Genomic DNA, 144,179 nt, shown 5'->3' on the forward strand with positions numbered 1-144,179 from the left:
AGTACTAAAGAATCGTTCAAAGAGAATCCTTGGAAGAAGAAATCGATTTTCTACGACCTTCCTTATTGGAAGACACACTACGTCCGACATTGTCTGGATGTTATGCACATCGAGAAAAATGTTTGCGAATCGCTTATTGGTACACTTCTTGATTATCCAAATAAATCGAAAGACGGAATACAATCTCGATTGCATCTCAAAGAGATGAATATAAGAAGCATTTTGCATCCCGAGGAGGGGGGTGGGAAAAAAACAAAATTACCACCGGCAAAGTACACTCTAGATCGAAAGGAGAAAACGAAATTGTGTAACTGGTTTGCTTCTATTAAAGTCCCCGAAGGTCATTCGTCAAACTATAAGAGGTTCGTGTCTTTGAAAGATTTGAGACTTACTGGAATGAAGACGCACGACTGTCATGTGCTGCTACAACAAATGTTGCCTCTTGCTTTGCGAGGAATTGTGCCAAAAGATGTGAGGTTTGCAATATCAAAGATATGTGTATTCTTTAACTCGATTTGCTCGAAGGTCATTGATCCAACTCGATTGGATTTAATGCAGTCAGAATTGGTGAAAACTCTGTGCTTGCTCGAAAAGATCTTTCCACCTTCGTTTTTCGACATAATGATCCACTTAACCGTCCACTTGGTACGTGAAGTAAAATTAGGAGGGCCCGTGTTTTTACGGTGGATGTATCCAATCGAACATTATATGAAAGTGTTGAAAAGCTACGTGAAGAACTACAATAGGCCGGAAGGAAGCATAGTTGAAAATTACATAGCAGAAGAGTCGGTTGAGTTTTGTTCTGAGTATTTAGCTAAAACAGACGAAATTGGGTTACCCAAGAATACCAATTTTGATTCAAAAGCTCTATCTAAAGGTATTTTTTTAACACTTTATTTGTTTATTTAAATTATATATGAACATTATTTTTAAGTATTTGTTTCATTATAGGTACTTATTCGATCGTCAACCGAAAAGAATGGGAGCAAGCAAGTCTCCATGTGCTACACAACGTTTCCGAGGTCAAGCCATTTGTGGATATTCATTTGAATGAGTTGAGAGTGAATAATCCAAAGAAGGGTAGAAATGAAAAATGGTTGCAAGAAGAGCACAACCGTTTGTTTCAAAACTGGCTTGGAAAACGCATATTTATAGAGGCAGGACATTCATCTACGTTGAGTAAACTATCTGGCGGGCCGTCCTCAATGGTTACAAGGTATACTGCTTGGTCTGTTAATGGTTTTACATTTTACACAAGGGAACGAGACAACAAGCATCCCGTACAAAATAGCGGTGTTACATTGTTTGCTGAAACTTTACATGTTTCGTCGGCAAAAGATAAGAATCCAAAACATGCTTTTATGAAGTATTACGGATACATTGAAGATATTTGGGAACTTGATTATTGCGGGTTGCGAGTCGCATTATTCAAGTGCAAATGGGCAGACAATAATCACGTTAAAGTTGATAATGAAGGAGTTACAATTGTCGACTTTAGACGGATTGGCTACGAGAATGATTCATTTATTTTGGCTTCGCAAGCAAGTCAAGTGTTTTATGTTTCGGATCCAGCAAATCCTGAGTTATCGTTAGTGGTTCATATGAAAGCGAGAAACGGTAACGAAGAAGAAGACGAAGACATGTCTAGCATTCCTCCGTTCACATCAGGATTACCGCCAATTGATCAAGAGGTGGATGATTTTAATGATGACGATGTTTCACATCTACTTCGTAAGGATATAGATCCTATTTTTGTTTGATATTGAACATTTAGATAATGTATTTTCATTTTGGATTTTATGTTATTCTCCTGTGGACAACGTTATTTTTCATTCAAAATTTCTCTATACAATGTCATTTACATTTCTCCAACATCGCCGCGGCTGAGTACAACTCTCGCTGTGGCAGGATAATCTCGCCGCGGCGATATACAAATCCTGCCGCGGTGAGGGACCTTCTACAACGCTTAAACAAGCGTTGTAGAAACCTCGCCGCGGCAACGTATATTCCATGCCGCGGCGAGGTCATTACGCCGCGGCGGGAATATCAACTCGCCGCGGCGAGACAAGTTTTTAAAAAACACAGACTCTCGGTATAAAAAAATCAAACTCTCGCCGCGGCGAAATACAAATCCTGCCGCGACGAGGACCCTTCTACAACGCTTAAACAAGGGTTGTAGAAACCTCGCCGCGGCGACGTATATTCCATGCCGCGGCGAGGTCATTACGCCGCGGCGGGAATATCAACTCGCCGCGGCGAGGTGATGTTCTCAAATATGAAGGCTCTCGGTAAGTTTCTCGCCGCGGCTATGTTTTATTTGCGCCGCGGCGACACGTGTTCGCCGCAGCGAGAATACTATGCCGCCGCGGCGAGATTATGTTTTCAAAAATGCATGCTCTCGGTAAGTTTCTCGCCGCGGCATTGTGTACGTTTCGCCGCGGCGAAGACTTTCTACAACGCTTAGGAAAGCGTTGTAGAATTTCTCGCCGTGGCGAGGTAGAAAACACGCCGCGGCGGCATTTATACGCCGCGGCGAAATTTCTAAGTCGCCGCGGCGAGATTAGAATAGAATCACCTCAGCCTACACATTTTTACTTTCTTTCCCATTTTAAACTTGGTTTTCAACAGAAAAATTATCATTCAAATAAAAAACCATCACACATTCAGATTTCACAATTTTTAAATATTAATCAAGTCTCAAACACACATTAACTAAAACACGAGTCTTAAACATAAACAAACCATGCGAGTGTTAATTTAAATTTAAAATGAAGCTTAAACAAACCAAACGAGTCTTAAATTTAAAATTTAAAGTTGGTGTTGTTGGTTTAGTCGTCATTCGGTGGTGGTGGTGGTGGTGAGTGCGCCGGATATTGAGGAGGTGCCATATGCGGTGGCCACTGTGGTGGTGGGTACGGATAATCGGAGTATTGAGGATATGGAGGAAATAACACCTGGTTCTCTTGGTTGATGTCCCACCGAGAGTAGAGATCGTTCAGTTGGTTGATGTGAGAGGCGCCATACTCCGCTTGTTGGTGCATGTACTGTTGCGTGTGTTGGAACCCGCCGACGAGATAGTTGGAGCATTGAGCTATGTAGTCGATGGTGGGGGGGTCGACTACCGGAGGTGCTGGTAAGAACAATCGAGGCTCGTTGACTGGTGGTCCCTCTTCCCCTTCCTCCTCCTCTTCCTCCGCTTCCTCCTCTTGTGGTTCCTCCCTAATCTTGTAGCGATCGATGATGTTATTCGTAATAGGCCCCATATGACCCTTGATCGTATCCCTTTTCGAGCGTCCTACCCCCGCATTTGTACAAAGGCCGGTAATGATCGACGGATATGGCAAACCGTGTCGTTCATTAGTATAGTCTAGACTCTTCATCCAATTGTAGATGAATCGACCGACGTTGATAGAATGACCTTTTATGATGCAGAACAACACCTGGATACGACCCTCGTCAAGAGTGGTGAAGTGCTTGATCGGATAGAGGCGAGCGCAAACAAAGTAAATCCAAGCTTTAGCAATCCTGGTGAGTTGGTCACGCTTGAGTACCCTTTTCCCTTTTTCAAGGACCCAATCCTCTCCTGGAATGCACAGCAACCTCGCCATCTCCTCGTGGCTGCAATTTCTCAACCATTCCCGATAGCCTTCATTCTCGAAAGGCACATATGGGGTCCCAAGCAAATCGTTGATCGCTTCGACGCTCACATCGACCTGTCTACCTCGGACCGTCACAACATCTCCATTGTGATCTGGTAAGTTTGCGTAGAATTCGTACACGAAGTTTAAGTTCGTCTCGAACTCGGGAACGGCACAATACTTCACCCAGTCATGACCAAGAATACTGTTGCGGATTGACACTCCTATCTCGGTGTTAGAGCTCACATTGAATCCCCGCTCAGGGATCACACTGCGCGACGAGATTTTATCGTAACGATCCTCCGCGGCCTTGCTGGTGAAGATACTCGTGTTATAATCTGCTTCAGGGGACGATTGACGAGCTCGCTTACTTTTACTTTTACTAGGACCTTTGGAAGTGCTCGGAGCCGTGGCGCCCGCCGGATTTTTTGTTCGAACCATTTTTCACCTTCACAAAGCATAATCATAAAAAATTCAATCTCGACATCTACAATCAACATAACCATTTTAAATACTAACAATGTCACAACAATCACAAATTCTATATCAATTCCAACTTCATTTAAACATAAATTCTAACTCTAATTCATTCTAACACAAATTCTAACGTCTCAAATTCATTCTAACACAAATTCTAACTCAAATTCATTCTAACACAAATTCGAACTCAAATTCATTCATAATAAAATAAAAAAACCCTAATTTTGTTAAATCAATAACCACCTTAAATCAATAACCCTAATTTTGTTAAATCAATAACCACAACATGCAACTCGGGGAAATAACATGAAATCCATATTCAAAAACCCGAAATCCATATCAACAACACGAAATTAAATCAATAACCACCTTAAAAACTTAGAAAATCATACCTTTAAAAAGAGAGTGAGAGGCGGTGAGAGAGAGAGATGCGCGAGAGAGTTGGGCGGCGAGGACGTGGCGAGCGAGAATGGCGGCGAGGATGTGGCGAGCGAGAATGGCGGCGAGGACAAGGCGACGGCGAGAATTCGGGGCGGCGAGGACGTGGCGAGGGAATTTGGAAGAGAAAATGAAGACAGACTCGGCCGAAATAGTTTGTCTCGCGTTTGTATTTTGAGGAGAATGAGAAAAAAAACTGAAAATGGGTTTATATAGTGAAAACCTAAAAACCTCGCCGCGGCGAGAATATGTCTTCGCCGCGGCGAGAAGATCCTACAACGGATATGGTAACCGTTGTAGGATCCTCTCGCCGCGGCGGGAGTCCTTCATCGCCGCGGCGAGGAAGTTTCATAAAAAACTGCTAGGCCACGGTATCCTTCTCGCCGCGGCGGAGTATATTTCCAGCCGCGGCGACATAGTCTCGCCGCTGCGAGAGATGACCATCGCCGCGGCGACTCTATTCTACAACGCTTATAAAGAGCGTTGTAGAATGCTTCGCCGCGGCGAGGTGTAAATCGTGCCGCGGCGAGGTCCATCCTTCTACAACGCTTTGAACTTGCGTTGTAGAAAGTTTTCGCCGCGGCGAAAATCACATGGTGCCGCGGCGACGGTTCTACAACGGATTGTGTTAACGTTGTGGGAAATCTGAAATTTAAGTTCTTCTACAACGCTTTACAAGAGCGTTGTAGAATCACCCAGATTCTACAACGCTTATCCAAAAGCGTTGTAGAAACGCCTGGATTCTACAACGCTTAGTCATAAGCGTTGTAGAAACACTAAGTTTCTACAACGCTTATGTTAAGCGTTGTAGAATCCCTAGTTTCTACAACGCTTATGTTAAGCGTTGTAGAAAGTCCGTTGTAGAATCTCATATTTGTAGTAGTGTGGTAAGAATTAAAATCATAATCCATAGATAATATAAATAAAATAACAGAAAATTAGAAAAATAGCTAACTTAAATGTTTGACATTGCTAAATAATCAACGTTTAGTAAATCTTAAGTAGATAGTCGTAAATAATGACGTGACCTAATATATAAAGATAACTATTTATCTAAGATTTATGTATATAAATACATGAAAATGACTATTTACCTAAAATTTATAAAACGTTGACTATTTAGTAATATCAAACGTTTAAGTTGACTATTTTCTTAATGGAACCATGTATAATGATCTTCAATTAATTGGCGTAAATAGCTTTAAAACAAAGTCAATGAACAAAAGTTATGGTTATTATTTAGCCAATTTCAGCCGTACATATATACAAGGTGGACGCACGTGTATTATATATATAAAGATGAAGATTTGGATATCGATTAACTGTAGTCTATACAAATACAATAGACATTTTCCATTATAATTAATGAAATATAATTCTTTTTCTTTATCCTTTAAACGTTATTGTTTATTTTATCATCCTTTAATAAATAATATAACAAATTTAAACGTTACATCAAGAATAACTTTTAAGCGTATACATATATAATACATACGTGTGTAGTATTACTAATATATATCGTATTCATTAAATAAATAAAGGGACATTTCCAATTTCCTACTTTATCTAAAAATTTACCAAACTAGGACTAGTAAAAAAAAATCCTACCCTAAGTCAAATGAGAGATAACAAAATTCTACATATTATACCCTAAAACTAATTACCAATCTATCTCTTCTTTTTCTTTTTCTTTCTCTTTTTCCCCGCTCAGCCCATCTCTCGCCCTAATTTTTTTCGCAGCTCACATCTCGGTGGTTGATCTCTCTCTCAGTCCAGCAAAGCTTCCATTCTCTCTCGGAATCACATCTCGGTGGTGGATCTCTTTCTCTCGCAGTCCAGCCCAGCTTCCCTTCTCGCTCCGAGTGTTCAATTTTTCTGTCAGTCCAAGTAATCATCTATCTTCCTCTCGGAATCATCGTTGTTGTGGATATCTCTCTCTCTCTCTCAGTCCAGCTTCCCTTCTCGATCGGAGTCATCGCTGCCATAACAGCTTCGTCGCTGTATCATCTGAATCTGCAAACCTCTGTTCCCATGGGTCTCCGGCCGAGAATATGCAAACTTTGAGTCGCGGCTAAGTCTGTCAAGGGTACAGTCCAGTGATCAGGTCTGTAGCAGATTTATGGTGAACGAAACGTATAATTGATTTGTATGTTTCTTTATTAGTGACATGTTAGGTAATTAGTGGGGAGACTATACATGTTTACGATTTAGTGTGTCGTGGTAGGTGATTAGTGAAATCATAGTATATTAGTGACATGTACATGTAGTTACTTGTTTTAAGTTTATTGACATGTTTCTTGATTAGTGACACTGTCATGTACCAGTAGTTAATTGTTTTAGGTTTAGTGACATGTTTGTTGATTAGACACTGCGTGTGTGGTTCAACTCCGAACACAGTCGAGAGTGGTTGTGCAAAAGCTGAACCTGCAGAAGTCCCAACTCCACAAGACAGAGGTGCAAAAGTCCCACCTCTACAAGAATGAGTTGCAGTCGAACCAACTCGAGAAGACCAACTTCTAGAAGACTCCACTCCAGCCTTACATGAGATGGGTAATGAGCGCGGCAGCGATGAAGGTGATGAATCGGGTTAGAGCATTTATTCTGGTGAATCGGGTGCGTCTTCTGAAGCGCATGGGTTAACAACGAGTATGGATGAAGGATCTGTCGAAGTGGTTGGTATCGATTCCCCAAAAGCTGTTTATAAAGGAGGAATGTACGCGAACAAAAAAGCATTGCAAATGCATTTGAGCTTGTTTGCGATTCAAAATCATTTCAGTTACAAGACCAGAAGCTCTACTAGAACGTATATCCATGTGGTTTGTCGCGATCCTACGTGCACTTGGGCTGTTCGGGCAGTTAGGATGAGGAACACGAGAATATTTCAGATTCAGAGGTGATTAATTCTGCCACTTAAAAACTTGGTTTTTTTATGATTATTTTTATTTATCTGTATGTATGAAGTATGTAGTCAGTAGGGACAAGTTTAGTTATATGCAAAGTGGTTTAAGAAGTAAGTAGTGACGTATTTATTGATTTAGCCGTTGAAATATGTCATAACATCTGATCTTTTCATATTCGACTCTGTTCATACATGTTCGACGGAGTTCAGAAATGGAACGCACCCTCAGGCCACCTGTACTTTGATAGGGACTTTTATGAAGGACAAATACAGAGATCCCACATTGTCTCCGTATAGGCCGAGAGACATCATTGCTCATATGCAGAAGAATTATGGGGTGGACGTGAAGTATAAAAAAGCTTGGAGAAGCAAAGAAAAGGCGTTGGAGTTGTTATACGGCACCGAGAAAGAATCTTTCGGTAATTTACCTTCTTTGAAGTTTATGATAGAGGAAACTAATCCAGGTTCTTCCCTCGACATTGTGACCACTGTACGAGCCCGGTATTTCAAAAACCTTTTCATGTCTCTTAGCGCATGGAAACGAGGATGGAAGTGGTGTCGTCCTGTCATTATCGTTGACGGTACGTTTTTGAAGAATTATTTTAAAGGTACTCTCTTTTCGGCCTGCGCGATGGACGCAAACGAGCAGATCTTCCCCCTAGCATTCGATGTTGGAGATTCGGAGACCACATCTGGGTGGGTTTACTTCTTGACGAAGTTAAGAGAGGCGATCGGGGAGAGGGAACATCAAGTCATCGTGTCCGACAGGAACAAAGGAATAAAACGCGTCGTCGAAAAGGTATTTACTCACTCGGAGCACGGATACTGCATGTTCCATCTACTGCAAAATGTGAGAAATAAGTTTAAAGAATTGACGAAACAAGCGAAGTGGAAATTTTTCGGTGCTGCAAATTCGTACACGGTCGTTGAGTGGGAAAAGTTTATGGTTATGCTCGATGAGGAGAACCCAGCAATCCGAGCCTATCTTCTGGATATCGGTCCGGCCAAGTGGGCGCGCTCTCATTTCAGCGAGAAAAGGTACTATATTATGACATCGAACAATGTCGAGTCTCTTAACGCATTACTTCTTAAAGCTAGGGAGTTCCCAATATCGAAGATCGTCGATTTCTTGAGGGAGAGAATGACAAAATGGTTTTTTGAACGGAGGCAACGTGCCACTGAAACCGTAACGCATCTTTCTGTTAAGGCACACCTCAAATTAGTCGGTTACATCGCGGAAGCTTCTGGAATGCAGGTACTAATTCAGTAAACCACATGTCGTTAGTCTTTGATATAAGTATTTATTTAGTAACATGATCGACTTTAATGACATGTTACCTTTGTAGTGACATGTTACCTTATTAGTAACATGTTAACTTATTAGTGACATGCGACCTTTTTAGTGACATGTTACATTTTGTAGTGACATGCTGCCTACTGCACTAATGACAAGGTTAGTGACAGGTTATCAAATTCGTTGTTTGTACAGGTAAATCCATCCTCTGTATATGAATTCGAGGTCATTGACAAATTTGGAAAAGCATGGGCTGTCAACTTATACCATAAGACATGCACATGTCGTGTGTTTCAAGTTGACAATTTCATATGCCCCATGGGATTGCAGCTTATCGGCATCAAAATTTTGTTGTTGAAGATTATATTTCGACGTACTATACAGCAGAAAACTGGGTATCTGCTTACGTAGCTGTAATTCATCCATACGACAACAAAGAGACATGGCAAATCCTGGAAGAAGTGAAGCGAATCATTGTTGAAGCACCAAGATGTTACAAGCGACATGCTGGCAGACCTAAGAAGACCAGGACGCCATCTGAAGGGGAATGGGACGTGGCTACTGGAAGAAAATGTAGTCGGTGTCGTGGAGTAGGACACAATCGTGTCACATGTCGAAACCCGATCCGGTTGAAAGTCCGATGTGCATTATAAAACTCAATCCCATATCTTTGAATCAAGACATTGATTATTCATTTTTTTCCTCAGACATATTTATCACCATAATTTGTAAGAAGCAGGTTGATGTCCATAGTGACATGTATGCGTCTGTAGTGACACACATGTCACTATTGTTGTTGGGACTTTTAGTGACTCATTTACGCATTCAATAATATCATTAGTGACATATTACATTGATTTGACTTGTAGTGACATTGTTGGTTGGTAGCGTTAGAACTTTGTAGTGGTTGACGGCATTTAATATTATGGGTAGGTAACTACATCTCTGCATCTATAAGTGACTAGTTATTTGCGGTTTTAGTGACATGAAGATGTCGTTAATGACATGTTATGTTCATAGTGACATCTTGTCGTCGCTAGTGACACCCTTGTCACTAGCTTTGGGATTTTTATTGGCTCATATAGGCGTTGACTTTTATTGGCTTTTTTAACTTTTTGGAATTTAACCTCATAATTTAATAAACATTTTGTTGGTTGGTGGCATTTACAACTTTGTAGTGGTTGGCGGCATTTAATATTATGGATAGGTAACTACATGTCTGCGTCTATAAGTGAGTAGTTATGTGTACTTTACTGATATGTTGATGTCTGTAGTGAAATGTTTATGTCCATAGTGACCGATTTACGTCTGTAGTGACATCTTGATGTCCACCAACCAACCTACCAGCCAACCAACCAATTCCGTCAATTAATTTGTTTGGGTAGTAGTGGTGGTTGTATTGTATTTATCACATTAGAGGACATTTAAGTGGTCATAATTTCGGTAGATAGCAATTAATAAATTCCCATAAAACATGTTTAAAAACACGTGCAGGGATTGTGTAAACGTTTTCACACATCAATGGATATCAACAAGGCAAGCGGTTCGAAGGTCGACGACGAGAAACACACCGACGCGGAACTCCCTGAGGCACAACTCACCGACTTTCAAATCAGCGAGGCTGAATACAAATGGTATTTGGATACTTATGATGACAGTGGAACATGTCCAATTTACTGTGTCGAATCTGTGTTGAAAGAAGTTTATGGGGATGACTGTGAGGACCTCTTGAAGCAAAAGGGAGATTTTATGGAAGTCGTGCCCAATGAGAAAATAGTGTTTATGTTGAAAAGACAGAGAACGGATATCCTCTACAACAGGAGGATTTACAATAAATGATCTTTTTCTGTTAATGTATGTGTACTACGTACTTTTGTTTTCCTTTCATTTCCTTCCATGCAAGTTGTTATGTATTCATTAGTGATTTGTAAGTTATTTTAGTGACATGTTTCTAGCCATAGTGACGTGTTCGTGACAGTAATAGTGACATGAAAAACATTTAGTGACAAGTTGTCCCGCTGCCTACATTTAAGTTGGTAGGTGAAATAAATTAAGTGAAATTTAAGTCTATTGTTGGCATTTAATCCAAGTAGTTGGAGTTGGTGGAAGTTAATATCTCGGATTTTGTGGTTGGGTTCAAAATTTAATCCAAGTAGTTGGACTTAGTGAAATTTAATCTAAGAGCTTTAAATTCTAACAACTCATGTTTATGGGGGAATTAAATAGTCACTAAAATTAGTACATATGTAAATAAATACGAGTAAAAATCAGTAATAATCCACAATACGCATTACCTAAAGATAGAACGATGAATGGATGCTAATGAAGAGAAAAAAGAAGGGTAACCCCGAAGAGGCTGCTTCTAGCTCGGACCTCCAGACCCCTAGTAATGAACTCTCTCCCCGTTTGATTGTGGAATCCTTCTTGAAAGAGACTTTCGGCGAAAACTGGTACGCGTATTTGAAAGCAAGTAGAGCTATTGTGTCCGACCCTAAGACTGAGGAGAGTGTGATTGTCCCAAAGAAGGAACCATGAAATAACTGGACGTAGCTATTTGTAATGTTCGTTTGTAGCGTTCTTATGTACTATGTCATCAATTAATTATTATCGTATAAATGTCACTATTTCTATAATCAAGTCAATATAGATGCTAAAATGTCTATAGGCGTTATGATGTCACTTATATCACAAACATTTCACTGTACACATCTCACCATAGATGTCAACATGCCACTAAATTTACCAACATATCACTACGGGTAACGACTGTCACTAGTGATACAATCATGTCACTAAATGAGCCAATAGCAGTCCCAACACTAGTGACAAAGGTGTCAGTACAGACGAACACATGTTACTATGGATATCAACATGTCACTAGCTACATCAACATGTCACTAGCTACATCAACATGTCACTCCTATCAAGAAGTAACTAATGTTGGAAATAAACACTAATAGTCATGGAACTAATACATGGATTGTGTCACTAATGATAACACCTGATGTCTATAATATTTTTGTAACACCTGATGTCTATAATATTTTCGTGGTGACATATCTTTGTAGTGACATGTTTCTAGTCATAGTGACGTGTTTGTAACACGAGTAGTGACATGAAAAACATTTAGTTACAAGTTGTCACGATGTCTACATTTAAGGTGGTAGGTAGAATAAATTAAGTGAAACTTAAATCTATTGTTGGCATTTAATCCAAGTAGTTGGAGTTGGTGGAATTTAATATCTCGTATTTGGTGGTTGGGTACTAACTTCAAAAATGAAAGAAGAAGAATAAGAAAACCAAAGAAAACAAAACAAACAAACAAAATATCTTACTCCAAAAATGGAACCTAAAGAAAAAGCTCTCATTCCACCATTAACTTCCCCCAAAAATCCCGACCACAATAACGAAGGCTTAACAGATTTAGTGGTTAACCGTTCGAGTGAGAGGCCAATTTTAATTGGGAAATCGTGCTTCGAGAATTGCTAGGCCATAACTGGGAGACTAATTTGAAAGCCACCAGAGCTCTTCTGAAAGTACCAACTACGGGAGAGATAAATTTTGTTCAAAACTCTGCCATTTCGCGAGAATTGTTTGGCGATAAGCCCAATATTCTCAATATCTCATGAATACGTACGTAACTGTTTTTCACTACCTATCTGTAATGAATGTTTTTTTTTATAATCTGTATTTATGTGTAATTAGTGACATATTGATGTCACTACGTCTCTGTCTAATTAGTGTCATGTTCAAGTTGAATCTGTCATTAGTGACATGTTAATGTCACCACTTCCCTGTAATTAGTGACATGTTAGACTCAATTCAGATGTATCTAGTGACTAGTTATAATCAACTCCGATGTAACTAGTGACATGTTATAACCAATCCTGTTGTAAGTAGTGACATATTAGAATCAATCCAGATGTAACACTGACGTTTTCTGGTAACTACTAATAACAACATGTTCTAAAAAATGATAGAAGAAAACCAATACAACTCCATATGAAAGAAGAAAACCAAAATGAAAGAAAAAAAAACAATTCCAACTCCATCTTACTAGTCACCGGTACTCATTCATCGACCTCGGACTCGCAATTGTAACTAAATAAATACAACTTATCACTGAAATTTCAACTTCTTAAATCATTTAACTACTTACATAAATGTAACTAAACCAGGGATGTGATATAACTACAACTAGTCACTACAACTTGTCACTACAATTTCTGAAACCGAAGCAATCCTTTTTTTTTTCTTTCCAACTTCTTAAAACAACTTATCCAGAATCGAGAACTTCCACTAAACCAGGGTGTGATATAAATACAACTTCTCACTGAAATTCTTAAACCATGTAACTACTGACATAAATGTAACTAAACCAGGGAAGTGATATAACTACACTTTGTCACTACAACTATAAAATGTAACTACACTCATAAATAAAGCCTGTGATCAAACAACAGATCAAAAACAAAGAAACTGAAGCCATTCTTTTTTTTTTCTTTCCAACTTCTTCAAACAACTTATCCACAATCCAGAAATTCCACTAACCAGGGTGTGATATATATACAACTTCTCACTGAAATTCTTAAACCATGTAACTACTGACATAAATGTAACTAAACCAGGGAAGTGATATAACTACAACTTCTCACTACAACTGTAAAATGTAACTACACTAAAGCCTATAAAGCATGTGATCAAACAACAGATCAAAAACAAAGAAACTGTAGCAATTCTTTTTTTTTTTCCTTTTTCTCTCCAACTTCTTCAAACAACTTATCCAGAATCCAGAAAATCAACTAAACCAAGGTGTGATATAAATACAACTTCTCACTGAAATTTCGACTACTTAAACCATGTAAATACTGACATAAATGTAACTAAATCAGGGGTGTGATATAACTACAACTTCTCACTACAACTGTAAAATGTAACTACACTAAAGCCTATTACCAAATAACAGCTTTCACACATAAAAACTTAACTGAAGCAGTAATTTATTTTCAACTTCTTAAACAATGTAACTACAGACATAAGTGTCACTAAACAAGGGTGTGATTTGACTACAACTTGTCACTAAATTCGTCACTGTAACTACACGTCTCACTAAAGCCTGTAAAATGTAACTAACCAAACCATTCTATCCAGATTTAGTTACATCTTCGTCACTACTACTTTGGTAACTAACTAATACTTGACAATAAATATTAAACATGCAACTACAATCTGAAATCTTTCGACATTTAGTTACACCTTTGTAACTAAATCTCTGTCATGTAATGCAAACTTCTGCTTACCATTTCAACTGCATCTTCATCGATTTTCTCACTTTGCTTCAGCCGTTTGGCAGGTGATTTCTTTGACGATGGAGCAGATTTCCGCTTCTTTGACAGTGACAATTTCGCTGACACATTCCCACCCTTCTTTGGTAAAGGTGGTGTCTTGTTGGGGGACGATCGACTTGAACGACGGAGTGATGAATTTGGGTTCATGGTATCGGTCTTCCCCGACGAAGACATTTTGGAAAAGTGGGTTGCGATGAAAAAAGGGTTTTTGGGTATGGGTTCTGGGTAGCGGTTTAGGCAAATGGGTTTTTGGGTATCGCCCTTAGCACGGTTGGGTTCTGGGTAGCGATTTAGGAGGAGGGGCGTGGGACGGTTACTATTGTTGGAGGGGCGTGGGGGGAGGTTTAGGTTGTTGGAGGGAAATAAGAGGGAAGGTGGGACGGTTAGGGTGGACGTGGGAGAGAGATAGGGAACGGAGAGAGAGAGACCTGAAATTAAAAAAAAAACTGTGGGAGGGAGAGTAAGAGGGAACGGCCGAGAGAAGTGAAATGAAAAAAAAAATACACAAACAGGGAATGGACGAGAGAGGGAGAGGGAGACCTTAAATGAAAAAAAAAGAAGTTAATATATGGATTATATAAAAAGGGGTATAATAGTATTAGCACATTTAGGGAATCATAGAGGACTCCTAGTTTGGTAAATTTTTGAAAAAGTAGGAAATTGGAAATGGCCCTTAATTTTGTTCTACTCTAGGCAAATCTTCTAAACCTTGGTCTTTAGTCCTTAAACAAACCTAACAAAAAAATGAAGAGTCAAATACAGATTTGCATGAACAAACTCTTCATGGTTTGCTTAAAACAACATATTCACAATCTAAGGATCAAATGGCTATTGATCTTAGTAATTAGTATGATTGTTAGGAAAACCTATGATGTCTATTATGAGACATAGAGAGTTGGAGACTCTATAGTTCTTCCTAGGTATCTTCTGAAGATACTGAATTGACCAGTGCACTTCTAGAGACAGTATAAGAACAAACCATTTAACCTATTTTGTCTCAAAGTCACTATGTATAAATTGCATCATGCTTACCTCAATCCTGAAATGACACATGTCATTTCATAGCTTACGTACTCTCATTTGAGAAAGTCAGAGTTCTAGATTCACTATGTGATATAGACAAGACCTATTGATGAAGTACTAAGTTATGAAAATGTCATGAACAACTTTGTGAAGATCTCATAGATATGAAATTCATGTACAAGATTGCTGAAATGCAATGTATATCACCTCATGCTTTGTTCTTTGGTATGTGAATAAATGAACTGGCCAGTGTCCAAATTGAGTCATGACTTTTTTGGATGAATCAATGTGACTTGTTAGCTCCTCGTTAATACATTGTTTCTAACTTATTCACAAGTGACAAATGAGTTGAGGAAATAACAACTAGAAGGGTAAAATGGTAATTTTATAAATCTCATTTAGTTGATGATATTCATGAAGGGTAAACATAGATAATATTCAATATATCCACTCATCACAATTAAGTAGAATTTTTTAGTAGAAAATATATTCATTTGAACCGAGAAATTTTCATTGTCAACTCTTTAGTGGAGTCAGTTGACATTAAGCTAGAACTTGGAAAATGTTTGTGAACTTTTGTGTCCAAGCATGCTAGCTCAAGCTTTGTTCATTTGGATTCATGAGGTCACTACCACAAGTCATTAGAGTAGGATTTGTTAAACTAGTAGCTAAAAGTCAAAACAAGTTCAAGTGTTGGACTAGACGAATTTTACGAAAATTGTCTAAAGGGTAATTTTGTCCATAAGAACATAAGATAGTATAATTGTCAAAATAAGATTTTGGACATTGTTATATGATGACAATGTGATTGATCCACACGGCCAACATTGAGAATTGAGCCTTGAGGATTGAATTTCATTTTATGGAATTTTATGTGAAAATTCTACAAGGGCTTTTCTTGTATTGTCATGAACAAAAAAAGAAACATCTAGAAGCTTGTTCTAGATGCTCAAAACCATGGCCATCATCAAAGAATAGAGGAAATTATTTTGTGCATTGATGTATGAAGATACTTGCCAAATGGAAAAAAAGGGAAACAAATTTATAGCACCATGCTATTGTGTTGGACGACCAAGAGTTGAAAAAAGGGAAATAAATTTCCAACCAATTGTAGATATATATATATATATATATATATATATATATATATATATATGTCTACAGTTATTGTAATTGTAGACATATAGGTCTACAACTTCAATTGTTTTAGACATATAACTCTACAACTTCAGTTGTTGTAGACGTATTAGTCTACAACAGCTGAAGGTGTAGACCTATATGTCTACAATTACAATCATTGTAGACATATATATATATCTACAATTGGTATAATTGTAGATATACATATTTACAAATATTCTCATTTGTAGACATTTAATTTTTTTCATACAAGATAATAACAAAATCAGATATGTGTTTTGCCTATGCAGGAATGTCATAAATATATATATTTTTGAAGCACTGTGGTACATGGATCGGACCCACAGTATACGTCGAGGAGGAAATTTGGGTATTATGGTGTCGTCTTCGGTGAACTACCCTAGTCTGATGCAGATGTTGTTCGCGGAGCTTGGCTTTTCCCCATCAACTCACAGAATCGTTTTGAAGTACTTGATTGATGGTGCATGTAAACCTGTTGAGATTAAAGATAACGGTCAATTGAAAGCTTATTTGTATTTGAGGAAAACGATTCCTGACGTTGGAAGATTTCATATGATTTTGAAAATATCTGAAGAGCCGCGGGAAGGGCATGAGGCAGCAATGGAGAGCCTAGCTTCTCCAGAATTTAGATAAACTCCTAACACGGTTGAGCCAACACAAGGACTGGATGACATGAATACTTTCTACGAGCCAACGCAAGAACGTAGAGAGTTTCATCCTCCATGTGGAGAGTCCCCTCCTCAACCACATAGACAGACTCCTCCTACTCCGCCTCCTCCACGTAGAGAGTCCCCTCATTCCGCTCTTCCTCCTCCTCTACTTTCCCATTCCGCTCCTCCTCTTCCTCATCCAAGTAGCGATGAGCAAGTGCTGGATATCAATTCCCATGTGACACTCCAGCTTCATAGATTATACGCTAGCAAATTGGTCTTGCAAAAACAATTGTAATTGAATTATACTCATGAGTTTGCATGCCATAAACAAACATTGTACGTTTCGGACAAAGTATTCTTCTAAAGAATGTCTCCATGTAGTTTGTCCGGGAGAGCATTGTAAATGGAGTGTTCGAGCAATTAGAATTTTTTAGGATTAAAAGGTAATTATTAGTTTTTCATAATACAATAATTGTTAGTTTACATGTCTACAAACTACAACAACTATAGACATGCAAGTCTACAGTTGACATAAATTATAGACTTGCAAGTCTATAATTGACAACAATTATAGATATTATAAGTACACAGTTACTCCAACTGTAGACGTCTATATCTATAATTGATGTTAATTGTAGACTTATAAATCTACAGTTTATGACAGTTTTTATTACAATTATACATATAAATCGAAAGTAATTCTCAATTCTGAATTTTCTTATTCAGGTTTGAGAGTGAACATATTTTTCCTATAAATGAAAGACAAGGATATCATCCTCAAACCACATCCGAAGTAGTGGGAGAGGTTGTGAAGCACAAGTGCATAGATCCTTCAATCTTGACTCCAAGACATGAGCATTAGTTTTCCACTGCCGCATAAGTGGTAGGGTGATTTCTGAGACTTTTTGACAAAGCTTCAGACTAGTCAGCAAAGGTAGGCACTCATAGGCCCATACTTGAAGCGGGTAGACAAAACCCGAGAAGTTGATTTTCTGCTTTGACTCGACCTTGGAGGCCATCTTCAGAACATACTTCCGCGCATGTCCGTGGAAGACATTCCAAGCCACGATCCCCAATTGATGGTTGTTGAATTGATCCAAGTCCTCCACAAGCACTGCCCAAGACATGTTTTGGATCGGGGTGTGAGCTGGAGCGGTGAGGAGAATGTTTGTGAGAAAGTGAAGCAGTAACAACTTCACTCGCTTTTGAGTGTTCTCCCAAGACTTGCTTTTATTGAGCATCGACGTCAACATCCTGCGATTCTTCACAACGCCTCCAAGGAAGATTTCCTTGTACAAACTACCGTCCACATCGGTTGAATAATCACAGTGATTGTAATCATCAATGTAGCGAAGACCAGTAATCTCAACGAACTGCTTTGCTGTAAAAGCTCTTGGTTCCCTACCAATCACTATGTAGAGCGCGTCATCTGAATCGACCCCATCAAAATCACCCACCCTCATCGGCGATTAATAATCTTAGATGATTTGGTGATTTTTGGATGATCAAGGAATTGGCCGAAACATGACGCGCTAAACAGCTCCTTCTCCTCAGGAGACATGGCCATGGTCTCCTCAAACTTGTCCAATGCGCCGAAGAAGCTGAAATTATGGTCCACAATCTCTTATTCGGGGACAAATCTCACAAATCCCTGCATATGTCAAGAAAAAAACATGAAACTCTACACAAACAATCCTCATATCACCAGAATTATATTTATACAAATAGTCTTCATACAAAAAACAGTCTACAATTTCTGGAATTGTAGACTTTTATGTCTACAATTCTTGTGACTGTAGCCATTTATGTCTACAGTTCATATAAATGGTTACATTCACAAGAATTGTAGACATAAAAGTAGACATATAAATCCAAGTAGAGACTTATGAGTTTGTACTTACCTAAGAAAATTCATAACTACCTCACATGGGAATGGGATACTAACTAGCTAGCTAGCCCCACTGAAACGTGACAATTTTTTTTTATCATTTTTTATTATATAAAATAAAAATATACAATACTTACTAGAATTCCTTTGAGGTTGACTATTGTCTTGTTGGCTCTCTTGTTGTGGTGGAGAATCGTGTGTGCAAGTTGAGGCACACAATGGCCTGCATAGCTCTCACCGGAAATGTAGAAATCCCTATTTTTATACTCTGGAAATCTCTCCAACCATTTCACAATAAATATGTAATTATCCTCAGCTGTTCTTCCATCGCCACTGGTTTTATAATCTGATGAAGTGTTTGAGTATGAAAATCCAACCCCAGCTGGGGACTCCAAGAACAACACATTTGCAGCTATAACAAAAAATATAAAAAAAAAAATTAATTTAATTTAATTAATTAAAGTAGGAAATAAAAATTATAGGTTAAAATTTAGTCATTTATAATTAAATAATAATTACCGAAATTCCACGAGTATTTGTTCGTATAGAGCGATTTTCCGTCGCTGTGGACGCGGAACGGACCCAATTCTTGCATTGCTCCGTAGGCCAGAGATGAACAACCAGGTCCTGATAAAAAAAAACATATCATCATAAAATAATAATAATAATAATGGAATTTTTATGTAACAAAATAATGTGAAGTCACGCATACAAATGTGGGTGAGCTAAAGCTGGATTATTGTTGGGGATGTCTAACCTTATGGGCGTGTATAATAAACTACATGTTTTTTTATGTCTATCATTTATCTTTTCAATTTTTTTAAATTATTTCGCGTTCTCTGGTTTTTTTTTTATTTATGTTACTGGTAAATTGGTAATAAACAAAGATAATATAATAATAATAATGCAGCAGTTACAAAGTGCACGCCAAAAAAATCCTCAAAGGGAGAGAAATTTGGGATTTGAATCCGCAAAAGTTGTTGGTACTTTATGATGCATGTTTATTTTATAATGGTAATTAGCAATGAGATCGCTCTATATACTAATCAATGACCTACAAATTATCCGTAGTTTGAAAAAAGTATATATTTTATTTATAATGAAAAAGTACTGTACTATACTAATATAGTTGACGCGGTAGATTAATGATGTATCATGAAATTCATACAATGTTGTGAAAGAAAAGCAAACTAAATCAAATCCAAATTCCATTTGTTTTAGTACCCCACTGAAAGCAGAAGAAAATTATATATTTAATAATTAAATTGCATGCCATCACCATCCATTGGCCACCGTCATATAAATGTGTATATATATTGAATTTCTTCCTAACTTTACAAAACTATATATTAAATAAATACATACATAAAATACATCTCGCGAACACAACACAAGAAAATGACTACGGGGTGTGTGAGTGAAGGGGAAAAAAAAGACGAAGATAACAATCTAGCTAATATTTTCAAGAATTTATTCTTTGAAACAATAATGTATTTTATATTACTACATTTTTATTACTTTTTTTTTTTTACAAAAATTACATTCTCTCGTCTCATATATAAACAAATTGTCCCCACATTCTCTCTAACTACGCAACAAAAAACAAATGCCAACAAAATACACCACACAGAAATACAAAAAATAATTGAAAAATTATTATAATTTGAAATGAGATTCATCATAATCGCAATACTGACTAGAAACATGTGTATTTCAAAATATATTTATAAATAAATAAATAAAATGAATGAATGAAAAAAAACAAATAGTACCTCCATTAAGCCAAAGAAGAAGAGGCAAAGACTGAGGATTATACTGAGCCTCGGTGAAATAATAATACATCGAACGACCTGCCGTTTTGTCGACAGTGACGTAACCGCCGTATTGAGAGAACCTCACCAAAGGCTGACCTGGCAATCTCCCAATCCTGTCCCTCTCCTTCGTACCGTCGTTTATCTCTTTCCCGGCGAGAATCGAGTCAACGTCGCCGTTGACCCGGTCGGATTTCGAGGCGTCGAAGAGGGTTGTATCGACTCCGGCGACGCGCTTAGAGTTTGCCTTCGTGAGGTGGAAAAGAGAGTTCTCTTGTTGCCTCTTGCCATGGATTTGACTGGTCAAAAGAGAGAGAACAGTGACGATGAGAAAGAAACTAGAGTTTCTCTTTACAGTGCTGTTACTACTACGACGTAACATTTTTTTTTTTTTGCAGAAGAATGAAATGAAGAGAAGAGAAATGGGTTTGGTTTTTGATTGGTTGTAAGTTTTTGTTTATTTGGTAGAGGGTTGGTTTGGTTATATATGCGTGAGATTTTTTTTTTTTTTTTTTTTTTGTAGAATTAATATTTTAAGTGAAAGTAGTTTTTTTTTTATAAAATAATAATAATTTGTTGGGTATTGAGGTAGTTTTTGTTTATTTTCTACAACTTAGTTGTCACCAATCATGTTATGCCATGCCATGTGATGTGAGTTTGGATTTAGGATAAGTATTTATATAAAAAAAAAAAAGGAGTTCATGTATATGGTACTAAACCATAGTAAAATTACTATCAAAAGTAAAATATTATTTTGGAAATATCAAAATTAGTCCGATTACCGTGCAGGTCAAATCTGTACAACCCCGTGGAGTTTGGAAGTTTGTTATAAAGCGAAAATAGTTCCTAATTAATATAGACGGATCTACAACTTAATTAATTCAGTTATTTCAAACTTATCGAGTATAAATTGAAAAAGAATCCCACTTGCTTAAGTTGGAAAGTTCTATCCTTTCTAAAATTTCAACAGGTTGTTCTTCAGTTTGTTATTTTTAAAAAATTTAATTCAGTTATATTTTTAAATAGGTATGATCAATTAACTTAAGAATTTTTTTTAAAAAAAATGAATATTAACATTAATTACTGAAGTGAGTTGGTATTTTTTTTTTTATTTTTTACAGGTGAGTTGGTATTTGGTACAAGGTGAGTTCGTTGTGACGTGCCTAATTGAAGACAGAGGTGAAATTGATGAGAATTTTGTAAATTTAGAAATGGATATCTGAATTATTAGAAAAGAATCAACGACAAGAAAGTAACATGCTAACTTATTTGCTAAAGTTACGTACTTGACTTGGATGGAAATCAGATTTTGGAAATCGATTAGTTATTTTGTTATCTTTTTCCTACTTTGAAGGAATTGTTACCAAAGTGAATTTATTTTAAGAATATTGTGTAGTCATAATTGATTCACCTATAGTTTACGCACAAAAAAAATACGATTCACCTATATATTTCCCTTGATACCCATACATGTCAACACATAAAAAGAAGAGTAAATGGCGGTATAAATATCATATGTTTACGGGTTTTTGTGGATATATACCTAAAGTTTAAAAGTTGCGGTAAAAATATCTAATGTCAAATATTTGTATTTCCGTCACTACCAGAGGCTGTTAATTTGGATGTATTATAATGAACGGTGATGATACATAAATGGGTAACAAAATGACAATCGTATGAAAAATAAACAACAACACAACGAAACATACTTAAAACAATTTTGAAATTCTTAAAAAAAATAATCAGAAGAACAAGTAAATAAATGAGTACATGATTTTCAGTAAAAACAAACTCTGCTTTAGTTGTTCTTCTAAAATCCCTAATCCCAAATCCAATTTCAAACCCCTAAATTCGCAAGCGATGGAAACATAAATTGAAACAGAAGAGCAGATGCCTGAACAAGAAGAAGAAGAAGCGGAGGAGGCTGGATTTGAGCTTCGCGAAGAGGAATACGCAGAGGACGGAGAGAACGTAGAGAAAACTCTTCCACAACAATGGTGGTCTTTCGTGAATTACGTCTGCGATCAGGTCGGCGATGGCGGCTCTGATGGGGTTAGGTCTGAAAGTGATCTTGAGAGTCTTTGTAGTGACGAAGAAGAGCAAACCAAGAGGAAGAGCAAGAGATAGTACAACCCACGCAAGAAGCAAATTAACAGGGAAGAGCAAATTAAGAGGAAGAGCAAGAGAGAGTCATTGTGTTGTTGTTTATTTTTCATACGATTGTCGTTTTGTTACCCATTTATGTATCATCACCGTTCATATCCAAATTAACAGCCTCTGGTAGTGACGGAAAGACAAATATTTGACATTAGGTATTTTTACCGCAACTTTTAAACTTTAGGTATATATCCACAAAAACCCGTAAACATATGGTATTTATGCCGCCATTTACTCTACAAAGAATATCCATTTTATTTTATATATGGACTTTTCACATAAATATACTTATATGCAATAAATTTAGGTTAATGAAAGAATGAAAATTTTTATAACTAACTTAAAACATGCGTCATTTTTCATATTTCACTCATATTTTCAAAATATTTCATTAGTAATCGTTTCTCTTTTTTCGGACAAAAATACTCTCATGTTTCAGAAATTTAATCAACAATTATTGAAATATGATCACCAATTATTGAAATCTGATCAACAATTATTGAAATTTAGTTAACTATTATTGAATTTGGTTAACTGTTATTAAAATCTTGTCAATAGTTATTAAAATATGGTCAACAACTATTAAAATATGATTAATTGGTATTAACATCTGGTCAACTACTATTGAAATCTGGTTAAGTGTTATTAAAATCAGGTTAACTGTAATTGAAAACGGTTATTCGTGAAAATTAGAGAGTTCATTGGCTAATTTTGAAAAAAATTACGAAAAACGGTTACTTTCAACTATTTCCACATGAAAAAAATTAAATTCTTTAAAATAAATTGAACAATGAGGTTGGTTAATCTTTTCAAATAATATATACCGCTAAATATTGTCGATTACATCTAGGAGACCTTTTGATCCGTGTCCAAAGAAAATAATCACATCTTAGATCTATGATGTAAATCCAAATAATGAAATTAAAAATCACACTTATCAAAGATTCGGTCGTATAGAAGTAAGATATCATATATTATTAAAATATAAAAACAAGAGAAAATAAATAAAATAAAAATAAAATTACACATATCCATTGTCAATCAATCAACAGTGAAGACAATGGTGGCGATGACTACGACTATGAACACCAAAGAACAATCACGAAGAGTCCAGAAGCTCATGTTGATGACAAACTCGACAATATCCGATGAATGCATGAAGAAATAAAATAAGTATTCATTTAAAAAAATATTAATATTTTTGAATTTCATCTTAAGTTATCTAATTCATTCAATTAATTGTAATACATCGTAATTCATTGAATTCAAATTATATAAAAAAAAAAAATTTAATTAAGGAGAAACGCAACACTAAAAGGCGTTGGTGTTACCCTTAAATGTATTCATCTCATGATATCCGAATAATTCTGATGAAATTTAGTATGTTCTCCAATAAAATTAAGGATGTATAAAATAATCCAAATATATGAGATGACAAAGATTGGTATCACATAGCAAGTGATGCAACAAAGCAACATGTATGAATAAGCAACTAGAATGTGTATACACACGTTCTGGATAACACGACAACCATACATTTGAAGGCTTAGGGTCAGAACATGCCCAGTGAGTTGCTCAGCCAGTTCTCTTGTTTGCGATGCAGTTCCATGCTCAAAAAACTAAGTCAATGTAACTTGTCAGTATCTAAGATAAGTCGATATCAGATAGTTTGCATTGTTCCACGTGCCTTTTTGTGCTAGAGATAAATAAAAGTACCTTCTGAATCACATAATTACCAAAAACATCAGTCATTAGCGACAGGCCCTGAGGCATAATTTCATTAAAGACCACGTTCTTCTCCTCAAGAGTGGCGGTTTCAAGTTTCTGCTGAATAAAGCGACTCCCGTACTGATCCGCACTGTATCATAACATTGATTTTAGAACCGGAAAACATGTCAAATAACATAAGAGAATGGAGTTATAGAAACAGCACACATCCATTTTGCATACCTGAACTCGACAACATGGCCTGCGATCTCCGCAAGTTCAAAGCATTTAGTCTTGTTGCTTTTGAACTCGTCAAGTAAAGAGGACGGAAAGATTTCGTCCAACTTTCCACCAGCTTCCGACTGCCAGCCTCCCATCAGACCCGATATGTTCCGATTCATGCTGCTAGACTTGCCCATGTACGGAGAGCCGCCGAACTGAGACGAAAGTAACGAGCCAAGGTAAGCTTTTTGGAGCCCGTACAAGTCCATGTAAGCGTTTCCCATTCCTTCACGCTCCATCGTCGCTTCGTTGAGCAGCGGCGTACTCGTTCGTCCTCAAGTACTGAAGATATAACGGGTCCATCATGTAGTTGCAGAACCTGAAAAGAAGAATATATATATATATATATATATATATATATATATACATACGTATGTAGTAATATATATATAGAACAACAGAGAGTTTGTTTTGGTGCTGTCGAAATGTTCAGCTTTTCTGATATTTCATTGCTCAATTTATAAAAGGGAAAAAACAAGCGTTGAGGAAAAAAAAGAAAAACATGGGTTAGTGGCCTACATTCTCGGTCACGATCCTAAACACCTGGTCAAGCAACGTTCACAAGTTGAACGTGTTATTTGCTGAAAATAAAAATAACTGAAATTAATAAGGCTACGTGTACGAGATTAAAGCTAACACATTAGAGGGACCTGATTTCCGAGCCTGCCCGCGTTTTGCAGTTCGGCCGCCACTGCCAGCATGCTCATTTGGTGGTCATCTGGCTTAATCCTGCCAAGATTGCCACGTGGATGTTGTCATCAGTGGTTACGATATGACAGAGCTCTATGGGGTATGTAGGCTTTGTGTATTCTTGCTGATATAGTTTATTCCATTCACTCTTACATATCTCTGGTCATGATCAGTAACGTCACTCAGTTGGAGCCAGAAGTGGATCGGAACGGAACTGATGGACGAACGCTGTCGAGATTCAAACTTCCGGATCTCTTGGATAATTGGAGTTGTACATGAATGTAGCTCAATTTCATTATAATCATCGAATTGGGTCTTAATGATCTTTCCATTAATAATTTTTTTTTTTTTTTCCTTTAAAGAGCGATGCGGCTATTTTGTCATTTTAAAGTTTGGATTTGAAAGAATAGCCCAACTTTATAAAATTGAGGAAAAATAACCCAAAATTTTAAAACCTCCAAAATTACCCTCACATCGCTAAGCACTCCAAAGAAAATCGCACTTGCCTTCCTCCCAGAGAAGACTTTGCAAACGAATACGATTTCGCTTTCGATGCTTCAGTTCGCCGCCGAGGTCAAGCTCTCCGACGCCAAAATTCTAGACGGAGTTACAAAAGGAGGCGATGATTGTTTGGAGTTTCGGTCGGAGTGTGGTGGCTTTTGACAGATCGGAAGAGGTTTTTGCCAACGGAGGGTTTCACCTTCGTGGCGTCAATGCGAAGCTTATGATTTGTTGCTGCCGTCGACATCGATCTCTGTCGTCGATCTCCGATGTGGTAGCCACAATTTGGGAATTGAGGTCGGAGAGAGGGATTTCTAGGGTTAGACGGTCTCTAGATCACCATCGGAGATTGAAAGTCGGCATCGATCGCCATCACCACTGCCATCAGTATCTTCTTCTTCTTCTTCTTTTTTTCTATTTTCTGGTTCATCGAAAAATGGATTAAATTTTTTGAAAGCATGAGGCGCGCTTAAATTTTTTGAATTTAATTGTTATACAGAAAGTGGAGTGGATTGAAATTTTGGACTCTTAAATTAATTATTTTCAAAATAATTAAGGGTATATTAATATGTTTACATTATAAGTGGTTAAAACGCACTAATTTATGAAATTTTGACTATTTTGCTAAACACTTAATTTGAATGGGATACTTTGTACCAAAAAAAAAAAATCTTTTTTTAAATTATCTAAGGACGTCTTAACATAGTTATCATCATACGTTGACTTTGATATATAAAATTAGATAACTATGAATGAAAAAAAAATGATATTATTTGAAAATATGTATTATATATATATGGAACCTCGTAACACTGGCTTTCAGTTTCGTATGAGTGAATTAGTAAGTTAGTAAACAAATTTATACATCTTTGAAGCAATCTTTGGTGTTCAAAATCAGAGAAAGGTACGTGAAAATCGTGTAAAAAGGCCACTTTGGAATCTTATTAGTTACTCTATGAATACTGTCATATCATACTTTGATTCTACATCTTTTGTGAAATAGAGAAACCTTGATCTGTGTAAGTGATAGAAATGGTTGAGTTGGTTGGAGGAGCGTTGCTTTATTCTTTTCTACAAGTTTGGAATCTCATCTTTCATTCAACTCTCGTGTTACAACTTTGCTCACTATTTACAACTGTCGTGTTTTTTTTTTTTGTTTTTTTTTTCTTTTGTTACAGAATTCAAGAAATCATCTTCTGTGGAACAACGTAGTCTCCTTGTGAGTTTGTTTGTTTTTTTTCTATATATTGTACATAGTTCTATAATTCTTTTATTTTTATTTTTATTGTTATGGTAGTTTGCTAATTAAAGGCAACTTTGGACTAAAATTAATCAGTCTATAATTACGAACTTACCTTTTTTTTTTTACGAAAGTATTGTCTTATTTTGATTCTATACCTTTTGTAATATAGTGAAATCTTGATATGTGGAAGTGATAGAAATGGCTTGGTTGGAGGAGCGTTGCTTTCTTCTTTTCTACAAGTCTTGTTTGGAATCTCTGTTTACAACTTTTATTTAAAATAAGGATAAATTAGGTGAAAATTAGAAAATGAGATATATATGAAAGGTAAGGTATTCATGGAATTATCATCATCTAACGGTGTATTTGCGTAACTATTTCTATAATATTTATAATCAAACCACTACTACAAATTAACATATTGGGTACAGAAGGGTATTAGGTGCGACATGTCGCACCTAATAGTTATTGTATTTTTAACCATGTGTATATCTATCTATTCTATAAAGAACCCTTTGTCTTCGTGCATCTTTTTTGCTTTCACACTGGGCTCATACAATAACCAACCTACGCTTTTCCACCGTGGAAATTTTTTTTTTTTTATAATTCCATATGTGAATGAAGATAATTGGAACCTCGTCTTTGGCAAGGTTCGACTTCCCGGGGGTTCCGACCGTGTTCCGGTCGGGATCCCGTGAACCGGAGGGGACCGGGACGGGACTTGTAGAAACTGGTCCCGTGAACCAAACCCGGTCGAACCGGACCGGAATCCCCGGACCGGGTGCCGTTTTTTTTTATAAATAATTTGTTAACCCTCATCTCCCGAAGAAGAAATCAGTGCATCCCGTCCCGATCGGATCCCGTTTTGTCTCTTCATCATTTGCTCAAATCCCGGCCAAATCCCGCGAATTCCTTCATATCTGGTCTGCGTCCCGCCGGATCCCGCCTAGCCGAAGCCATTTTTGTCCAGATCCCGGGGAACCCGAGAGGTATCATCCGAGTTTTTCATTTTTTAGGATTTTTTTTCAATTTTTACTTATAAATTGATGATTATTGTGATGATATTGTTAAATTTTAATTAATTTCGAGATTAGTTGATTGTCACGATGAAGTTGAATTAAAATGTTGATTACAATTAATTTGATGATTATTGTGGTGGTTATGTTGATTTTTGTCATATGAATTGATGATTATTGTGATGATATTGTAGAATTTTAATTAATTTCGAGATTATTTGATTATTGTCATGATGATGGTCTTGAAATGTTGAATTAATCTTCATTAGATTATGAATTGATGATTATTGTCATGATTAAGTTGAATTACTTGAAATGTTGATTAAAATGAATTTGATAATTATTGTGATGGTTATATTGAATTGAAATTAATTTGATGATTGTTATGGTGATTTGTGAATATGTGGAATTGAAATGATTATGATTATGAAGTATGGCGTCCGACCCGGCATACAAGTATTGCGAGCCCGTCGAAGGATGACCGAATGCAAGCAAATGCAAATTTTGCGGGTACATCATTAGCGGTGGTGGAATCACTCGTGTGAAAAATCACTTGGCGAACATAGAGAAGACAAAAAGTGTGAAGATGTGCGACAAGGTTCCTCATGAAGTACATGAGGAAATGCAAGAGTTACTCTACGTACGCTCTCAAAAGAAGAAGGAACGTGAGAGTTTGTGTGAGTCTATGCGAGCTGACCTTCAAAAAAGTCTAGGGGACTCTGACGAAGAAATAGACGAAGGTCCCGGTGGATCTTCGGGGTCCTCTGATCCAAGAAGATCGCACTCCGGGATCAAGAGGTTGGCCAAAGCCGTCGACCGATTCTTCATTCACGAGTGACGAGACATTCAAGGCACTCCACGTATAATTAATTACTAATTAGTTTGCTTTATATTTTGTTGTACGTGTTGTAATCAATGTTTGACTTTATGGTACTTTATGTTGAATTTTATCTTGGTTTGAACTTTGTGTTTTATATTTTGTTGTACGTGTTATAATCAAAATAATTTAGTTTTGCAAAATATGAAAACTTTGAAAACTATTTTTATTATTTTAAAATATTTGTCTGAATATCCCTCGGGTTCCTACATTTTTTATCGGGTTCCTGTTTCCTTTTTTTGTCTGAATCCCCCTCGGGTTCCTCTCCGGTAAGCGGTATCCCCCAAAATTGAGGTCTCGGTACGGTAACGGTACGGCGATCCTTGATCTTTGATCTTTGGATCTCTACATATGACAGTGACAGCACACCCCAATGAATTATAGTTTCGGCGTGAAAGGGAAAAAAGACAAAAAAGCAAAGAAAAATCAACGCTCATAACTCTTCCAAACCAATAGCCTGTTGTTATTGACTACATCAACTGCGATACTTTGCTCACAATTTCACTATAATATTTTTGTGTGCGTTTGGAGAATTCAACAAATCATCTTCTGCAGAACAAGACAACGTCATCTTCTTGTAAGTTTTTTGTTATAGTTCTATAAATTTGTATTTATTGCTATGCTAGGTTGTTAAAAGTGCAACTTTGGAATCAAATTAGTTACTTTGATTCAGAGACTAAACTAAAAACCGAGTTGAGGAGGCTAAAATAAAGTTTTTTTTAGATGATGTGCAGTAATAGAGTAATAATTTTTTGCTTTCCCAGTGCCCACTAGCTATATGATAAGACGCCCATGAACATTTGTTTCCTTGTGATAGGAAAAGTAAAAAAAAAAAAAAAAAAAAAAGAGTCAACGCTTCTAATATTGATAATCAAACCCCCATGCAACGCTATACTTTGATTCTATTCATCGTGACGACGTCGGGACGACAAATGTCGCTCTCGATCATATCCTCGAGCGCGGACTCCATTTCCTCAAACATCCCGGCATTCCCGTACGCGTGTTGTACGTCACGTCGTTCTTCTCAAACATAGTGCAGACGTCGACGGCGGGTTTTAGGTTGTCGGAGGAGAGCATCGTTTTCCGAGCATCATTAGTAGTTTCGTGTATGTTTGGCGTCTCGGCTCGTACCAGTCTTGGATCTGGAGTAACGCGAATATCTACACGGGTCGTCGAAAAAAAGCAACCCAAGGATTACAAGTCAGTAGATTTTTTTTCCTTCTTCGTTGCAAGAAATAGCCGAAATTTTCGGTGAAAACCAACGGATTACTGGGTTTTTTTTTTATGTGTATGGAAATTTAATATAAAAAAAAAACGAGCAAAGGTTATAATGCCACCACAAAATTGGTAGTAGATTTTTTTTCTATTTCTTTGTTAAAAAAAATCACTGAAATTTCCGTAAAAACCAATGAACTATTGTCAAAATTTCCGTATATGAAAATTTCATCGGAAAACAAGCAAGGATTATAATGCCACCACCACTCGGTTATAGATTTTTGGTTTCTCTTTGCAAAATATTGTCAAAATCCCGGTGCAAACCAACAAAATCCGAGGGGGTTTTTTTTTTTTTTTTTTTTTGTATATATATGGAAATTCTTAAGGGGGAAAAACTCATTACTTTCCTATGAAATGGAATAATTAACTGATCGCAATTGTTACTTCAATCCACTAAAATTTAGAAGCAATAATATATCAAAAACATAATCAAAATGTTTGCTATTCAATAGTCAAAAGGATGCAAAAACAACACACTTATTAGACCAGTATTTCTCTTCACTTATGTTCAAACATACAAAAGCAAGCTGATGAGCCTTCGGTCCGCAAGATCAGAGACAGCTCTTTGCTCTGCTGAGCCTTCGATCGTCCCTGACCTCCGTCGCTCCGCTTGGACGAGCCACGGCAGAGAATCGGCGACTTGATTGGCCTCGAACAGCTTGAAGAAGTGCACGCCTTTTCGTTTCGGACTTTTATCGAACACTTGGTGGGCGTTAAAGAAGCTCCGAACGACAAGCCCGACTTCGAGGCTGTTTCAATGACGCCAATCTCCATCCGACAATTGGTAGTTGGATAAGATTATTACTTTTTTCTTTTATATTCTCCATCCACAGTGGAATTTTTTTTTTTTTAATTCCATATGTGAATGAAGATAATTGGAACCTCATCTTTGGATCCCTACATATGACAGTGACAGCACACCCAATGAATTATTGTTTCGGCGTGAAAGGGAAAAAAGACAAAAGAAGCAAAGAAAAATCAACGCTCATAATTTCCAATAGCCTGTTGTTATTGACTACATCAACTGCCATACTTTTCTCACAATTTCACTACTCTAGAATTTTTTGAGAATTCAACAAATCATCTTCTGCAGAACAAGAACAACGTCATCTTCTTGTAAGTTTTTTGTTTTTGTTTTGTTATAGTTCTATAAATTTGTATTTATTGCTATTCTAGGTTGTTAAAGTGCAACTTTGGAATCAAATTAGTTACTTTGATTCAGAGACTAAACTAAAAACCGAGTTGAGGAGGCTAAAATAAAGTTTTTTTTTTTTAGATGATGTGCAGTAATAGAGTAATAATTTTTTGCTTTCCCAGTGCCCACTAGCTATATGATAAGACGCCCATGAACATTTGTTTCCTTGTGATAGGAAAAGTAAAAAAAAAAAAAAAAAAAAAGAGTCAACGCTTCTAATATTGATAATCAAACCCCCATGCAACGCTTCTATACTTTGATTCTATACATTTTGCTATAGAAACTTGTTAAGAAGACAACTTTGGAATCAAAGTAATTACTGAATGCATACTGTCTTACTTTAATTCTATATTTGGTTAGGTGTAAAATAGAGCAACCCTTTATCTTTTGGCGAGATCAAGAAATCATCTTCTACAGAGGAACGTTGTTTTCCTGGTTAGTTTTTTTTTATTATTTTTATTTTTTAATTGGCTACGATAAATTGTGGGGAAGCAACAGTATAACTGGATTAATTACTTTTCGAATGGTCTTACTCTAACTATATATCATTTTTGGTAGATAAGAGAGGATCTTAACCTGTGTAAGTGATAGAGATGGCTGATCTGCTGGTTGGAGGAGCTTTTCTCTCTGCTTTTCTTCAAGTTTTGTTCGACAGGTTGGCTCCGAAAGAGATCCCCAAATTGTTCCATGGAAAGAAACCGGTTGTTGATGTCTTAGGTGATCTGAGGAACGTCTTGAGGTCAGTGACAAAGCTGGTCGACGATGCAGAGGAGAAGTTGATCACAGACAAGAATATCGGGGAGTGGTTGGATGAGCTCAAAGACATGGTCTATCGCGCTGATGACTTGGTTGCTACCATCGCCAGCGAAGCACAGAGGCTTGAGCTGGAACCTCATCAACCTTCAAGTTCCAGTATCCTAACTGATTTGTTCGGTACTACTGGATTTGATGATATGGTCAAGAAAGAAGCTATCGAGATCCGTGATAGTATCAAGTATCTTTTAGACCAAAAGGATGGTCTTGGTCTGCGAGAAGGTTTTGGCGAAATACCTCCCTCTCAAAGGCCACCCATTCTGTTGGCTGAAGAATCTAGCATTTACGGAAGGAAAGGTGACAAAGAGGCTATCATTGACTTGTTGCTCTCCAGCGATGATAGTGAGGAAAAATTATCTATCATTCCGATTGTCGGGATGGGTGGTATCGGCAAAACTACCATTGCCCAGCTCGTTTATAACAATAATAAGGTCAAGGATCATTTTGATCTTAGAGCGTGGGTGACAATATCAGATGATTTTGGCGTCTCTAAGATTACAAAGCTAATCTTGGAAAAGGTCACGTCACAAAATTGTCAATCTGAAGAGCCGTTTGAGATTCAACAGAAGTTGAAAGATTCCTTGAGAGGGAAGAAATTTCTCCTGGTTCTCGATGACGTTTGGAATGAGGATTATCTTCTCTGGGACGGTTTGAGGAGCTCTTTCGAATCTGGAGCGGAAGGAAGTAAGATCATTGTGACAACACGAAGCAAAAAAGTTGCCTCTCTTATGGCAATTGGAAAAACTACTATGTATCAGTTAGCTGATTTGTCGGCCGAAGAGTCTTGGCTGTTGTTTTCACGGCATGCTTTTATAAACAACGAAGACGCTCATGCACATCAAGATTTGCAAGCGATTGGAAGAGAGATCGTGAAGAAGTGCAAAGGTCTTCCCTTAGCTATAAAATCTCTTGGCGGTCTATTACGATCCGAACGAAATCCAAGGAAATGGGAAAACATACTCAAAAGTGATGCGTGGAATAAGTTGTATAGTGAAGAAAAGAACATCCTTCCCGCTTTATGGTTGAGTTATCGCCGCATGCCAACACATCTAAAACGCTGTTTCTCTTATTGCGCCATGTTTCCGAAAGACTACGAGTTTGAGAGAGGCACAATAATCTTGTTGTGGATGGCTGAAGGATTTTTGGAGAGTGATGAGAAAGCTATGACGATGGAGGAGGTTGGAGAAGACTACTTTGAAGATCTTGTATCGAGGTCATTGTTTCAGAAGTCAAGTAGTCAAGATAACTCGATTTTCCTCATGCACGACCTTGTTCACGATTTGGCCATGTTTGTATCCCGTGGATTTTGTTTCAGGCTGGATGAGAGCGATGACTTGCATAGCATTCCAAGGCATACTCGTCATTTATCATATAGCAAGAAGTCTAAAGATTTTGAGCGTATATGTGATACCAAGTCTTGGCGCACATTTATTATATCAGAAAAATTATTTCACGGTTTATACTCGCCTCCCGAACCCTCCATTTGGACATCAGTAAGATGCTTAAGAGTTCTTGGTTTACATGGTTCAATAATCAGATCAATCTCTTGTTCAATCAATGATTTGATACATTTGAGGTACTTGGACTTATCCTACTCTAGGATTACAGAATTACCTGCTTCAATATGTAGTTTGTACAACTTGCAAACCTTACTGTTGTCGGAGTGTATGAGTCTTACAGCGTTGCCCAAAAACATGGAAAGGCTTGTCAATTTGCGGCATCTGGATATTATTGGAACATCTATAAAAGAAATGAACTTCCAAGTAAAAAATATGAAGTCTTTGCTGACGTTGAGTAAAATAGTTGTTGGCGATGGAGAAGATACAGGGGTTAATATGAAAGAAGTGAAACAACTTCAACCTTTCGTGGGAAGACTTGAGATTTCGAGTATTGAAAATGTGGGTGATGCGAATGAGGCTTTGGAGGCTGATTTGAAGAATAAGAAGGGCATTACGGATCTACGTTTGCAATGGAGTGAAGAATCTGCCGGCGATGCAAATAGTTCGGAGAGAGAGAGAGAAATATTGGAATCACTTCGGCCTCATACAAATGTGAGTAATCTCAAAATCGAGTATTACAGAGGCACGATATTTCCAGATTGGGTGGGACATGATTCATTTTCCAACATAGTAGAGATTTGCCTAGAGAATTGTAGAAGTTGTTTCATTTTGCCTCCGCTGGGACAATTGCCAAGCCTCAAAAGGCTTGAAATATCTGGGTTTGATAGCGTGGTGAGTGTGGGTGATGAGTTGTACGGTGGCAGCAGTACTAGTGGCACCTCTTTCAGATCCTTAGAAAGATTATTCATATTTCATATGCCACAGTGGAAGGAGTGGTCATTTGGTGGAGATGGCACACTAGTTTTCCCCAGGCTGAGGGATCTATCCTTACGTGGTAGGAATCTGTTGGCCCTAAACGGCGAGGCCTTTCAACAACTCACCAACCTTAACGAGTTGACCATTTATGGGTGCCGTCAGCTTCAGTGTTTTCCTGAACAAGGCTTGCCCGCTTCTCTCTCTGTTTTAAGAATCACGGGATGCCATCCATTGTTGAAGCAACGGTGTGAGAAAGATAAAGGCCAAGATTGGCATAAGATTGCCCACATCCCTCGAGTCTTTATTGATAGGTAAACTATTCTTTTATTATTATTTTTTGAATTTTTCTGATAAATTATGTGCATGCTACTCTTACTACTACTGACGCTCCCTTACCATTTCAATTTTTATTAAACTCAAGTGTTGGTTATGATTCGTACACAGACTTCGTTGTCCCTTTGCATAGTGTTATGGTTCTTGAGGTCAACCTTCGAGCACGTGATGTCGACGATCCTCATCATTAACGATAAGGTTTGTGCAATTGATTTTGAACTCTTATTATTAAATTTGACGTGCTTGGTCTGGGAATTGAAGGATGGGAATGGTAAAATGTTAGATTTGCGAGCATAAGAACTGGGTTTATTAATTGGGTATCTTTCTGTATATAGTGATTATTTTAATTGGACTCGTCAATTGACGTTTTTGGAATCAAGTATGGGTTGGTTTTACAGTTTACTTGAGTATTTTTTTTTTATTGAATTGATTGATTTGGGTTTTGAAGTGAAGGATTGACATTAAAGAAACATTTGTGTAAGACCATTTTGAACATAGATATTTATTTTACAAGGAAATTTTCGAATTAATTTGTAAGTATAGTGAACTATTAGGCGTGGACAGAAGAAAAGAAACTTATGGTTTTGTATGGTGTTTTCTCTTAGTTAGAAATCGTTGAAGGGAAGTAAATATATCTACATATCGTAATGAAAGTGCTGATGTTGTTTTCTTTGTGAACAAGCAGTTTCGCGAGAATGGGTATGCAAAAAAAAAAAAAGAAGCTTTTTAACTATCTGGGTCATCTTTAATCATCCCTGATTCGATCGCGCTTCAGAAAGACCGCAAGGTGTTCGACGATATGCCGTGCAGGAAAACCGACTCTTTTGCCACTCCCATCCGAGCCGTGTCTGAGTCAGACATTTCGTAAAGAGGTCAACCAGTACTTGAAGAACGTTCGAGCACGTGGTGTCGATGATTCTCATGATTAACGATAAGGTTTGTGGAATCGATTTTGAATTGTTATTATTAAATTTGACATGCTTGGTCTGGGAATTGAAGGACGGGAATGGTAAAATGCTAGGTTTGAGAACTTAAGAACTGGATTTACTATTACGACTACTCTGATTTTATTATTTATTGGGTATCTTCTCTATACAGTGATTTTTAGAATTGGACTCGTCAATTGACGTTTTTGGAATCAAGTATGGGTTGGGGTTTTACTTCAGTGTTTCTTTTGTGGAATTGCTTGATTTTGGTTTTGAAGTTCAGGCTCCATATAAAGCTGAGAAACTAAATGAGTGTGGAATTGATTTGAATTGTGATTCTCGAATTTGAAGTGCTTGATCTAGGAATTGAAGGACTGGGATCGTAAAACGTTAGGTTTGAGAGCTTAAGAATTGGGTCTATTGTTATGACCATTGTGCTTTTACTTGGGTTTCTTTTGTTAAGACTTATTTTTGAATTGGACTTGGCAATTGACATTTTTGAAATTGTTTGTCTTGCGGAATTGATTGATTTTGGTTTTTTTGAAGCTTTGCGTCTTAAGATGTGGCTCAGTCTTCAATCGTTGGGTCTGTGGAAATCAAGTCAATCGAGGACGGTGTTTGCAAAACAAAGCTCTTTTGATACCATTGAAGCAACGGTGTGAGAAAGATAAATGGCAAGCTAAATCATTTAGTGACAGGTAAAAGTATTCCTTTTTCTTTTTGCATTCTCTGATAAGATTTGTACATGGTATTATTACCACATTCATCATGTATATGTACTGGCGCATCCTTTTTTCCATTTTCTATATATTTTACTGCTAATTTTTTTATAATAATTTATTTTAAGTAGATGTTTTACAAAAAAATGTGTGCTTGATTGGTTGGCTATTTGTAGATACTCAGTGCATGGCCTCAGACTCACCAACTATTAATTTTAATATCTGCCTCAGCAAGAAATTATTAGTCAAGGAGGCCGTAATTCAAGTCAAGGAATTAATGTTGAATATATCATTTGATCATTTGGAGCAAGAATGGTGTAATTTGACTACTATTCATAGGTGAGGACAAGCATTCAAATATCTCAACAATTTAATGACTTGGTATCTAAATGGAAAATATATTTTCTATTCTATTGTTCACTGTTTGTCTATGGTGATAATCAGGTAGTTGGATCCAATACTTGTTGATTGAAGAAAGCTATCAAGATTGAAACTTTTGTGCAGATATTGAAACAAGATAATTAATTGTGTACGGATTGTAATCATAATGTCTCAAGCTTCACGGAATGCCATGTCCGCGTGGACGTGATCCTATACCGAGCTCTATTAGGTACGTGAACTTCTAATATGTTAGCTCAGAAAATTACTAAAAAAAGCTCTTAAAATTGATAAGAGTTTAATCCTTCAAATATGCTTGAATTAGTGAAGTTTTTGAGAAATCTAATGGAAGAGTTTTTTAAGGTAGTTTTCTCATTTTGAATTATTAGATGGTAATAATTTCTTTAGTGTGTGTGTGTGTGTGTGTGTATAATGAATGAATTTATACTGTTTCTAGACATGAAAAAGGGAAACTCTTTGCGCAACTGGTTGACTTGCTGCAATTTTATGAAGGTTTCGAAATCAACGATCATGCTGGGACACAGTTGACTGATGATGAGGTGTTACAGTCTCATTATGATCACATGCAATCTTTCCAATTACTTGCTTTTAAGAATCCGTAAGAATGCAATTTCCAGTTGAAGTTATGGTATCATTTTTTGAGAAGCAACAATCTCAAAAAGAATCCGTAAATGCACTTCCACTCTATCCAAATGAACTAATTATGTGGGACGAAAGCGTTGTACCTAGCATCAATTACTCCGGAGAAGGTTGTCTAGCGCTTCCAAAACTCAACTTACAGTTCTTAACTCTTCATGATTATCTTCTCAGAAATTTCAACCTATTTCGTCTTGAATCGACGTACGAGATTCGGGAAGATATTCAAGAAGCCGTTCCTCATCTTCTTGCCTGTATCAACAACGAGGGAGACCATTGTTGAAGCAACGGTGTGAGAAAGATAAAGGCCAAGATTGGCATAAGATTGCACATCCCTGAAATCAAAGTTCAATCTGATTAAAGGTAAATTATTAAATGCCTTAACATCTGATTAAATGCCTTAACATTTAATTTTTTTTTTTATTAAACACTAATGACTAACGATAAGATATTCGCAGTATATGGAGAGCCCTCGTGCCCATGATTCTCTTGACTAAATATAAGGTTTGTGGAATCGATTTGAATTGTGATTCTCGAATTTGGAGTGTTTGCTCTAGGAATTGAAGGACTGCGATAGTAAAACGTTAGGTTTAAGAGCTTAGAAACTGGGTTTACTGTTACGACCATTGTACTTTTACCTAGGTTTCTTTTGTAAAGACTGATTTTTGAATTGGACTCGGCAATTGAAATTTTCGAAATTGTTTCTCTTGCGGAATTCATTGATTTTGGTTTTCTGAAGTTCAGGTTCTGTAGTTGCTGAGAAACTAGCATAATGTTTTAGGTTGTGAAGTGGCGGATCAAAATTTGAAAATCATTTGAGTGTACGACCATGTAGATCATAGATCTTTATTTTACAAGGAACTTTTTTGAATTGTGAGTAAAGTGAATTATTAAGACAGAAGAAAAGAAACTTATGGTGTTTTGTATGGTTTTCTATGAGTTAGAAATCATTAGAGGGAAGTGCTGATTTTGTTTTCTTTGTGAACAAGCAGTTTTGTGAGAATGGGTATGCTTTCCCACCATTGTTGCAAAAAATAAGGTCTTTTGTATCGTAATATCTGGCTCATCTTCAACATGTGCTTAGTTTCTCCGACCCGATTGCGATCGCTTTTCTGACAGGTTTAAGTACTAATCAAAGGTGAGGAAAATCATTCAAATATCTCATCTTGAATGATGTGTTCTAAATGGAAAATATATTTTCTCCTTTTTAATTCCATTGTCCACTCTTTATCTTTGGCGATCAGGTAGTTGGATCCAAAACTTGTTGATTGAAGAAAGTTGTTGAGAGTGAAACTTTTCATCCGAATATTGCAAGAAAATAATTGTGTACGTGGACTACCCTCGTGGATTTGTAATTAATCATAATGTCTAGTGCTTCAGAGAATGCCATCAACTTAATTCTGAAGCAGGTCATTTACCCAGCTCTATGCTGACGCGGCAATAATGGAATCATAGTTCTAATCATTCTCTCGGGCCCGGAAATATATTGCTTCAACCGTCATTATTCTTTGAAGGTGAAATGACATTTTATTTTGCTTTTTGTTTTTCTGATAAAAATATGTACATGGTATTATTACTACATTGATTTTACTATAATGCTGTGGTCCTTGACTCACCATGTCCTTTTTATTCATTGTTGCGATCTCTTCTCAAATTACTGTCTTATTTTTAAAGAATTGTCTTCTTTGATGGTTAGCTATTTGTAGGAACAGACATGGTAATGATTGTGTACGGCTTCATTATGGTCAGAGACTGTCATCAATTTGACGCTCAGCACTGTCGTTTTATATGGTCTATTCTGTGAACATTTACATACCATAGCCTTTGCTCTTTTGGATCACAGGTAAAGTACATTGGCTTATTTAAAACAAGTTGTAACTCGAGACTCTGAGCATACTAAAGGAGGGAAAAACAGTTAAACGGTTAAGCCTGTTAACCGTGGGTTTTTAATTTTTTTTTTTTTTTTATAAAGCATCACGGTTAACTCAGAAGAACTAGAAGAAAGAAAGCTGTCGAGTTTCATGCCCGGTGTTGCTGCAATGGCACCAAGATGATTGTGTATGCCTTCTTCTTCTATTTTTTAATTTTTGTTTTCATGGCCGATGAACATATATACATGACTCTGAACACATAGTGTATTAAACTTATTTGTATTGTTACTTGCCTCAAGAATCCCTGCTCACATCAAGAACGAACTTAAGAATGTTTTTTCTTATATTGATATACATAAATATTTTTATTTCAAGGAAACTCAAATTCAGCTGAGATTTTCATATGTGTGTGGTATTTGAACTCTTTATCTTTCTCTTGGATGAAATATGAGCTTGAATTTGTACAACTTACATATCTTGTTATTGTCCTTGTGTTAAAATTTCTCTTTTGGGCTTCCAATCATTCTGTATTTTATGCAAAAGATCTCTCCAAAGGAGGCAGTTCAATGACTCTTCATCCATCTGTGCTTCACACTCCTCTCATTGGCTCACAAAATCCACTCTCCAAAGGTGCAAATATATCAATTTAAGTAACTCATTCGTATCACATCTGGCATGTCCTAGAGATCTTCATTTCGGCTTTGTGTTTAAACGGGTAATTTGCAGAGGATTTGTAAGATTTGCCAACTAATCAGAAGTGGTTGAGAGGTTTTGGACACAAGAGAATGAAGATATGTGCCGATTGTGGTTTGGACAAATGGTAATGAGGTTCAACATTGTGAAGGTACTGTGTGTTAAATGTCTTAAATTGTAATAAACAGATCTAGTTGATATTTCAGCTTCAACTAAAGAAACAATTTTTTTTTAGATGCTGATTGTGTACGGCTTAATCCTGTCAAGATTGCCACGTGGATGTTGTCATCAGTGGTTACGATATGACAGAGCTCTATCGGGTATGTAGGCTTTGTGTATTCTTGCTGATATAGTTTATTCCATTCACTCTTACATATCTCTGGTCATGATCAGTAACGTCACTCAGTTGGAGCCAGAAGCGGATCGGAACGGAACTGATGGAAGAAAGCTGTCGAGATTCAAACTTCCGGATCTCTTGGATAATGGTGAGTGTTTGTGCATTCTTGCTGATATAGTTTATTAGAATACATTATAATCTCACATTCAACTTGCATTTTCTGCTCCTTTTAATCCCATGCACTCTTATGTATCTTTGGTCATGATCAGCAACATCATTCAGTTGGAGCCAAAAGTGGATGGGAACGGAACCGATGAATACGTTCTCTGTCAAATCTATGGCCGCAGATCTTTCCAAATCTTCAGCTCGGATGCCCTGATTCTGTCGATGCGCTGTTATTACAGACTCACATTCATCTGAGTTTTCACGGCAAGGTTTGGAGTACGAGCGGGATGGTCGATAATATCAATCATTGTATCTCATTTATTATTAGTAATTGATTTGCAATCCACTTTATATAGCGAACTTCTAATTTGATAACTACATCATTTCGGATTTTATTTTCCATTATTATTATTATTTTAAAAAAAACGGATTAAGGTGAATCATGTGTGGTCGTATTTGTATCTTAGTAATTGGTCTCATTTATAGTTATGTGGGTGATTTGGCAACTTCTGAACCGTTAATCCGAGATTAGCTATGAAGTGCAAACGTGCAATGGTGATAATTTGACGATAAATTCGTTTATTTTCAAATTAGTATTAATTAGTAACACAACCAACCAACCGTATAAAAAGTGTTTGGTCATATTTTGAATATTGTATCCCTGAAATCAACACGTTTTTATCATTTGCCTAAAAAAAAATGCCTAACTTGCCACATGTAGTCCACAACTAAAGTTTGCTTTAACTTTATAGCCCAATAGTAAAACCAAGGGCACATTAATGGATTTCATCTAAATTAGTTGAATATCATTTTCAATGGAAGCTATTCAAATGTACACAGCCGATATCTTCAAGATACAATTTGTCATTTATTGGGCGATGAAAGATTTCTGACCAGCAATTATAATTTTGTTATTTGGGTAGTGGTTGTGACTTGTGATAACGAACTTGTGCTTCCACGCTACTACAACCAAGTGTATGGCTTTTTCTCGTTGATTAGGATTCGAAATAATGCTTTCTCGTAAAGTATTATCACAAGTTTTATATTTTTGTCGGCAATTACAACATTCCTACAAGCGGATGGTAAGAATTAAAATCATAATCCATAGATAATATAAATAAAATAACAAAAAATTAGAAAAATAGCTAACTTAAATGTTTGACATTGCTAAATAATCAACGTTTAGTAAATTATAAGTAGATAGTCGTAAATAATGACGTGACCTAATATATAAAGATAACTATTTATCTAAGATTTATGTATATAAATACATGAAAATGACTATTTACCTAAAATTTATAAAACGTTGACTATTTAGTAATATCAAACGTTTAAGTTGACTATTTTCTTAATGGAGCCACGTATAATGATCTTCAATTAATTGGCGTAAATAGCTTTAAAACAAAGTCAATGAACAAAAGTTATGGTTATTATTTAGCCAATTTCAGCCGTACATATATACAAGGTGGACGCACGTGTATTATATAAAAGATGAAGATTTGGATATCGATTAACTGTAGTCTATACAAATACAATAGACATTTTCCATTATAATTAATGAAATATAATTCTTTTTCTTTATCCTTTAAACGTTATTGTTTATTTTATCATCCTTTAATAAATAATATAACAAATTTAAACGTTACATCAAGAATAACTTTTAAGCGTATACATATATAATACATACGTGTGTAGTATTACTAATATATATCGTATTCATTAAATAAATAAAGGGACATTTCCTTATCTAAGACTAAATTAAGGGACATTTCCAATTTCCTACTTTTTCTAAAAATTTACCAAACTAGGACTAGTAAAAAAAATCCTACCCTAAGTCAAATGAGAGATAACAAAATTCTACATATTATACCCTAAAACTAATTACCAATCTATCTCTTCTTTTTCTTTTTCTTTCTCTTTTTCCCCGCTCAGCCCATCTCTCGCCCTAATTTTTTTCGCAGCTCACATCTCGGTGGTTGATCTCTCTCTCAGTCCAGCAAAGCTTCCCTTCTCTCTCGGAATCACATCTCGATGGTGGATCTCTTTCTCTCGCAGTCTAGCCCAGCTTCCCTTCTCGCTCCGAGTGTTCGATTTTTCTGTCAGTCCAAGTAATCATCTATCTTCCTCTCGGAATCATCGTTGTTGTGGATATCTCTCTCTCTCTCTCTCTCTCTCTCTCAGTCCAGTTTCCCTTCTCGATCGGAGTCATCGCTGCCATAACAGCTTCGTCGCTGTATCCTCTGAATCTGCAAACCTCTGTTCCCATGGGTCTCCGGCCGAGAATATGCAAACTTTGAGTCGTCGGCTAAGTCCGTCAAGGGCACAGTCCAGTGATCAGGTCTGTAGCAGATTTATGGTGAACGAAACGTATAATTGATTTGTGTGTTTCTTTATTAGTGACATGTTAGGTAATTAGTGGGGAGACTATACATGTTTACGATTTAGTGTGTCGTGGTAGGTGATTAGTGAAATCATAGTATATTAGTGACATGTACATGTAGTTACTTGTTTTAAGTTTATTGACATGTTTCTTGATTAGTGACATTGTCATGTACCAGTAGTTAATTGTTTTAGGTTTAGTGACATGTTTGTTGATTAGTGACATCATTATATATTAGTAACATGTACAAGAATGAATTATTTGAAGATGTAATGACATGTAAGTTTATTAGTGACATGTACAAGAAACTATTTGAAGATGCAGTGACATGTAAGTTGATTAGTGATATATACTTAAGTCAATGATTTGAAGATTTAGGGACATGTTACCTAATTAGTGAAATATGCACGTATTAGTGATATGTAGCGATTACTGACATGTTAAACGGTAGTGACATGTCGTGTCTGAGATTTTTGATGTGAAGTTTTGAAAGGAGATATTTTTACGTTCGTCAAGCATAGCGGTGTATGGCTCAGAGACGACTATTACCAAGCCGGTGTTACACATGCATTGCTCATACCGCCGACGATAAACTACGAAGATATTATGAAATTATTGTTTGCGGGTTCAGAGGGGAAGTTGAATCCAGAAATACATAGGTTGAATGTTAAATACGAAACTGAAGGAGCGGTAAAACCTGTAACGATTGACTCTGACATGAGTTTGGCTTGTTATTTGCACATTCGGAAACAGAAATCGGATACAAGGAAATTCTCCCTGGTTTTGGATATTTTACCGTTGGGCGAAGAAAATGACATTGCGTGTGTGGTTCAACTCCGAACACAGTCGAGAGTGGTTGTGCAAAAGCTGAACCTGCAGAAGTCCCAACTCCACAAGACAGAGGTGCAGAAGTCCCACCTCCACAAGAACGAGTTGCAGTCGAACCAACTCGAGAAGACCAACTTCTAGAAGACTCCACTCCAGCCTTACATGAGATGGGTAATGAGCGCGGCAGCGATGAAGGTGATGAATCGGGTTAGAGCATTTATTCTGGTGAATCGGGTGCGTCTTCTGAAGCGCATGGGTTAACAACGAGTATGGATGAAGGATCCGTCGAAGTGGTTGGTATCGATTCCCCAAAAACTGTTTATAAAGGAGGAATGTACGCGAACAAAAAAGCATTGCAAATGCATTTGAACTTGTTTGCGATTCAAAATCATTTCAGTTACAAGACCAGAAGCTCTACTAGAACGTATATCCATGTGGTTTGTCGCGATCCTACGTGCACTTGGGCTGTTCGGGAAGTTAGGATGAGGAACACGAGAATATTTCAGATTCAGAGGTGATTAATTCTGCCACTTACAAACTTGGTTTTTTTATGATTATTTTTATTTATCTGTATGTATGAAGTATGTAGTCAGTAGGGACAAGTTTAGTTATATGCAAAGTGGTTTAAGAAGTAAGTAGTGACGTATTTATTGATTTAGCCGTTGAAATATGTCATAACATCTGATCTTTTCATATTCGACTCTGTTCATACATGTTCGACGGAGTTCAGAAATGGAACGCACCCTCATGCCACCTGTACTTTGATAGGGACTTTTATGAAGGACAAATATAGAGATCCCACATTGTCTCCGTATAGGCCGAGAGACATCATGGCTCATATGCAGAAGAATTATGGGGTGGACGTGAAGTATAAAAAAGCTTGGAGAAGCAAAGAAAAGGCGTTGGAGTTGTTATACGGCACCGAGAAAGAATCTTTCGGTAATTTACCTTCTTTGAAGTTTATGATAGAGGAAACTAATCCAGGTTCTTCCATCGACATTGTGACCACTGTACGAGCCCGGTATTTCAAAAACCTTTTCATGTCTCTTAGCGCATGGAAACGAGGATGGAAGTGGTGTCGTCCTGTCATTATCGTTGACGGTACGTTTTTGAAGAATTATTTTAAAGGTACTCTCTTTTCGGCCTGCGCGATGGACGCAAACGAGCAGATCTTCCCCCTAGCATTCGATGTTGGAGATTCGGAGACCACATCTGGGTGGGTTTACTTCTTGACGAAGTTAAGAGAGGCGATCGGGGAGAGGGAACATCAAGTCATCGTGTCCGACAGGAACAAAGGAATAAAACGCGTCATCGAAAAGGTATTTACTCACTCGGAGCACGGATACTGCATGTTCCATCTACTGCAAAATGTGAGAAATAAGTTTAAAGAATTGACGAAACAAGCGAAGTGGAAATTTTTCGGTGCTGCAAATTCGTACACGGTCGTTGAGTGGAAAAAGTTTATGGTTATGCTCGATGAGGAGAACCCAGCAATCCGAGCCTATCTTCTGGATGTCGGTCCGGCCAAGTGGGTGCGCTCTCATTTCAGTGAGAAAAGGTACTATATTATGACATCGAACAATGTCGAGTCTCTTAACGCATTACTTCTTAAAGCTAGGGAGTTCCCAATATCGAAGATCGTCGATTTCTTGAGGGAGAGAATGATAAAATGGTTTTTTGAACGGAGGCAACGTGCCACTGAAACCGTAACGCATCTTTCTGTTAAGGCACACCTCAAATTAGTCGGTTACATCGCGGAAGCTTCTGGAATGCAGGTACTAATTCAGTAAACCACATGTCGTTAGTCTTTGATATAAGTATTTATTTAGTAACATGATCGACTTTAATGACATGTTACCTTTGTAGTGACATGTTACCTTATTAGTAACATGTTAACTTATTAGTGACATGCGACCTTTTTAGTGACATGTTTCATTTTGTAGTGACATGCTGCCTACTGCACTAATGACAAGGTTAGTGACAGGTTATCAAATTCGTTGTTTGTACAGGTAAATCCATCCTCTGTATATGAATTCGAGGTCATTGACAAATTTGGAAAAGCATGGGCTGTCAACTTATACCACAAGACATGCACATGTCGTGTGTTTCAAGTTGACAATTTCATATGCCCCATGGGATTGCAGCTTATCGGTATCAAAATTTTGTTGTTGAAGATTATATTTCGACGTACTATACAACAGAAAACTGGGTATCTGCTTACGTAGCTGTAATTCATCCATACGACAACAAAGAGACATGGCAAATCCTGGAAGAAGTGAAGCGAATCATTGTTGAAGCACCAAGATGTTACAAGCGATATGCTGGCAGACCTAAGAAGACCAGGATGCCATCTGAAGGGGAAGGGGACGTGGCTACTGGAAGAAAATGTAGTCGGTGTCGTGGAGTAGGACACAATCGTGTCACATGTCGAAACCCGATCCCGTTGAAAGTCCGATGTGCATTATAAAACTCAATCCCATATCTTTGAATCAAGACATTGATTATTCATTTTTTTCCTCAGACATATTTATCACCATAATTTGTAAGAAGCAGGTTGATGTCCATAGTGACATGTATGCGTCTGTAGTGACACACATGTCACTATTGTTGTTGGTGTTGTCAATGATGCCCACAAGAAGAGTTGTAGTCTTTATTTTGTACATTTGATGTAATAGAGTCTCATGAAGACTCTTGCTTGTAATTGCCTATCTATTCATTAATAAAGTTGAAACGTTCATTCTTTCTTTCTTTGTTTGAAGCTTTATGATAAAACCTTAGTCTTTTAGTCCATAAACAAACTTAACAACTTACGAAGAGACAAATGTAGATTTGCATGAACAAACTCTTCGTAGTTTGCTTAAAACGATATATTCGCAATCTTAGGGTCAAAGGACTATTGACCTCAGTATGATTGTTAGAAGAATCTATGATGTCTGGTTATGAGGCATTGAGAGTTGGGGACTCTATAGTTCTTCTAGGTATCTTCCGAAGGTACTGAATTGACCAGTGCACTTCTAGAGACAAGATAAGAACAAACCATTTAATCTCTTATGTCTCGAAGTCACTATGTATGAATTGCATCATGCTTACCTTAATCCTGAAATGAGACATGCCATTTCACACCTTAGTATTCTCATTTGAGAAAGTCAAAGTTCGGACTCACTATGTGATTCCGAACAAGGCCTATTGGTGAAGTACTAAGTTGTGAGTATGTCATGAGTAACTTTGTGAAGTTCTCATAGATATGGAATTCATGTACAAGATTGCTGAAATGCAATGTATGTCACCTCATGCTTTGTTCCTTGGAGTGTGAATAAATGAACTGGCCAGTGTCCAAATTGAGTCCTGACTCTTTTGGATGAAACAATGTGACTTGTTAGCTCCTCGTCAATACATTGTTTCTAACTTATTCACAAGCGATAAAGGAGTTGAGGAAATAACAGCTAGAAGGGTAAAATGGTAATTTAGTAAATCCCGACTAGCTGATGACATTCATGAAGGGTAAACATAGATAATATTCAGTGGATCCGCTCATTACAATTAGGTGAATTCTTGAGTAGAAAATAAATTCATTTGAACCGAGAGATTTTCAGTGTCAGCTCTTTAGTGGAGTCAGTTGGCATTAAGCTAAACTTGGAAAAGGTTTGTGAACTTTTGAGTCCAAGTGTTTAGCTCAAGCTTTGTTCATTTGGGTCCATGAGGTCACTGTCACGAATCACATCGATAGGAATAGTTAAACTGGAAGCTAAGTCAAAACAAGAACGAAAATAGTCAAAAAGGTATTTTTGTCTTTTGAGACAAAGGATGAAATGAATGTCAACAAATTTTTTGACAAGTTCATTTGATGACTTAATGTCACTCGGCCATAACTTGATTATTGGGCCTTGTGAATTAATTTCATTTCGTAAGAATTTTATTGAAAATTCTTAATGGGCTTTTCTCATGTTGTCATGAACAAATGAAGAAGCTTCTAGAAGCTCCTTCTAGATGAGAGATGGGCGCCCAAAATACCCAAGAGAAAGAGAATATTTTGTGCATAAATGTATCAAGATACTTGCCAAAAGAAAAAGAGGAAACAAATTTGCATATGGATGCACATGGGAATCGGCCAAGCAAGGAATGGAACAAAAAGGGAAACAAATCCAAGGGCTTCTAGAAGCCTATTTGGCCGAGTGACTCTAAGGGAAGGAGAGCAATATTTGCTCATGAATATGTGATATTTAATGAAAGAGGAAACTACCTTATTGAAGGTAAAACCTCCCCTATAAATAGAGGCCTCATTCCCTTCATTCCACTCATTCAACATAAGTTAGAGATTGAGAGACTCTCTCTTTAGACATTGTTGGCCGAACTCCTCTCTCTCTCTCTCTTTCTAGTTTATTTTCGATTTTTCTTGTTTTGGCACCTAGGTCATCACTCGACCTAGTGTTTAGCTCTGCGACTTCGAGACTCGTTCTTAAGTCGTAGTGTTTAAAAGTGCCCACTCACTGATTCCTTCTTTTCGAGTGATTTAGTGATAGAAACTTTCGTGGTTGCTCGAGGTGCCGAGGAAAGGAAGAGAGACGTGCTGCGAGGGGAGACGAGCGTTGCAAACTTTCCACAAGCTTCTTCAAAGTTCAAGCTTCAAGAAAGGTTAGTAAACTTCTAGCTCATATTGGTTTTTAATTACATGTACTTGCACTTGTCTATGTTAGTAAAAACTGTTTTACTTGTAAAAGAAAATTTTTAAAATTCCGCCGCTTACCGAAGCGTTAATTATTTTCTCAAACCCTAGATCGATTCCAACAGTTGGGACTTTTAGTGACTCATTTACGCATTCAATAATATCATTAGTGACATATTACATTGATTTGACTTGTAGTGACATTGTTGGTTGGTAGCGTTAGAACTTTATAGTGGTTGACGGCATTTAATATTATGGGTAGATAACTATATCTCTGCATCTATAAGTGACTAGTTATTTGCGGTTTTAGTGACATGAAGATGTCGTTAATGACATGTTTATGTTCATAGTGACATCTTGTCGTCGCTAGTGACACCTTTGTCACTAGCTTTGGGATTTTTATTGGCTCATATAGGCGTTGACTTTTATTGGCTTTTTTAAATTTTTGGAATTTAACCTCATAATTTAATAAACATTTTGTTGGTTGGTGGCATTTACAACTTTGTAGTGGTTGGCGGCATTTAATATTATGGATAGGTAACTACATGTCTGCGTCTATAAGTGAGTAGTTATGTGTACTTTACTGATATGTTGATGTCTGTAGTGAAACGTTTATGTCCATAGTGACCGATTTACGTCTGTAGTGATATCTTGATGTCCACCAACCAACCTACCAGCCAACCAACCAATTCCGTCAATTAATTTGTTTGGGTAGTAGTGGTGGTTGTATTGTATTTATCACATTAGAGGACATTTAAGTGGTCATAATTTCGGTAGATAGCAATTAATAAATTCTCATAAAACATGTTTAAAAACACGTGCAGGGATTGTGTAAACGTTTTCACACATCAATGGATATCAACAAGGCAAGCGGTTCGAAGGTCGACGACGAGAAACACACCGACGCGGAACTCCCTGAGGCACAACTCACCGACTTTCAAATCAGCGAGGCTGAATACAAATGGTATTTGGATACTTATGATGACAGTGGAACAGGTCCAATTTACTGTGTCGAAATTTGTGTTGAAAGAAGTTTATGGAGATGATTGTGAGGACCTCTTGAAGCAAAAGGGAGATTTTATGGAAGTCGTGCCCAATGAGAAAATAGTGTTTATGTTGAAAAGACAGAGAGCGGATATCCTCTACAACAGGAGGATTTACAATAAATGATCTTTTTCTGTTAATGTATGTGTACTACGTACTTTTGTTTTCCTTTCATTTCCTTCCATGCAAGTTGTTATGTATTCATTAGTGATTTGTAAGTTATTGTAGTGACATGTTTCTAGCCATAGTGACGTGTTCGTGACAGAAGTAGTGACATGAAAAACATTTAGTGACAAGTTGTCCCGCTACATACATTTAAGTTGGTAGGTGAAATAAATTAAGTGAAATTTAAGTCTATTGTTGGCATTTAATCCAAGTAGTTGGAGTTGGTGGAAGTTAATATCTCGGATTTTGTGGTTGGGTTCAAAATTTAATCCAAGTAGTTGGAGTTGGTGAAATTTAATCTAAGAGTTTTAAATTCTAACAACTCATGTTTATGGGGGAATTAAATAGTCACTAAAATTAGTACATATGTAAATAAATACCAGTAAAAATCAGTAATAATCCACAATACGCATTACCTAAAGATATAACGTCGAATGGATGCTAATGAAGAGAAAAAAGAAGGGTAACCCCGAAGAGGCTGCTTCTAGCTCGGACCTCCAGTCCCCTAGTAATTAATTTTCTCCCCGTTTGATTGTGGAATCCTTCTTGAAAGAGACTTTCGGCGAAAACTGGTACGCGTATTTGAAAGCAAGTAGAGCTATTGTGTCCGACCCTAAGACTGAGGAGAGTGTGATTGTCCCAAAGAAGGAACCATGAAATAACTGGACGTAGTTATTTGTACTGTTCGTTTGTAGCGTTCTTATGTACTATGTAATCAATTAATTATTATCGTATAAATGTCACTATTTCTATAATCAAGTCAATATAGATGCTAAAATGTCTATAGGCGTTATGATGTCACTTATATCACAAACATTTCACTGTACACATCTCACCATAGATGTCAACATGCCACTAAATTTACCAACATATCACTACGGGTAACGACTGTCACTAGTGATACAATCATGTCACTAAATGAGCCAATAGCAGTCCCAACACTAGTGACAAAGGTGTCAGTACAGACGAACACATGTTACTATGGATATCAACATGTCACTAGCTACATCAACATGTCACTCCTATCAAGAAGTAACTAATGTTGGAAATAAACACTAATAGTCATGGAACTAATACATGGATTGTGTCACTAATGATAACACCTGATGTCTATAATATTTTTGTAACACCTGATGTCTATAATATTTTCGTGGTGACATATCTTTGTAGTGACATGTTTCTAGTCATAGTGACGTGTTTGTAACACGAGTAGTGACATGAAAAACATTTAGTTACAAGTTGTCCTGATGTCTACATTTAAGGTGGTAGGTAGAATAAATTAAGTGAAACTTAAATCTATTGTTGGCATTTAATCCAAGTAGTTGGAGTTGGTGGAATTTAATATCTCGTATTTGGTGGTTGGGTACTAACTTCAAAAATGAAAGAAGAAGAATAAGAAAACCAAAGAAAACAAAACAAACAAACAAAATATCTTACTCCAAAAATGGAACCTAAAGAAAAAGCTCTCATTCCACCATTAACTTCCCCCAAAAATCCCGACCACAATAACGAAGGCTTAACAGATTTAGTGGTTAACCGTTCGAGTGAGAGGCCAATTTTAATTGGGAAATCGTGCTTCGAGAATTGCTAGGCCATAACTGGGAGACTAATTTGAAAGCCACCGGAGCTCTTCTGAAAGTACCAACTACGGGAGAGATAAATTTTGTTCAAAACTCTGCCATTTCGCGAGAATTAACGATTAACGATTTTCCGGCCTATGGAAACTTGTCAGGATACTCTGTGAAATGCTTGATTGGTTGTCCGATTTGCATGAAAGACACATCTTCCATCTGTTTGAAGCATGGTAAGAAAACTGTTTTTCTGGGTCATAGAAGATTCTTACCAAGAGATCACTCGTATAGAAGATTGAAACAAGCGTTTGATGGAAATTCAGAAGAACGACCCCCTCGTAGAATTTTGTCTGGTGAAGATGTCTATGAGATGGTTAAAAACGTCAATGAAGTGCTTGGGAAAAGAAAGCGGAGTGCTAGTACTAAAGAATCGTTCAAAGAGAATCCTTGGAAGAAGAAATCGATTTTCTACGACCTTCCTTATTGGAAGACACACTACGTCCGGCATCGTCTGGATGTTATGCACATCGAGAAAAATGTTTGCGAATCGCTTATTGGTACACTTCTTGATGATCCAAATAAATCGAAAGACGGAATACAATCTCGATTGGATCTCAAAGAGATGAATATAAGAAGCATTTTGCATCCCGAGGAGGGGGGTGGGAAAAAAACAAAATTACCACCGGCAAAGTACACTCTAGATCGAAAGGAGAAAAAGAAATTGTGTAACTGGTTTGCTTCTATTAAAGTCCCCGAAGGTCATTCGTCAAACTATAAGAGGTTCGTGTCTTTGAAAGATTTGAGACTTACTGGAATGAAGACGCACGACTGTCATGTGCTGCTACAACAAATGTTGCCTCTTGCTTTGCGAGGAATTGTGCCAAAAGATGTGAGGTTTGCAATATCAAAGATATGTGTATTCTTTAACTCGATTTGCTCGAAGGTCATCGATCCAACTCGATTGGATTTAATGCAGTCAGAATTGGTGAAAACTCTGTGCTTGCTCGAAAAGATCTTTCCACCTTCGTTTTTCGACATAATGATCCACTTAACCGTCCACTTGGTACGTGAAGTGAAATTAGGAGGGCCCGTGTTTTTACGGTGGATGTATCCAATCGAACGTTATATGAAAGTGTTGAAAAGCTACGTGAAGAACTACAATAGGCCGGAAGGGAGCATAGTTGAAAATTACATAGCAGAAGAGTCGGTTGTTTTAAAAAATGCATGCTCTCGGTAAGTTTCTCGTCGCGGCATTGTGTACGTTTCGCCGCGGCGAAGACTTTCTACAACGCTTAGGAAAGCGTTGTAGAATTTCTCGCCGTGGCGAGGTAGAAAACACGCCGCGGCGGCATTTATACGCCGCGGTGAAATTTCTAAGTCGCCGCGGCGAGATTAGAATAGAATCACCTCAGCCTACACATTTTTACTTTCTTTCCCATTTTAAACTTGGTTTTCAACAGAAAAATTATCATTCAAATAAAAAATCCATCACACATTCAGATTTCACAATTTTTAAATATTAATCAAGTCTCAAACACACATTAACTAAAACACGAGTCTTAAACATAAACAAACCATGCGAGTCTTAATTTAAATTTAAAATGAAGCTTAAACAAACCAAACGAGTCTTAAATTTAAAATTTAAAGTTGGTGTTGTTGGTTTAGTCGTCATTCGGTGGTGGTGGTGGTGGTGGTGAGTGCGCCGGATATTGAGGAGGTGCCATATGCGGTGGCCACTGTGGTGGTGGGTACGGATAATCGGAGTATTGAGGATATGGAGGAAATAACACCTGGTTCTCTTGGTTGATGTCCCACCGAGAGTAGAGATCGTTCAGTTGGTTGATGTGAGAGGCGCCATACTCCGCTTGTTGGTGCATGTACTGTTGCGTGTGTTGGAACCCGCCGACGAGATAGTTGGAGCATTGAGCTATGTAGTCGATGGTGGCGGGGTCGACTACCGGAGGTGCTGGTAAGAACAATCGAGGCTCGTTGACTGGTGGTCCCTCTTCCCCTTCCTCCTCCTCTTCCTCCGCTTCCTCCTCTTGTGGTTCCTCCCTAATCTTGTAGCGATCGATGATGTTATTCGTAATAGGCCCCATAGGACCCTTGATCGTATCCCTTTTCGAGCGTCCTACCCCCGCATTTGTACAAAGGCCGGTAATGATCGACGGATATGGCAAACCGTGTCGTTCATTAGTATAGTCTAGACTCTTCATCCAATTGTAGATGAATCGATCGACGTTGATAGAATGACCTTTTATGATGCAGAACAACACCTGGATACGACCCTCGTCAAGAGTGGTGAAGTGCTTGATCGGATATAGGCGAGCGCAAACAAAGTAAATCCAAGCTTTAGCAATCCTGGTGAGTTGGTCACGCTTGAGTACCCTTTTCCCTTTTTCAAGGACCCAATCCTCTCCTGGAATGCACAGCAACCTCGCCATCTCCTCGTGGCTGCAATTTCTCAACCATTGCCGATAGCCTTCATTCTCGAAAGGCACATCTGGGGTCCCAAGCAAATCGTTGATCGCTTCGACGCTCACATCGACCTGTCTACCTCGGACCGTCACAACATCTCCATTGTGATCTGGTAAGTTTGCGTAGAATTCGTACACGAAGTTTAAGTTCGTCTCGAACTCGGGAACGGCACAATACTTCACCCAGTCATGACCAAGAATACTGTTGCGGATTGACACTCCTATCTCGGTGTTAGAGCTCACATTGAATCCCCGCTCAGGGATCACACTGCGCGACGAGATTTTGTCGTAACGATCCTCCGCGGCCTTGCTGGTGAAGATACTCGTGTTATAATCTGCTTCAGGGGACGATTGACGAGCTCGCTTACTTTTACTTTTACTAGGACCTTTGGAAGTGCTCGGAGCCGTGGCGCCCGCCGGATTTTTTGTTCGAACCATTTTTCACCTTCACAAAGCATAATCATAAAAAATTCAATCTCGACATCTACAATCAACATAACCATTTTAAATACTAACAATGTCACAACAATCACAAATTCTATATCAATTCCAACTTCATTTAAACATAAATTCTAACTCTAATTCATTCTAACACAAATTCTAACGTCTCAAATTCATTCTAACACAAATTCTAACTCAAATTCATTCTAACACAAATTCTAACTCAAATTCATTCATAATAATATAAAAAACCCTAATTTTGTTAAATCAATAACCACCTTAAATCAATAACCCTAATTTTGTTAAATCAATAACCACAACATGCAACTCGGGGAAATAACATGAAATCCATATTCAAAAACCCGAAATCCATATCAACAACACGAAATTAAATCAATAACCACCTTAAAAACTTAGAAAATCATACCTTTAAAAAGAGAGTGAGAGGCGGTGAGAGAGAGAGATGCGCGAGAGAGTTGGGCGGCGAGGACGTGGCGAGCGAGAATGGCGGTGAGGATGTGGCGAGCGAGAATGGCGGCGAGGACAAGGCGACGGCGAGAAATCGGGGCGGCGAGGACGTGGCGAGGGAATTTGGAAGAGAAAATGAAGACAGACTCGGCCGAAATAGTTTGTCTCGCGTTTGTATTTTGAGGAGAATGAGAAAAAAAACTGAAAATGGGTTTATATAGTGAAAACCTAAAAACCTCGCCGCGGCGAGAATATGTCTTCGCCGCGGTGAGAAGATCCTACAACGGATATGGTAACCGTTGTAGGATCCTCTCGCCGCGGCGGGAGTCCTTCATCGCCGCGGCGAGGAAGTTTCATAAAAAACTGCTAGGCCACGGTATCCTTCTCGCCGCGGCGGAGTATATTTCCAGCCGCGGCGACATAGTCTCGCCGCGGCGAGAGATGACCATCGCCGCGGCGACTCTATTCTACAACGCTTATAAAGAGCGTTGTAGAATGCTTAGGTGATTAGGTGATTAGTGAAATCATAGTATATTAGTGACATGTACATGTAGTTACTTGTTTTAAGTTTATTGACATGTTTCTTGATTAGTGACACTGTCATGTACCAGTAGTTAATTGTTTTAGGTTTAGTGACATGTTTGTTGATTAGTGACATCATTATATATTAGTAACATGTACAAGAATGAATTATTTGAAGATGTAATGACATGTAAGTTTATTAGTGACATGTACAAGAAACTATTTGAAGATGCAGTGACATGTAAGTTGATTAGTGATATATACTTAAGTCAATGATTTGAAGATTTAGGGACATGTTACCTAATTAGTGAAATATGCATGTATTAGTGATATGTAGCGATTACTGACATGTTAAACGGTAGTGACATGTCGTGTCTGAGATTTTTGATGTGCAGTTATGAAAGGAGATATTTTTACGTTCGTCAAGCATAGCGGTGTATGGCTCAGAGACGACTATTACCAAGCCGGTGTTACACATGCATTGCTCATACCGCCGACGATAAACTACGAAGATATTATGAAATTATTGTTTGCGGGTTCGGAGGGGAAGTTGAATCCAGAAATACATAGGTTGAATGTTAAATACGAAACTGAAGGAGCGGTAAAACCTGTAACGATTGACTCTGACATGAGTTTGGCTTGTTATTTGCACATTCGGAAACAGAAATCGGATACAAGGAAATTCTCCCTGGTTTTGGATATTTTACCGTTGGGCGAAGAAAAGACACTGCGTGTGTGGTTCAACTCCGAACACAGTCGAGAGTGGTTGTGCAAAAGCTGAACCTGCAGAAGTCCCAACTCCACAAGACAGAGGTGCAAAAGTCCCACCTCCACAAGAATGAGTTGCAGTCGAACCAACTCGAGAAGACCAACTTCTAGAAGACTCCACTCCAGCCTTACATGAGATGGGTAATGAGCGCGGCAGCGATGGAAAGTTCTATCCTTTCTAAAATTTCAACAGGTTGTTCTTCATTTTGTTATTTTTAAAATTTTTAATTCAGTTATATTTTTAAATAGGTATGGTCAATTAACTTAAGACAATTTAAAAAAAATGAATATTAACATTAATTACTGAAGTGAGTTGGTATTTTTTTCTTTCTTTTTTACATGGGGTGAGTTGGTATTGAATTAGTTGTGACGTGCCTAATTGGAGAGAGAGAGAGAGAGAGAGAGAGAGAGAGAGAGAGAGAGAGAGAGAGAGAGAGAGAGAGAGAGAGAGAGGTGAAATCAGTTTGGGTGAAATTGATGAGAATTTTGTAAATTTAGAAATGGATATCTGAATTATTAGAAAAGAATCAACGACAAGAAAGTAACATGCTAACGTATTTGCTAAAGTTACGTACTTGATTTGGATGGAAATCAGATTTTGGAAATCGATTAGTTATTTGTTATCTTTTTCCTACTTTGAAGGAATTGTTACCAAAGTGAATTTATTTATTTAAAGAATATTGTGTAGTCATAACTCATAATTGATTCACCTATAGTTTACGCACAAAAAAAAATACGATTCACCTATATATTTCCCTTGATACCCATATATGTCATCACATAAAAAGAATATCCATTTTATTTTATATATGGACTTTTCATATAAATATACTTATATGCAATAAATTGAAGTTAATGAAAAAAGGTAAAATTTCATAACTAACTTAAAACATGGGTCATTTTTCATATTTCACTCATATTTTCAAAACATTTCACTAGTAATCGTTTCTCTTTTTCGGACAAAAAGACTCTTATGTTTCATTCAAATAATATGTAACGCTACATATTGTCGATTACGTCTAGCTAGGATACCTTTTGATCCGTGCCCAAAGAAAATAATCATATCTTAGGTCTATGATGTAAATCCAAATAATGAAATAAAAAATCACACTTATCCAACATTCGGTCGTATAGAAGTCAGATCTCATATATTATTAAAACATAAAAACAAGAGAAAAATAAATAAAATAAAAATAAAAATACACATATCCATTGTCAATCAACAGTGAAGACAATGGTGGCGATGACTACGACTATGAACAGCAAAGAACAATCACGAAGAGAACAATCACAAAGAGTCTAGAAGCTCATGTTGATGACAAACTCGACAATATCCGATGAAGACACGAAGAAACAAAAAACATTTTCTACATTTAAAAAAATATGAATTTTTTTGAATTTCATCGTAAATTATCTAATTCATTTAATTAATTGTAATACATCGTAATTCATTGAATTCAAATTATAAAAACAAAAATTAATTAAGGAGAAACACAACACTAAAAGGCGTTGGTGTTACCCTTAAATGTATTCATCTCATGACATCCGAATAAATCATGAAATTTAATATGTTCTCAATAAAATTAAGGATGTATAAAATAATCCAAAAATATGAAGGAATAGAAACATATGAGTACGAAATATGAATGTAGTTATTAAATGTTTTAAGTGGAAATGAGCATAAGATGTGAGAAATTTAGATAGGTAAAATATATTGAGAATAAAAAAAGAGTTGCAAACTCATATATATAGAGATTTGCAACTAATTAGGCCACTTTCAATATGTGATTTTGGATCTAGCCTACGTTTGACAATTTTTAGGCATATAGCCAAATGGCTTATGTGACAATAATTGAGGTCTGATTTGCCCTTATTTATTAACAAATTAGTCACTTTCTCTCTCCTATTTTTTTCAAATAATTTTTTTGCATTAAAACTTCAAAAATTCGTATCTCTCTCATACAAACTCGAAATCGAGTGATTTCAGATCCTACGAATTCGTGGCGTTGAAATCTTCAAAAATAGACCCATTGTGTTTGATGAAAATTTACGTTTAATGCATCATATTTACGTTTCCATTTATTTTTTTTATAATTTCAAAAAATTTCAGTTATTTCCATATTTAAGTTAGTAACGTGATTTTTCTACATCTATGGTATTAAACATGATTTTTCATCAAACACCATGGATCTATTTTTGAAGATCTCAGCGTCACGTATCCGTAAGATTTGGAATCACTCAATTTCGAGTTCATATGAGATAGATATGGTTTTTTTGAAGTTTTTATGTAAAAAAAAAGTGTAGGAAAAAAGTAGGAGAGAGAAAATTACGAATTTGTTAATAAATAAGGGCAAATCAGAATTTATTATTGCCACATAAACCTGTTGATTATTTCCCTAAAAATTGTGAAACGTATGCTAAAAACAAATTTCATAGTTTCATTTTGGCTATTTTGCTACACTGCCATATATAAAATAAAATAAAAAATTCACAAGTGCGATGGAAAAATGGCCTCAACTAGTAGCAATTTTGATAAATTTGACCAAAATACTAGTAATTATGTTTTTGGATATTTTTACTAGTAACTATAGACTTATATATCTACAATTGTTGTTAATTGTAGACTTGTAAGTTTACACTTTATTACAACTATATATTTTTATGTTTACAGTTACTAGTATAAGTGTCCTAAAATATAGTTGTTACCATTTTTGTCTAAATTATCAAAATTATTATAGTTGAGACCATTTTCCTAGTGTGACGGTGTGAATTCTATTGATGGACGGCGCAGCAAATAATAGTTGGAGTGATATATTATATTCTCTGAATAATAGTTCCACATTTTAAAGATAATGAATAAATAATTAAATAATAATTATAATGTGTAACAAAGTTAAGGCGAATATATATTAATTATAGATAGCAGAGTGGTCCTCCCTAACACATAAAAGAGTCATTTTTACCTTTATTTTTTAATATCACATAGAATCAAGGGGAATCAACTTAGAAAGCATAATACAAGCATTTACAGTCTCTCTCTCTCTCTCTCACTGTTGTGGAATGTCATTTTATACTTCACAATTTGAGCACATCAATTTCACCCACGAAATAGTTGCTTTGCTATTTTGCTGTAAACCATTTTTTTTATATTGGATGTTACTTTCGATCAAGAAAACTACTACTTTGATCATTGAAAAGGTGAGAATGACTTTAGTGAACTTTGGCAACAACAACAAAAAAAAAAAAAGTTTAAATATAGGGGGGGACCTAATTGGGAAAAAAAATGCAGAGCTTTTTGGACTTGATTTGGGAATTGTGGTGACATTAGGCTGTAACAATGGGTTTCTTTGTCTGATTCAGTTAGATAGTGGTTATATGGAATATATAATTAACTTTTTATATGACTCATTGCATTCAAATATGCATGTTTCTCTTATTTATGATGAGGTGGCTGTCTTCTGATAATGAGTCTGATAACAATATAGTCTTAACCTAAGGGTATAATTGGAATATTGGAATGTTTGAATGTTGTCATGATAAATTGGCTATTTTTTTGGTATGGATGATATTATTTTAGCTTATTTTCGTGTATTTGTTGTACATCCTTGACATTATTTTGTATTTATCGTTGTTGTCTGTGTATTATTATCATCTTCTTAATAAATTTTTTTTTGGGTAAAAAATATATGATGTTTATTTATTTGTTTTTCATATTCAATATTTATGCTTTACAATCTTCGTGTTCTCATTATGAAATATTATGCATTTGATAAAGTTGAAAGAGATAAGTTTGGTAAAGAAAATAAACTAAAATTTACAAAAATAAAGTTAGTAGTTTATAAATTAACAAAAATTAACACACATTAACTATGAACTGTTTCCATTCTACCGAACTAAAAATTCAAAAAAACTTAAGAAAAATTCAAAAAATACATCAACAGATATAGAACATAATCATCTCAAAAACCCAGGAAAAAAAATGCAATATGAGATTAAAAAAAATATTTATTTTGGTTTATTGTAAAAAAAATTAGACTAATAATTGTTTTCCACTTTTACATGTCTAATTCTATGTTTATTGATATAATCAATTTTTATTTTATTTTCTATATTATATTTGCAGATTACGTTTCATTACTGCATTCCAAATATTTCAAATTTCAATCTCAAGCACCTATTATAGATTTCTTAATTCACGAAGTTGACTTTTTTAAATGGGTTGGTTGAAACGTTGGCTAGTGTTTAGTTTTTCTTATTTAAACCACATAAGGGTATATTCGATATTTCATAGTCGTAAATTTCAGTAAATGGCTAGATTACAAAATTTACCAAACGTGGGCTAGATCTTAAAAACCACGTTTCAAAATGGCTACGTTGCTAGTTTGCCCAAAATTAAATTCTTTAAAATAAATTGAACAATGAGGTTGGTTAATCTTTTCAAATAATATATACCGCTAAATATTGTCGATTACATCTAGGAGACCTTTTGATCCGTGCCCAAAGAAAATAATCATATCTTAGATCTATGATGTAAATCCAAATAATGAAATTAAAAATCACACTTATCAAAGATTCGGTCGTATAGAAGTCAGATATCATATATTATTAAAATATAAAAACAAGAGAAAATAAATAAAATAAAAATAAAATTACACATATCCATTGTCAATCAATCAACAGTGAAGACAATGGTGGCGATGACTACGACTATGAACACCAAAGAACAATCACGAAGAGTCCAGAAGCTCATGTTGATGACAAACTCGACAATATCCGATGAAGGCATGAAGAAATAAAATAAGTATTCATTTAAAAAATATTAATTTTTTTGAATTTCATCGTAAGTTATCTAATTCATTCAATTAATTGTAATACATCGTAATTCATTGAATTCAAATTATATAAAAAAAAAAAATTAATTAAGGAGAAAGGCAACACTAAAAGGCGTTGGTGTTACCCTTAAATGTATTCATCTCATGATATCCGAATAATTCTGATGAAATTTAGTATGTTCTCCAATAAAATTAAGGATGTATAAAATAATCCAAATATATGAGATGACAAAGATTGGTATCACATAGCAAGTGATGCAACAAAGCAACATGTATGAATAAGCAACTAGAATGTGTATACACACGTTCTGGATAACACGACAACCATACATTTGAAGGCTTAGGGTCAGAACATGCCCAGTGAGTTGCTCAGCCAGTTCTCTTGTTTGCGATGCAGTTCCATGCTCAAAAAACTAAGTCAATGTAACTTGTCAGTATCTAAGATAAGTCGATATCAGATAGTTTGCATTGTTCCACGTGCCTTTTTGTGCTAGAGATAAATAAAAGTACCTTCTGAATCACATAATTACCAAAAACATCAGTCATTAGCGACAGGCCCTGAGGCATAATTTCATTAAAGACCATGTTCTTCTCCTCAAGAGTGGCGGTTTCAAGTTTCTGCTGAATAAAGCGACTCCCGTACTGATCCGCACTGTATCATAACATTGATTTTAGAACCGGAAAACATGTCAAATAACATAAGAGAATGGAGTTATAAAAACATATCTCTGGTCATGATCAGTAACGTCACTCAGTTGGAGCCAGAAGTGGATCGGAACGGAACTGATGGACGAACGCTGTCGAGATTCAAACTTCCGGATCTCTTGGATAATTGGAGTTGTACATGAATGTAGCTCAATTTCATTATAATCATCGAATTGGGTCTTAATGATCTTTCCATTAATAATTTTTTTTTTAATTTTTTTTTTAAAGAGCGATGCAGCTATTTTGTCATTTTAAAGTTTGGATTTGAAAGAATAGCCCAACTTTATAAAATTGAGGAAAAATAACCCAAAATTTTAAAACCTCCAAAATTACCCTCACATCGCTAAGCACTCCAAAGAAAATCGCACTTGCCTTCCTCCCAGAGAAGACTTTGCAAACGAATACGATTTCGCTTTCGATGCTTCAGTTCGCCGCCGAGGTCAAGCTCTCCAACGCCAAAATTCTAGACGGAGTTACAAAAGGAGGCGATGATTGTTTGGAGTTTCGGTCGGAGTGTGGTGGCTTTTGACAGATCGGAAGAGGTTTTTGCCAACGGAGGGTTTCACCTTCGTGGCGTCAATGCGAAGCTTATGATTTGTTGCTGCCGTCGACATCGATCTCTGTCGTTGATCTCCGATGTGGTAGCCACAATTTGGGAATTGAGGTCGGAGAGAGGGATTTCTAGGGTTAGACGGTCTCTAGATCACCATCGGAGATTGAAAGTCGGCATCGATCGCCATCACCACTGCCATCAGTATCTTCTTCTTCTTCTTCTTTTTTTCTTTTTTCTGGATTAAATTTTTTGAAAGCATGAGGCGCGCTTAAATTTTTTGAATTTAATTGGTATACAGAAAGTGGAGTGGATTGAAATTTTGGACTCTTAAATTAATTATTTTCAAAATAATTAAGGGTATATTAATATGTTTACATTATAAGTGGTTAAAACGCACTAATTTATGAAATTTTGACTATTTTGCTAAACACTTAATTTGAATGGGATACTTTGTACCCAAAAAAAAAAATCTTTTTTTAAATTATCTAAGGACGTCTTAACATAGTTATCATCATACGTTGACTTTGATATATAAAATTAGATAACTATGAATGAAAAAAAAAATGATATTATTTGAAAATATGTATTATATATATGGAACCTCGTAACACTGGCTTTCAGTTTCGTATGAGTGAATTCAGTTTCGTCTGAGTGAATTAGTAGGTTAGTAAACAAATTTATACATCTTTGAAGCAATCTTTGGTGTTCAAAATCAGAGAAAGGTACATGAAAATCGTGTAAAAAGGCCACTTTGGAATCTTATTAGTTACTCTATGAATACTGTCATATCATACTTTGATTCTACATCTTTTGTGAAATAGAGAAACCTTGATCTGTGTAAGTGATAGAAATGGTTGAGTTGGTTGGAGGAGCGTTGCTTTATTCTTTTCTACAAGTTTGGAATCTCATCTTTCATTCAACTCTCGTGTTACAACTTTGCTCACTATTTACAACTGTCGTGTTTTTTTTTTGTTTTTTTTTTCTTTTGTTACAGAATTCAAGAAATCATCTTCTGTGGAACAACGTAGTCTCCTTGTGAGTTTGTTTGTTTTTTTTTTTTTTTTTTTTTTTTCTATATATTGTATATAGTTCTATAATTCTTTTATTTTTATTTTTATTGTTATGGTAGTTTGCTAATTAAAGGCAACTTTGGACTAAAATTAATCAGTCTATAATTACGAACTTACCTTTTTTTTTTTTAGGAAAGTATTGTCTTATTTTGATTCTATACCTTTTGTAATATAGTGAAATCTTGATATGTGGAAGTGATAGAAATGGCTTGGTTGGAGGAGCGTTGCTTTCTTGATCTTTTCTACAAGTCTTGTTTGGAATCTCTGTTTACAACTTTTATTTAAAATAAGGATAAATTAGGTGAAAATTAGAAAATGAGATATATATGAAAGGTAAGGTATTCATGGAGTTATCATCATCATCTAACGGTGTATTTGCGTAACTATTTCTATAATATTTATAATCAAACCACTACTACAAATTAACATATTGGGTACAGAAAGGTATTAGGTGCGACATGTCGCATCTAATAGTTATTGTATTTTTAACCATGTGTATATCTATTTATTCTATAAAGAACCCTTTGTCTTCGTGCATCTTTTTTGCTTTCACACTGGGCTCATACAATAACCAACCTACGCTTTTCCACCGTGGAATTTTTTTTTTTTAATTCCATATGTGAATGAAGATAATTGGAACCTCGTCTTTGGCAAGGTTCGACTTCCCGGGGGTTCCGACCGTGTTCCGGTCGGGATCCCGTGAACCGGAGGGGACCGGGACGGGACTTGTAGAAACTGGTCCCGTGAACCAAACCCGGTCGAATCCCGGTCGAACCGGACCGGAATCCCCGGACCGGGTGCCGTTTTTTTTAAATAATATGTTAACCCTCATCTCCCGAAGAAGAAATCAATGCATCCCGTCCCGATCGGATCCCGTTTTGTCTCTTCATCATTTGCTCAAATCCCGGCCAGATCCCGCGAATTCCTTCATATCTGGTCTGCGTCCCGCCGGATCCCGCCCAGCCGAAGCCATTTTTGTCCAGATCCCGGGGAACCCGAGATGTATCATCGGAGTTTTTCATTTTTTAGGATTTTTTTTTCAATTTTTACTTATAAATTGATGATTATTGTGATGATATTGTTAAATTTTAATTAATTTCGAGATTAGTTGATTGTCATGATGAAGTTGAATTAAAATGTTGATTACAATTAATTTGATGATTATTGTGGTGGTTATGTTGATTTTTGTCATATGAATTGATGATTATTGTGATGATATTGTAGAATTTTAATTAATTTCGAGATTATTTGATTATTGTCATGATGATGGTCTTGAAATGTTGAATTAATCTTCATTAGATTATGAATTGATGATTATTGTCATGATTAAGTTGAATTACTTGAAATGTTGATTAAAATGAATTTGATAATTATTGTGATGGTTATATTGAATTGAAATTAATTTGATGATTGTTATGGTGATTTGTGAATATGTGGAATTGAAATGATTATGATTATGAAGTATGGCGTCCGACCCGGCATACAAGTATTGCGAGCCCGTCGAAGGATGACCGAATGCAAGCAAATGCAAATTTTGCGGGTACATCATTAGCGGTGGTGGAATCACTCGTGTGAAAAATCACTTGGCGAACATAGAGAAGACAAACAGTGTGAAGATGTGCGACAAGGTTCCTCATGAAGTACAGGAGGAAATGCAAGAGTTACTCTACGTACGCTCTCAAAAGAAGAAGGAACGTGAGAGTTTGTGTGAGTCTATGCGAGCTGACCTTCAAAAAAGTCTAGGGGACTCTGACGAAGAAATAGACGAAGGTCCCGGTGGATCTTCGGGGTCCTCTGATCCAAGAAGATCGCACTCCGGGATCAAGAGGTTGGCCAAAGCCGTCGACCGATTCTTCATTCACGAGTGACGAGACATTCAAGGCACTCCACGTATAATTAATTACTAATTAGTTTGCTTTATATTTTGTCGTACGTGCTGTAATCAAGGTTTGACTTTATGGTACTTTATGTTGAATTTTATCTTAGTTTGAACTTTGTGTTTTATATTTTGTCGTACGTGTTGTAATCAAAGTAATTTAGTTTTGCAAAATATGAAAACTTTGAAAACTATTTTTATTATTTTAAAATATTGGTCTGAATATCCCTCGGGTTCCTACATTTTTTATCGGGTTCCTCTCCGGTAAACGGTTTCCTACCGGTAAGATATTCGCAGTATATGGAGAGCCCTCGTGCCCATGATTCTCTTGACTAAATATAAGGTTTGTGGAATCGATTTGAATTGTGATTCTCGAATTTGGAGTGTTTGCTCTAGGAATTGAAGGACTGCGATAGTAAAACGTTAGGTTTAAGAGCTTAGAAACTGGGTTTACTGTTACGACCATTGTACTTTTACCTAGGTTTCTTTTGTAAAGACTGATTTTTGAATTGGACTCGGCAATTGAAATTTTCGAAATTGTTTCTCTTGCGGAATTCATTGATTTTGGTTTTCTGAAGTTCAGGTTCTGTAGTTGCTGAGAAACTAGCATAATGTTTTAGGTTGTGAAGTGGCGGATCAAAATTTGAAAATCATTTGAGTGTACGACCATGTAGATCATAGATCTTTATTTTACAAGGAACTTTTTTGAATTGTGAGTAAAGTGAATTATTAAGACAGAAGAAAAGAAACTTATGGTGTTTTGTATGGTTTTCTATGAGTTAGAAATCATTAGAGGGAAGTGCTGATTTTGTTTTCTTTGTGAACAAGCAGTTTTGTGAGAATGGGTATGCTTTCCCACCATTGTTGCAAAAAATAAGGTCTTTTGTATCGTAATATCTGGCTCATCTTCAACATGTGCTTAGTTTCTCCGACCCGATTGCGATCGCTTTTCTGACAGGTTTAAGTACTAATCAAAGGTGAGGAAAATCATTCAAATATCTCATCTTGAATGATGTGTTCTAAATGGAAAATATATTTTCTCCTTTTTAATTCCATTGTCCACTCTTTATCTTTGGCGATCAGGTAGTTGGATCCAAAACTTGTTGATTGAAGAAAGTTGTTGAGAGTGAAACTTTTCATCCGAATATTGCAAGAAAATAATTGTGTACGTGGACTACCCTCGTGGATTTGTAATTAATCATAATGTCTAGTGCTTCAGAGAATGCCATCAACTTAATTCTGAAGCAGGTCATTTACCCAGCTCTATGCTGACGCGGCAATAATGGAATCATAGTTCTAATCATTCTCTCGGGCCCGGAAATATATTGCTTCAACCGTCATTATTCTTTGAAGGTGAAATGACATTTTATTTTGCTTTTTGTTTTTCTGATAAAAATATGTACATGGTATTATTACTACATTGATTTTACTATAATGCTGTGGTCCTTGACTCACCATGTCCTTTTTATTCATTGTTGCGATCTCTTCTCAAATTACTGTCTTATTTTTAAAGAATTGTCTTCTTTGATGGTTAGCTATTTGTAGGAACAGACATGGTAATGATTGTGTACGGCTTCATTATGGTCAGAGACTGTCATCAATTTGACGCTCAGCACTGTCGTTTTATATGGTCTATTCTGTGAACATTTACATACCATAGCCTTTGCTCTTTTGGATCACAGGTAAAGTACATTGGCTTATTTAAAACAAGTTGTAACTCGAGACTCTGAGCATACTAAAGGAGGGAAAAACAGTTAAACGGTTAAGCCTGTTAACCGTGGGTTTTTAATTTTTTTTTTTTTTTTATAAAGCATCACGGTTAACTCAGAAGAACTAGAAGAAAGAAAGCTGTCGAGTTTCATGCCCGGTGTTGCTGCAATGGCACCAAGATGATTGTGTATGCCTTCTTCTTCTATTTTTTAATTTTTGTTTTCATGGCCGATGAACATATATACATGACTCTGAACACATAGTGTATTAAACTTATTTGTATTGTTACTTGCCTCAAGAATCCCTGCTCACATCAAGAACGAACTTAAGAATGTTTTTTCTTATATTGATATACATAAATATTTTTATTTCAAGGAAACTCAAATTCAGCTGAGATTTTCATATGTGTGTGGTATTTGAACTCTTTATCTTTCTCTTGGATGAAATATGAGCTTGAATTTGTACAACTTACATATCTTGTTATTGTCCTTGTGTTAAAATTTCTCTTTTGGGCTTCCAATCATTCTGTATTTTATGCAAAAGATCTCTCCAAAGGAGGCAGTTCAATGACTCTTCATCCATCTGTGCTTCACACTCCTCTCATTGGCTCACAAAATCCACTCTCCAAAGGTGCAAATATATCAATTTAAGTAACTCATTCGTATCACATCTGGCATGTCCTAGAGATCTTCATTTCGGCTTTGTGTTTAAACGGGTAATTTGCAGAGGATTTGTAAGATTTGCCAACTAATCAGAAGTGGTTGAGAGGTTTTGGACACAAGAGAATGAAGATATGTGCCGATTGAAGTTTGGACAAATGGTAATGAGGTTCAACATTGTGAAGGTACTGTGTGTTAAATGTCTTAAATGGTAATAAACAGATCTAGTTGATATTTCAGCTTCAACTGTAAAGAAACAATTTTTTTTTTAGATGCTGATTGTGTACGGCTTAATCCTGTCAAGATTGCCACGTGGATGTTGTCATCAGTGGTTACGATATGACAGAGCTCTATCGGGTATGTAGGCTTTGTGTATTCTTGCTGATATAGTTAATTCCATTCACTCTTACATATCTCTGGTCATGATCAGTAACGTCACTCAGTTGGAGCCAGAAGCGGATCGGAACGGAACTGATGGAAGAAAGCTGTCGAGATTCAAACTTCCGGATCTCTTGGATAATGGTGAGTGTTTGTGCATTCTTGCTGATATAGTTTATTAGAATACATTATAATCTCACATTCAACTTGCATTTTCTGCTCCTTTTAATCCCATGCACTCTTATGTATCTTTGGTCATGATCTCAGTTGGAGCCAAAAGTGGATGGGAACGGAACCGATGAATACGTACGTTCTCTGTCAAATCTATGGCCGCAGATCTTTCCAAATCTTCAGCTCGGATGCCCTGATTCTGTCGATGCGCTGTTATTACAGACTCACATTCATCTGAGTTTTCACGGCAAGGTTTGGAGTACGAGCGGGATGGTCGATAATATCAATCATTGTATCTCATTTATTATTAGTAATTGATTTGCAATCCACTTTATATAGCGAACTTCTAATTTGATAACTACATCATTTCGGATTTTATTTTCCATTATTATTATTATTTAAAAAAAAACGGATTAAGGTGAATCATGTGTGGTCGTATTTGTATCTTAGTAATTGGTCTCATTTATAGTTATGTGGGTGATTTGGCAACTTCTGAACCGTTAATCCGAGATTAGCTATGAAGTGCAAACGTGCAATGGTGATAATTTGACGATAAATTCGTTTATTTTCAAATTAGTATTAATTAGTAACACAACCAACCAACCGTATAAAAAGTGTTTGGTCATATTTTGAATATTGTATCCCTGAAATCAACACGTTTTTATCATTTGCCTAAAAAAAAAATGCCTAACTTGCCACATGTAGTCCACAACTAAAGTTTGCTTTAACTTTATAGCCCAATAGTAAAACCAAGGGCACATTAATGGATTTCATCTCAATTAGTTGAATATCATTTTCAATGGAAGCTATTCAAATGTACACAGCCGATATCTTCAAGATACAATTTGTCATTTATTGGGCGATGAAAGATTTCTGACCAGCAATTATAATTTTGTTATTTGGGTAGTGGTTGTGACTTGTGATAACGAACTTGTGCTTCCACGCTACTACAACCAAGTGTATGGCTTTTTCTCGTTGATTAGGATTCGAAATAATGCTTTCTCGTAAAGTATTATCACAAGTTTTATATTTTTGTCGGCAATTACAACATTCCTACAAGCGGATGGCACTACTACAAAAATAGGATTCTACAACGCTTAAAAATAGTTGTAGAATGATTCTACAACGCTTCTTAAGCGTTGTAGAATCCTGCGTTGTAGAAGGTTCTACAACGCTTAAAAATTCGTTGTAGAATACAACAGCTTTCTACAACGCTTAATAATCCGTTGTAGAAACTAAGCTTCTACAACGGATTCTTAAGCGTTGTAGAAGCTTCTACAACGGTTAGAATCCATTGTGTAATTTTTAAATATTTTCAAACATCTCGCCGCGGCGAAGTATATTTCTCGCCGCGGCGACATATTCTACAACGGATCTTCAATCCGTTGTAGAAGCACGTCGCCGCGGCGAGAAATATACTTCGCCGCGGCGAGGTATTTGCCGCGGCGAGGTACGTTCCGAGCCGCGGCGAGAACCTTCTACAACGGATATTGAAGCGTTGTAGAATCAACTCGCCGCGGCGAATAATCCACTTCGCCGCGGCGAGAAATTCGCCGCGGCGACGTCAAATCTTAGCCGCGGCGAGATGATTCTACAACGGATATTATGCGTTGTAGGAAGGCGATGAATTTTTTTTTAAAAACTCGCCGCGGCGAAGAAAAAATCTCGCCGCGGCGAGACTAAGATTTCTAATTTGCCTGCTCTCGGTATCTTGTCTCGCCGCGGCGAGAAGTATAGTTCGCCGCGGCGAGAATCATTTATTTTCAATCCAGAATCTGTTTTTACACGATACTAGCACCTGAAAATAATCTTCAATACAAAAAATATCTAATATATACATTCATCTTCAAAACATTCAAAATCTAATATATACATCTTCAAAAAAACTAGCTAATCATCATCACAGTTAATAAATGTTTGTACATAAGTTACCCATTCTTCCCTAACTCTCTCTAAATCCTCTTTTGTATAGGATTTCTTATTTTTTTAATTTTCCTACACCTCCTACGACTATATCACGCATATAAGAAATCACAAAATACCCGCATTCCGTGTTTCCCGTTTGTCTCGGAGCGTCCCAAGCCTTGATGTACGTTGATTGCCCGTTACTATGGGCGTTTTGATGCTCGAGCTTGAAATCAACAAGAACCCTATATAACACGGAGATTATAAGAGAAAAAACATCTAGAACGATTTATAATAAAAATTATTTAAGAAATCAAAATATTACCTTTTTATCAATCGATTTAAATCGATTGGGATTTTATTTCTCAACGGGTCAAAGAACATAGCGCTATTTCTCCAAAGGTCGAGGACAACGAGTATCCAATGCGCACCTTTGTTATACGGCATCAAAACTAATTCACCAAATTCGCAATCTCGTACCACGTTTCCAACGTCCTTGACTCGTTTTGACAAATAAGCCTCCTCGTCGTCATTTGCGATGTACGAACTTAAGCTTGGATTTATAAAACAAAAATTTCGAGTCTTCTTCGCCTTTTCTAGCCTCGAGCGTAGATAGCTATGACAAACAAATATTTAGTTGATCAAAACACTAAATATTGAATATTGATATTAAAAAACGCATATAAAGAAAACTCTTACTCCATATAAACCGTTATGCTCCCCGCGCCAATTTCCAAGTATTGCAAAAAATCGGAAATGTCTTCAAATGACACCGGAATCGGGATAGCCGCGAGACTTGGACTAACATTGACCATAATCACATCCCATTCCGGTAACATTACTTTGTTGAGCGAGCAATCGATACTTGGGATTAATCACCTTGTACGGAATCTTCTTAGCATCATCGATGCTAGCTTCACTCTCAAAACCGAGCTTTGAGAGTTGTTTGACAACCGGACCGCGACTCTCTATTCCCGAGTCCATTTCCATGAGTCTCTTCGGCCACGAGACAAACCCGCCTATAGCATCTTCAACGGTTTGAGCTTCTTCGGTGGGAATTGGTAATTTTACTTTTTTAATCAAAACCCCCAAAACGGCCACGCGTAAATTTCCTTCCTCAAAAGGTGAGAAATGAACTACGCCTCCATTCATGTACGCTCGCCCATTTGCAACATGAATTGTGCTTCCGAACTCGGTGTCATCAATGAAAAGAAGACACTCGACGCTTTCATCCGAACTCGGTGTCACCGGCGTGGTTGGATTCAAAGAGCAACTAGCACGAACACTATTGGGTTTTTCCACAACAATAGGATCGATCTTCGGACGATCATCAACAATGATAGGATCGATCTTCGGACGATCATCAACATCGTCGTGTTCTAAGCGAATCAAGAATTTTATCAATAACTTAATACCAAAACATTTATCTTTAATAAATAGATAAAAAAAAATTAAACATACCTAAAGAGACCGCTTCATTGACGTGTTCTTCAACATTTGCCATCTGTTTATCATCAACAACATTCGCGTTGAGATTCTCTTTCACTTGCTCGACACTAGGCGACTCGACATTAATGCTACCATTTCCACCGAATGCCTTCATCACCAAAGACTTTAACTCGCTCATTTCCCGACGCATCTTCATTACTTCTTCGTTGGGCATTGGAGGAACAAAGTACTTAAAACGCGACGTGTGTTTGGATTGACCGCAAACTCGCGACGTTCCCAAAGCTTCTTGCAAAACACTCTTTCCCGATTCCGGCAACCATGTCCCTTGCGATGCTTGTTGTGATAACGTTTTCTACACATAAAATTATTTGAAAATAAAATTACAAGGTTAATTGTTATAACAAAGGTAAAGAACTTACGATTTTTTCTCCCATCAATTTGTCTTTCTCATCCTTGTAGTTATCTACGTCTTTCATTCGCAAGTCAATCCAAAGTTCCTCTTTCGTAGGCCATTCCCCCGTTTCGTCATGCTAGTAAGAAGTAATTATATAATAAATTAAAAAATAATTGCAACATTTGAAATAACTAAAAGAAAAAAATGAATCTAACCTTTTCTTGATCAAGCTTTCGATATCCATTTCGGCCCGTTCGAGATTTGTACACACTTTTTCCGATATTTGATTTCCCATGTTCCGATGTTTGTTTGAACATTTCGGTTCGTCTATACTCAACAAATGCTATCCAATCTTCTTCGGTGATACTTGTATAGTATTTCAAAATACAAGCCGGTCTCTTTAAGGCGATTGGTTCGTTGATTATGTCTTTGAGTAGATCGTTGTATATCTCATGACGAAATAACCTTGCGGCTTCTCCGACTCTCATAAGGCAATCGTGTTTTTGTTCGATAGGAATCGTAAATCCTTCTTGCATTTCGTTCCAAATCCGTTCTTTAATTTGGGTGTTGTCTTTACATCTCCAATCACGCATCGAAAGTGGAACGTGTTCTCTTGCTAACACGCCAAAGTAACTCGACAACTCATCACCCTCTTTACCGATTGGTTGCCCTTTATCATCAAATTGTACCGGGATTTTTTTACCAAGTGTTTTAGCCTTATTAACCCGACCCATAAGAGTGTTTCTTCGTTTTCCTTGTTCATCGGAGTTAAGCGCTAGTTGTCTTCTAATTTTTCTTTTACCACTACCGCTAGAAGTAGTAGTAGTGGACGACATTGAATCTAATAAACAAAATTCAAATCATAATTTCAATTTTCAACTCAAATGTAATCAAAATTTCAACTCAAATGTAACAAAAATCAAATATAAACTCAACTCCAATCACAATATAAACTCAAATCCAATCCGATTCTAAACAAAAACACAATTTCAATCCCAATTCAATCTACTATCAAATATATTTCTCAAATCAAATCAATATCAAACTTCAATTCAATAAACTCAAATCCAATACAATATCTCCTAATTTCAAATCAATATCGAATTCACACTAAATAAGTCCATGTAAAAATGTTCAAAAACATTACCCGGAGTTGGACGAGCACAAGGGCGGCGAAGAGAAGGTGGCGAGGTGAGGGCGCGCGCGCGGCGAGGGTGGGCACGAGCGAGGTGAGACCGGAGGGCGGCGTGGGCGCACGGCGAGGTGAGGGAGGGGACTCAGCGAGAGGGCGGCGTGGGCGCACGGCGAGGAGAGGGAGGTGAGGGTCGGAGATAGGGAGAGAACGCGCGGGGCGAGGGCGCGGTGGCTCAGCGAGGCGAGGGACGGAGAGAGAGAGAAGGGCCGAGAGAGAGAGAGTGGTGGGGAGAGAGGGGCGGGGCGGCAAGAGAGTGGCGGAGAGAGAGAGAGGGACGAGAGAGATGAGTAGTGGAGATGAGAAGAAATGAGAAGGAAAAATGAGGGAAAAAAACGCTAAGTATAGATATGAAATGGGCGGGTAGTTAAAAAAATTTGAAATTTTCAGATTTTAAGACGCTCCTACAACGCTTATTCTAAGCGTTGTAGGAGCTCGCCGCGGCGAGATGATTCTACAACGCTTACAGTAAGCGTTGTAGGAGCCTCGCCGCGGCGAAACCAAATTCTCGCTGCGGCGAGAGTTACCCAGAAAAGTCTCGCCGCGGCGAAAATGTAACATCGCCGCGGCGAGGTAACCCTATATGTCCTCGCCGCGGCAGTATACAATTTCCGCCGCGGCGACACCTTTCTACAACGCTTAGATAAGCGTTGTAGAAGCCTCGCCGCGGCGAAAGAGAATTCCCGCCGCGACGAGGAATACATTCGCCGCGGCGTAAAATGAATGATGCCGCGGCGAGACTATATGTCTGAAACATGGTGCTCTCGGTAAGAGTTTCGCCGCGGCGACGACGTTTTCCCGCCGCGGCGCAGGACTCCTGCCGCGGCGGGATTTGTACCTCGCCGCGGCGAAGTAGAAATTTCGCCGCGGCGAGTGACACGAGACTGGTGATATAAATTCTCATTTCTGGTCTTTTTCACTTTGAACTCTCTCATAACCTCACTCGAAAAAATTCTCATATCCTCATTCTAGAGCGTCCTCGTTTACTAGTCTCATCTACACATTCAAATCTTGTAAGTTCTTCTTTAACTTGTTCTAATTGTTGTTCTCTTGATAGTTTACTAATTAGAATTGCCAATTTTTTGTATAATTAGGGTTTTTCTATGAATATGTGAAAGTGGATGTGGGAGAATAGATTGAATGAGATATATCGGAAAGGTGTAGATGAGTTTTGTGATTTTGCTAGAGAGAACATGGTAGATTTGAAATCTATTCGTAGTCCTTGTATTAAATGTGGAAATCATAGACATTTTTCGATTGATGTCGTTCGGACCCATTTGTTTGCATATGGAATAATGACCTCGTATCAAAGATGGTTCTACCATGGTGAGGTTTTTCGTTCTACGGCAAATGAGGATGATGTTGAAGATGATATTGATGATATGTGCGGAATGATGAATGATTTGGAGGACGATTTTGTTGAGCGACCGGAATTGTTTGAGTCCATGATGAATGATGCGGAGACACCATTATATGAAGGGTGTACAAGCTATTCGAAGTTGTCATTTTTAGTTACATTATTTCATTTGAAGGCGTCGGGGGGTTGGACTAACACTAGTTTTACTCTATTGTTGGAAACACTGAAAGAAGCATTTCCGAAAGACAATAAAGTACCTTTAAGTATGTATGAAGCAAAGAAGACTTTGGGTACATTAGGCATGAAGTACGAGAAATTCCATGCGTGCCCAAATGATTGTGTTTTATATAGACACGAGTATGAAGATCTAGATGAATGTCCGAGGTGCAAAGAGTCACGGTGGAAGAAGGGTAAAATTCCATGTAACGGGGTTAAAGGAGTTCCAGTTAAGGTACGTACATTTTCATCACTTGATTAGGAAATACATGTAGCTCATATTCATTATTTATTACTGATTTTCGTTAAATATATTTCAGTCGTTATGGTACATTCCTCCAATGCCGCGCTTTCGTCGAATGTTTAATAGTGTCAAACACGCGAAGAACATGGTTTGGCACTCCGAAAAGCGTATCGATGATGGTATGTTGAGACATCCTGCTGATGCTGCACAGTGGAAATCATTCGATTTAGAGTATAAGGATTTCAGTGTTGATACTCGAAATTTGCGCCTTGGTCTAGCTTCTGATGGAATGAACCCGTTCAGCATGATGAGCAGTAAATACAGTGTTTGGCCGGTTATACTTGTGAACTACAATCTCCCTCCAAAGCTATGTATGAAGAGAAAGTTCTTGATGTTAACGCTTTTGATTTCAGGACCGAATCAACCAGGAAATGATATTGATGTCTATTTGGCACCGTTGGTCGATGATTTGAAGATGTTATGGGAGACAGGGATGGAAGTTAAAGACGCTTACCGTGGAGATTCGTTCAACTTAAGGGCAATGTTAATGTGGACTATTAACGATTTTCCGGCCTATGGAAACTTGTCAGGATACTCTGTGAAATGCTCGATTGGTTGTCCGATTTGCATGAAAGACACATCTTCCATCTGTTTGAAGCATGGTAAGAAAACTGTTTTTCTGGGTCATAGAAGATTCTTACCAAGAGATCACTCGTATAGAAGATTGAAACAAGCGTTTGATGGAAATTCAGAAGAACGACCCCCTCGTAGAATTTTGTCTGGTGAAGATGTCTATGAGATGGTTAAAAACGTCAATGAAGTGCTTGGGAAAAGAAAGCGGAGTGCTAGTACTAAAGAATCGTTCAAAGAGAATCCTTGGAAGAAGAAATCGATTTTCTACGACCTTCCTTATTGGAAGACACACTACGTCCGGCATCGTCTGGATGTTATGCACATCGAGAAAAATGTTTGCGAATCGCTTATTGGTACACTTCTTGATGATCCAAATAAATCGAAAGACGGAATACAATCTCGATTGGATCTCAAAGAGATGAATATAAGAAGCATTTTGCATCCCGAGGAGGGGGGTGGGAAAAAAACAAAATTACCACCGGCAAAGTACACTCTAGATCGAAAGGAGAAAAAGAAATTGTGTAACTGGTTTGCTTCTATTAAAGTCCCCGAAGGTCATTCGTCAAACTATAAGAGGTTCGTGTCTTTGAAAGATTTGAGACTTACTGGAATGAAGACGCACGACTGTCATGTGCTGCTACAACAAATGTTGCCTCTTGCTTTGCGAGGAATTGTGCCAAAAGATGTGAGGTTTGCAATATCAAAGATATGTGTATTCTTTAACTCGATTTGCTCGAAGGTCATCGATCCAACTCGATTGGATTTAATGCAGTCAGAATTGGTGAAAACTCTGTGCTTGCTCGAAAAGATCTTTCCACCTTCGTTTTTCGACATAATGATCCACTTAACCGCCCACTTGGTACGTGAAGTGAAATTAGGAGGGCCCGTGTTTTTACGGTGGATGTATCCAATCGAACGTTATATGAAAGTGTTGAAAAGCTACGTGAAGAACTACAATAGGCCGGAAGGAAGCATAGTTGAAAATTACATAGCAGAAGAGTCGGTTGAGTTTTGTTCTGAGTATTTAGCTAAAACAGACGAAATTGGGTTACCCAAGAATACCAATTTTGATTCAAAAGCTCTATCTAAAGGTATTTTTTTAACACTTTATTTGTTTATTTAAATTATATATGAACATTATTTTTAAGTATTTGTTTCATTATAGGTACTTATTCGATCGTCAACCGAAAAGAATGGGAGCAAGCAAGTCTCCATGTGCTACACAACGTTTCCGAGGTCAAGCCATTTGTGGATATTCATTTGAATGAGTTGAGAGTGAATAATCCAAAGAAGGGTAGAAATGAAAAATGGTTGCAAGAAGAGCACAACCGTTTGTTTCAAAACTGGCTTGGAAAACGCATATTTATAGAGGCAGGACATTCATCTACGTTGAGTAAACTATCTGGCGGGCCGTCCTCAATGGTTACAAGGTACACTGCTTGGTCTGTTAATGGTTTTACATTTTACACAAGGGAACGAGACAACAAGCATCCCGTACAAAATAGCGGTGTTACATTGTTTGCTGAAGCTTTACATGTTTCGTCGGCAAAAGATAAGAATCCAAAACATGCTTTTATGAAGTATTACGGATACATTGAAGATATTTGGGAACTTGATTATTGCGGGTTGCGAGTCGCATTATTCAAGTGCAAATGGGCAGACAATAATCACGTTAAAGTTGATAATGAAGGAGTTACAATTGTCGACTTTAGACGGATTGGCTACGAGAATGATTCATTTATTTTGGCTTCGCAAGCAAGTCAAGTGTTTTATGTTTCGGATCCAGCAAATCCAGAGTTATCGTTAGTGGTTCATATGAAAGCGAGAAACGGTAACGAAGAAGAAGACGAAGACATGTCTAGCATTCCTCCGTTCACATCAGGATTACCGCCAATTGATCAAGAGGTGGATGATTTTAATGATGACGATGTTTCACATCTACTTCGTAAGGATATAGATCCTATTTTTGTTTGATATTGAACATTTAGATAATGTATTTTCATTTTGGATTTTATGTTATTCTCCTGTGGACAACGTTATTTTTCATTCAAAATTTCTCTATACAATGTCATTTACATTTCTCCAACATCGCCGCGGCTGAGTACAACTCTCGCTGTGGCAGGATAATCTCGCCGCGGCGATATACAAATCCTGCCGCGGCGAGGGACCTTCTACAACGCTTAAACAAGCGTTGTAGAAACCTCGCCGCGGCAACGTATATTCCATGCCGCGGCGAGGTCATTACGCCGCGACGGGAATATCAACTCGCCGCGGCGAGACAAGTTTTTAAAAAACACAGACTCTCGGTATAAAAAAATCAAACTCTCGCCGCAGTGAAATACAAATCCTGCCGCGGCGAGGACCCTTCTACAACGCTTAAACAAGGGTTGTAGAAACCTCGCCGCGGCGACGTATATTCCATGCCGCGGCGAGGTCATTACGCCGCGACGGGAATATCAACTCGCCGCGGCGAGGTGATGTTCTCAAATATGAAGGCTCTCGGTAAGTTTCTCGCCGCGGCTATGTTTTATTTGCGCCGCGGCGACACGTGTTCGCCGCAGCGAGAATACTATGCCGCCGTGGCGAGATTATGTTTTCAAAAATGCATGCTCTCGGTAAGTTTCTCGCCGCGGCATTGTGTACGTTTCGCCGCGGCGAAGACTTTCTACAACGCTTAGGAAAGCGTTGTAGAATTTCTCGCCGTGGCGAGGTAGAAAACACGCCGCGGCGGCATTTATACGCCGCGGCGAAATTTCTAAGTCGCCGCGGCGAGATTAGAATAGAATCACCTCAGCCTACACATTTTTACTTTCTTTCCCATTTTAAACTTGGTTTTCAACAGAAAAATTATCATTCAAATAAAAAATCCATCACACATTCAGATTTCACAATTTTTAAATATTAATCAAGTCTCAAACACACATTAACTAAAACACGAGTCTTAAACATAAACAAACCATGCGAGTCTTAATTTAAATTTAAAATGAATCTTAAACAAACCAAACGAGTCTTAAATTTAAAATTTAAAGTTGGTGTTGTTGGTTTAGTCGTCATTCGGTGGTGGTGGTGGTGGTGGTGAGTGCGCCGGATATTGAGGAGGTGCCATATGCGGTGGCCACTGTGGTGGTGGGTACGGATAATCGGAGTATTGAGGATATGGAGGAAATAACACCTGGTTCTCTTGGTTGATGTCCCACCGAGAGTAGAGATTGCTCAGTTGGTTGATGTGAGAGGCGCCATACTCCGCTTGTTGGTGCATGTACTGTTGCGTGTGTTGGAACCCGCCGACGAGATAGTTGGAGCATTGAGCTATGTAGTCGATGGTGGCGGGGTCGACTACCGGAGGTGCTGGTAAGAACAATCGAGGCTCGTTGACTGGTGGTCCCTCTTCCCCTTCCTCCTCCTCTTCCTCCGCTTCCTCCTCTTGTGGTTCTTCCCTAATCTTGTAGCGATCGATGATGTTATTCGTAATAGGCCCCATAGGACCCTTGATCGTATCCCTTTTCGAGCATCCTACCCCCGCATTTGTACAAAGGCCGGTAATGATCGACGGATATGGCAAACCGTGTCGTTCATTAGTATAGTCTAGACTCTTCATCCAATTGTAGATGAATCGATCGACGTTGATAGAATGACCTTTTATGATGCAGAACAACACCTGGATACGACCCTCGTCAAGAGTGGTGAAGTGCTTGATCGGATAGAGGCGAGCGCAAACAAAGTAAATCCAAGCTTTAGCAATCCTGGTGAGTTGGTCACGCTTGAGTACCCTTTTCCCTTTTTCAAGGACCCAATCCTCTCCTGGAATGCACAGCAACCTCGCCATCTCTTCGTGGCTGCAATTTCTCAACCATTGCCGATAGCCTTCATTCTCGAAAGGCACATCTGGGGTCCCAAGCAAATCGTTGATCGCTTCGACGCTCACATCGACCTGTCTACCTCGGACCGTCACAACATCTCCATTGTGATCTGGTAAGTTTGCGTAGAATTCGTACACGAAGTTTAAGTTCGTCTCGAACTCGGGAACGGCACAATACTTCACCCAGTCATGACCAAGAATACTGTTGCGGATTGACACTCCTATCTCGGTGTTAGAGCTCACATTGAATCCCCGCTCAGGGATCACACTGCACGACGAGATTTTGTCGTAACGATCCTCCGCGGCCTTGCTGGTGAAGATACTCGTGTTATAATCTGCTTCAGGGGAGTTTGACGAGCTCGCTTACTTTTACTTTTACTAGGACCTTTGGAAGTGCTCGGAGCCGTGGCGCCCGCCGGATTTTTTGTTCGAACCATTTTTCACCTTCACAAAGCATAATCATAAAAAATTCAATCTCGACATCTACAATCAACATAACCATTTTAAATACTAACAATGTCACAACAATCACAAATTCTATATCAATTCCAACTTCATTTAAACATAAATTCTAACTCTAATTCATTCTAACACAAATTCTAACACAAATTCTAACGTCTCAAATTCATTCTAACACAAATTCTAACTCAAATTCATTCTAACACAAATTCTAACTCAAATTCATTCATAATAATATAAAAAACCCTAATTTTGTTAAATCAATAACCACCTTAAATCAATAACCCTAATTTTGTTAAATCAATAACCACAACATGCAACTCGGGGAAATAACATGAAATCCATATTCAAAAACCCGAAATCCATATCAACAACACGAAATTAAATCAATAACCACCTTAAAAACTTAGAAAATCATACCTTTAAAAAGGGAGTGAGAGGCGGTGAGAGAGAGAGATGCGCGAGAGAGTTGGGCGGCGAGGACGTGGCGAGCGAGAATGGCGGCGAGGATGTGGCGAGCGAGAATGGCGGCGAGGACAAGGCGACGGCGAGAAATCGGGGCGGCGAGGACGTGGCGAGGGAATTTGGAAGATAAAATGAAGACAGACTCGGCCGAAATAGTTTGTCTCGCGTTTGTATTTTGAGGAGAATGAGAAAAAAAACTGAAAATGGGTTTATATAGTGAAAACCTAAAAACCTCACCGCGGCGAGAATATGTCTTCGCCGCGGTGAGAAGATCCTACAACGGATATGGTAACCGTTGTAGGATCCTCTCGCCGCGGCGGGAGTCCTTCATCGCCGCGGCGAGGAAGTTTCATAAAAAACTGCTAGGCCACGGTATCCTTCTCGCCGCGGCGGAGTATATTTCCAGCCGCGGCGAGAGATGACCATCGCCGCGGCGACTCTATTCTACAACGCTTATAAAGAGCGTTGTAGAATGCTTCGCCGCGGCGAGGTGTAAATCGTGCCGCGGCGAGGTCCATCCTTCTACAACGCTTTGAACTTGCGTTGTAGAAAGTTTTCGCCGCGGCGAAAATCACATGGTGCCGCGGCGACGGTTCTACAACGGATTGTGTTAACGTTGTGGGAAATCTGAAATTTAAGTTCTTCTACAACGCTTTACAAGAGCGTTGTAGAATCACCCAGATTCTACAACGCTTATCCAAAAGCGTTGTAGAAACACCTGGATTCTACAACGCTTAGTCATAAGCGTTGTAGAAACACTAAGTTTCTACAACGCTTATGTTAAGCGTTGTAGAATCCCTAGTTTCTACAACGCTTATGTTAAGCGTTGTAGAAAGTCCGTTGTAGAATCTCATATTTGTAGTAGTGTGGTAAGAATTAAAATCATAATCCATAGATAATATAAATAAAATAACATAAAATTAGAAAAATAGCTAACTTAAATGTTTGACATTGCTAAATAATCAACGTTTAGTAAATCTTAAGTAGATAGTCGTAAATAATGACGTGACCTAATATATAAAGATAACTATTTATCTAAGATTTATGTATATAAATACATGAAAATGACTATTTACCTAAAATTTATAAAACGTTGACTATTTAGTAATATCAAACGTTTAAGTTGACTATTTTCTTAATGGAACCACGTATAATGATCTTCAATTAATTGGCGTAAATAGCTTTAAAACAAAGTCAATGAACAAAAGTTATGGTTATTATTTAGCCAATTTCAGCCGTACATATATACAAAGTGGACGCACGTGTATTATATATATAAAGATGAAGATTTGGATATCGATTAACTGTAGTCTATACAAATACAATAGACATTTTCCATTATAATTAATGAAATATAATTCTTTTTCTTTATCCTTTAAACGTTATTGTTTATTTTATCATCCTTTAATAAATAATATAACAAATTTAAACGTTACATCAAGAATAACTTTTAAGCGTATACATATATAATACATACGTGTGTAGTATTACTAATATATATCGTATTCATTAAATAAATAAAGGGACATTTCCAATTTCCTACTTTTTCTAAAAATTTACCAAACTAGGACTAGTAAAAAAAAATCCTACCCTAAGTCAAATGAGAGATAACAAAATTCTACATATTATACCCTAAAACTAATTACCAATCTATCTCTTCTTTTTCTTTTTCTTTCTCTTTTTCCCCGCTCAGCCCATCTCTCGCCCTAATTTTTTTCGCAGCTCACATCTCGGTGGTTGATCTCTCTCTCAGTCCAGCAAAGCTTCCCTTCTCTCTCGAAATCACATCTCGGTGGTGGATCTCTTTCTCTCGCAGTCCAGCCCAGCTTCCCTTCTCGCTCCGAGTGTTCAATTTTTCTGTCAGTCCAAGTAATCATCTATCTTCCTCTCGGAATCATCGTTGTTGTGGATATCTCTCTCTCTCTCTCTCTCTCTCTCTCTCTCTCAGTCCAGCTTCCCTTCTCGATCGGAGTCATCGCTGCCATAACAGCTTCGTCGCTGTATCCTCTGAATCTGCAAACCTCGGTTCCCATGGGTCTCCGGCCGAGAATATGCAAACTTTGAGTCGCGGCTAAGTCCGTCAAGGGCACAGTCCAGTGATCAGGTCTGTAGCAGATTTATGGTGAACGAAACGTATAATTGATTTGTGTGTTTCTTTATTAGTGACATGTTAGGTAATTAGTGGGGAGACTATACATGTTTACGATTTAGTGTGTCGTGGTAGGTGATTAGTGAAATCATAGTATATTAGTGACATGTACATGTAGTTACTTGTTTTAAGTTTATTGACATGTTTCTTGATTAGTGACACTGTCATGTACCAGTAGTTAATTGTTTTAGGTTTAGTGACATGTTTGTTGATTAGTGACATCATTATATATTAGTAACATGTACAAGAATGAATTATTTGAAGATGTAATGACATGTAAGTTTATTAGTGACATGTACAAGAAACTATTTGAAGATGCAGTGACATGTAAGTTGATTAGTGATATATACTTAAGTCAATGATTTGAAGATTTAGGGACATGTTACCTAATTAGTGAAATATGCATGTATTAGTGATATGTAGCGATTACTGACATGTTAAACGGTAGTGACATGTCATGTCTGAGATTTTTGATGTGCAGTTATGAAAGGAGATATTTTTACGTTCGTCAAGCATAGCGGTGTATGGCTCAGAGACGACTATTACCAAGCCGGTGTTACACATGCATTGCTCATACCGCCGACGATAAACTACGAAGATATTATGAAATTATTGTTTGCGGGTTCGGAGGGGAAGTTGAATCCAGAAATACATAGGTTGAATGTTAAATACGAAACTGAAGGAGCGGTAAAACCTGTAACGATTGACTCTGACATGAGTTTGGCTTGTTATTTGCACATTCGGAAACAGAAATCGGATACAAGGAAATTCTCCCTGGTTTTGGATATTTTACCGTTGGGCGAAGAAAAGACACTGCGTGTGTGGTTCAACTCCGAACACAGTCGAGAGTGGTTGTGCAAAAGCTGAACCTGCAGAAGTCCCAACTCCACAAGACAGAGGTGCAAAAGTCCCACCTCCACAAGAATGAGTTGTAGTCGAACCAACTCGAGAAGACCAACTTCTAGAAGACTCCACTCCAGCCTTACATGAGATGGGTAATGAGCGCGGCAGCGATGAAGGTGATGAATCGGGTTAGAGCATTTATTCTGGTGAATCGGGTGCGTCTTCTGAAGCGCATGGGTTAACAACGAGTATGGATGAAGGATCTGTCGAAGTGGTTGGTATCGATTCCCCAAAAACTGTTTATAAAGGAGGAATGTACGCGAACAAAAAAGCATTGCAAATGCATTTGAGCTTGTTTGCGATTCAAAATCATTTCAGTTACAAGACCAGAAGCTCTACTAGAACGTATATCCGTGTGGTTTGTCGCGATCCTACGTGCACTTGGGATGTTCGGGCAGTTTGGATGAGGAACACGAGAATATTTCAGATTCAGAGGTGATTAATTCTGCCACTTACAAACTTGGTTTTTTTATGATTATTTTTATTTATCTGTATGTATGAAGTATGTAGTCAGTAGGGACAAGTTTAGTTATATGCAAAGTGGTTTAAGAAGTAAGTAGTGACGTATTTATTGATTTAGCCGTTGAAATATGTCATAACATCTGATCTTTTCATATTCGACTCTGTTCATACATGTTCGACGGAGTTCAGAAATGGAACGCACCCTCAGGCCACCTGTACTTTGATAGGGACTTTTATGAAGGACAAATACAGAGATCCCACATTGTCTCCGTATAGGCCGAGAGACATCATTGCTCATATGCAGAAGAATTATGGGGTGGACGTGAAGTATAAAAAAGCTTGGAGAAGCAAAGAAAAGGCGTTGGAGTTGTTATACGGCACCGAGAAAGAATCTTTCGGTAATTTACCTTCTTTGAAGTTTATGATAGAGGAAACTAATCCAGGTTCTTCCCTCGACATTGTGACCACTGTACGAGCCCGGTATTTCAAAAACCTTTTCATGTCTCTTAGCGCATGGAAACGAGGATGGAAGTGGTGTCGTTCTGTCATTATCGTTGATGGTACGTTTTTGAAGAATTATTTTAAAGGTACTCTCTTTTCGGCCTGCGCGATGGACGCAAACAAGCAGATCTTCCCCCTAGCATTCGATGTTGGAGATTCGGAGACCACATCTGGGTGGGTTTACTTCTTGACGAAGTTAAGAGAGGCGATCGGGGAGAGGGAACATCAAGTCATCGTGTCCGACAGGAACAAAGGAATAAAACGCGTCGTCGAAAAGGTATTTACTCACTCGGAGCACGGATACTGCATGTTCCATCTACTGCAAAATGTGAGAAATAAGTTTAAAGAATTGACGAAACAAGCGAAGTGGAAATTTTTCGGTGCTGCAAATTCGTACACGGTCGTTGAGTGGGAAAAGTTTATGGTTATGCTCGATGAGGAGAACCCAGCAATCCGAGCCTATCTTCTGGATATCGGTCCGGCCAAGTGGGCGCGCTCTCATTTCAGCGAGAAAAGGTACTATATTATGACATCGAACAATGTCGAGTCTCTTAACGCATTACTTCTTAAAGCTAGGGAGTTCCCAATATCGAAGATCGTCGATTTCTTGAGGGAGAGAATGACAAAATGGTTTTTTGAACGGAGGCAACGTGCCACTGAAACCGCAACGCATCTTTCTGTTAAGGCACACCTCAAATTAGTCGGTTACATCGCGGAAGCTTCTGGAATGCAGGTACTAATTCAGTAAACCACATGTCGTTAGTCTTTGATATAAGTATTTATTTAGTAACATGATCGACTTTAATGACATGTTACCTTTGTAGTGACATGTTACCTTATTAGTAACATGTTAACTTATTAGTGACATGCGACCTTTTTAGTGACATGTTACATTTTGTAGTGACATGCTGCCTACTGCACTAATGACAAGGTTAGTGACAGGTTATCAAATTCGTTGTTTGTACAGGTAAATCCATCCTCTGTATATGAATTCGAGGTCATTGACAAATTTGGAAAAGCATGGGCTGTCAACTTATACCATAAGACATGCACATGTCGTGTGTTTCAAGTTGACAATTTCATATGCCCCATGGGATTGCAGCTTATCGGCATCAAAATTTTGTTGTTGAAGATTATATTTCGACGTACTATACAGCAGAAAACTGGGTATCTGCTTACGTAGCTGTAATTCATCCATACGACAACAAAGAGACATGGCAAATCCTGGAAGAAGTGAAGCGACTCATTGTTGAAGCACCAAGATGTTACAAGCGACATGCTGGCAGACCTAAGAAGACCAGGACGCCATCTGAAGGGGAAGGGGACGTGGCTACTGGAAGAAAATGTAGTCGGTGTCGTGGAGTAGGACACAATCGTGTCACATGTCGAAACCCGATCCCGTTGAAAGTCCGATGTGCATTATAAAACTCAATCCCATATCTTTGAATCAAGACATTGATTATTCATTTTTTTCCTCAGACATATTTATCACCATAATTTGTAAGAAGCAGGTTGATGTCCATAGTGACATGTATGCGTCTGTAGTGACACACATGTCACTATTGTTGTTGGGACTTTTAGTGACTCATTTACGCATTCAATAATATCATTAGTGACATATTACATTGATTTGACTTGTAGTGACATTGTTGGTTGGTAGCGTTAGAACTTTGTAGTGGTTGACGGCATTTAATATTATGGGTAGGTAACTACATCTCTGCATCTATAAGTGACTAGTTATTTGCGGTTTTAGTGACATGAAGATGTCGTTAATGACATGTTATGTTCATAGTGACATCTTGTCGTCGCTAGTGACACCCTTGTCACTAGCTTTGGGATTTTTATTGGCTCATATAGGCGTTGACTTTTATTGGATTTTTTAACTTTTTGGAATTTAACCTCATAATTTAATAAACATTTTGTTGGTTGGTGGCATTTACAACTTTGTAGTGGTTGGCGGCATTTAATATTATGGATAGGTAACTACATGTCTGCGTCTATAAGTGAGTAGTTATGTGTACTTTACTGATATGTTGATGTCTGTAGTGAAATGTTTATGTCCATAGTGACCGATTTACGTCTGTAGTGACATCTTGATGTCCACCAACCAACCTACCAGCCAACCAACCAATTCCGTCAATTAATTTGTTTGGGTAGTAGTGGTGGTTGTATTGTATTTATCACATTAGAGGACATTTAAGTGGTCATAATTTCGGTAGATAGCAATTAATAAATTCCCATAAAACATGTTTAAAAACACGTGCAGGGATTGTGTAAACGTTTTCACACATCAATGGATATCAACAAGGCAAGTGGTTCGAAGGTCGACGACGAGAAACACACCGACGCGGAACTCCCTGAGGCACAACTCACCGACTTTCAAATCAGCGAGGCTAAATACAAATGGTATTTGGATACTTATGATGACAGTGGAACAGGTCCAATTTACTGTGTCGAATCTGTGTTGAAAGAAGTTTATGGGGATGACTGTGAGGACCTCTTGAAGCAAAAGGGAGATTTTATGGAAGTCGTGCCCAATGAGAAAATAGTGTTTATGTTGAAAAGACAGAGAGCGGATATCCTCTACAACAGGAGGATTTACAATAAATGATCTTTTTCTGTTAATGTATGTGTACTACGTACTTTTGTTTTCCTTTCATTTCCTTCCATGCAAGTTGTTATGTATTCATTAGTGATTTGTAAGTTATTTTAGTGACATGTTTCTAGCCATAGTGACGTGTTCGTGACAGTAGTAGTGACATGAAAAACATTTAGTGACAAGTTGTCCCGCTGCCTACATTTAAGTTGGTAGGTGAAATAAATTAAGTGAAATTTAAGTCTATTGTTGGCATTTAATCCAAGTAGTTGGAGTTGGTGGAAGTTAATATCTCGGATTTTGTGGTTGGGTTCAAAATTTAATCCAAGTAGTTGGACTTGGTGAAATTTAATCTAAGAGCTTTAAATTCTAACAACTCATGTTTATGGGGGAATTAAATAGTCACTAAAATTAGTACATATGTAAATAAATACCAGTAAAAATCAGTAATAATCCACAATACGCATTACCTAAAGATAGAACGTCGAATGGATGCTAATGAAGAGAAAAAAGAAGGGTAACCCCGAAGAGGCTGCTTCTAGCTCGGACCTCCAGACCCCTAGTAATGAACTCTCTCCCCGTTTGATTGTGGAATCCTTCTTGAAAGAGACTTTCGGCGAAAACTGGTACGCGTATTTGAAAGCAAGTAGAGCTATTGTGTCCGACCCTAAGACTGAGGAGAGTGTGATTGTCCCAAAGAAGGAACCATGAAATAACTGGACGTAGTTATTTGTACTGTTCGTTTGTAGCGTTCTTATGTACTATGTCATCAATTAATTATTATCGTATAAATGTCACTATTTCTATAATCAAGTCAATATAGATGCTAAAATGTCTATAGGCGTTATGATGTCACTTATATCACAAACATTTCACTGTACACATCTCACCATAGATGTCAACATGCCACTAAATTTACCAACATATCACTACGGGTAACGACTGTCACTAGTGATACAATCATGTCACTAAATGAGCCAATAGCAGTCCCAACACTAGTGACAAAGGTGTCAGTACAGACGAACACATGTTACTATGGATATCAACATGTCACTAGCTACATCAACATGTCACTAGCTACATCAACATGTCACTCTTATCAAGAAGTAACTAATGTTGGAAATAAACACTAATAGTCATGGAACTAATACATGGATTGTGTCACTAATGATAACACCTGATGTCTATAATATTTTTGTAACACCTGATGTCTATAATATTTTCGTGGTGACATCTCTTTGTAGTGACATGTTTCTAGTCATAGTGACGTGTTTGTAACACGAGTAGTGACATGAAAAACATTTAGTTACAAGTTGTCATGATGTCTACATTTAAGGTGGTAGGTAGAATAAATTAAGTGAAACTTAAATCTATTGTTGGCATTTAATCCAAGTAGTTGGAGTTGGTGAAATTTAATATCTCGTATTTGGTGGTTGGGTACTAACTTCAAAAATGAAAGAAGAAGAATAAGAAAACCAAAGAAAACAAAACAAACAAACAAAATATCTTACTCCAAAAATGGAACCTAAAGAAAAAGCTCTCTTTCCACCATTAACTTCCCCCAAAAATCCCGACCACAATAACAAAGGCTTAACAGATTTAGTGGTTAACCGTTCGAGTGAGAGGCCAATCACTACTACAAATTAACATATTGGGTGCGGAAGGGTATTAGGTGCGACATGTCGCACCTAAGAACATATTAGGTGCGACATGTCGCACCCGATAGTCTTCCATGCGCCTAAAAATTTCGCTGATGATTATGGCTATCCGGTGCGACTTTGTCGCACCTGATATGCAATTGTCGCATCGGATACTATTGGGTGCGACATATGCCGCACCTAATACCATTGGGTGCGACTCGTGTCGCACCTAATGGGTTTAAAAATTTAAAACGGTCAGAAATTCCCCCCGAATATATTGGGTTCTGGAATTTCACATTGGGTGCGACAGTGTCGCACCTAATAGTCATATTAGGTGCGACACTTATGACTATTAGGTGCGACTATGTCGCACCTAATAGTTTTAGGGTATTTAAAAACCCGAGCTTCTTCTTCTTCGCCCAAACCAACTCTCTCACTCTCTAACTCTCTCTTCTCTCTCTAACTCTCTCTCTCTCTCTCCGACGCTCGTCCCCGGCGCCACCAGCCCCGCCTCCAGCCCGACGCTCGTCCCGGCGCCACCAGCCCCGCCTCCAGCGCCCGACGCTCGTCCCTGGCGCGACCAGCCCCGCCTCCAGCCCGACGCTCGTCCCCGGGCGACCAGCCCCGCCTCCAGCCCGACGCTCGTCTCCGGCGGACCAGCCCCGCCTCCATTCCCCGGCGCCGTCCTCCAGGTAAGCCTCACACTCTCTCTCTCTCTCTCTGTCTCACTCTCTCTCCGTCAATCTCACTCTGTCTCTCTCCGACCCCTCCCGACCCACCCGAACATCCTCCGGCGACCAGGCCCGACCCACCCTCTCACCGCTCCGGCCTTGCTCCCCGGTACTTCACCACCTCGCTCCCTCCTCGAACACCACCGAGAACGAAAACCGAGAGGCCCGACTCCGTTGCACACCCGTTCGTTCCATTCTCTCTCTCGCTCGCCTTTTGGATTCAGACAAGAATATCCCGGTATGACGAATCCAAATTCCGTGGCTTTTTTTTTTTGCAATGTGTGTCTGTGTGTGATTAGATCCCGGTATTTTACTCGCAGCCCCGTCGTCTCAGTGAATGGCCTCAACCCTCGCTCACGCACAACAGCCCTCGGCCCAGCCCCCGGCCCACCCTCGGCCCAGCCATCGCCGCAGCTTGGTCACTCGCAGCCCCGTCGTCTCAGTGCCTCGTCGTCGCCTCGGAAAAACGTTAGGTATTTGTAATTATTAATATTTATAGATTATTTAATATTTTTAGATTATTTCATATAGATTAATTAGTAATATATATGAAAATAGTAACATGTTAGATTAAATGATAATATAACTTTGATGAAAATAGTAGCATATAGTAATAGTCAATTTTTTTTAATAATGTGTAATATGATAGATTAGATTAATTAAGTTAAAAGTAATATATTAAATTAATTAGTAACGTGTTTAGTGTAATTTAATGTAATTGTAACATGATTTGTTTAAGTTGATTGCAATTTGTTGAAAATTTGGTTAATTAATTAATTTAATACTTTTTTAGTTAGATTAATTAATAATATATATGAATATATTTTAAAATGAATTAGTAACATATTTAATTTAATTTAAACTTATTGAAAATTTATTGATAAGATAATAAATGGAGCTACATAGGTTCAATTTAGTATTTAGTATGTTAATAAGATAGTCTTGGTTGGTTATATATGTGTTTTTGTTTTAATTGCAGATTTTGGTTAGTCAATATTTTAGGGGAAACTCTGCCGAATTTTCGGTAGAATAAAACGTATTTCTCAAGAAAATTAACTCTTTTGATAATATATTTTAACGAATTAACTAATTTGTCGAAATTGGTTAACTCGTTAATGAAATCAGTAGTGAATTTGTATATATTAACGAATTCTAACCACTTTTCAAAATTAATACATGTCAATCACAATTTCTCTTTCATTCTTACAAATTCGCTCTCGAATCTTTCAAATATTAACGATCCACTATCAATTTCCTAACAATTCATCACTCTCAATTTCATAATAATTCACTCTAAATTTCAAATATTAACGATTCACTCTCAATTTTACCTCTCAATTTCCTAATAATTCAATCCTACAAAATGAATTCTAACGATTCAGTTTTATCCCCCAATTTCCCGTCTCATTCAGAAGAATGTCAAATCCAAGTAGGGACTGGATTACCGAGAACAATCGGTTGAGTTTGCAATATAAAACAGGGGTTAACGAGTTTATCCGCGTTGCAAGCAGACTCCCGAACGAAAACGGTCATTATCGTTGTCCTTGTAAGTCTTGCAATAACGTGAGATGTCTGGACATCGGGGTCGTAAAGAATCACCTTTTGAACAAGGGGTTTACTCCGGGATACACCGAATGGTATCATCACGGCGAACGTCGAATGATAGAAGCTGCCAGCGAGACTAACCAAAGAGGAGTCGGTGGATTGCACGATGCTCTCCATGATATAATGGATCACGAGGACTTCGACGATTTTACGGATCCGACTCCGAGTGAAGTGCGTGCAGATGAGCAAGTGGAAGATTTGTTCGCTGAGTTGGAAGCAGAATTGTACCCTGGGTGCAAAGAGTTTTCGTCTTTGTCGTTCTTGGTTTCGTTGATGCACATCAAAGTCACGAACCATTAGACGAACAAGTCATTTACAGAATTGTTGCAGCTCTTGAGGAAGTCTCACCCAATTGGTAATCGAATTCCGGAAAAACACTACGAGGCAAAGGCGAAGCTGAAGCGTTTCGGCATGGGATACGATATGATTGACGCGTGCATCAACAATTGTGTGTTATTTCGAAAAGATCTCGAGAAAGCTGAAGTGTGCTCAATTTGCAATGAGAGCAGATGGAAGCCAACGGGGAAGAATGTATCACAAAAGATATTACGATACTTTCCCTTGAAAGATCGATTGAAGCGATTGTACGCTTCTCGACACACGTCGCTTGAGATGCAGTGGCATGAACGAGATCGCGTCAAAGAAGAAGGCGTTTTGCGACATCCGGCAGATAGTTCGACGTGGAAGAATCTAGATGAGAGACACCCAAATTTCGCTGCAGAGCCTCGTAACGTACGTCTGGGACTAGCTTCTGATGGGTTCAACCCGTTTGGGGAAATGAGTCTAGCGTATAGTATGTGGCCCGTGGTACTAACTGCGTACAACTTGCCACCTTGGTTGTGCATGAAAAAAGAGTACTTGATGCTAACGCTTTTGATACCTGGACCGAGCTCACCTGGAAAAGACATGGACGTATTTTTAGAACCACTAGTTGAAGAGCTGAAAGAATTGTGGGATAATGGATTCCAAGTGCGAGACGGGGCGAACGATGAAGTGTTTCGGTTGCGTGCCGCGCTTCTATGGACGATAAACGACTTTCTGGCTCGATCGTATTTGTCGGGATGGAGTGGCCAAGGGTATCTTGCTTGCCCCACGTGCAACATTGAGACGCCATCTATGAAAATTAGAAACAGGATTGTCTACTATGACCATCGTCGATTCTTGCCTACGCCTCACCGATTGAGGAAAAGCACTGATCACTACGTAAATCGTCACGAGAAGCGCCTGAAACCTGTCAAGTTGACTGCGCAAGACATACTCGATCAGTTGACTAGTGTGTCTTCCACGAAAACCGGCAAGAATATCGGTAAACGAAAACGTGCTGAGTGCGAATTGAATTGGACCAAAAAGAGCATCTTTTATAAGTTGTCTTACTGGTCAGAATTGGAGTTGAAGCACAACATGGACGTCATGCATATAGAGAAGAACGTGTGCGAGAATCTTCTCGGGACGATGCTCAGCTTGGAAAAGAAGAACTACGATACGGAGAAGTCGAGATTTGACTTGATGGACTTGAAAATCAAGTCTTCTCTGCACTTGAGACAACAAAGGAATGGGTGGTACAAACCGCCAGCAGCGTACACGTTAACGCTTGAGCAGAGACACCGGTTTACCGAGTTCCTTCAATCTGTTAAATTCCCAGACGGGCTCGCTGGAAATTTGAAGAAAAATGTAACTGCTGACGGGAAACTCACAGGTTTGAAGTCGCACGATTGTCACGTGATCATGCAGAGGTTGTTGGCTGATGGTATTCGCCCTTTTGTGCCAAAACCGATACAAGAGACGATCTCAGAGCTCTGCAACTTTTTCAAGTTGATCAGTTTTAGAACCCTGAGAGTGGACGATCTCGAAAAAGCGCAAGATTCAATCATTGAGATATTGTGTAAGCTTGAGATGATATTTCCGCCAGCTTTTTTCACGATCATGGTTCACGTGACAATTCATCTACCAGATGAAGCGTTGTGTGGCGGTCCGGTGCATATGCGATGGATGTACCCAATTGAGAGATACCTTGGAACGTTAAAACAATTTGTCAGAAATAGAGCTAGACCCGAAGGCTCCATTGCGGAAGCGTACGTTGTAGAAGAGGCATTGACATTTGTTGCAAGGTATCTCGAAGATAAGAAAACTGTCGATGAAGTTCAAGTGCGGGAACTTAGTGTTTTTCGATCTGAAAACTGTGTGCCTTACGGGATGATGAAGCCGATAGTTTTAGACGACGACCAAAAAGAGAAGGCGGAGTGGTACATTTTTACCAATTGTCCAGAAATCGATCCGTATTTGATGTAAGGGATTCTTTCATTTAAATATGTACATAATCTAGCTCATTGATTTACATCTAATTACGTAATGTTAACAGTGAGCATTTGGAACTTATACAAAATAACTCTGAAGTGGGAACTGCAGATTCTGATCTCGAAGCAATGCACAGAAAAGAATTCAAAATTTGGTTTGCGAAAAAGGTAAACCGAAAGGATTCATTTGCGAAAAATTGCTACTAAAATTGCTAATGACATCATCTTAATTTGTATATTCCAGATTTATGACATGAAAGTTAGTGGTTTCGACGTGTCTGAAGAACTTTACGCGTTGTCTACGGGATCTATGCAAATTGCTCATCAGTATCCGAGTTGCTTTGTGAATGGCGTGAAGTTCATCACTCGTCGTCGTGATAACCAACGAATCACCCAGAATAGCGGTGTTTGTGTGCCCCTGAACGACTTCAACTTTTACGGTCGAATGGAAGACGTAATCGTGCTGAACTATACACATAACTGTCGTGTCGTACTGTTCAAATGCATATGGTATGGTGACAAGTACAATGCAGGACGTATAGTGCACGTTGATAAGACCACCGGAGCAACGAGTTCGTATACCGCCAAAGAGTGGTTTACAGAAGAGCCGTTTATACTCGCGACTCAAGCGAAACAAGTGTTTTACATCCAATATCTCGTTAAGGGTCGCGAATGGGAAATCGTTCAGGAATGCAATCAACGTGGGATATGGGACATTCCTGAAGTTGATCCGACCACTTCAGCATCGATTCCATTGACAATAGAATTGTCAAATATCGACCGTCTTAATCATCGACACGAAACTGCTACGGCCGAGCTTGTTAATGTCGTTGAAGATGATGAAGAAGTGGATGAAGAAGATGAGGCGCTTGCCGTTTTTGAGGGAGACGATGTTGATGTCGATACTAACATTACATCGAGTGACAACGATGAATGACTAACACCATGTAATAACCGTAGTCGTCGAATAGTAATTACATAGTAATTAAAAATACTAACTACAATTCATTTTGCAGGATGTCTACTTCAGGTCAGGACCCATCAGGAGGAGAGCGTGACCCCCCGCAGATGCCGAGGAAGAAGCGGGGACCAACGACTGGCGTCGTTTCTGCGAGAGCTCGTGTTGGGACCCCTGGAGCGAACACAGTTCGCTACGATCAGAATGCGCAGGCGTTCTACCAAGACGTCAGGGAGCAAAATCCGTTGATCGGGACGTTCCAAAACCGATTAGGAAACTTGATCAAGAGTACCATTCCAGTCGACCTCCCAGACTGGAATCATGTGCCTGCGCAGAGTGTGGCGGCTCTTATGAACTCGATTCATAACGAGTATAACTTCGTTTATGCACATCCCGAGAGTGGCGAGCTTGTGCCTGCAGATCCTATTCGCAACGAGATTGATATGGCTATCATTCGCGATGCGAAGAGGATGCGTCGTGGCCAGAAGTCGAGGTTGTCGCAGCTCTTCTTCAAGACATTTTAGGGCCTTCGATCCCAAGGTCATCGTTGGGTGTTGCCCAAACGCTAGATGGAGGCTCGTCAAGTTCGTCATCTCAGACCGATCCATTGGTTGCCGAGATGCGAGCTCAGATGGATGCCCAACAAGCCGAGCTGCAACTGATGCGGCAACAGATCGCCTTCCTCAGCCAGCAGCACAACCAGCCTCCCACGACTCCTCAACCTCCGCCTGCATCGCAACCAGGTGGGACGGATCAGCAGACGCCAGGTTCCACGCCAGGTTCCACGCCAGGTTCTATGGATTACTTGCGAGACCGTCCTTACGGAAGCGGCGGAACGAGCGGCAGCGCGTCAGGCAGCGGTGGACGAGGACGCGGAAGCGGTTCTCGAAGTTCTGGCAACTTATTCGGCAGAGGAAATTCTACTATCGATAAGTTTTATAAGAAAAAAAAATAGGAATTCATTTTTTTCGTTTTTGGAAAGAATTTGTATTTTTAATTAAGAATTCTATTTTCAGAATATTATTTCTAATTCATTTATAATTTTGTTTAATTAATATTATTTGAATTTTTATTTTTAATTCATTTAGAATTATGTAATTCATTTTTATTTTGTTAATTTACTTTTTTTAATTTTGTATTTTTTTTTAATTAAACAAACGTATTGGGTGCGACATTGTCGCACCGAATACCATGGCGCGAAAACTTTCAGGTGCGACATGTCGCACCCGATATGCCATTACCCGCCAATTCTATAAAATTTGGCAGGAAAATAACTTGGGCATTAGGTGCGATAGGTCGCACCTGAAAGTGTCGCACCTAATGGGGTACCCCATTAGGTGCGACATGTCGCACCCAATACCTTCTGCGACGGGTTATCAGGTGCGACAGTGTCGCACCTATTGTCGCACCTAATAAACCATTAGGTGCGACATTTGAGGCATTAGGTGCGACAATCGTCGCACCGGATAACGTCTTTTGTCCTAGTGAATTTTAATTGGGAAATCGTGCTTCGAGAATTGCTAGGCCATAACTGGGAGACTAATTTGAAAGCCACCGGAGCTCTTCTGAAAGTACCAACTACGGGAGAGATAAATTTTGTTCAAAACTCTGCCATTTCGCGAGAATTGTTTGGCGATAAGCCCAATATTCTCAATATCTCATGAATACGTACGTAACTGTTTTTCACTACCTATCTGTAATGAATGTTTTTTTTTATAATCTGTATTTATGTGTAATTAGTGACATATTGATGTCACTACGTCTCTGTCTAATTAGTGTCATGTTCAAGTTGAATCTGTCATTAGTGACATGTTAATGTCACCACTTCCCTGTAATTAGTGACATGTTAGACTCAATTCAGATGTATCTAGTGACTAGTTATAATCAACTCCGATGTAACTAGTGACATGTTATAATCAATCCTGTTGTAAGTAGTGACATATTAGAATCAATCCAGATGTAACTACTGACGTTTTCTGGTAACTACTAATAACAACATGTTCTAAAAAATGATAGAAGAAAACCAATACAACTCCATATGAAAGAAGAAAACCAAAATGAAAGAAAAAAAAACAATTCCAACTCCATCTTACTAGTCACCGGTACTCATTCATCGACCTCGGACTCGCAATTGTAACTAAATAAATACAACTTATCACTGAAATTTCAACTTCTTAAACCATTTAACTACTTACATAAATGTAACTAAACCAAGGATGTGATATAACTACAACTAGTCACTACAACTTGTCACTACAATTTCTGAAACCGAAGCAATTCTTTTTTTTTTCTTTCCAACTTCTTAAAACAACTTATCCAGAATCGAGAAATTCCACTAAACCAGGGTGTGATATAAATACAACTTCTCACTGAAATTCTTAAACCATGTAACTACTGACATAAATGTAACTAAACCAGGGAAGTGATATAACTACACTTTGTCACTACAACTATAAAATGTAACTACACTCATAAATAAAGCCTGTGATCAAACAACAGATCAAAAACAAAGAAACTGAAGCCATTCTTTTTTTTTTTCTTTCCAACTTCTTCAAACAACTTATCCACAATCCAGAAATTCCACTAACCAAGGTGTGATATATATACAACTTCTCACTGAAATTCTTAAACCATGTAACTACTGACATAAATGTAACTAAACCAGGGAAGTGATATAACTACAACTTCTCACTACAACTGTAAAATGTAACTACACTAAAGCCTATAAAGCATGTGATCAAACAACAGATCAAAAACAAAGAAACTGTAGCAATTCTTTTTTTTCCTTTTTCTCTCCAACTTCTTCAAACAACTTATCCAGAATCCAGAAAATCAACTAAACCAAGGTGTGATATAAATACAACTTCTCACTGAAATTTCGACTACTTAAACCATGTAAATACTGACATAAATGTAACTAAATCAGGGATGTGATATAACTACAACTTCTCACTACAACTGTAAAATGTAACTACACTAAAGCCTGTTACCAAATAACAACTTTCACACATAAAAACTTAACTGAAGCAGTAATTTATTTTCAACTTCTTAAACAATGTAACTACAGACATAAGTGTCACTAAACAAGGGTGTGATTTGACTACAACTTGTCACTAAATTCGTCACTGTAACTACACGTCTCACTAAAGCCTGTAAAATGTAACTAACCAAACCATTCTATCCAGATTTAGTTACATCTTCGTCACTACTACTTTGGTAACTAACTAATACTTGACAATAAATATTAAACATGCAACTACAATCTGAAATCTTTCGACATTTAGTTACACCTTTGTAACTAAATCTCTGTCATGTAATGCAAACTTCTGCTTACCATTTCAACTGCATCTTCATCGATTTTCTCACTTTGCTTCAGCCGTTTGGCAGGTGATTTCTTTGGCGATGGAGCAGATTTCCGCTTCTTTGACAGTGACAATTTCGCTGACACACTCCCACCCTTCTTTGGTAAAGGTGGTGTCTTGTTGGGGGACGATCGACTTGAACGACGGAGTGATGAATTTGGGTTCATGGTATCGGTCTTCCCCGACGAAGACATTTTGGAAAAGTGGGTTGCGATGAAAAATGGGTTTTTGGGTATGGGTTCTGGGTAGCGGTTTAGGCAAATGGGTTTTTGGGTATCGCCCTTAGCACGGTTGGGTTCTGGGTAGCGATTTAGGAGGAGGGGCGTGGGACGGTTACTATTGTTGGAGGGGCGTGGGGGGCGGTTTAGGTTGTTTGAGGGAAAGAAGAGGGAATGTGGGACGGTTAGGGTGGACGTGGGAGAGAAAGAGGGAACGGAGAGAGAGAGACCTGAAATTAAAAAAAAACTATGGGAGGGAGAGTAAGAGGGAACGGCCGAGAGAAGTTAAATGAAAAAAAAAAAGAAATACACAAACAGGGAATGGACGAGAGAGGGAGAGGGAGACCTTAAATGAAAAAAAAAAAGAAGTTAATATATGGATTATATAAAAAGGGGTATAATAGTATTAGCACATTTAGGGAATCATAGAGGACTCCTAGTTTGGTAAATTTTTGGAAAAAGTAGGAAATTGGAAATGGCCCTTAATTTTGTCCTACTCTAGGCAAATCTTCTAAACCTTAGTCTTTAGTCCTTAAACAAACCTAACAACAAATGAAGAGTCAAATACAGATTTGCATGAACAAACTCTTCATGGTTTGCTTAAAACAACATATTCACAATCTAAGGATCAAATGGCTATTGATCTTAGTATGATTGTTAGGAAAACCTATGATGTCTATTATGAGACATAGAGAGTTGGAGACTCTATAGTTCTTCCTATGTATCTTCTGAAGATACTGAATTGACCAGTGCACTTCTAGAGACAGTATAAGAACAAACCATTTAACCTATTTTGTCTCAAAGTCACTATGTATAAATTGCATCATGCTTACCTCAATCCTGAAATGACACATGTCATTTCATAGCTTACGTACTCTCATTTGAGAAAGTCAGAGTTCTAGATTCACTATGTGATATAGACAAGACCTATTGATGAAGTACTAAGTTATGAAAATGTCATGAACAACTTTGTGAATATCTCATAGATATGAAATTCATGTACAAGATTGCTGAAATGCAATGTATATCACCTCATGCTTTGTTCTTTGGTATGTGAATAAATGAACTGGCCAGTGTCCAAATTGAGTCATGACTTTTTTGGATGAATCAATGTGACTTGTTAGCTCCTCGTTAATACATTGTTTCTAACTTATTCACAAGTGACAAATGAGTTGAGGAAATAACAACTAGAAGGGTAAAATGGTAATTTTATAAATCTCATCTAGTTGATGATATTCATGAAGGGTAAACATAGATAATATTCAATATATCCACTCATCACAATTAAGTAGAATTTTTTAGTAGAAAATATATTCATTTGAACCGAGAAATTTTCATTGTCAACTCTTTAGTGGAGTCAGTTGACATTAAGCTAGAACTTGGAAAATGTTTGTGAACTTTTGTGTCCAAGCATGCTAGCTCAAGCTTTGTTCATTTGGATTCATGAGGTCACTACCACAAGTCATTAGAGTAGGATTTGTTAAACTAGTAGCTAAAAGTCAAAACAAGTTCAAGTGTTGGACTAGACGAATTTTACGAAAATTGTCTAAAGGGTAATTTTGTCCATAAGAACATAAGATGGTATAATTGTCAAAATAAGATTTTGGACATTGTTATATGATGACAATGTGATTGATCCACACGGCCAACATTGAGAATTGAGCCTTGAGGATTGAATTTCATTTTATGGAATTTTGTGTGAAAATTCTACAAGGGCTTTTCTTGTATTGTCATGAACAAAAAAAAGAAACATCTAGAAGCTTGTTCTAGATGCTCAAAATTATGGCCATCATCAAAGAATAGAGGAAATTATTTTGTGCATTGATGTATGAAGATACTTGCCAAAAGGAAAAAAAAGGAAACAAATTTATAGCACCATGCTATTGTGTTGGACGACCAAGCGTTGAAAAAGGGAAATAAATTTCCAACCAATTGTAGATATATATATATATATATATATATATATATATATATATGTCTACAGTTATTGTAATTGTAGACATATAGGTCTACAACTTCAGTTGTTTTAGACATATAACTCTACAACTTCAGTTGTTGTAGACGTATTAGTCTACAACAGCTGAAGGTGTAGACCTATATGTCTACAATTACAATCATTGTAGACATATATATATATATATATATATCTACAATTGGTATAATTGTAGATATACATATTTACAAATATTCTCATTGTAGACATTTAATTTTTTTCATACAAGATAATAACAAAATCAGATATGTGTTTTGCCTATGCAGGAATGTCATAAATATATATATTTTTGAAGCACCGTGGTACATGGATCGGACCCACAGTATACGTCGAGGAGGAAATTCGGGTATTATGGTGCCGTCTTCGGTGAACTACCCTAGTCTGATGCAGATGTGTTCGCGGAGCTTGGCTTTTCCCCATCAACTCACAGAATCGTTTTGAAGTACTTGATTGATGGTGCATGTAAACCTGTTGAGATTAAAGATAACGGTCAATTGAAAGCTTATTTGTATTTGAGGAAAACGATTCCTGACGTTGGAAGATTTCATATGATTTTGAAAATATCTGAAGAGCCGCGGGAAGGGCATGAGGCAGCAATGGAGAGCCTAGCTTCTCCAGAATTTAGATAAACTCCTAACACGGTTGAGCCAACACAAGGACTGGATGACATGAATACTTTCTACGAGCCAACGCAAGAACGTAGAGAGTTTCATCCTCCATGTGGAGAGTCCCCTCCTCAACCACATAGACAGACTCCTCCTACTCCGCCTCCTCCACGTAGAGAGTCCCCTCATTCCGCTCTTCCTCCTCCTCTACTTTCCCATTCCGCTCCTCCTCTTCCTCATCCAAGTAGCGATGAGCAAGTGCTGGATATCAATTCCCATGTGACACTCCAGCTTCATAGATTATACGCTAGCAAATTGGTCTTGCAAAAACAATTGTAATTGAATTATACTCATGAGTTTGCATGCCATAAACAAACATTGTACGTTTCGGACAAAGTATTCGTCTAAAGAATGTCTCCATGTAGTTTGTCCGGGAGAGCATTGTAAATGGAATGTTCGAGCAATTAGAATTTTTTAGGATTAAAAGGTAATTATTAGTTTTTCATAATACAATAATTGTTAGTTTACATGTCTACAAACTACAACAACTGTAGACATGCAAGTCTACAGTTGACATAAATTATAGACTTGCAAATCTATAATTGACAACAATTATAGATATTATAAGTACACAGTTACTCCAACTGTAGACGTCTATATCTATAATTGATGTTAATTGTAGACTTATAAATCTACTGTTTATGACAGTTTTTATTACAATTATACATATAAATCGAAAGTAATTCTCAATTATGAATTTTCTTATTCAGGTTTGAGAGTGAACATATTATATAAAATATACAATACTTACTAGAATTCCTTTGAGGTTGACTATTGTCTTGTTGGCTCTCTTGTTGTGGTGGAGAATCGTGTGTGCAAGTTGAGGCACATAATGGCCTGCATAGCTCTCACCGGAAATGTAGAAATCCCTATTTTTATACTCTGGAAATCTCTCCAACCATTTCACAATAAATATGTAATTATCCTCAGCTGTTCTTCCATCGCCACTGGTTTTATAATCTGATGAAGTGTTTGAGTATGAAAATCCAACCCCAGCTGGGGACTCCAAGAACAACACATTTGCAGCTATAACAAAAAATATAAAAAAAAAAATTAATTTAATTTAATTAATTAAAGTAGGAAATAAAAATTATAGGTTAAAATTTAGTCATTTATAATTAAATAATAATTACCGAAATTCCACGAGTATTTGTTCGTATAGAGCGATTTTCCGTCGCTGTGGACGCGGAACGGACCCAATTCTTGCATTGCTCCGTAGGCCAGAGATGAACAACCAGGTCCTGATAAAAAAAAAACATATCATCATAAAATAATAATAATAATAATGGAATTTTTATGTAACAAAATAATGTGAAGTCACGCATACAAATGTGGGTGAGCTAAAGCTGGAATATTGTTGGGGATGTCTAACCTTATGGGCGTGTATAATAAACTACATGTTTTTTTATGTCTATCATTTATCTTTTCAATTTTTTTAAATTATTTCGCGTTCTCTGGTTTTTTTTTATTTATGTTACTGGTAAATTGGTAATAAACAAAGATAATATAATAATAATAATGCAGCAGTTACAAAGTGCACGCCAAAAAAATCCTCAAAGGGAGAGAAATTTGGGATTTGAATCCGCAAAAGTTGTTGGTACTTTATGATGCATGTTTATTTTATAATGGTAATTAGCAATGAGATCGCTCTATATACTAATCAAATGACCTACAAATTATCCGTAGTTTGAAAAAGTATATATTTTATTTATAATGAAAAAGTAACTGTACTATACTAATATAGTTGACGCGGTAGATTAATGATGTATCATGAAATTCATACAATGTTGTGAAAGAAAAGCAAACTAAATCAATCCATATTCCATTTGTTTTAGTACTCCACTGAAAGCAGAAGAAAATTATATATTTAATTATCAAATTGCATCCCATCACCATCCATTGGCCACCGTCATATAAATGTGTATATATAATGAATTTCTTCCTAACTTTACAAAAAAATATATTAAATAAATACATACATAAAATACATCTCGCGAACACAACACAAGAAAAGGACTACGGGTAGTGTGAGTGAAGGGAAAAAAAAAAGAGACGAAGATAACAATCTAGCTAATATTTTCAAGAATTTATTCTTTGAAACAATAATGTATTTTATGTTACTACATTTTTATTACTTTTTTTTTACAAAAATTACATTCTCTCGTCTCATATATAAACAAATTGTCCCCACATTCTCTCTAACTACGCAACAAAAAACAAATGCCAACAAAATACACCACACATAAATACAAAAAATAATTGAAAATTATTATAATTTGAAATGAGATTCATCATAATCGCTATACTGACTAGAAACATGTGTATTTCAAAATATATTTATAAATAAACAAATAAAATGAATGAATGAAAAATAAATAAATAGTACCTCCATTGAGCCAAAGAAGAAGAGGCAAAGACTGAGGATTATACTGAGCCTCGGTGAAATAATAATACATCGAACGACCTGCCGTTTTGTCGACAGTGACGTAACCGCCGTATTGAGAGAACCTCACCAAAGGCTGACCTGGCAATCTCCCAATCCTGTCCCTCTCCTTCGTACCGTCGTTTATCTCTTTCCCGGCGAGAATCGAGTCAACGTCGCCGTTGACCCGGTCGGATTTCGAGGCGTCGAAGAGGGTCGTATCGACTCCGGCGACGCGCTTAGAGTTTGCCTTCGTGAGGTGGAAAAGAGAGTTCTCTTGTTGCCTCTTGCCATGGATTTGACCGGTCAAAAGAGAGAGAACAGTGACGAAGAGAAAGAAACTAGAGTTTCTCTTTACAGTACTATTACTACTACGACGTAACATTTTTTTTTTGGAGGAGAATGAAATGAAGAGAAGAAGAGAAATGGGTTAGGTTTTTGATTGGTTGTAAGTTTTTTTTTATTTGGTAGAGGGTTGGTTTGGTTATATATGCGTGAGATTTTTTTTGTTCGTTTGTATAATTAATATTTTAAGTGAAAAGTAGTTTTTTTTTTTATAAAATAATAATAATAATTTGTTGGGTATTGAGGTAGTTTTTGTTCATTTTCTACAACTTAGTTGTCACCAATCATGTTATGCCATGCCATGTGATGTGAGTTTGCTTTTAGGATAAGTATTCATAAATAAATAAATAAATAAAAGGAGTTCATGTATATATATGGTACTAAACCATGGTAAAATTACTATCAAAAGTAAAATATTATTTTGGAAATATCAAAATTAGTCCGATTACCGTGCAGGTCAAATCTGTACAACCCCGTGGAGTTTGGAAGTTTGTTATAAAGCGAAAATAGTTCTTAATTAATATAGACGGATCTACAACTTAATTAATTCAGTTATTTCATTCTTATCGAGTATAGATTGAAAAAGAATCCCACTTGCTTAAGTTGGAAAGTTCTATCCTTTCTAAAATTTCAACAGGTTGTTCTTCATTTTGTTATTTTTAAAATTTTTAATTCAGTTATATTTTTAAATAGGTATGGTCAATTAACTTAAGACAATTTTAAAAAAATGAATATTAACATTAATTACTGAAGTGAGTTGGTATTTTTTTCTTTCTTTTTTACATGGGGTGAGTTGGTATTGAATTAGTTGTGACGTGCCTAATTGGAGAGAGAGAGAGAGAGAGAGAGAGAGAGAGAGAGAGAGAGAGAGAGAGAGAGAGAGAGAGAGAGAGAGAGAGAGAGAGAGAGAGAGAGAGAGAGAGAGAGAGAGAGAGGTGAAATCAGTTTGGGTGAAATTGATGAGAATTTTGTAAATTTAGAAATGGATATCTGAATTATTAGAAAAGAATCAACGACAAGAAAGTAACATGCTAACGTATTTGCTAAAGTTACGTACTTGATTTGGATGGAAATCAGATTTTGGAAATCGATTAGTTATTTGTTATCTTTTTCCTACTTTGAAGGAATTGTTACCAAAGTGAATTTATTTAAAGAATATTGTGTAGCCATAACTCATAATTGATTCACCTATAGTTTACGCACAAAAAAAAATACGATTCACCTATATATTTCCCTTGATACCCATATATGTCATCACATAAAAAGAATATCCATTTTATTTTATATATGGACTTTTCACATAAATATACTTATATGCAATAAATTGAAGTTAATGAAAAAAGGTAAAATTTCATAACTAACTTAAAACATGGGTCATTTTTCATATTTCACTCATATTTTCAAAACATTTCACTAGTAATCGTTTCTCTTTTTCGGACAAAAATACTCTTATGTTTCATTCAAATAATATGTAACGCTACATATTGTCGATTACGTCTAGCTAGGATACCTTTTGATCCGTGCCCAAAGAAAATAATCATATCTTAGGTCTATGATGTAAATCCAAATAATGAAATAAAAAATCACACTTATCCAACATTCGGTCGTATAGAAGTCAGATCTCATATATTATTAAAACATAAAAACAAGAGAAAAATAAATAAAATAAAAATAAAAATACACATATCCATTGTCAATCAACAGTGAAGACAATGGTGGCGATGACTACGACTATGAACAGCAAAGAACAATCACGAAGAGAACAATCACAAAGAGTCTAGAAGCTCATGTTGATGACAAACTCGACAATATCCGATGAAGACACGAAGAAACAAAAAACATTTTCTACATTTAAAAAAATATGAATTTTTTTGAATTTCATCGTAAATTATCTAATTCATTTAATTAATTGTAATACATCGTAATTCATTGAATTCAAATTATAAAAACAAAAATTAATTAAGGAGAAACACAACACTAAAAGGCGTTGGTGTTACCCTTAAATGTATTCATCTCATGACATCCGAATAAATCATGAAATTTAATATGTTCTCCAATAAAATTAAGGATGTATAAAATAATCCAAAAATATGAAGGAATAGAAACATATGAGTACGAAATATGAATGTAGTTATTAAATGTTTTAAGTGGAAATGAGCATAAGATGTGAGAAATTTAGATAGGTAAAATATATTGAGAATAAAAAAAGAGTTGCAAACTCATATATATAGAGATTTGCAACTAATTAGGCCACTTTAAATATATGATTTTGGATCTAGCCTACGTTTGACAATTTTTAGGCATATAGCCAAATGGCTTATGTGACAATAATTGAGGTCTGATTTGCCCTTATTTATTAACAAATTAGTCACTTTCTCTCTCCTATTTTTTTCAAATAATTTTTTTGCATTAAAACTTCAAAAATTCGTATCTCTCTCATACAAACTCGAAATCGAGTGATTTCAGATCCTACGAATTCGTGGCGTTGAAATCTTCAAAAATAGACCCATTGTGTTTGATGAAAATTTACGTTTAATGCATCATATTTACGTTTCCATTTATTTTTTTTATAATTTCAAAAAATTTCAGTTATTTCCATATTTAAGGTAGTAACGTGATTTTTCTACATCTATGGTATTAAACATGATTTTTCATCAAACACAATGGATCTATTTTTGAAGATCTCAGCGTCACGTATCCGTAAGATTTGGAATCACTCAATTTCGAGTTCATATGAGATAGATATGGTTTTTTTGAAGTTTTTATGTAAAAAAAAAAGTGTAGGAAAAAAGTAGGAGAGAGAAAATTACGAATTTGTTAATAAATAAGGGCAAATCAGAATTTATTATTGCCACATAAACCTGTTGATTATTTCCCTAAAAATTGTGAAACGTATGCTAAAAACAAATTTCATAGTTTCATTTTGGCTATTTTGCTACACTGCCATATATAAAATAAAATAAAAAATTCACAAGTGCGATGGAAAAATGGCCTCAACTAGTAGCAATTTTGATAAATTTGACCAAAATACTAGTAATTATGTTTTTGGATATTTTTACTAGTAACTATAGACTTATATATCTACAATTGTTGTTAATTGTAGACTTGTAAGTTTACACTTTATTACAACTATATATTTTTATGTTTACAGTTACTAGTATAAGTGTCCTAAAATATAGTTGTTACCATTTTTGTCTAAATTATCAAAATTATTATAGTTGAGACCATTTTCCTAGTGTGACGGTGTGAATTCTATTGATGGACGGCGCAGCAAATAATAGTTGGAGTGATATATTATATTATCTGAATAATAGTTCCACATTTTAAAGATAATGAATAAATAATTAAATAATAATTATAATGTGTAACAAAGTTAAGGCGAATATATATTAATTATAGATAGCAGAGTGGTCCTCCCTAACACATAAAAGAGTCATTTTTACCTTTATTTTTTAATATCACATAGAATCAAGGGGAATCAACTTAGAAAGCATAATACAAGCATTTACAGTCTCTCTCTCTCTCTCTCTCTCTCTCTCTCTCTCTCTCTCTCTCTCTCTCACTGTTGTGGAATGTCATTTTATACTTCACAATTTGAGCACATCAATTTCACCCACGAAATAGTTGCTTTGCTATTTTGCTGTAAACCATTTTTTTTATATTGGATGTTACTTTCGATCAAGAAAACTACTACTTTGATCATTGAAAAGGTGAGAATGACTTTAGTGAACTTTGGCAACAACAACAAAAAAAAAAAAAAAAGTTAAAATATAGGGGGGGACCTAATTGGGAAAAAAAATGCAGAGCTTTTTGGACTTGATTTGGGAATTGTGGTGACATTAGGCTGTAACAATGGGTTTCTTTGTCTGATTCAGTTAGATAGTGGTTATATGGAATATATAATTAACTTTTTATATGACTCATTGCATTCAAATATGCATGTTTCTCTTATTTATGATGAGGTGGCTGTCTTCTGATAATGAGTCTGATAACAATATAGTCTTAACCTAAGGGTATAATTGGAATATTGGAATGTTTGAATGTTGTCATGATAAATTGGCTATTTTTTTGGTATGGATGATATTATTTTAGCTTATTTTCGTGTATTTGTTGTACATCCTTGACATTATTTTGTATTTATCGTTGTTGTCTGTGTATTATTATCATCTTCTTAATAATTTTTTTTTTGGGTAAAAAATATATGATGTTTATTTATTTGTTTTTCATATTCAATATTTATGCTTTACAATCTTCGTGTTCTCATTATGAAATATTATGCATTTGATAAAGTTGAAAGAGATAAGTTTGGTAAAGAAAATAAACTAAAATTTACAAAAATAAAGTTAGTAGTTTATAAATTAACAAAAATTAACACACATTAACTATGAACTGTTTCCATTCTACCGAACTAAAAATTCAAAAAAACTTAAGAAAAATTCAAAAAATACATCAACAGATATAGAACATAATCATCTCAAAAACCCAGGAAAAAAATGCAATATGAGATTAAAAAAAATATTTATTTTGGTTTATTGTAAAAAAAATTAGACTAATAATTGTTTTCCACTTTTACATGTCTGATTCTATGTTTATTGATATAATCAATTTTTATTTTATTTTCTATATTATATTTGCAGATTACGTTTCATTACTGCATTCCAAATATTTCAAATTTCAATCTCAAGCACCTATTATAGATTTCTTAATTCACGAAGTTGACTTTTTTAAATGGGTTGGTTGAAACGTTGGCTAGTGTTTAGTTTTTCTTATTTAAACCACATAAGGGTATATTCGATATTTCATAGTCGTAAATTTCAGTAAATGGCTAGATTACAAAATTTACCAAACGTGGGCTAGATCTTAAAAACCACGTTTCAAAATGGCTACGTTGCTAGTTTGCCCAAAATTAAATTCTTTAAAATAAATTGAACAATGAGGTTGGTTAATCTTTTCAAATAATATATACCGCTAAATATTGTCAATTACATCTAGGAGACCTTTTGATCCGTGCCCAAAGAAAATAATCATATCTTAGATCTATGATGTAAATCCAAATAATGAAATTAAAAATCACACTTATCAAAGATTCGGTCGTATAGAAGTCAGATATCATATATTATTAAAATATAAAAACAAGAGAAAATAAATAAAATAAAAATAAAATTACACATATCCATTGTCAATCAATCAACAGTGAAGACAATGGTGGCGATTACTACGACTATGAACACCAAAGAACAATCACGAAGAGTCCAGAAGCTCATGTTGATGACAAACTCGACAATATCCGATGAAGGCATGAAGAAATAAAATAAGTATTCATTTAAAAAATATTAATTTTTTTGAATTTCATCGTAAGTTATCTAATTCATTCAATTAATTGTAATACATCGTAATTCATTGAATTCAAATTATATAAAAAAAAAAATTAATTAAGGAGAAAGGCAACACTAAAAGGCGTTGGTGTTACCCTTAAATGTATTCATCTCATGATATCCGAATAATTCTGATGAAATTTAGTATGTTCTCCAATAAAATTAAGGATGTATAAAATAATCCAAATATATGAGATGACAAAGATTGGTATCACATAGCAAGTGATGCAACAAAGCAACATGTATGAATAAGCAACTAGAATGTGTATACACACGTTCTGGATAACACGACAACCATACATTTGAAGGCTTAGGGTCAGAACATGCCCAGTGAGTTGCTCAGCCAGTTCTCTTGTTTGCGATGCAGTTCCATGCTCAAAAAACTAAGTCAATGTAACTTGTCAGTATCTAAGATAAGTCGATATCAGATAGTTTGCATTGTTCCACGTGCCTTTTTGTGCTAGAGATAAATAAAACATTGCGAATTGCACATAATTACCAAAAACATCAGTCATTAGCGACAGGCCCTGAGGCATAATTTCATTAAAGACCATGTTCTTCTCCTCAAGAGTGGCGGTTTCAAGTTTCTGCTGAATAAAGCGACTCCCGTACTGATCCGCACTGTATCATAACATTGATTTTAGAACCGGAAAACATGTCAAATAACATAAGAGAATGGAGTTATAAAAACAGCACACATCCATTTTGCATACCTGAACTCGACAACACGCTGAACTGAGATTTCGTCCAACTTTCCACCAGCTTCTGAACTGAGATTCATGCTGCTAGACTTGCCCATGTACGGAGCGCCGCCGAACTGAGACGAAAGTAACGAGCCAAGGTAAGCGTTTCCCATTCCTTCACGCTCCATCGTCGCTTCGTTGAGCAGCGGCGTACTCGTTCGTCCTCAAGTACTGAAGATATAATCATCGAATTGGGTCTTAATGATCTTTCCATTAATAATTTTTTTTTTTTTTTTTTTTTAAAGAGCGATGCGGCTATTTTGTCATTTTAAAGTTTGGATTTGAAAGAATAGCCCAACTTTATAAAATTGAGGAAAAATAACCCAAAATTTTAAAACCTCCAAAATTACCCTCACATCGCTAAGCACTCCAAAGAAAATCGCACTTGCCTTCCTCCCAGAGAAGACTTTGCAAACGAATACGATTTCGCTTTCGATACTTCAGTTCGCCGCCGAGGTGAAGCTCTCCGACGCCAAAATTCTAGACGGAGGTACAAAAGGAGGCGATGATTGTTTGGAGTTTCGGTCGGAGTGTGGTGGCTTTTGACAGATCGGAAGAGGTTTTTGCCAACGGAGGGTTTCACCTTCGTGGCGTCAATGCGAAGCTTATGATTTGTTGCTGCCGTCGACATCGATCTCTGTCGTCGATCTCCGATGTGGTAGCCACAATTTGGGAATTGAGGTCGGAGAGAGGGATTTCTAGGGTTAGACGGTCTCTAGATCACCATCGGAGATTGAAAGTCGGCATCGATCGCCATCACCACTGCCATCAGTATCTTCTTCTTCTTCTTCTTTATTTCTTTTTTCTGGTTCATCGAAAAATGGATTAAATTTTTTGAAAGCATGAGGCGCGCTTAAATTTTTTGAATTTAATTGGTATACAGAAAGTGGAGTGGATTGAAATTTTGGACTCTTAAATTAATTATTTTCAAAATAATTAAGGGTATATTAATATGTTTACATTATAAGTGGTTAAAACGCACTAATTTATGAAATTTTGACTATTTTGCTAAACACTTAATTTGAATGGGATACTTTGTACCAAAAAAAAAAAATCTTTTTTTAAATTATCTAAGGACGTCTTAACATAGTTATCATCATACGTTGACTTTGATATATAAAATTAGATAACTATGAATGAAAAAAAAATGATATTATTTGAAAATATGTATTATATATATATGGAACCTCGTAACACTGGCTTTCAGTTTCGTATGAGTGAATTAGTAAGTTAGTAAACAAATTTATACATCTTTGAAGCAATCTTTGGTGTTCAAAATCAGAGAAAGGTACATGAAAATCGTGTAAAAAGGCCACTTTGGAATCTTATTAGTTACTCTATGAATACTGTCATATCATACTTTGATTCTACATCTTTTGTGAAATAGAGAAACCTTGATCTGTGTAAGTGATAGAAATGGTTGAGTTGGTTGGAGGAGCGTTGCTTTATTCTTTTCTACAAGTTTGGAATCTCATCTTTCATTCAACTCTCGTGTTACAACTTTGCTCACTATTTACAACTGTCGTGTTTTTTTTTTTTGTTTTTTTTTTTCTTTTGTTACAGAATTCAAGAAATCATCTTCTGTGGAACAACGTAGTCTCCTTGTGAGTTTGTTTGTTTGTTTTTTTTTTTTTTTTTCTATATATTGTATATAGTTCTATAATTCTTTTATTTTTATTTTTATTGTTATGGTAGTTTGCTAATTAAAGGCAACTTTGGACTAAAATTAATCAGTCTATAATTACGAACTTACCTTTTTTTTTTTTAGGAAAGTATTGTCTTATTTTGATTCTATACCTTTTGTAATATAGTGAAATCTTGATATGTGGAAGTGATAGAAATGGCTTGGTTGGACTTGGAGGAGCGTTGCTTTCTTCTTTTCTACAAGTCTTGTTTGGAATCTCTGTTTACAACTTTTATTTAAAATAAGGATAAATTAGGTGAAAATTAGAAAATGAGATATATATGAAAGGTAAGGTATTCATGGAGTTATCATCATCATCTAACGGTGTATTTGCGTAACTATTTCTATAATATTTATAATCAAACCACTACTACAAATTAACATATTGGGTACAGAAGGGTATTAGGTGCGACATGTCGCACCTAATAGTTATTGTATTTTTAACCATGTGTATATCTATTTATTCTATAAAGAACCCTTTGTCTTCGTGCATCTTTTTTGCTTTCACACTGGGCTCATACAATAACCAACCTACGCTTTTCCACCGTGGAATTTTTTTTTTTTTTAATTCCATATGTGAATGAAGATAATTGGAACCTCGTCTTTGGCAAGGTTCGACTTCCCGGGGGTTCCGACCGTGTTCCGGTCGGGATCCCGTGAACCGGAGGGGACCGGGACGGGACTTGTAGAAACTGGTCCCGTGAACCAAACCCGGTCGAATCCCGGTCGAACCGGACCGGAATCCCCGGACCGGGTGCCGTTTTTTTTTAATAATATGTTAACCCTCATCTCCCGAAGAAGAAATCAATGCATCCCGTCCCGATCGGATCCCGTTTTGTCTCTTCATCATTTGCTCAAATCCCGGCCAGATCCCGCGAATTCCTTCATATCTGGTCTGCGTCCCGCCGGATCCCGCCCAGCCGAAGCCATTTTTGTCCAGATCCCGGGGAACCCGAGATGTATCATCCGAGTTTTTCATTTTTTAGGATTTTTTTTCAATTTTTACTTATAAATTGATGATTATTGTGATGATATTGTTAAATTTTAATTAATTTCGAGATTAGTTGATTGTCATGATGAAGTTGAATTAAAATATTGATTACAATTAATTTGATGATTATTGTGGTGGTTATGTTGATTTTTGTCATATGAATTGATGATTATTGTGATGATATTGTAGAATTTTAATTAATTTCGAGATTATTTGATTATTGTCATGATGATGGTCTTGAAATGTTGAATTAATCTTCATTAGATTATGAATTGATGATTATTGTCATGATTAAGTTGAATTACTTGAAATGTTGATTAAAATGAATTTGATAATTATTGTGATGGTTATATTGAATTGAAATTAATTTGATGATTGTTATGGTGATTTGTGAATATGTGGAATTGAAATGATTATGATTATGAAGTATGGCGTCCGACCCGGCATACAAGTATTGCGAGCCCGTCGAAGGATGACCGAATGCAAGCAAATGCAAATTTTGCGGGTACATCATTAGCGGTGGTGGAATCACTCGTGTGAAAAATCACTTGGCGAACATAGAGAAGACAAAAAGTGTGAAGATGTGCGACAAGGTTCCTCATGAAGTACAGGAGGAAATGCAAGAGTTACTCTACGTACGCTCTCAAAAGAAGAAGGAACGTGAGAGTTTGTGTGAGTCTATGCGAGCTGACCTTCAAAAAAGTCTAGGGGACTCTGACGAAGAAATAGACGAAGGTCCCGGTGGATCTTCGGGGTCCTCTGATCCAAGAAGATCGCACTCCGGGATCAAGAGGTTGGCCAAAGCCGTCGACCGATTCTTCATTCACAAGTGACGAGACATTCAAGGCACTCCACGTATAATTAATTACTAATTAGTTTGCTTTATATTTTGTCGTACGTGCTGTAATCAAGGTTTGACTTTATGGTACTTTATGTTGAATTTTATCTTAGTTTGAACTTTGTGTTTTATATTTTGTCGTACGTGTTGTAATCAAAGTAATTTAGTTTTGCAAAATATGAAAACTTTGAAAACTATTTTTATTATTTTAAAATATTGGTCTGAATATCCCTCGGGTTCCTATATTTTTTATCGGGTTCCTCTCCGGTAAACGGTTTCCTTTTTTTGTCTGAATCCCCCTCGGGTTCCTCTCCGGTAAGCGGTATCCCCTAAAATTGAGGTCCCGGTACGGTAACGGTACGGCGATCTTTGATCTTTGATCTTTGGATCTCTACATATGACAGTGACAGCACACCCCAATGAATTATAGTTTCCGCGTGAAAGGGAAAAAAGACAAAAAAGCAAAGAAAAATCAACGCTCATAATTTCCAATAGCCTGTTGTTATTGACTACATCAACTGCCGTACTTTTCTCACAATTTCACTACTCTAGTATTTTTGTGTGTGTTTGGAGAATTCAACAAATCATCTTCTGCAGAACAAGAACGTCATCTTCAACATTGATCCCATATGTGAATGAAGATAATTGGAACCTCATCTTTGGATCCCTACATATGACAGTGACAGCACACCCCAATGAATTATAGTTTCCGCGTGAAAGGGAAAAAATACAAAAAAGCAAAGAAAAATCAACGCTCATAATTTCCAATAGCCTGTTGTTATTGACTACATCAACTGCGATACTTTGCTCACAATTTCACTACTAGAATTTTTGGAGAATTCAACAAATCATCTTCTGCAGAACAAGAACAACGTCATCTTCTTGTAAGTTTTTTGTTTTTGTTTTTTTATAGTTCTATAAATTTGTATTTATTGCTATGCTAGGTCGTTAAAAGTGCAACTTTGGAATCAAATTAGTTACTTTGATTCAGAGACTAAACTAAAAACCGAGTTGAGGAGGCTAAAATAAAGTTTTTTTTTAGATGATGTGCAGTAATAGAGTAATAATTTTTTGCTTTCCCAGTGCCCACTAGCTATATGATAAGACGCCCATGAACATTTGTTTCCTTGTGATAGGAAAAGTAAAAAAAAAAAAAAAAAGAGCCAACGCTTCTAATATTGATAATCAAACCCCCATGCAACGCTATACTTTGATTCTTTACATATTGCTATAGAAACTTGTTAAGAAGACAACTTTGGATTCAAAGTAATTACTGAATGCATACTGTCTTACTTTAATTCTATATTTGGTTAGGTGTAAAATAGAGCAACCCTTTATCTTTTGGCGAGATCAAGAAATCATCTTCTACAGAGGAACGTTGTTTTCCTGGTTAGTTTTTTTTTTATTATATTTATTTTTTAATTGGCTACGATAAATTGTGGGGAAGCAACAGTATAACTGGATTAATTACTTTTCGAATGGTCTTACTCTAACTCTATCATTTTTGGTAGATAAGAGAGGATCTTAACCTGTGTAAGTGATAGAGATGGCTGAGTTGATTGGAGGAGCTCTTCTCTCTGCTTTTCTTCAAGTTTTGTTTGAAAGGTTGGCTCCGAAAGAGATCCCAGCCATCTTGTTCCGTGGAAACCAGCCCGTTGTTGATGTTTTGGGTGATCTGAGGAACGTCGTGAGGTCAGTGACAAAGCTGGTCGACGATGCAGAGGAAAAGCTGATCACTGACGATAATGTCAGGGAGTGGCTGGATGACCTCCAAGACATGGTGTATCGCACCGATGACTTGGTTGATACCATGAACAGCGAAGCTCAGAGGCGTGACCTGAAACCTCACCAGCCTTGTTGTTTGAGTATCCCAAGTGGTTTGTTCACTATTGGATTTGATAGCATGGTCAAGAATGAAGCTAAGGAGATCCTTCGTAGATTCAAGGGTCTTTTAGACCAAAAGGATAATCTTGGTCTGAGAGACAATCTTGGAGAAATCCCTTCTTATCAAAGGCCACCCACTCCGTTGGTTGAAGAATCTAGCGTTTACGGAAGGAAAGGTGACAAAGAGGCTATCATTGACTTGTTGCTCTCCAGCGATGATAGTGAGGAAAAATTATCTGTCATTCCGATTGTCGGGATGGGTGGTATCGGCAAAACTACCCTTGCCCAGCTCGTTTATAACAATAAGAAGGTCAAGGATCATTTTGATCTTAGAGCGTGGGTGACAATATCAGATGATTTTGGCATCAATAAGATTACAAAGCTAATCTTGGAAAGGGTCACGTCGCAAAATTGTCAATCTGAAGAGCTATTTGAGATTCAACAGAAGTTGAAAGATTCCTTGAGAGGGAAGAAATTTCTCCTGGTTCTCGATGACGTTTGGAATGAGGATTATCTTCTCTGGGACGGTTTGAGGAGCTCTTTCGAATCTGGAGCGGAAGGAAGTAAGATCATTGTGACAACACGAAGCAAAAAAGTTGCCTCTCTTATGGCAATTGGAAAAACTACTATGTATCAGTTAGCTGATTTGTCGGCCGAAGAGTCTTGGCTGTTGTTTTCACGGCATGCTTTTATAAACAACGAAGACGCTCATGCACATCAAGATTTGCAAGCGATTGGAAGAGAGATCGTGAAGAAGTGCAAAGGTCTTCCCTTAGCTATAAAATCTCTTGGCGGTCTATTACGATCCGAACGAAATCCAAGGAAATGGGAAAACATACTCAAAAGTGATGCGTGGAATAAGTTGTATAGTGAAGAAAAGAACATCCTTCCCGCTTTATGGTTGAGTTATCGCCGCATGCCAACACATCTAAAACGCTGTTTCTCTTATTGCGCCATGTTTCCGAAAGACTACGAGTTTGAGAGAGGCACAATAATCTTGTTGTGGATGGCTGAAGGATTTTTGGAGAGTGATGAGAAAGCTATGACGATGGAGGAAGTTGGAGAAGACTACTTTGAAGATCTTGTATCGAGGTCATTGTTTCAGAAGTCAAGTAGTCAAGATAACTCGATTTTCCTCATGCACGACCTTGTTCACGATTTGGCCATGTTTGTATCCCGTGGATTTTGTTTCAGGCTGGACGAGAGCAATGACTTGCATAGCATTCCAAGGCACACTCGTCATTTATCATATAGCAAGAAGTTTAAAGATTTAAAGAGTATATGTGAAACCAAGTATTGGCGCACATTTATTAGATCAGAAAATATATTTTACGATTCTTGCTCGCCTCCCGGATCCTCCTTTTGGACATCAGGAAGATGCTTAAGAGTTCTTGGTTTACGTGGTTCAGAAATAAGATCAATCTCTTGTTCAATTAATGATTTGATACATTTGAGGTACTTGGACTTATCCTACTCCAAGATTACAGAATTACCTGCTTCAATATGTAGTTTGTACAACTTGCAAACCTTATTGTTGTCGGAGTGTCATAATCTTACAGCGTTGCCCAAAAACATGGAAAGGCTTGTCAATTTGCGGCACCTGGATATTTTTGGAACACCTGTAAAAGAAATGAACTTCCAAGTAAAAAATATGAAGTCTTTGCTGACGTTGAGTAAAATAGTTGTTGGCGATGGAGAAGATACAGGGGTTAATATGAAAGAAGTTAAACAACTTCAACCTTTCGTGGGAAGACTTGAAATTTTGGGTATTGAAAATGTGGGTGATGCAAATGAGGCTTTGGAGGCTGATTTGAAGAATAAGAAGCGCATTACGGATCTGACTTTGCAATGGAGTCATAGATCTGCCGGCGATGCAAATAGTTCGGAGAGAGATAGAGAAATATTGGAATCACTTCGGCCTCATACAAATGTGAGTAATCTCAAAATCGATTATTACAGAGGCACGATATTTCCAGATTGGGTGGGACACGATTCATTTTCCAACATCATAGAGATCAAGCTACAGAGTTGTAGAAGTTGTTGCATTTTGCCTCCGCTGGGACAATTGCCATGCCTCAAAGACCTTACAATAGTTGGGTTTGATAGCGTGGTGAGTGTGGGTGATGAGTTGTACGGTGGCAGCAGTACTAGTGGCACCTCTTTCAGATCCTTAGAAACATTATTCATATCTGATATGCCACAGTGGAAGGAGTGGTCATTTGGTGGAGATGGCACACTAGTTTTCCCCAGGCTGAGGACTCTAAGGTTAATTGGATGTCCGGAGTTGAAGATGAGCTTACCAAATACGTCGGATGCTTGTCATGTACACCCCGACTCTCTCTCTAAACTAGAAAGGCTTTCCATATGGTATTGCGAAAAGCTTTTGGAGAGTGATCTACACAGACTCCCATCACTGAAACACTTAGATATCATCGGTTGGAAAGGGGATTAGTTTCCTGGTGATGGAATATTGCTCCCCACCACTCTGGCTACGATTGAGATCCATGATACTAGCAATCTGTTGGCCCTAAACGACGAGGCCTTTCAACAACTCACCAACCTTAAGGAGTTGACCATTGATAAATGCCCTCAGCTTCAGTGTTTGCCCGAACAAGGCTTGCCCGCTTCTCTCTCTGGTTTAGGAATCTGGGGATGCCATCCATTGTTGGAGCAACGGTGTGAGAAAGATAAAGGCCAAGATTGGCATAAGATTGCCCACATCCCGGACGTCTTTATTCATACATAAAAAAGGTAAACTATTCTTTTATTATTATTTTTTGAATTTTTCTGATAAATTATGTGCATGCTACTCTTACTACTACTGACGCTCCCTTACCATTTCAATTTTTATTAAACTCAAGTGTTGGTTATGATTCGTACACAGACTTCGTTGTCCCTTTGCATAGTGTTATGGTTCTTGAGGTCAACCTTCGAGCACGTGATGTCGACGATCCTCATCATTAACGATAAGGTTTGTGCAATTGATTTTGAACTCTTATTATTAAATTTGACGTGCTTGGTCTGGGAATTGAAGGATGGGAATGGTAAAATGTTAGATTTGCGAGCATAAGAACTGGGTTTATTAATTGGGTATCTTTCTGTATATAGTGATTATTTTAATTGGACTCGTCAATTGACGTTTTTGGAATCAAGTATGGGTTGGTTTTACAGTTTACTTGAGTATTTTTTTTTTATTGAATTGATTGATTTGGGTTTTGAAGTGAAGGATTGACATTAAAGAAACATTTGTGTAAGACCATTTTGAACATAGATATTTATTTTACAAGGAAATTTTCGAATTAATTTGTAAGTATAGTGAACTATTAGGCGTGGACAGAAGAAAAGAAACTTATGGTTTTGTATGGTGTTTTCTCTTAGTTAGAAATCGTTGAAGGGAAGTAAATATATCTACATATCGTAATGAAAGTGCTGATGTTGTTTTCTTTGTGAACAAGCAGTTTCGCGAGAATGGGTATGCAAAAAAAAAAAAAAAAAGAAGCTTTTTAACTATCTGGGTCATCTTTAATCATCCCTGATTCGATCGCGCTTCAGAAAGACCGCAAGGTGTACGACGATATGCCGTGCAGGAAAACCGACTCTTTTGCCACTCCCATCCGAGCCGTGTCTGAGTCAGACATTTCGTAAAGAGGTCAACCAGTACTTGAAGAACGTTCGAGCACGTGGTGTCGATGATTCTCATGATTAACGATAAGGTTTGTGGAATCGATTTTGAATTGTTATTATTAAATTTGACATGCTTGGTCTGGGAATTGAAGGACGGGAATGGTAAAATGCTAGGTTTGAGAACTTAAGAACTGGATTTACTATTACGACTACTCTGATTTTATTATTTATTGGGTATCTTCTGTATACAGTGATTTTTAGAATTGGACTCGTCAATTGACGTTTTTGGAATCAAGTATGGGTTGGGGTTTTACTTCAGTGTTTCTTTTGTGGAATTGCTTGATTTTGGTTTTGAAGTTCAGGCTCCATATAAAGCTGAGAAACTAAATGAGTGTGGAATTGATTTGAATTGTGATTCTCGAATTTGAAGTGCTTGATCTAGGAATTGAAGGACTGGGATCGTAAAACGTTAGGTTTGAGAGCTTAAGAATTGGGTTTATTGTTATGACCATTGTGCTTTTACTTGGGTTTCTTTTGTTAAGACTTATTTTTGAATTGGACTTGGCAATTGACATTTTTGAAATTGTTTGTCTTGCGGAATTGATTGATTTTGGTTTTTTTGAAGCTTTGCGTCTTAAGATGTGGCTCAGTCTTCAATCGTTGGGTCTGTGGAAATCAAGTCAATCGAGGACGGTGTTTGCAAAACAAAGCTCTTTTGATACCATTGAAGCAACGGTGTGAGAAAGATAAATGGCAAGCTAAATCATTTAGTGACAGGTAAAAGTATTCCTTTTTCTTTTTACATTCTCTGATAAGATATGTACATGGTATTATTACCACATTCATCATGTATATGTACTGGCGCATCCTTTTTTCCATTTTCTATATATTTTACTGCTAATTTTTTTATAATAATTTATTTTAAGTAGATGTTTTACAAAAAAATGTGTGCTTGATTGGTTGGCTATTTGTAGATACTCAGTGCATGGCCTCAGACTCACCAACTATTAATTTTAATATCTGCCTCAGCAAGAAATTATTAGTCAAGGAGGCCGTAATTCAAGTCAAGGAATTAATGTTGAATATATCATTTGATCATTTGGAGCAAGAATGGTGTAATTTGACTACTATTCATAGGTGAGGACAAGCATTCAAATATCTCAACAATTTAATGACTTGGTAGCTAAATGGAAAATATATTTTCTATTCTATTGTTCACTGTTTGTCTATGGTGATAATCAGGTAGTTGGATCCAATACTTGTTGATTGAAGAAAGCTATCAAGATTGAAACTTTTGTGCAGATATTGAAACAAGATAATTAATTGTGTACGGATTGTAATCATAATGTCTCAAGATTCACGGAATGCCATGTCCGCGTGGACGTGATCCTATACCGAGCTCTATTAGGTACGTGAACTTCTAATATGTTAGCTCAGAAAATTACTAAAAAAAGCTCTTAAAATTGATAAGAGTTTAATCCTTCAAATATGCTTGAATTAGTGAAGTTTTTGAGAAATCTAATGGAAGAGTTTTTGAAGGTAGTTTTCTCATTTTGAATTATTAGATGGTAATAATTTCTTTAGTGTGTGTGTGTGTGTGTGTGTATAATGAATGAATTTATACTGTTTCTATGCCATGCAGATACTGGATTGTGAGGTTTTCCCGTTGGAACCGAGTGGAAATAGGGATGATGAACATATGGCTCTTAATGTATCAACTGTGAACGATTTATGGAGTTTCTGATTGACCTTTTGAGCCAACTCCCAACAAGGAGGTATGCTTTTATTTTTGGCCGAAAATAAGACTATTGTGAGATTACTAATTTTCAGCTTGATCTCAAGAGCCAAACTATTCTGTTTCAAATATTAAAAAAAAAAAAAATTAAACATTAAAAATACTATACGGTATACTCTTTCGCTGTCTAATACTTTTCCCTCTGCCAATATATTGTTTCAGATACTAAGTTCCCAAATGCCACTTGAGTGCACTTTATAGACATGAAAAAGGGAAACTCTTTGCGCAACTGGTTGACTTGCTGCAATTTTATGAAGGTTTCGAAATCAACGATCATGCTGGGACACAGTTGACTGATGATGAGGTGTTTCAGTCTCATTATGATCACATGCAATCTTTCCAATTACTTGCTTTTAAGAATCCGTAAGAATGCAATTTCCAGTTGAAGTTATGGTATCATTTTTTGAGAAGCAACAATCTCAAAAAGAATCCGTAAATGCACTTCCACTCTATCCAAATGAACTAATTATGTGGGACGAAAGCGTTGTACCTAGCATCAATTACTCCGGAGAAGGTTGTCTAGCGCTTCCAAAACTCAACTTACAGTTCTTAACTCTTCATGATTATCTTCTCAGAAATTTCAACCTATTTCGTCTTGAATCGACGTACGAGATTCGGGAAGATATTCAAGAAGCCGTTCCTCATCTTCTTGCCTGTATCAACAACGAGGGAGACCATTGTTGAAGCAACGGTGTGAGAAAGATAAAGGCCAAGATTGGCATAAGATTGCACATCCCTGAAATCAAAGTTCAATCTGATTAAAGGTAAATTATTAAATGCCTTAACATTTAATTTTTTTTTTATTAAACACTAATGACTAACGATAAGATATTCGCAGTATATGGAGAGCCCTCGTGCCCATGATTCTCTTGACTAAATATAAGGTTTGTGGAATCGATTTGAATTGTGATTCTCGAATTTGGAGTGTTTGCTCTAGGAATTGAAGGACTGCGATAGTAAAACGTTAGGTTTAAGAGCTTAGAAACTGGGTTTACTGTTACGACCATTGTACTTTTACCTAGGTTTCTTTTGTAAAGACTGATTTTTGAATTGGACTCGGCAATTGAAATTTTCGAAATTGTTTCTCTTACGGAATTCATTGATTTTGGTTTTCTGAAGTTCAGGTTCTGTAGTTGCTGAGAAACTAGCATAATGTTTTAGGTTGTGAAGTGGCGGATCAAAATTTGAAAATAATTTGAGTGTACGACCATTTAGATCATAGTTCTTTATTTTACAAGGAACTTTTTTGAATTGTGAGTAAAGTGAATTATTAAGACAGAAGAAAAGAAACTTATGGTGTTTTGTATGGTTTTCTATGAGTTAGAAATCATTAGAGGGAAGTGCTGATTTTGTTTTCCTTGTGAACAAGCAGTTTTGTGAGAATGGGTATGCTTTCCCACCATTGTTGCAAAAAATAAGGTCTTTTGTATCGTAATATCTGGCTCATCTTCAACATGTGCTTAGTTTCTCCGACCCGATTGCGATCGCTTTTCTGACAGGTTTAAGTACTAATCAAAGGTGAGGAAAATCATTCAAATATCTCATCTTGAATGATGTGTTCTAAATGGAAAATATATTTTCTCCTTTTTAATTCCATTGTCCACTCTTTATCTTTGGCGATCAGGTAGTTGGATCCAACACTTGTTGATTGAAGAAAGCTGTAGAGAGTGAAACTTTTCATCCGAATATTGCAAGAAGATTTGCCAACTAATCAGAAGTGGTTGAGAGGTTTTGGACACAAGAGAATGAAGATATGTGCCGATTGAAGTTTGGACAAATGGTAATGAGGTTCAACATTGTGAAGGTACTGTGTGTTAAATGTCTTAAATGGTAATAAACAGATCTAGTTGATATTTCAGCTTCAACTGTAAAGAAACAATTTTTTTTTTAGATGCTGATTGTGTACGGCTTAATCCTGTCAAGATTGCCACGTGGATGTTGTCATCAGTGGTTACGATATGACAGAGCTCTATCGGGTATGTAGGCTTTGTGTATTCTTGCTGATATAGTTTATTCCATTCACTCTTACATATCTCTGGTCATGATCAGTAACGTCACTCAGTTGGAGCCAGAAGCGGATCGGAACGGAACTGATGGAAGAAAGCTGTCGAGATTCAAACTTCCGGATCTCTTGGATAATGGTGAGTGTTTGTGCATTCTTGCTGATATAGTTTATTAGAATACATTATAATCTCACATTCAACTTGCATTTTCTGCTCCTTTTAATCCCATGCACTCTTATGTATCTTTGGTCATGATCAGCAACATCATTCAGTTGGAGCCAAAAGTGGATGGGAACAGAACCGATGAATACGTACGTTCTCTTCCGAGATTAGCTATGAAGTGCAAACGTGCAATGGTGATAATTTGACGATAAATTCGTTTATTTTCAAATTAGTATTAATTAGTAACACAACCAACCAACCGTATAAAAAGTGTTTGGTCATATTTTGAATATTGTATCCCTGAAATCAACACGTTTTTATCATTTGCCTAAAAAAAAAATGCCTAACTTGCCACATGTAGTCCACAACTAAAGTTTGCTTTAACTTTATAGCCCAATAGTAAAACCAAGGGCACATTAATGGATTTCATCTAAATTAGTTGAATATCATTTTCAATGGAAGCTATTCAAATGTACACAGCCGATATCTTCAAGATACAATTTGTCATTTATTGGGCGATGAAAGATTTCTGACCAGCAATTATAATTTTGTTATTTGGGTAGTGGTTGTGACTTGTGATAACGAACTTGTGCTTCCACGCTACTACAACCAAGTGTATGGCTTTTTCTCGTTGATTAGGATTCGAAATAATGCTTTCTCGTAAAGTATTATCACAAGTTTTATATTTTTGTCGGCAATTACAACATTCCTACAAGCGGATGGTAAGAATTAAAATCATAATCCATAGATAATATAAATAAAATAACAGAAAATTAGAAAAATAGCTAACTTAAATGTTTGACATTGCTAAATAATCAACGTTTAGTAAATCTTAAGTAGATAATCGTAAATAATGACGTGACCTAATATATAAAGATAACTATTTATCTAAGATTTATGTATATAAATACATGAAAATGACTATTTACCTAAAATTTATAAAACGTTGACTATTTAGTAATATCAAACGTTTAAGTTGACTATTTTCTTAATGGAGCCACGTATAATGATCTTCAATTAATTGGCGTAAATAGCTTTAAAACAAAGTCAATGAACAAAAGTTATGGTTATTATTTAGCCAATTTCAGCCGTACATATATACAAAGTGGACGCACGTGTATTATATATTAAAGATGAAGATTTGGATATCGATTAACTGTAGTCTATACAAATACAATAGACATTTTCCATTATAATTAATGAAATATAATTCTTTTTCTTTATCCTTTAAACGTTATTCTTTATTTCATCATCCTTTAATAAATAATATAACAAATTTAAACGTTACATCAAGAATAACTTTTAAGCGTATACATATATAATACATACGTGTGTAGTATTACTAATATATATCGTATTCATTCAATAAATAAAGGGACATTTCCTTATCTAAAACTAAATTAAAGGACATTTCCAATTTCCTACTTTTTCTAAAAATTTACCAAACTAGGACTAGTAAAAAAAAATCCTACCCTAAGTCAAATGAGAGATAACAAAATTCTACATATTATACCCTAAAACTAATTACCAATCTATCTCTTCTTTTTCTTTTTCTTTCTCTTTTTCCCCGCTCAGCCCATCTCTCGCCCTAATTTTTTTCGCAGCTCACATCTCGGTGGTTGATCTCTCTCTCAGTCCAGCAAAGCTTCCCTTCTCTCTCGGAATCACATCTCGGTGGTGGATCTCTTTCTCTCGCAGTCTAGCCCAGCTTCCCTTCTCGCTCCGAGTGTTCGATTTTTCTGTCAGTCCAAGTAATCATCTATCTTCCTCTCGGAATCATTGTTGTTGTGGATATCTCTCTCTCTCTCTCTCAGTCCAGTTTCCCTTCTCGATCGGAGTCATCGCTGCCATAACAGCTTCGTCGCTGTATCCTCTGAATCTGCAAACCTCTGTTCCCATGGGTCTCCGGCCGAGAATATGCAAACTTTGAGTCGTCGGCTAAGTCCGTCAAGGGCACAGTCCAGTGATCAGGTCTGTAGCAGATTTATGGTGAACGAAACGTATAATTGATTTGTGTGTTTCTTTATTAGTGACATGTTAGGTAATTAGTGGGGAGACTATACATGTTTACGATTTAGTGTGTCGTGGTAGGTGATTAGTGAAATCATAGTATATTAGTGACATGTACATGTAGTTACTTGTTTTAAGTTTATTGACATGTTTCTTGATTAGTGACATTGTCATGTACCAGTAGTTAATTGTTTTAGGTTTAGTGACATGTTTGTTGATTAGTGACATCATTATATATTAGTAACATGTACAAGAATGAATTATTTGAAGATGTAATGACATGTAAGTTTATTAGTGACATGTACAAGAAACTATTTGAAGATGCAGTGACATGTAAGTTGATTAGTGATATATACTTAAGTCAATGATTTGAAGATTTAGGGACATGTTACCTAATTAGTGAAATATGCATGTATTAGTGATATGTAGCGATTACTGACATGTTAAACGGTAGTGACATGTCGTGTCTGAGATTTTTGATGTGCAGTTTTGAAAGGAGATATTTTTACGTTCGTCAAGCATAGCGGTGTATGGCTCAGAGACGACTATTACCAAGCCGGTGTTACACATGCATTGCTCATACCGCCGACGATAAACTACGAAGATATTATGAAATTATTGTTTGCGGGTTCAGAGGGGAAGTTGAATCCAGAAATACATAGGTTGAATGTTAAATACGAAACTGAAGGAGCGGTAAAACCTGTAACGATTGACTCTGACATGAGTTTGGCTTGTTATTTGCACATTCGGAAACAGAAATCGGATACAAGGAAATTCTCCCTGGTTTTGGATATTTTACCGTTGGGCGAAGAAAATGACACTGCGTGTGTGGTTCAACTCCGAACACAGTCGAGAGTGGTTGTGCAAAAGCTGAACCTGCAGAAGTCCCAACTCCACAAGACAGAGGTGCAGAAGTCCCACCTCCACAAGAATGAGTTGCAGTCGAACCAACTCGAGAAGACCAACTTCTAGAAGACTCCACTCCAGCCTTACATGAGATGGGTAATGAGCGCGGCAGCGATGAAGGTGATGAATCGGGTTAGAGCATTTATTCTGGTGAATCGGGTGCGTCTTCTGAAGCGCATGGGTTAACAATGAGTATGGATGAAGGATCCGTCGAAGTGGTTGGTATCGATTCCCCAAAAACTGTTTATAAAGGAGGAATGTACGCGAACAAAAAAGCATTGCAAATGCATTTGAACTTGTTTGCGATTCAAAATCATTTCAGTTACAAGACCAGAAGCTCTACTAGAACGTATATCCATGTGGTTTGTCGCGATCCTACGTGCACTTGGGCTGTTCGGGAAGTTAGGATGAGGAACACGAGAATATTTCAGATTCAGAGGTGATTAATTCTGCCACTTACAAACTTGGTTTTTTTATGATTATTTTTATTTATCTGTATGTATGAAGTATGTAGTCAGTAGGGACAAGTTTAGTTATATGCAAAGTGGTTTAAGAAGTAAGTAGTGACGTATTTATTGATTTAGCCGTTGAAATATGTCATAACATCTGATCTTTTCATATTCGACTCTGTTCATACATGTTCGACGGAGTTCAGAAATGGAACGCACCCTCATGCCACCTGTACTTTGATAGGGACTTTTATGAAGGACAAATACAGAGATCCCACATTGTCTCCGTATAGGCCGAGAGACATCATGGCTCATATGCAGAAGAATTATGGGGTGGACGTGAAGTATAAAAAAGCTTGGAGAAGCAAAGAAAAGGCGTTGGAGTTGTTATACGGCACCGAGAAAGAATCTTTCGGTAATTTACCTTCTTTGAAGTTTATGATAGAGGAAACTAATCCAGGTTCTTCCATCGACATTGTGACCACTGTACGAGCCCGGTATTTCAAAAACCTTTTCATGTCTCTTAGCGCATGGAAACGAGGATGGAAGTGATGTCGTCCTGTCATTATCGTTGACGGTACGTTTTGAAGAATTATTTTAAAAGTACTCTCTTTTCGGCCTGCGCGATGGACGCAAACGAGCAGATCTTCCCCCTAGCATTCGATGTTGGAGATTCGGAGACCACATCTGGGTGGGTTTACTTCTTGACGAAGTTAAGAGAGGCGGTCGGGGAGAAGTGTTTATCTCTAGAGATGTTGTGTTTCATGAACATATTTTTCCTTTTCATGATCAAAAGAATACTAATGCTCAAGCTGATCCTTTCCCGGATTTAGTCTTACCTGTTCCTATGAGTTTCACAGAATCCATAGATCACTCTGCACACTCAAGTCAGTCTAAGGACACTGAAGAGACTCATGATTCTGAGCCTAAGTCTATTCTTCAACCTGGTATCCTGCCTGAACTAGTCATTGCAGTCAGAAGATCTACAAGACCAAGAGCACCTCCAACCCATTTGAAGGATTTTCACTGCAACCAATCAGGTGTACATCATCCATCTCCTCACCCTTTATCTAGTGTTCTTTCTTATGACAACCTTTCTAGTAATTACAGATCATATGTTCTGTCCATATCTGACCACTTTGAGCCTCAATATTACCATCAAGCTTGTAAATTTCCACAATGGAAACAAGCTATGCATGATGAGCTCAAAGCCATGGAAGACAATAAGACCTGGTCTGTTGTTAATCTGCCTCCTGGTAAAAAGGCAATTGGCTGCAGGTGGCTTTATACAAACAAATTCAATGCTGATGGTACCCTGTCTAGGCATAAAGCCAGACTTGTTGCAAAGGGTTACACCCAAAGGGAGGGCATTGATTTCTTTGATACTTTTTCATCGGTTGCTAAATTAGTTACTGTTAAGGTTGTTCTTGCTTTAGCTGCCTCACAGAATTGGTGTTTAGCCCAACTAGACATCAATAATGCTTTTCTTAATGGTGATCTGTTTGAGGAGGTATACATGGATGTTCCTCTAGGTTATTCTCTTCAGGGGGAGCTGAGTCATATTGGTCCTAAACCGATTTGTCGTTTACATAAGTCTATATATGGTTTGAAACAGGCTTCTAGACAATGGAATATCATGTTCACCAAGTCTATTCTTGATCATGGGTTTGTTCAATCAAAATCTGATTACTCTCTCTTTACTAAGGGTAATTCAGATAATTTTGTGGCTATACTATTGTATGTTGACGATATTATTGTTGCAGGTCCAAACCCTTTGGTCATTAACGATGTGAAAGCTTACTTGCACACCAAGTTTAAGCTGAAGGATCTTGGTCCTTTGAAGTTTTTTCTTGGGATTGAGATTGCCCGGTCACACACAGGCATTGTGATGAGTCAGAGACACTATGCCCTACAAATCCTTGAAGACTATGGTTTCTTGGATTCGAAACCAGTCAATACACCGATGAATCCCAGACATTCATTAAATTCTGAAACTGGTGTCTTATTAGAGGATATTAAGCATTATAGAAGTTTAATAGGACGTTTGTTGTACTTGACTATTTCGCGTCCTGATATTACTTATGTTGTTCACTCTCTGAGCCAGTTTTTATAGGCTCTTCGTGACATTCACTTACAAGCTGTTCATCATTTGCTCAGATACATTAAAGGGTCTCCGGGGCTTGGGTTGTTTTATCCAGCAAAGTCTTCAACGCAGCTACAGGGCTTTTCCGATGCAGATTGGGCAACATGCGCTGACACTCGGCGTTCAGTCACAGGATTCTGCGTCTTCTTAGGAGGAGCCTTGGTGTCGTGGAAGTCAAAGAAACATAATACAGTGTCCCGCTCCTCAGCCGAGTCTGAGTATCGAGCGATGGCTGCTGCAACTTCAGAGATTATTTGGTTGCAGCAACTTCTCCGAGATCTCAAGGTCTCATGTTCTAGTTCTCCAGTTTTATACTGTGACAACCAGGCGGCGATGCACATTGCGTCAAATCCTTCGTTTCATGAACGAACAAAGCACATCGAGGTCGACTTGTACTTTGTCCGTGATCATTTGAACTGTGGGGATTTGAAGCTTTTGCCTGTGAGAACTCATCATCAACTAGCTGATGCTTTTACCAAGCCGCTTCCATCTTCGACTTTGGCAACTATTATTTCCAAGTTGTCAGTCAAGAATCTCTACCTGCCAACTTGAGGGGGAGTATTGGAATAGATAGTTTGGTTTAGGTCGTTTTAGCTTGTTATTGTCGTTTATTCCTTTTATGCTTTCTTTGTCGTTTGTTTTGTAACAATGTGTTATAAATACTCTGTCATCATTATTTTTTAGTTTAATGAAAAATATTCCTTTTTCAAATTCTTCTCCGATTATCTCTCTGCAAATGTTCGACGAAGCTCAGTCGTGAAAACAAATCATCTTCTGCAGAACAAGAACAACGTCATCTTCTTGTAAGTTTTTTGTTTTTGTTTTTTTATAGTTCTATAAATTTGTATTTATTGCTATGCTAGGTTGTTAAAAGTGCAACTTTGGAATCAAATTAGTTACTTTGATTCAGAGACTAAACTAAAAACCGAGTTGAGGAGGCTAAAATAAAGTTTTTTTTTAGATGATGTGCAGTAATAGAGTAATAATTTTTTGCTTTCCCAGTGCCCACTAGCTATATGATAAGACGCCCATGAACATTTTTTGTTTCCTTGTGATAGGAAAAGTAAAAAAAAAAAAAAAAAAAGAGTCAACGCTTCTAATATTGATAATCAAACCCCCATGCAACGCTATACTTTGATTCTTTACATATTGCTATAGAAACTTGTTAAGAAGACAACTTTGGATTCAAAGTAATTACTGAATGCATACTGTCTTACTTTAATTCTATATTTGGTTAGGTGTAAAATAGAGCAACCCTTTATCTTTTGGCGAGATCAAGAAATCATCTTCTACAGAGGAACGTTGTTTTCCTGGTTAGTTTTTTTTTATTATTTTTATTTTTTAATTGGCTACGATAAATTGTGGGGAAGCAACAGTATAACTGGATTAATTACTTTTCGAATGGTCTTACTCTAACTCTATCATTTTTGGTAGATAAGAGAGGATCTTAACCTGTGTAAGTGATAGAGATGGCTGATCTGCTGGTTGGAGGAGCTTTTCTCTCTGCTTTTCTTCAAGTTTTGTTCGACAGGTTGGCTCCGAAAGAGATCCCCAAATTGTTCCATGGAAAGAAACCGGTTGTTGATGTCTTAGGTGATCTGAGGAACGTCTTGAGGTCAGTGACAAAGCTGGTCGACGATGCAGAGGAGAAGTTGATCACAGACAAGAATATCAAGGAGTGGTTGGATGAGCTCAAAGACATGGTCTATCGCGCTGATGACTTGGTTGCTACCATCGCCAGCGAAGCACAGAGGCTTGAGCTGGAACCTCATCAACCTTCAAGTTCCAGTATCCTAACTGATTTGTTCGGTACTACTGGATTTGATGATATGGTCAAGAAAGAAGCTATCGAGATCCGTGATAGTATCAAGTATCTTTTAGACCAAAAGGATGGTCTTGGTCTGCGAGAAGGTTTTGGCGAAATACCTCCCTCTCAAAGGCCACCCATTCTGTTGGCTGAAGAATCTAGCATTTACGGAAGGAAAGGTGACAAAGAGGCTATCATTGACTTGTTGCTCTCCAGCGATGATAGTGAGGAAAAATTATCTATCATTCCGATTGTCGGGATGGGTGGTATCGGCAAAACTACCATTGGCCAGCTCGTTTATAACAATAATAAGGTCAAGGATCATTTTGATCTTAGAGCGTGGGTGACAATATCAGATGATTTTGGCGTCTCTAAGATTACAAAGCTAATCTTGGAAAAGGTCACGTCACAAAATTGTCAATCTGAAGAGCCGTTTGAGATTCAACAGAAGTTGAAAGATTCCTTGAGAGGGAAGAAATTTCTCCTGGTTCTCGATGACGTTTGGAATGAGGATTATCTTCTCTGGGACGGTTTGAGGAGCTCTTTCGAATCTGGAGCGGAAGGAAGTAAGATCATTGTGACAACACGAAGCAAAAAAGTTGCCTCTCTTATGGCAATTGGAAAAACTACTATGTATCAGTTAGCTGATTTGTCGGCCGAAGAGTCTTGGCTGTTGTTTTCACGGCATGCTTTTATAAACAACGAAGACGCTCATGCACATCAAGATTTGCAAGCGATTGGAAGAGAGATCGTGAAGAAGTGCAAAGGTCTTCCCTTAGCTATAAAATCTCTTGGCGGTCTATTACGATCCGAACGAAATCCAAGGAAATGGGAAAACATACTCAAAAGTGATGCGTGGAATAAGTTGTATAGTGAAGAAAAGAACATCCTTCCCGCTTTATGGTTGAGTTATCGCCGCATGCCAACACATCTAAAACGCTGTTTCTCTTATTGCGCCATGTTTCCGAAAGACTACGAGTTTGAGAGAGGCACAATAATCTTGTTGTGGATGGCTGAAGGATTTTTGGAGAGTGATGAGAAAGCTATGACGATGGAGGAGGTTGGAGAAGACTACTTTGAAGATCTTGTATCGAGGTCATTGTTTCAGAAGTCAAGTAGTCAAGATAACTCGATTTTCCTCATGCACGACCTTGTTCACGATTTGGCCATGTTTGTATCCCGTGGATTTTGTTTCAGGCTGGACGAGAGCAATGACTTGCATAGCATTCCAAGGCACACTCGTCATTTATCATATAGCGAGAAGTGTGAAGATTTAAAGAGTATATGTGATACCAAGTATTGGCGCACATTTATTAGATCAGAAAATATATTTTACGGTTATTGCTCGCCTCCCGGATCCTCCTTTTGGACATCAGGAAGATGCTTAAGAGTTCTTGGTTTACGTGGTTCAGAAATAAGATCAATCTCTTGTTCAATTAATGATTTGATACATTTGAGGTACTTGGACTTATCCTACTCCAAGATTACAGAATTACCTGCTTCAATATGTAGTTTGTACAACTTGCAAACCTTATTGTTGTCGGAGTGTCATAATCTTACAGCGTTGCCCAAAAACATGGAAAGGCTTGTCAATTTGCGGCACCTGGATATTTTTGGAACACCTGTAAAAGAAATGAACTTCCAAGTAAAAAATATGAAGTCTTTGCTGACGTTGAGTAAAATAGTTGTTGGCGATGGAGAAGATACAGGGGTTAATATGAAAGAAGTTAAACAACTTCAACCTTTCGTGGGAAGACTTGAAATTTTGGGTATTGAAAATGTGGGTGATGCAAATGAGGCTTTGGAGGCTGATTTGAAGAATAAGAAGCGCATTACAGATCTACGTTTGCAATGGAGTGAAGAATCTGCCGACGATGCAAATAGTTCGCAGAGAGAGAGACAAATATTGGAATCACTTCGGCCTCATACAAATTTGAAGTATCTCAACATAGAGTATTACAGAGGCACAATATTTCCAGATTGGGTAGGATGCGATTCATTTTCTAACATCGTACAGATCATCCTATGGAAGTGTAAAAGCTGTTTCCGTTTGCCTCCGCTGGGACAATTGCCATGCCTCGAATATCTTAGTATATCTGGGTTTGATAGCGTGGTGAGTGTGGGTGATGAGTTGTACGGTGGCAGCAGTACTAGTGGCACCTCTTTCAGATCCTTAGAAAGATTAAGAATATATAATATGCCACAGTGGAAGGAGTGGTCATTTGGTGGAGATGGCACACTAGTTTTCCCCAGGCTGAGGGAACTAGAGTTAGTTGGATGTCCGGAGTTGAAGATGAGCTTACCAAACACGTCGGATGCTTGTCATGTACACCCCGACTCTCTCTCTAAACTAGAAAAGCTTATGATAAAGGCCATCATTGAAACACTTAGACATCAGGGGTTGGAAAGGGGATTCGTTTCCTGGTGATGGAATATTGCTCCCCACCACTCTGGCTAAGATTACTCTCCATGGCAGTCAGTCGGGCCTAAACGGCGAGGCCTTTCAACAACTCACCAACCTTAAGGAGTTGAGCATTGATGGTTGGGAAGGGGATTCGTTTCCTGGTGATGGAATATTGCTCCCCACCACTCTGGCTAAGATTACTATCCAGGATTGTAACAATCAGTTGGCCCTAAACGGCGAGGCCTTTCAACAACTCACCAACCTTAAGGAGTTGAGCATTGATGGTTGGGAAGGGGATTCGTTTCCTGGTGATGGAATATTGCTCCCCACCACTCTGACTGAGATTGAGATCTGGCATAGTGTGAATCTATTGGCCCTAAACGGCGAGGCCTTTCAACAACTCACCAACCTTAAGGAGTTGACCATCCATTGTTGGAAAGGGGATTCGTTTCCTGGTGATGGAATATTGCTCCCCACCACTCTGACTTATATTATTATGTGGCGTAGTAGGAATCTGTTGGCCCTAAACGGCGAGGCCTTTCAACAACTCACCAACCTTAAGGAGTTGGAGATTTATAAATGCCCTCAGCTTCAGTGTTTGCCGGAACAAGGCTTGCCCGCTTCTCTCTCTGTTTTAAGAATCGGGGGATGCCATCCATTGTTGAAGCAACGGTGTGAGAAAGATAAAGGCCAAGATTGGCATAAGATTGCCCACATCCCGGACGTCTCTATTTTTTGATACATAAAAAAGGTAAACTATTCTTTTATTATTATTTTTTGAATTTTTCTGATAAATTATGTGCATGCTACTCTTACTACTACTGACGCTCCCTTACCATTTCAATTTTTATTAAACTCAAGTGTTGGTTATGATTCGTACACAGACTTCGTTGTCCCTTTGCATAGTGTTATGGTTCTTGAGGTCAACCTTCGAGCACGTGATGTCGACGATCCTCATCATTAACGATAAGGTTTGTGCAATTGATTTTGAACTCTTATTATTAAATTTGACGTGCTTGGTCTGGGAATTGAAGGATGGGAATGGTAAAATGTTAGATTTGCGAGCATAAGAACTGGGTTTATTAATTGGGTATCTTTCTGTATATAGTGATTATTTTAATTGGACTCGTCAATTGACGTTTTTGGAATCAAGTATGGGTTGGTTTTACAGTTTACTTGAGTATTTTTTTTTATTGAATTGATTGATTTGGGTTTTGAAGTGAAGGATTGACATTAAAGAAACATTTGTGTAAGACCATTTTGAACATAGATATTTATTTTACAAGGAAATTTTCGAATTAATTTGTAAGTATAGTGAACTATTAGGCGTGGACAGAAGAAAAGAAACTTATGGTTTTGTATGGTGTTTTCTCTTAGTTAGAAATCGTTGAAGGGAAGTAAATATATCTACATATCGTAATGAAAGTGCTGATGTTGTTTTCTTTGTGAACAAGCAGTTTCGCGAGAATGGGTATACAAAAAAAAAAAAAAAGAAGCTTTTTAACTATCTGGGTCATCTTTAATCATCCCTGATTCGATCGCGCTTCAGAAAGACCGCAAGGTGTTCGACGATATGCCGTGCAGGAAAACCGACTCTTTTGCCACTCCCATCCGAGCCGTGTCTGTGTCAGACATTTCGTAAAGAGGTCAACCAGTACTTGAAGAACGTTCGAGCACGTGGTGTCGATGATTCTCATGATTAACGATAAGGTTTGTGGAATCGATTTTGAATTGTTATTATTAAATTTGACATGCTTGGTCTGGGAATTGAAGGACGGGAATGGTAAAATGCTAGGTTTGAGAACTTAAGAACTGGATTTACTATTACGACTACTCTGATTTTATTATTTATTGGGTATCTTCTGTATACAGTGATTTTTAGAATTGGACTCGTCAATTGACGTTTTTGGAATCAAGTATGGGTTGGGGTTTTACTTCAGTGTTTCTTTTGTGGAATTGCTTGATTTTGGTTTTGAAGTTCAGGCTCCATATAAAGCTGAGAAACTAAATGAGTGTGGAATTGATTTGAATTGTGATTCTCGAATTTGAAGTGCTTGATCTAGGAATTGAAGGACTGGGATCGTAAAACGTTAGGTTTGAGAGCTTAAGAATTGGGTTTATTGTTATGACCATTGTGCTTTTACTTGGGTTTCTTTTGTTAAGACTTATTTTTGAATTGGACTTGGCAATTGACATTTTTGAAATTGTTTGTCTTGCGGAATTGATTGATTTTGGTTTTTTTGAAGCTTTGCGTCTTAAGATGTGGCTCAGTCTTCAATCGTTGGGTCTGTGGAAATCAAGTCAATCGAGGACGGTGTTTGCAAAACAAAGCTCTTTTGATACCATTGAAGCAACGGTGTGAGAAAGATAAATGGCAAGCTAAATCATTTAGTGACAGGTAAAAGTATTCCTTTTTCTTTTTACATTCTCTGATAAGATATGTACATGGTATTATTACCACATTCATCATGTATATGTACTGGCGCATCCTTTTTTCCATTTTCTATATATTTTACTGCTAATTTTTTTATAATAATTTATTTTAAGTAGATGTTTTACAAAAAAATGTGTGCTTGATTGGTTGGCTATTTGTAGATACTCAGTGCATGGCCTCAGACTCACCAACTATTAATTTTAATATCTGCCTCAGCAAGAAATTATTAGTCAAGGAGGCCGTAATTCAAGTCAAGGAATTAATGTTGAATATATCATTTGATCATTTGGAGCAAGAATGGTGTAATTTGACTACTATTCATAGGTGAGGACAAGCATTCAAATATCTCAACAATTTAATGACTTGGTAGCTAAATGGAAAATATATTTTCTATTCTATTGTTCACTGTTTGTCTATGGTGATAATCAGGTAGTTGGATCCAATACTTGTTGATTGAAGAAAGCTATCAAGATTGAAACTTTTGTGCAGATATTGAAACAAGATAATTAATTGTGTACGGATTGTAATCATAATGTCTCAAGATTCACGGAATGCCATGTCCGCGTGGACGTGATCCTATACCGAGCTCTATTAGGTACGTGAACTTCTAATATGTTAGCTCAGAAAATTACTAAAAAAAGCTCTTAAAATTGATAAGAGTTTAATCCTTCAAATATGCTTGAATTAGTGAAGTTTTTGAGAAATCTAATGGAAGAGTTTTTGAAGGTAGTTTTCTCATTTTGAATTATTAGATGGTAATAATTTCTTTAGTGTGTGTGTGTGTGTGTGTGTATAATGAATGAATTTATACTGTTTCTATGCCATGCAGATACTGGATTGTGAGGTTTTCCCGTTGGAACCGAGTGGAAATAGGGATGATGAACATATGGCTCTTAATGTATCAACTGTGAACGATTTATGGAGTTTCTGATTGACCTTTTGAGCCAACTCCCAACAAGGAGGTATGCTTTTATTTTTGGCCGAAAATAAGACTATTGTGAGATTACTAATTTTCAGCTTGATCTCAAGAGCCAAACTATTCTGTTTCAAATATTAAAAAAAAAAAAAATTAAACATTAAAAATACTATACGGTATACTCTTTCGCTGTCTAATACTTTTCCCTCTGCCAATATATTGTTTCAGATACTAAGTTCCCAAATGCCACTTGAGTGCACTTTATAGACATGAAAAAGGGAAACTCTTTGCGCAACTGGTTGACTTGCTGCAATTTTATGAAGGTTTCGAAATCAACGATCATGCTGGGACACAGTTGACTGATGATGAGGTGTTTCAGTCTCATTATGATCACATGCAATCTTTCCAATTACTTGCTTTTAAGAATCCGTAAGAATGCAATTTCCAGTTGAAGTTATGGTATCATTTTTTGAGAAGCAACAATCTCAAAAAGAATCCGTAAATGCACTTCCACTCTATCCAAATGAACTAATTATGTGGGACGAAAGCGTTGTACCTAGCATCAATTACTCCGGAGAAGGTTGTCTAGCGCTTCCAAAACTCAACTTACAGTTCTTAACTCTTCATGATTATCTTCTCAGAAATTTCAACCTATTTCGTCTTGAATCGACGTACGAGATTCGGGAAGATATTCAAGAAGCCGTTCCTCATCTTCTTGCCTGTATCAACAACGAGGGAGACCATTGTTGAAGCAACGGTGTGAGAAAGATAAAGGCCAAGATTGGCATAAGATTGCACATCCCTGAAATCAAAGTTCAATCTGATTAAAGGTAAATTATTAAATGCCTTAACATCTGATTAAATGCCTTAACATTTAATTTATTTTTTTTATTAAACACTAATGACTAACGATAAGATATTCGCAGTATATGGAGAGCCCTCGTGCCCATGATTCTCTTGACTAAATATAAGGTTTGTGGAATCGATTTGAATTGTGATTCTCGAATTTGGAGTGTTTGCTCTAGGAATTGAAGGACTGCGATAGTAAAACGTTAGGTTTAAGAGCTTAGAAACTGGGTTTACTGTTACGACCATTGTACTTTTACCTAGGTTTCTTTTGTAAAGACTGATTTTTGAATTGGACTCGGCAATTGAAATTTTCGAAATTGTTTCTCTTGCGGAATTCATTGATTTTGGTTTTCTGAAGTTCAGGTTCTGTAGTTGCTGAGAAACTAGCATAATGTTTTAGGTTGTGAAGTGGCGGATCAAAATTTGAAAATCATTTGAGTGTACGACCATGTAGATCATAGATCTTTATTTTACAAGGAACTTTTTTGAATTGTGAGTAAAGTGAATTATTAAGACAGAAGAAAAGAAACTTATGGTGTTTTGTATGGTTTTCTATGAGTTAGAAATCATTAGAGGGAAGTGCTGATTTTGTTTTCTTTGTGAACAAGCAGTTTTGTGAGAATGGGTATGCTTTCCCACCATTGTTGCAAAAAATAAGGTCTTTTGTATCGTAATATCTGGCTCATCTTCAACATGTGCTTAGTTTCTCCGACCCGATTGCGATCGCTTTTCTGACAGGTTTAAGTACTAATCAAAGGTGAGGAAAATCATTCAAATATCTCATCTTGAATGATGTGTTCTAAATGGAAAATATATTTTCTCCTTTTTAATTCCATTGTCCACTCTTTATCTTTGGCGATCAGGTAGTTGGATCCAAAACTTGTTGATTGAAGAAAGTTGTTGAGAGTGAAACTTTTCATCCGAATATTGCAAGAAAATAATTGTGTACGTGGACTACCCTCGTGGATTTGTAATTAATCATAATGTCTAGTGCTTCAGAGAATGCCATCAACTTAATTCTGAAGCAGGTCATTTACCCAGCTCTATGCTGACGCGGCAATAATGGAATCATAGTTCTAATCATTCTCTCGGGCCCGGAAATATATTGCTTCAACCGTCATTATTCTTTGAAGGTGAAATGACATTTTATTTTGCTTTTTGTTTTTCTGATAAAAATATGTACATGGTATTATTACTACATTGATTTTACTATAATGCTGTGGTCCTTGACTCACCGTGTCCTTTTTATTCATTGCTGCGATCTCTTCTCAAATTACTGTCTTATTTTTAAAGAATTGTCTTCTTTGATGGTTAGCTATTTGTAGGAACAGACATGGTAATGATTGTGTACGGCTTCATTATGGTCAGAGACTGTCATCAAGTTGACGCTCAGCACTGTCGTTTTATATGGTCTATTCTATGAACATTTACATACCATAGCCTTTGCTCTTTTGGATCACAGGTAAAGTACATTGGCTTATTTAAAACAAGTTGTAACTCGAGACTCTGAGCATACTAAAGGAGGGAAAAACAGTTAAACGGTTAAGCCTGTTAACCGCGAGTTTTTAATTTTTTTTTTTTTTTTATAAAGCATCACGGTTAACTCAGAAGAACTAGAAGAAAGAAAGCTGTCGAGTTTCATGCCCGGTGTTGCTGCAATGGCACCAAGATGATTGTGTATGCCTTCTTCTTCTTTTTTTTAATTTTTGTTTTCATGGCCGATGAACATATATACATGACTCTGAACACATAGTGTATTAAACTTATTTGTATTGTTACTTGCCTCAAGAATCCCTGCTCACATCAAGAACGAACTTAAGAATGTTTTTTCTTATATTGATATACATAAATATTTTTATTTCAAGGAAACTCAAATTCAGCTGAGATTTTCATATGTGTGTGGTATTTGAACTCTTTATCTTTCTCTTGGATGAAATATGAGCTTGAATTTGTACAACTTACATATCTTGTTATTGTCCTTGTGTTAAAATTTCTCTTTTGGGCTTCTAATCATTCTGTATTTTATGCAAAAGATCTCTCCAAAGGAGGCAGTTCAATGACTCTTCATCCATCTGTGCTTCACACTCCTCTCATTGGCTCACAAAATCCACTCTCCAAAGGTGCAAATATATCAATTTAAGTAACTCATTCGTATCACATCTGGCATGTCCTAGAGATCTTCATTTCGGCTTTGTGTTTAAACGGGTAATTTGCAGAGGATTTGTAAGATTTGCCAACTAATCAGAAGTGGTTGAGAGGTTTTGGACACAAGTTTGGACAAATGGTAATGAGGTTCAACATTGTGAAGGTACTGTGTGTTAAATGTCTTAAATGGTAATAAACAGATCTAGTTGATATTTCAGCTTCAACTGTAAAGAAACAATTTTTTTTTTAGATGCTGATTGTGTACGGCTTAATCCTGTCAAGATTGCCACGTGGATGTTGTCATCAGTGGTTACGATATGACAGAGCTCTATCGGGTATGTAGGCTTTGTGTATTCTTGCTGATATAGTTTATTCCATTCACTCTTACATATCTCTGGTCATGATCAGTAACGTCACTCAGTTGGAGCCAGAAGCGGATCGGAACGGAACTGATGGAAGAAAGCTGTCGAGATTCAAACTTCCGGATCTCTTGGATAATGGTGAGTGTTTGTGCATTCTTGCTGATATAGTTTATTAGAATACATTATAATCTCACATTCAACTTGCATTTTCTGCTCCTTTTAATCCCATGCACTCTTATGTATCTTTGGTCATGATCTCAGTTGGAGCCAAAAGTGGATGGGAACGGAACCGATGAATACGTTATCTGTCAAATCTATGGCCGCAGATCTTTCCAAATCTTCAGCTCGGATGCCCTGATTCTGTCGATGCGCTGTTATTACAGACTCACATTCATCTGAGTTTTCACGGCAAGGTTTGGAGTACGAGCGGGATGGTCGATAATATCAATCATTGTATCTCATTTATTATTAGTAATTGATTTGCAATCCACTTTATACAGCGAACTTCTAATTTGATAACTACATCATTTCGGATTTTATTTTCCATTATTATTATTATTTAAAAAAAAAACGGATTAAGGTGAATCATGTGTGGTCGTATTTGTATCTTAGTAATTGGTCTCATTTATAGTTATGTGGGTGATTTGGCAACTTCTGAACCGTTAATCCGAGATTAGCTATGAAGTGCAAACGTGCAATGGTGATAATTTGACGATAAATTCGTTTATTTTCAAATTAGTATTAATTAGTAACACAACCAACCAACCGTATAAAAAGTGTTTGGTCATATTTTGAATATTGTATCCCTGAAATCAACACGTTTTTATCATTTGCCTAAAAAAAAAATGCCTAACTTGCCACATGTAGTCCGCAACTAAAGTTTGCTTTAACTTTATAGCCCAATAGTAAAACCAAGGGCACATTAATGGATTTCATCTAAATTAGTTGAATATCATTTTCAATGGAAGCTATTCAAATGTACACAGCCGATATCTTCAAGATACAATTTGTCATTTATTGGGCGATGAAAGATTTCTGACCAGCAATTATAATTTTGTTATTTGGGTAGTGGTTGTGACTTGTGATAACGAACTTGTGCTTCCACGCTACTACAACCAAGTGTATGGCTTTTTCTCGTTGATTAGGATTCGAAATAATGCTTTCTCGTAAAGTATTATCACAAGTTTTATATTTTTGTCGGCAATTACAACATTCCTACAAGCGGATGGCACTACTACAAAAATAGGATTCTACAACGCTTAAAAACAGTTGTAGAATTATTCTACAACGCTTCTTAAGCGTTGTAGAATCCTGCGTTGTAGAAGGTTCTACAACGCTTAAAAATCCGTTGTAGAATACAACAGCTTTCTACAACGCTTAATAATCCGTTGTAGAAACTAAGCTTCTACAACGGATTCTTAAGCGTTGTAGAAGCTTTTACAACGGTTAGAATCCATTGTGTAATTTTTAAATATTTTCAAACATCTCGCCGCGGCGAAGTATATTTCTCGCCGCGGCGACATATTCTACAACGGATCTTCAATCCGTTGTAGAAGCACGTCGCCGCGGCGAGAAATATACTTCGCCGCGGCGAGGTATTTGCCGCGGCGAGGTACGTTCCGAGCCGCGGCGAGAACCTTCTACAACGGATATTGAAGCGTTGTAGAATCAACTCGCCGCGGCGAATAATCCACTTCGCCGCGGCGACGTCAAATCTTAGCCGCGGCGAGATGATTCTACAACGGATATTATGCGTTGTAGGAAGGCGATGAATTTTTTTTTAAAAACTCGCCGCGGCGAGACTAAGATTTCTAATTTGCCTGCTCTCGGTATCTTGTCTCGCCGCGGCGAGAAGTATAGTTCGCCGGCGAGAATCATTTATTTTCAATCCAGAATCTGTTTTTACACGATACTAGCACCTGAAAATAATCTTCAATACAAAAAATATCTAATATATACATTCATCTTCAAAACATTCAAAATCTAATATATACATCTTCAAAAAAACTAGCTAATCATCATCACAGTTAATAAATGTTTGTACATAAGTTACCCATTCTTCCCTAACTCTCTCTAAATCCTCTTTTGTATAGGATTTCTTATTTTCTAATTTTCCTACACCTCCTACGACTATATCACGCATATAAGAAATCACAAAATACCCGCATTCCGTGTTTCCCGTTTGTCTCGGAGCGTCCCAAGCCTTGATGTACGTTGATTGCCCGTTACTATGGGCGTTTTGATGCTCGAGCTTGAAATCAACAAGAACCCTATATAACACGGAGATTATAAGAGAAAAAACATCTAGAACGATTTATAATAAAAATTATTTAAGAAATCAAAATATTACCTTTTTATCAATCGATTTAAATCGATTGGGATTTTATTTCTCAACGGGTCAAAGAACATAGCGCTATTTCTCCAAAGGTCGAGGACAACGAGTATCCAATGCGCACCTTTGTTATACGGCATCAAAACTAATTCACCAAATTCGCAATCTCGTACCACGTTTCCAACGTCCTTGACTCGTTTTGACAAATAAGCCTCCTCGTCGTCATTTGCGATGTACGAACTTAAGCTCGGATTTATAAAACAAAAATTTCGAGTCTTCTTCGCCTTTTCTAGCCTCGAGCGTAGATAGCTATGACAAACAAATATTTAGTTGATCAAAACACTAAATATTGAATATTGATATTAAAAAACGCATATAAAGAAAACTCTTACTCCATATAAACCGTTATGCTCCCCGCGCCAATTTCCAAGTATTGCAAAAAATCGGAAATGTCTTCAAATGACACCGGAATCGGGATAGCCGCGAGACTTGGACTAACATTGACCATAATCACATCCCCTTCCGGTAACATTACTTTGTTGGCATGTTGAGCGAGCAATCGATACTTGGGATTAATCACCTTGTACGGAATCTTCTTAGCATCATCGATGCTAGCTTCACTCTCAAAACCGAGCTTTGAGAGTTGTTTGACAACCGGACCGCGACTCTCTATTCCCGAGTCCATTTCCATGAGTCTCTTCGGCCACGAGACAAACCCGCCTATAGCATCTTCAACGGTTTGAGCTTCTTCGGTGGGAATTGGTAATTTTACTTTTTTAATCAAAACCCCCAAAACGGCCACGCGTAAATTTCCTTCCTCCAAAGGTGAGAAATGAACTACGCCTCCATTCATGTACGCTCGCCCATTTGCAACATGAATTGTGCCTCCGAACTCGGTGTCATCAATGAAAAGAAGACACTCGACGCTTTCATCCGAACTCGGTGTCACCGGCGTGGTTGGATTCAAAGAGCAACTAGCACGAACACTATTGGGTTTTTCCACAACAATAGGATCGATCTTCGGACGATCATCAACAATGATAGGATCGATCTTCGGACGATCATCAACATCGTCGTGTTCTAAGCGAATCAAGAATTTTATCAATAACTTAATACCAAAACATTTATCTTTAATAAATAGATAAAAAAAAAATTAAACATACCTAAAGAGACCGCTTCATTGACGTGTTCTTCAACATTTGCCATCTCTTTATCATCAACAACATTCGCGTTGAGATTCTCTTTCACTTGCTCGACACTAGGCGACTCGACATTAATGCTACCATTTCCACCGAATGCCTTCATCACCAAAGACTTTAACTCGCTCATTTCCCGACGCATCTTCATTACTTCTTCGTTGGGCGTTGGAGGAACAAAGTACTTAAAACGCGACGTGTGTTTGGATTGACCGCAAACTCGCGACGTTCCCAAAGCTTCTTGCAAAACACTCTTTCCCGATTCCGGCAACCATGTCCCTTGCGATGCTTGTTGTGATAACGTTTTCTACACATAAAATTATTTGAAAATAAAATTACAAGGTTAATTGTTATAACAAAGGTAAAGAACTTACGATTTTTTCTCCGATCAATTTGTCTTTCTCATCCTTGTAGTTATCTACGTCTTTCATTCGCAAGTCAATCCAAAGTTCCTCTTTCGTAGGCCATTCCCCCGTTTCGTCATGCTAGTAAGAAGTAATTATATAATAAATTAAAAAATAATTGCAACATTTGAAATAACTAAAAGAAAAAAATGAATCTAACCTTTTCTTGATCAAGCTTTCGATATCCATTTCGGCCCGTTCGAGATTTGTACACACTTTTTCCGATATTTGATTTCCCATGTTCCGATGTTTGTTTGAACATTTCGGTTCGTCTATACTCAACAAATGCTATCCAATCTTCTTCGGTGATACTTGTATAGTATTTCAAAATACAAGCCGGTCTCTTTAAGGCGATTGGTTCGTTGATTATGTCTTTGAGTAAATCGTTGTATATCTCATGACGAAATAACCTTGCGGCTTCTCCGACTCTCATAAGGCAATCGTGTTTTTGTTCGATAGGAATCGTAAATCCTTCTTGCATTTCGTTCCAAATCCGTTCTTTAATTTGGGCGTTGTCTTTACATCTCCAATCACGCATCGAAAGTGGAACGTGTTCTCTTGCTAACACGCCAAAGTAACTCGACAACTCATCACCCTCTTTACCGATTGGTTGCCCTTTATCATCAAATTGTACCGGGATTTTTTTACCAAGTGTTTTAGCCTTATTAACCCGACCCATAAGAGTGTTTCTTCGTTTTCCTTGTTCATCGGAGTTAAGCGCTAGTTGTCTTCTAATTTTTCTTTTACCACTACCGCTAGAAGTAGTAGTAGTGGACGACATTGAATCTAATAAACAAAATTCAAATCATAATTTCAATTTTCAACTCAAATGTAATCAAAATTTCAACTCAAATGTAACAAAAATCAAATATAAACTCAACTCCAATCACAATATAAACTCAAATCCAATCCGATTCTAAACAAAAACACAATTTCAATCCCAATTCAATCTACTATCAAATATATTTCTCAAATCAAATCAATATCAAACTTCAATTCAATAAACTCAAATCCAATACAATATCTCCTAATTTCAAATCAATATCGAATTCACACTAAATAAGTCCATGTAAAAATGTTCAAAAACATTACCCGGAGTTGGACGAGCACAAGGGCGGCGAAGAGAAGGTGGCGAGGTGAGGGCGCGCGCGCGGCGAGGGTGGGCACGAGCGAGGTGAGACCGGAGGGCGGCGTGGGCGCACGGCGAGGTGAGGGAGGGGACTCAGCGAGAGGGCGGCGTGGGCGCACGGCGAGGAGAGGGAGGTGAGGGTCGGAGATAGGGAGAGAACGCGCGGGGCGAGGGCGCGGTGGCTCAGCGAGGCGAGGGACGGAGAGAGAGAGAAGGGCCGAGAGAGAAAGAGTGGTGGGGAGAGAGGGGCGGGGCGGCAAGAGAGTGGCGGAGAGAGAGAGAGGGACGAGAGAGATGAGTAGTGGAGATGAGAAGAAATGAGAATGAAAAATGAGGGAAATAAACGCTAAGTATAGATATGAAATGGGCGGGTAGTTAAAAAAATTTAAAATTTTCAGATTTTAAGACGCTCCTACAACGCTTATTCTAAGCGTTGTAGGAGCTCGCCGCGGCGACGTGTATTTCTCGCCGCGGCGAGATGATTCTACAACGCTTACAGTAAGCGTTGTAGGAGCC

At 37.3% G+C, this 144,179-nt stretch overlaps 8 protein-coding genes and 3 long non-coding RNA genes across 15 annotated transcripts; 8 read left to right on the forward strand and 3 right to left on the reverse strand.

Moving 5' to 3' along the window:
• The first annotated feature begins 7,065 nt into the window (after nt 1–7,065).
• Nucleotides 7,066–9,291, forward strand: LOC149382813 (uncharacterized). Its single transcript, XM_089629658.1, has 3 exons — nt 7,066–7,449; nt 7,666–8,710; nt 8,945–9,291. Exons 1-3 carry the CDS (start codon nt 7,205–7,207, stop codon nt 9,158–9,160), a joined length of 1,506 nt encoding a protein of 501 aa, XP_089485784.1. The 5' UTR covers nt 7,066–7,204; the 3' UTR covers nt 9,161–9,291.
• Nucleotides 9,292–18,430: 9,139 nt separating this feature from the next.
• On the reverse strand, nt 18,431–21,021 carry LOC149382814 (serine carboxypeptidase-like 40). Its single transcript, XM_089629659.1, has 4 exons — nt 20,595–21,021; nt 19,342–19,449; nt 18,960–19,234; nt 18,431–18,585 (listed from the first exon to the last, which is right to left on the reverse strand). The coding sequence occupies exons 1-4, from the start codon at nt 21,013–21,015 to the stop codon at nt 18,559–18,561; spliced, it is 831 nt and encodes a 276-aa protein (XP_089485785.1). The 5' UTR covers nt 21,016–21,021; the 3' UTR covers nt 18,431–18,558.
• Nucleotides 21,022–24,306: 3,285 nt separating this feature from the next.
• LOC149382815 (uncharacterized) lies at nt 24,307–24,852 on the reverse strand. The gene is made up of 3 exons (XR_016301929.1): nt 24,741–24,852; nt 24,507–24,648; nt 24,307–24,409 (listed from the first exon to the last, which is right to left on the reverse strand). It is a non-coding gene; the product is annotated as an uncharacterized LOC149382815 (long non-coding RNA).
• Nucleotides 24,853–30,739: 5,887 nt separating this feature from the next.
• Nucleotides 30,740–41,246, forward strand: LOC149382816 (putative disease resistance RPP13-like protein 1). Its single transcript, XM_089629661.1, has 20 exons — nt 30,740–31,494; nt 31,934–32,008; nt 32,132–35,012; nt 35,146–35,232; nt 35,720–35,970; nt 36,507–36,658; nt 36,856–37,018; nt 37,124–37,289; nt 37,571–37,617; nt 37,889–38,077; nt 38,173–38,218; nt 38,707–38,852; nt 38,959–39,228; nt 39,411–39,557; nt 39,687–39,772; nt 40,129–40,215; nt 40,312–40,429; nt 40,514–40,598; nt 40,672–40,763; nt 40,885–41,246. Exons 3-4 carry the CDS (start codon nt 32,167–32,169, stop codon nt 35,165–35,167), a joined length of 2,868 nt encoding a protein of 955 aa, XP_089485787.1. The 5' UTR covers nt 30,740–31,494; nt 31,934–32,008; nt 32,132–32,166; the 3' UTR covers nt 35,168–35,232; nt 35,720–35,970; nt 36,507–36,658; nt 36,856–37,018; nt 37,124–37,289; nt 37,571–37,617; nt 37,889–38,077; nt 38,173–38,218; nt 38,707–38,852; nt 38,959–39,228; nt 39,411–39,557; nt 39,687–39,772; nt 40,129–40,215; nt 40,312–40,429; nt 40,514–40,598; nt 40,672–40,763; nt 40,885–41,246.
• A 24,192-nt stretch (nt 41,247–65,438) lies between these two features.
• On the forward strand, nt 65,439–68,510 carry LOC149382817 (uncharacterized). Of its 3 annotated transcripts, XM_089629550.1 has the most exons (11): nt 65,439–65,486; nt 65,975–66,120; nt 66,227–66,308; nt 66,392–66,496; nt 66,679–66,825; nt 66,955–67,040; nt 67,397–67,483; nt 67,580–67,697; nt 67,785–67,869; nt 67,943–68,034; nt 68,158–68,510. In XM_089629550.1, exons 8-11 carry the CDS (start codon nt 67,647–67,649, stop codon nt 68,377–68,379), a joined length of 450 nt encoding a protein of 149 aa, XP_089485676.1. In that variant the 5' UTR covers nt 65,439–65,486; nt 65,975–66,120; nt 66,227–66,308; nt 66,392–66,496; nt 66,679–66,825; nt 66,955–67,040; nt 67,397–67,483; nt 67,580–67,646; the 3' UTR covers nt 68,380–68,510. The 3 variants fall into 3 exon arrangements, with proteins under 3 accessions (XP_089485676.1, XP_089485678.1, XP_089485677.1); XM_089629552.1 differs by having other exon boundaries at nt 66,227–66,496; nt 66,689–66,825; XM_089629551.1 differs by lacking the exon at nt 66,955–67,040 and having other exon boundaries at nt 66,227–66,496.
• A 15,848-nt stretch (nt 68,511–84,358) lies between these two features.
• Nucleotides 84,359–85,674, forward strand: LOC149382818 (uncharacterized). Its single transcript, XM_089628830.1, has 3 exons — nt 84,359–84,982; nt 85,217–85,307; nt 85,352–85,674. Exons 1-3 carry the CDS (start codon nt 84,359–84,361, stop codon nt 85,672–85,674), a joined length of 1,038 nt encoding a protein of 345 aa, XP_089484956.1.
• A 14,784-nt stretch (nt 85,675–100,458) lies between these two features.
• On the reverse strand, nt 100,459–103,269 carry LOC149382819 (serine carboxypeptidase-like 40). Its single transcript, XM_089628831.1, has 4 exons — nt 102,698–103,269; nt 101,445–101,552; nt 101,063–101,337; nt 100,459–100,542 (listed from the first exon to the last, which is right to left on the reverse strand). The coding sequence occupies exons 1-4, from the start codon at nt 103,116–103,118 to the stop codon at nt 100,459–100,461; spliced, it is 888 nt and encodes a 295-aa protein (XP_089484957.1). The 5' UTR covers nt 103,119–103,269.
• A 9,844-nt stretch (nt 103,270–113,113) lies between these two features.
• On the forward strand, nt 113,114–117,067 carry LOC149382820 (putative disease resistance RPP13-like protein 1). Its single transcript, XM_089628684.1, has 3 exons — nt 113,114–113,593; nt 114,024–114,098; nt 114,221–117,067. The coding sequence occupies exon 3, from the start codon at nt 114,256–114,258 to the stop codon at nt 117,043–117,045; it is 2,790 nt and encodes a 929-aa protein (XP_089484810.1). The 5' UTR covers nt 113,114–113,593; nt 114,024–114,098; nt 114,221–114,255; the 3' UTR covers nt 117,046–117,067.
• Nucleotides 117,068–117,456: 389 nt separating this feature from the next.
• Nucleotides 117,457–121,651, forward strand: LOC149382821 (uncharacterized). Its single transcript, XR_016301728.1, has 11 exons — nt 117,457–117,564; nt 118,052–118,306; nt 118,843–118,994; nt 119,192–119,354; nt 119,460–119,625; nt 119,860–119,992; nt 120,175–120,316; nt 120,588–120,776; nt 120,851–120,896; nt 121,385–121,530; nt 121,637–121,651. It is a non-coding gene; the product is annotated as an uncharacterized LOC149382821 (long non-coding RNA).
• A 53-nt stretch (nt 121,652–121,704) lies between these two features.
• On the forward strand, nt 121,705–122,337 carry LOC149382822 (uncharacterized). Of its 3 annotated transcripts, none has more exons than XR_016301894.1 (4): nt 121,705–121,816; nt 121,904–121,988; nt 122,062–122,153; nt 122,275–122,337. It is a non-coding gene; the product is annotated as an uncharacterized LOC149382822 (long non-coding RNA). The 3 variants fall into 3 exon arrangements; XR_016301896.1 differs by having other exon boundaries at nt 122,288–122,311; XR_016301895.1 differs by having other exon boundaries at nt 121,713–121,792.
• A 6,109-nt stretch (nt 122,338–128,446) lies between these two features.
• On the forward strand, nt 128,447–136,700 carry LOC149382823 (putative disease resistance RPP13-like protein 1). The gene is made up of 14 exons (XM_089628832.1): nt 128,447–128,488; nt 128,924–128,998; nt 129,120–131,916; nt 131,969–132,647; nt 132,781–132,867; nt 133,354–133,606; nt 134,143–134,294; nt 134,492–134,654; nt 134,760–134,925; nt 135,160–135,292; nt 135,475–135,616; nt 135,888–136,076; nt 136,173–136,218; nt 136,459–136,700. Exons 3-4 carry the CDS (start codon nt 129,155–129,157, stop codon nt 132,633–132,635), a joined length of 3,429 nt encoding a protein of 1,142 aa, XP_089484958.1. The 5' UTR covers nt 128,447–128,488; nt 128,924–128,998; nt 129,120–129,154; the 3' UTR covers nt 132,636–132,647; nt 132,781–132,867; nt 133,354–133,606; nt 134,143–134,294; nt 134,492–134,654; nt 134,760–134,925; nt 135,160–135,292; nt 135,475–135,616; nt 135,888–136,076; nt 136,173–136,218; nt 136,459–136,700.
• The last annotated feature ends 7,479 nt before the right edge of the window (nt 136,701–144,179 follow it).

The sequence above is a fragment of the Urtica dioica genome, chromosome 10, assembly GCF_054948205.1.
Source record: "Urtica dioica subsp. dioica isolate 48M chromosome 10, U.dioica_male_clone48M_v1_H2, whole genome shotgun sequence".
In the NCBI taxonomy this organism is placed as follows: domain Eukaryota; kingdom Viridiplantae; phylum Streptophyta; class Magnoliopsida; order Rosales; family Urticaceae; genus Urtica; species Urtica dioica.

Excerpts from the sequence above, each read along its gene's own strand:
- LOC149382817 (XM_089629551.1), top strand. The coding sequence starts at position 67,647 with ATGTGCCGATTGAAGTTTGGACAAATGGTAATGAGGTTCAACATTGTG. Across the intron at positions 67,698-67,784 it reads TGAGGTTCAACATTGTGAAG|ATGCTGATTGTGTACGGCTT; the intron begins GTACTGTGTGTT and ends TTTTTTTTTTAG. Across the intron at positions 68,035-68,157 it reads TCCGGATCTCTTGGATAATG|TTGGAGCCAAAAGTGGATGG; the intron begins GTGAGTGTTTGT and ends TCATGATCTCAG.
- LOC149382816 (XM_089629661.1), top strand. The coding sequence starts at position 32,167 with ATGGCTGATCTGCTGGTTGGAGGAGCTTTTCTCTCTGCTTTTCTTCAA. Across the intron at positions 35,013-35,145 it reads CCTCGAGTCTTTATTGATAG|ACTTCGTTGTCCCTTTGCAT; the intron begins GTAAACTATTCT and ends ATTCGTACACAG.
- LOC149382819 (XM_089628831.1), bottom strand. The coding sequence starts at position 103,118 with ATGTTACGTCGTAGTAGTAATAGTACTGTAAAGAGAAACTCTAGTTTC. Across the intron at positions 101,338-101,444 it reads CAAATACTCGTGGAATTTCG|CTGCAAATGTGTTGTTCTTG; the intron begins GTAATTATTATT and ends TTTTTGTTATAG. Across the intron at positions 100,543-101,062 it reads TCAACCTCAAAGGAATTCTA|CTGGAGTGTCACATGGGAAT; the intron begins GTAAGTATTGTA and ends TAATCTATGAAG.
- LOC149382823 (XM_089628832.1), top strand. The coding sequence starts at position 129,155 with ATGGCTGATCTGCTGGTTGGAGGAGCTTTTCTCTCTGCTTTTCTTCAA. Across the intron at positions 131,917-131,968 it reads GAAAGGGGATTCGTTTCCTG|TCAGTCGGGCCTAAACGGCG; the intron begins GTGATGGAATAT and ends TCTCCATGGCAG.
- LOC149382820 (XM_089628684.1), top strand. The coding sequence starts at position 114,256 with ATGGCTGAGTTGATTGGAGGAGCTCTTCTCTCTGCTTTTCTTCAAGTT.
- LOC149382818 (XM_089628830.1), top strand. The coding sequence starts at position 84,359 with ATGGACGCAAACAAGCAGATCTTCCCCCTAGCATTCGATGTTGGAGAT. Across the intron at positions 84,983-85,216 it reads CGGAAGCTTCTGGAATGCAG|GTAAATCCATCCTCTGTATA; the intron begins GTACTAATTCAG and ends TTGTTTGTACAG. Across the intron at positions 85,308-85,351 it reads CCATAAGACATGCACATGTC|CTTATCGGCATCAAAATTTT; the intron begins GTGTGTTTCAAG and ends ATGGGATTGCAG.
- LOC149382814 (XM_089629659.1), bottom strand. The coding sequence starts at position 21,015 with ATGTTACGTCGTAGTAGTAACAGCACTGTAAAGAGAAACTCTAGTTTC. Across the intron at positions 19,450-20,594 it reads TCTTCTTTGGCTTAATGGAG|GACCTGGTTGTTCATCTCTG; the intron begins GTACTATTTGTT and ends TTTTTTTATCAG. Across the intron at positions 19,235-19,341 it reads CAAATACTCGTGGAATTTCG|CTGCAAATGTGTTGTTCTTG; the intron begins GTAATTATTATT and ends TTTTTGTTATAG.
- LOC149382813 (XM_089629658.1), top strand. The coding sequence starts at position 7,205 with ATGGATGAAGGATCTGTCGAAGTGGTTGGTATCGATTCCCCAAAAGCT. Across the intron at positions 7,450-7,665 it reads AGAATATTTCAGATTCAGAG|AAATGGAACGCACCCTCAGG; the intron begins GTGATTAATTCT and ends GACGGAGTTCAG. Across the intron at positions 8,711-8,944 it reads CGGAAGCTTCTGGAATGCAG|GTAAATCCATCCTCTGTATA; the intron begins GTACTAATTCAG and ends TTGTTTGTACAG.